Source organism: Kogia breviceps, chromosome 2 (genome assembly GCF_026419965.1).
Source record: "Kogia breviceps isolate mKogBre1 chromosome 2, mKogBre1 haplotype 1, whole genome shotgun sequence".
In the NCBI taxonomy this organism is placed as follows: Eukaryota; Metazoa; Chordata; class Mammalia; order Artiodactyla; family Physeteridae; genus Kogia; species Kogia breviceps.
In genome coordinates, this window is record NC_081311.1 from 186,199,772 (window position 1) to 186,343,950 (window position 144,179).

Consider the following 144,179-nt stretch of genomic DNA (forward strand, 5'->3'; position numbering starts at 1 on the left):
GCTAATAAAATCATCATGCTGCTATTTCAAAGTATAACCACCCCTTCACAGATCACTACCTGTACTTTTGGGGATTTTTTTTTTTTACAGCAATAGCAACGATTTAATAAATGTATTGGGAATTTTTCTCCTAAATTTGTATTTGTCTATTTATCCATCACTTCCGATCTTAGTTTTATCCATCTATTTTATTTCTTTCTCCCCAAAATCTGTTTATCCCATCTGAAAAATGAATATTTAAATTATAATATGCCAAAGATGTAATCCATTATAGCTTATTGGGCTAAAATAATAAATGATAATTTCATGATCTGAACTGATATTAATGTGGATGATTTCAAATCTTAATTGCGTGTGGCTGACGTTTGCACTAAGATTAAACAAAACTGAATTTTGAATCATGAACATGTGAACAGAACTGATCCACATAGAAATGCTGGAGTAGAACTCTGTTAGATAATTCTAGCTTGTGCACAACCTGCACAGCTATATGGGCAGCCATGGGTCCAAGATATTTCATTTCTCTCCTGGACCATTTCAGTAGCCTCCTGCCTCCACTCTTGCCTCCCTCGAGTCTATTCAAACAACAGCCAGATAAATCTTTTAAAAACAGCAATTAAAACCCTTAGTGTCTTCCCTTCATGCTTAGAATAGAATTCAATATTCCTACTGGGACCAACAAGGCCTCCCATGATCTGAATCTTTCCAACTCTCCCAGACACATATCCCCTTCTCTCTCCTCTTTCACTTCTTCCTAGATGAGTTTATCCTCCAACACACGAACTCTTCCCCTTTACATTGCCTTCACACTTTCTGGCCCTTTGTCTAGAATCTTCTTCCCCCAGCTCATCGCATAACTAATTCTTTCCCATCTTTCAAATCTCCTCCAATATCACCTGCCCAGACACACTGGGTCTAACCCCTACCTAAAACAGCACCCCCAACCCTAATCTCTTATCTTGCTTTATTTTTCTCCTTACTATTACAACCTGACCTCACATTTATTTACTGTCTGTCTCCCCTCCTCGAATGTAATCTCCATGAAGGTAAGCATTTTGTTTTGCACCTCTCTACATCCCCAGCTCCTAGACATGTGTCTGTCACATAGGAGACACTCAGTTAATGAATTTATACCACAGGGGTGAACGCTGGTCACAACACAATCACTGTGATGTTTTGTAGACAGTTGGGAACCATCCTTATTTACTTATAATGTTTGCAATATAATGTTTGTTATATAGATGATGTTGTTATTATTCTTAAAACCCTTTCAAAAGTGCCACTGAAATTTCTGGTGTTCAAAACAAACACAAAGGGTTTCTAAATCAATCTAAAATATCAAAGAAATTATGGAGCAAAAGAGTCAGACAACCTGATACATTGAAAATAAATACATGTTAGATATACTGTGCTTTTACATCAACTTAATCAGTACTAAAAATATACTTTATTTTTTATATTCATGGGAATAGCCTGTGGAAATAAATGATCATTAATGGCCACCAGTGAAAATCAGAGAAGCACTCGTGTTGTAAGATTTATGAATGTTTTCAAGTCATGAAAAGGAAAAACGTCAGCTTTCAGCTCCTAGCTTTCCAGTAAAAGGATATAAAACAGCAGCGTAATTATATTCCGCAGATGGTGTGCTAATAAGTTTCCCATTGCATATTAACTCAACTGGGTGCTGGGGGGCAGGGGGCAAGGAGGGAATTGATATGTTCCCATATTCAGTGGTATTAGTTCATAAAGAAGGGTAAAACATGTTATGCTATACTTCATGTACTCCCAGAGTTAATTCCCAATGAAAGCAGAAACCCATGGTCTTTATAGTCAGAAATATCATAAGTGACAAATTCCTTCAAACTATTCACCATACCTGATTTGAACATTTTTTTCTTCTTTTTCTGTCCATAACTTTAAAGAACACAATCGAAAACATTCCGTTACAGATGCCCCATGATGAATTAGTGGCATGTTAATAGTGACTTATAAAAAGAGAAAAAGCCATTATAAGTTATGCTGCTTCTTGAAAATTCTTTTGCAAATAAATCAGTTTTTTAGAAAGTCGGTCTTTTTTCTGCATTTAGGCAATAATTTGGCTTTTCAGGCTGGAATTAGCTGCATAAGGTGTCTACATTCCCCCTGCGATAGGAGCCTTCTACAAGTATTTAGCACAGTATCCTTGTTTCAGTGTTCAAAGAAGACTTTCGTCTTCAAAGTAATATGTCTCCTCCATGGACGGGTCACATTCTTGTTTCAGAGCTCACTCTCATTGAACTCCTGGTAAAGATCTTTCTTTGAAATGGCTTTCTTGGAGCAACTATAACCCAAAAAGACAGTTAACGCCAGGAAAGAGTAAAACAACATGACAAAGAAAATGAAGAAATAGGCATTGTCATATGGTTTGGATTTTGGATTTTTTTCTCTTCTGTAGCATTTTTTACTTTGCTTTCCAGTTTTCTTTCCAGTAGTTGAAAAACACTGAGAGATGCAAGAATCCAGTTCTCTTGATTCATGCTGTAGCTCTTCTCAAAACTGAAAAATGGTAACATCAACTTGAGATCAAACTAGTATCCTGTACGTTTACTCCTTGGAAGGTAGCAACTTCCCTACTTGCTGAATTCTGGCTGATTGACTGTGGATGATTTGCCCTAAAACCCTAAGGACACTGAAAAGAAATCTGTTTTAAAACTGAAACTAAAATGCATTTACAGACTGAATACAAATAAATATTCATTGCAACTTTAATTAAAACAAGTTTTACTGTTAGGGTAACATACAGACTTGACTTCCCTTTTTTTCCCCAAGAAAAATAAATTGAAGTGGAAAAGGACACATCGGTTTTCTATATAGTTATTTCAAACAAAAATCTGAGTCATACTTTTTATTTCATACATTTGCCCTTGACAAAAATAAGAGATAGAAAAAGCAAACTCTAAAATCTTCAGGATAGACTCAAAATTTAATATTTTCACTTCAGTTCCTATACAAACAAAGCCATGTTCTAACTTCACTCCCAAGAAAAGGAAATGCTTTCATAAATTTCTAAGAAAATGAAATCCTTAACTGTCCTGAGCAAAGCAACCACACAGGGACGTTTCAGATGTCTTTGTGGTGTGGTTTGTCCTAGATCAAGTCCCCTTGCTTGATATTAGTGACCTGGGCTTCTGTGGACACTAACTTCCTATTGTGTTTCACCAGCACAGCCACCTAAAGTAAATTGTTGTTTTACAAAGTAGTGAAACCCAATCTCAGCTACAAACATGCTCAAACACACACAAACCTTCCATCTCTGGACAAACGACAATCCCAGCTGTTTCTGCCTGGGATCTAAATTCTCGTGGCCAAGCACGCCCCCTTTGAAATGGAGAGCACCTCTGCCGACCTGCATTTTGCAAACTTTGCACTGTTTCTCTAAGCCTGACCCCTGAACTGATTGTCTGATGACTAATTCACATGCTAAGCTCGCGGTATATCAGTATCACTGGCCTGCCTGCGTTTGTCATTAAGGGTTTGTAGTGAAAAGAAAGATGAAAGAGAAAGGTGTAATATTAGACCAGCAGCCAAACATCTTATGAGTGTGTTTTGAAAATGTGACTTATGAGGGAAATAGGCAACCCATTTGAAATAAGTCTTTCAAGTTAGGTAGAAGGCCTGTATACTTTTATTTGTAACTTCCCAAACTTTCATTCCTTTCTTTCCAAACTATTGGCTACTGTTAAAAGTATACCTTACACATGAACAACTTCACTGCTGGGTGAGTTTCAAAACTGCGTAAGAAAGTCAAGATTAATTCAACAGTGCTCGCATCTGAAACTAAACTGCCTTTCTGCTACCATCATTGTCACCAACGTAGTCTAACAGAAATTAAAAATGTATATGGATGCCTCTGATTGAAAAAGCTAAGTGGCTTGTTAAATCAATTACCAATTTTTCTGAGTTGTTAGGATAACCTTTTGTCTTACACGTATATACAGAAGATGAAAAATCTAAAGTATTTTAATTTTTTGTCACAAAAAATAATTTCACTGAGCATCATTTTGTCCACAAGATTTATGTGCTATTAATACTGTGAAAGATAGTCTTTTGGGACAGCTTGTCAAGTGCTGCAATGAAATTCTTTAGAGAAATAGTAGGGCCTCTAACTGGATAATGGCTCTTTGAACACCCTTTAAAGACCCATTTCCATAGACTGGACCAATTCTTTGAAAGGAATACATAACGAGAAGTCAAATAAAAGGGGTGGGGCAAAATGAGAAGATTAAAAAGAGTAAAAGATTAAAAGAGAGAAAGAATATAAGGAAAATTCAAAAGGAAAAAAAGATCAAAAAGAGGATTAACCATGTTACTTGTTGTTTTTCAGAAATTAAAAAAGTATGGAGGATAAGGAATTTGTTTCCTTTTGGCCCAAGAAAAATGCCAATTATGGTAGCTAAACTGCCCGGATCACATATCAGCATGCTTTGGAAATGTGAGAAATGGATGGGAAATATAAACACGGAGCAATAGCTTACAGTTATGTTATGAATTAAGCCAGAAAAATATCAAGATTTAGTCACTGAATAAGCTGCCAAGGTTAATTTTCCCTGATGAACTTGAGCAAGATCAGAATAGAAGCGATAGCACTGTAGTTGCATGTTTTGTGCAACAGCCCCACTGCCTTCTAGATTCAAATTCTCCATTTTTTCATTTAAAAAAAACCAAAAACCTCAGGCTAAGAGAACATAGTCAACAATAATGAAGTCATGAAATCCCTTTTCATTTCTTGATTTTTATTTGATCAGTGTCCTAGGTTCTGAGTTGAGATCTCTGATATAGTGAAACCAGGTAGCCAACATTGCCATGCAGAATCATTTAATAATGGTCTTTGTATATGACTACCTTTTTGCTTTTTTATTACATCATTTTGATATAACTTTAAAATTCACTTTAAAATATAGAAAGTGTTTCAGGATGTATATATTAATCAACTCGATAAAATTAATTTGAACATCTGAAAATGCAGTATTTACTTTATCACTGAATATGTGTATGTGTCAGACTATTTAGTTTATTTTAGTCCTGGTGAATTTACAGCATTTTTTTCATTATGTTTTTTCCGGTTCACATATTTCTTTTGGGTTTGGCTTTTTTGGTGGTTGTTGTTGCCTTTACTTCAGTTAACCTAAAACTAAAGATTTTTTTTAACCACAAATTCTTTTAATTGCCAGATATTAATTGCTTGAAAAAATACAAAAAAATAAATAACTTTGAAGCTCTAAAGATAAAGCAGAGAACTAGGAAATCCTGAAAAAGAATCTAGGATGAAGGGAAAAAAAATCAAAAACCTGTTCTATTACACTAATGCCAAATGAGTTCTAATAAAAATACAGATTTAAATTCTAAACCATGTGGTGAATTTATCTAAAAAACTGTTTATTGCATTAGGTACTCTAATGATACGGTTAATATAGTCTTTCTTAAACTCTCAGGGGCGTATATACCAGCAACACAATTAAATGGGACTTTGAATAGCAGCATCATTATCCCCTCCTCTTTTATGAACTATGTAAAATTTTTCCAAACTCCCCGATGTATTTAGCTTCATTCGAAGTCCTGTTAAGGCAGGTAGTACAGAATACAATCCAGAAAAGGGCGTGAATTTTATATTAATTACTCCCTTTGTCAGCGGTCAAAAGGAGCAGACTGCCTGCTTCTGAGGTGGGGGTCACTAGAAACAAACAGCTCAGGTCAGGAGCCACAACAGCTACTTTACCTCCCGCGGTCGCCATCTTGTGTGCACTTCGGTGGGAAGGTTCGGGGTGGGAGCCATGAGCGAGCTAAGGCAAGAAGGCCGCTAGGTCGCTGAAGGGCTGGGAAGTTGACTGAAAATGAAATAGCTTACCACAGCAGGTCCCACTTCTGGAAATCCATCCTGTAGAATCAAAAGTGCCAACATGGAGGGCTTCCCTGGTGGCGCAGTGGTTGAGAGTCCGCCTGCCGATGCAGGGGACGCGGGCTCCTGCCCCGGTCCGGGAAGATCCCACACGCCACAGAGCGGCTGCGCCCGTGCGCCGTGGCCGCTGAGCCTGCGCGTCCGGAGCCTGTGCTCCGCAACGCGAGAGGCCACGGCAGCGAGAGGCCCGCGTACCGCAGAAAAAAAAAAAAAAAGTGCCAACATGGAAAGAGATACGAATAGAGAGAGAGATAGGGACAGAGATAGAGATATATAAATAAATTTACCCCAACATATTTACTAGCAGAAAAAATCTGAATATTGGTCCTTCCATCAGAAAATGGTGTAATGAATTAAGACAGACCCACCCTCTGCAGCATTATGTAGCAACACAAAAAAATAAAGCACGTAATGTGCAAAAAGCAAAATAAAAATAACTCCATGTGTGCAAATATAGGTTTATATATTTGTATAAGCATAAAGAATAAGAGATACTGTTAATTTGGGGAGTTAGAGGGAGATACACAGATTCTTAACTTTTTATATATGTGCCTCATTCTAGTTTGGTTATAAAAAGTATAGAATTTTATATACATAAACTAATAAAGGATCATAAGGAAAAAAATACATGAGTTTTGCCCCACATCCATTGTCTTTGGATCCTTTGCCCTAGAATCTGATTTTTTGAACCAACCTTTAGGCCTCTGAAAATGACAAAGAAAATGGGGAGAGGGTGTCTAAGTAGGTAAAGGAAACTGAAGTTGCAGAATATCTGGATGATCAATGTTTCAGCACGAATAAATATAAAGTGCAAAGGTCCTGAGGTAATGGGTACTTGCAGTGCTAAGAAACAGCAAGGAAGCCAGTGTGGTTAGGGCTGAATAAACAAGAGGATTACAACAAAGGAAGCTGTAAAGGGATCCAGCAGCCAGATTATAAAATAGGTTTGCAATTTTTTTTTTTTTTTGCTGCAACTCAAAGTAAGAAAAACACTTTTGCGTCACAAACCAACACAGGCTTGCATACATGTACACACACAGAGACAGACAGATCACAAACCACAGTTGAAAAACATTGATTGAATTTTATTCTAGGTGTGAGAAAACATCACTAGAAGATTTGATCTACATTTCAAATAATCACTGTGGCTGCTGCATGGAAAACAGACTTGGTGGGGTGGTAAGAGTGGAAACAAAGATCACATTTGGAGAGTACTGAGGTAGTGGTCTAGGTATTGAGACAGACCAAGGACTACATTAAACTGGTAGCAACAGAAATATTAAGAGGTGATTGGATGTGAGAAATATTTTTAAAGCTACTACAATGTGCTGATAATTTGGATGTGCAGCATGAAAGAGAAAGGAGAGGCAGGGGCTTCCCTAGTGGCGCAGTGGTTGAGAGTCCGCCAGCCGATGCAAGGGACACGGGTTCGTGCCCCGGTCCGGGAGGATCCCACGTGCCGCGGAGCGGCTGGGCCCGTGAGCCATGGCCGCGGAGCCTGCGCGTCCGGAGCCTGTGCTCCGCAACGGGAGAGGCCACGACAGTGAGAGGCCTGCGTACCGCAAAAAATAATAATAATTATTATTATTATTATATATGACTGCCAATTTGGGGGCATGATCAACTGGGTGAATAGTGATGCAACTTACTGAGACGAAGAGCAGCATGATTGAATCAGACTGTGACAGGAGGGGAAGGAGCAGTTCTGCAGTGCTACCTGGGATACGTTACGTTGGAAGTGAGGAGGACCATGCGGTTTGCTTTGGCTCATGAAATATGAGCGGAAGTGAAGTGTGTCACTCTGTTGAATATGTAAATTTGGGTGGCATCACAATCTAGACGGCTAGCTAATAAACAAAACGAAACAAAAGGAAGTTTTTTTTTTTTTTTTTTTTTTTTTTTTTTGCGGTACTCGGGCCTCTCACTGTTGTGGTCTCTCCCGTTGCGGAGCGCAGGCTCCGGACGCGCAGGCTCACGCGGCCATGGCTCACGGGCTCAGCCGCTCCGCGGCAGGTGGGATTTTTCCAGACCGGAGCACGAACCCGCGTCCCTGCATCGGCAGGCGGACTCTCAACCACTGCGCCACCAGGGAAGCCCAAAACGAAGACTTTGAGGGCAGGATTTTTCAAACTGTTAATCTTGGCCATGAAATTAATGTAGGGATCAAGACCAGAATTGTTCTCATGAGCTGGAATAAAATGAAATGAATAGAATAGGACAGGACATAAAACAAGATAGAGCTGAATCGAACCATATAGGATAGGATAGGATAGGATAGATCAAAGGACACCACTTGTACACTCGGCAAAAAACTGTAGCTATTGTGATGAGCCGTGTAAGAGAGACAGTTTGTAAGAAAAATGTAATGAATGCTTGTATCAGAAAACAGTGTTTTTCTTTTGCTCACCTGCATCTCGTTGAACTTTCCAGTAGGTAATGATTTACCATCACAGTGTAGTTAACATTGTACCTATTTTCAGTTAGGACGTAGGAAGTCAGTAGAGAAAATCCTGAGGTCACAACCTAATGCTAGACCTTCCCTCACTGACCCTTTTCTGCCTTGTTCTCTTTCTTTATAACAGTTTATAAATTACATGAGATACGTAATATTAAAAGGACTGAAGGGCCCAGTCACGACCACCCCTTCCATGGTTACTTCTGTGTGTACTCAAGGATCTTGATGATGGTGTCATTTTGAGTGTTAATGTCCAAACCTCTATTTGGACTTGTGTGTCTTGGAAACTTAAGATCTTAAAATTAATAAATCGCAGTTTCCCTTCTGTTCTTTTTTTTTTGCGGTACGCGGGCCTCTCACTGTCGTGGCCTCTCCCGTTGCGGAGCACAGGCTCCGGACACGCAGGCTCAGCGGCCATGGCTCACGGGCCCAGCAGCTCCGCGGCCTGTGGGATCTTCCCGGACCGGGGCACGAACCCATGTCCCCTGCGTCGGCCGGCGGACTCTCAACCACTGCGCCACCAGGGAAGCCCCTCCCTTCTGTTCTTAAAAATTCAGGTTTTTATACGATAGAATAGAGAAAAAATGAGAGAATCTCCATGGCATCTATACATTTGAGTGCTTACTAACTGTTACCTACTATCATAGTGAGATTCAGTATGAATAATCCCTTCAGTTCAAGTTCAGTGAGTTGTAACGCTCACCCACGAATTTTTATTGAAAGGCCGCTAGGTTACAGGAGAATTACCCCATTTATTGCTCATGACAGTGCCATAAGGGATGTGTTAATATCTCCATTTCATAGCTGAGAAAACCAAGACTTATGGGGCTTGGATGAGCTAATGAGCTAATCAGTGGGGTTTAGGATTACAAACCAGATCTTTCCGAAGCCAAGCCGGGTTGCTTCTTATTACACTACACCACAGCATCTTCATCGAAGTGTGCTGTTAGCATTGCTGTCAAAGGAGGAGACTGGAAACACCCTACCATCAAAAAGGAAGTGGTTAAGTAAAGTATGGTACATACAGCAATGGCCACTAATGCAGGAGAGCTCTATGATATATAGAGAAAGGGGTTTTTTTAATATATTATGTAGAAATAATCCAGCAACCAAGAATAAAAGCCAGAAGAGTGTTATTGAATATTCTTATCTGAGTACCAAAAAAGGGATGTATGCATACATCCATATACACACCACATATATTTTCATATGAAGAGAAAATTTTGAGCATGATATACCAGAGCCTGTTAGCAGTGGAGAGGCTGGAGAGAAGGATTGGGAATCTAGGTTAAGACACAGAATTACTTTTCATCACTTATCACGTGTGCTATTAACCCACATAGTCATCACAAGAGCTCTAGTTAGAATAATTCTAGATCTCTTTCTAAGCACAAGGTGGGAACGCATATCCTCCACCTTTTCTGACGTTAGGCTGTGTGGCTTGCTTTGGTCAATATAATGTGAACAGATATAAAATGTGTCTCGTCTGGGCAGAAGTTTTAAGAGCCAATGTTTAACTCATCTACTCCCTTCTCCTGTCCCAGCCTTGCTGAAAGCATGTGCAAAGATAAAACCTCCATCAGCCAGGGTTCCTGAGTGACCACGAGGAGCAGAGCTCATTGGACATGTAGAGAAAGTTAGAAATAAATCTTCATTGTCTTAAGCCACTGAGATTTGAGGCTGTTTGTTATGGCAGTGTTGCCCAGCTTATCTTGGCTGACACAATATCAAAAGAAATGCTGATGCAAAGAAAAACATAAACCTAGTAATTACAGTAGAACTTTTTAGTATTTTTAGATGTTTAAGAGGGAAAAAAAAGATGTGTTTTAAAATACAAGTCAGTTCGGGCTTCCCTGGTGGCGCAGTGGTTGACAGTCTGCCTGCCGATGCAGGGGACACGGGTTCGTGCCCTGGTCTGGGAAGATCCCACATGCCGCGGAGCGGCTGGGCCCGTGAGCCATGGCCGCTGAGCCTGCACTCCGCAGCGGGAGAGGCCACAGCAGTGAGAGGCCCACACACTGAAAAAAAAAAAAATATATATATATATATATATATGTGTGTATATATATATATATATACACACATATATATATATGTCAGTTCATTCATTAAATTAGGCAAATATTTATTGAAGACCAAATATATCCCAGGCCATTATAGGCGCAGAAGTACCATTAAGTAGGCCAGACAAGAGCCCTACTGTCACAATTAACACAAATAAGTGAGCAAGAAAATATCAGGTAATGATGTGCCCTCTGAGAAAAATAAACTGCATAATGTTATTGAGAGGGAACGGGTGACTAGTTTGAGAGGTCAGAGAGGCCTCTGGGAAGAAATCACTTCAGCTGACGGTTGCCATTGTGATGACAGTTCCAAAACCACAAGGAAGTTTTCTTTTAAACTTCTTTGTAGTCTCCAAATTTTTTTCTATATTTCATTTCAAATCAGAATAACACCATAAAATAAATAAATAACAGTGAATAAAAGGAGGGGGTGATAGAGTCCTCAGAAAACCCAGGAAGTCCAGCCTTCCTTGGGAAAGTGAAGGACCATATTCAGTTACACCTGCAGATGGAACTGATAGAGTCCTAAGTGGATGCAGAAGCCAATGTTGGCACCTCTCTCAGTGGAGGAGGCCACCAATTGAAAATTTATCCCATAAAACATCAATCAAGATAGCAGTAAAAGGGATGAAATGTGTACACACGTAAAAACAATTGAAAACATATTTGCCTAATTATATAGACAAAGATATCAAGATGAGTGCTGAAAGGGGATGAAAACCTAGGAGATGCAGAATCTCTGCTCTGATGGTACCCAACTCCAGGGCTAGTAACGTGGCCTCAGGGACAAATGCCACCAATTACAAAAACATTAAAGAGTTAATAAAGCCTGTGAAGTGTTTCCAAAGAAAGGAGGATCTGAAAGAAGGAAGCCACAATTCCGCTTTTATCAGCAATTACTCTTTCATATTTTTGTATCAAGCTAACTTTATTAAATCATTCTGCAAAGGTCAAGTGGGATGTGTCTTTCCTGAACTATTTTCATATTTCATGACACAGACTGAGTAACTGGATAATATACACTGTATTTCCAAAGACTGAAAGACATTTATGCCCAAGTGCTGATTTCCTGTGGTGTGATATTGGTCACTTAGACAATGGGGTTTTATGTGATGCTGTGTGTGTGTAGTAACTCAGCCAATTCCTTTTTTGTGCATGAAAATCTTCCAGTTACCAGCTGTCAGAAATACAATTTAACTGCTTATCGTTAGAATAATGAATTAATTCCAATTCATCTCTTCAGCAATAGGGCATCATATCCTCAGGTTGCCATAGTCAACACTTTTTCTTAAATGAAATAAATTACTTACAAGGCATAAAATCCATTTAGCTGCTAGGATAATAATTTATGATATACCAAAGTTACCTTCCTCAAGATGTCTTCTTTTCCCTAATATTGAGGAAATGCTTGAGGTTCTGAAACGCTGATCAGTCAAAAAGAGGACCCCAATCTTTAAATCTTTACAATCATTTTGAAAGTGACAATGAAACAACATTGCACTATATTTATATAGTATCCTTTGTCCAAAATTTTTAAACTTTTCACGAATACCTCGTCTTTCTTTCAGCACCGCTAACAAGTAGACATTGTCTGCTGTGCTAGCCTCGGTGCAAAGAGGCTAAGAAAACCAAACTATTACCCGTGGTTATGTTTGGGTTGTGTCTCTTTAGATGATTTTAATCTTTCTAGTTTTCTATGGTTTCTAATTTTTCTTTAATGGACCTTTAGTATTTTTACAACGAAAACAGAATTTTTAATGTTGTGAAGTAAATACTAACAGACATCACTACCCTTATAATAGACCCCACAGGGCAAGGATTAATATCTTTTCTCTGTCTTACTTCCCATTGGCCTCTATGCAGCACACACGTCTTCATTAAGAAGTAGAGATGAGGGCTTCCCTGGTGGCGCAGTGGTTAAGAATCCACCTGCCAATGCAGGGGACACTGGTTCAAGCCCTGGTCCGAGAAGATCCCACATGCCGCGCAGCAACTAAGCCATTACGTGCGCCACAGCTACTGAGCCTGTGCTCTGGAGCCCACAAGCCACAGCTACTGAGCCCGTGCACCACAACTACTGAAGCCCGCGCACCTGGAGCCTGTGCTCCGCAACAAGAGAAGCCACCGCAATAAGAAGCCCACGCACCGCCACGAAGAGTAGCCCCCGCCCGCGGCAACTAGACAAAGCCGGCACGCGACAATGAAGACCCAACACAGCCAAAAATAAATAAATTTTTTTAATTTCAAAAAAAAAAAGAAGGAGAGTATCAGGTCCTTTATCTACTCCCTGTGGGGAGGGAAAGAAAAATTAACGTTTCTTGAAGTTCACAATATGCACCAAACCTGTGTCAAGACCCATAAAATTAACTCAGTTAATCTCACCACCCTATGAATTATTACTCACTTAATTTTGAAAATGGCAGCTCAGAGAAACTACTGCCTGGAGAGCATAAGTAAATAATCATAGGAGACTGAATGAGGATCCAAATCCACATCTGAGTGATTCCACAGCCATTCTCCCTCCAGGAAGACACACGCAGGTCAAGTCTTATCATGTTACTGCTCAGGATTTCCAGTCCTGTCTCCCTCCAACACAACCTTCACGGAGGAAGGAAATTAAATAATGTCCCTCCTCTGCTTGAAAGTCCTCAGTCACTTCCCCTTGCGTAGAGAATCAAATCCAAGCTCCTTACTGTGGCCTACAGGGGCCCGGGCATGACCCAGCCCAGGCCAGCCTCATCTTATGCCATAGTCCGCCTCTGCAAAACAGATGCAAGGACCTAATTTCAGTACGTCAAACAAGCAAAGCTCTTTCTCAAATCCAGACCATCACACATTCTATTCCCTCTGTTTAGAAAACTTCTCTGTTCACTTCCCAAGACTCATTTTGTCTCATTCCCTGTCGGACCTTCCCTAAAGACTCAATCTAAGTAGGTCCCTTTAATCTCTCTTTGCATCTCATTCTGTAGCTTCCCAACATTCAGCACTCTTTCTAATTAGACGTCTGCTTCTTTACTCATGTAGATCTATCTTCCCTACATGAGCTTCCAAAGTCAGGAACCAAGTCTTTTTGTTGAACAAAACATCAAAGACACTAAAACAATTTCTGGCTAGCAGAAGATTCTCAAAAAGGTGTTTACCAAATAAATGAATAAAAGGGTTGGAACTCAGTTCTCCATGACTCCCAGTTCACATTCTAATCGTTAGCATAATATTGAGTATTTGCCTCACTCTCATCTTCAAGAGTGTGCTGGAACACAGTTCTTCCTTCCCTCCCCATCTACACCCTGGATTTCACTGGTTTCAACTGATCCGAGTACGTGACTGCAACAAAACTGAATGAAGTTGCAGCTCTTTCAGCAAAGAAGACATATAGGAATCACCATTTAGGTAGTCAAACTCTAGACCACCTCCTGCCCTGGACCATGACGTTAAAAGCCCCCGGACTTGTGCCTGCAAAAATCTGCTCACACTTTCTCCCCCTGCAAATACACCTTCCTATAAAATCCAAACCAAAAAGAACTAGAAATGGTCCTCTCCAAAAAGTTCCTGATATCCCCGGTAACCGCTCGCCCAGTGCCATAATACACTGTTAGGAATCAGTCTCGCAGTGAGACATTCCTCTGTGTGTCAGCACAGGGGGTGGGGTGTTGGAGACCACTGCCTCAGACTACCCTTACTGTACTTCCTTTGCATCTTAGAAACATACCTGTTTCCGTGACAAAAGTTGCCTTGATGATGCCTTATTTAAGCCATCATCAGTAAGGATTCTTTGGAGCAGATGTCAGGTTATTATTTTGTTTGTGACTTCAGTCCCATTATTTTGGGAACTCTCCGTGGTAAGAGAGAATCATTTAAAAACTATGACTATATATGGCAAAGAAAAAAAGAAACTATGAATACATCTGCTTAATAAATTATATCCACATAAAAGAGCTATTTTTTGACTTCTCCATTCATGGTCATTAGAAATAATTCCTCTATTATTTTAGTAACTGGGATAGGTTAATGCAAGTTTAAAAGCCCAGGAGTACATTTTAGAGTCCGCATATTATGACCAATGTGATTAAATAAAAATATTAATAGCTAATTTTTTTTTTTTTTTTTTTTGTGGTACACAGGTCTCTCACTGTTGTGGCCTCTCCCATTGCAGACCACAGGCTCCAGACGCACAGGCTCAGCAGCCATGGCTCATGGACCCAGCTGCTCTACAGCATGTGGGATCTTCCCAGACCGGGGCATGAACCCATGTCCCCTGCATCAGCAGGCGGATTCTCAACCACTGCGCCACCAGGGAAGCCCTAATAGATAAAATTTATTGATTGCCCACCTTTAGCCAGGCATATGCAAGATAACATTTAACCCTCAATAGAGTCCAATAAGGAAACCATCACCATTTTTCTTTCTTTACAGTATTTCAAATTAGTTTAGAGAAATTAGATGACTTATCAGGTAGTACAAATTTTTAAACTGCCCATGGAGAATTTAAAACCTAGGTCTAGAGTCCTTAAAATCTACAGCATTAGGCTACACTGCCTTCAGAAAATTACTTTCAGAGCAATACGTCATTCTTAAGGATGTGACGATGTAAAGGCGTGGGAAGAGGGTTGTCTCAGAAGAATGTCCCCTACACTTTGTAACCCTGTCAAGTCCAGGAGCTTGGGGTCCATTTTCAATGTCTCTCTGGAATCCCTAGGCAAAGATGATGTCATCTCTTCTCTGGTGTGCAGTGAATCCCACCTCAGTTCTTGTCCCCAGCACCAAACAGCAGCTCTCCAAGATGATCTTTCCAACAATGTATGTCAGGTTGTGTTTCTCCCTCCTTTAAAACCGTAGTCTAGCAGCCTCATGGGTACTTAGGAGGAAACTCTTACAATGGCCTTCAAGGCCCTGCAGGACTCAGCCCCTTCCATCCCCTCCAGTAGCCTTTCCACCACTCACACCTAGCTGAGAATGCTGCAAATCCCCCCAAAAGAATTAATCCAGTCTCCAGTCCACTCAATCCCTTGCATGAGCCACGAAGAACAGCTTAAAGAAGTCATCCTACCCTCTCCTGGGTGCTCAAGCCTGCTCCACATCCTCTCCGTGTCCCAAGACAGATCCCTCACTGCTCCCCTCAGGCCATTTAAAATGCTTGTCTCCTCCCTTTGCGCTCAGCTTCAGGGAAAACAGAGGCAGCAGAGGTGAACTCCTGCAAGTTCGTGGCCTCTTCCCCCACCTGCCAATATGTCTGTGTTCTTCCTTACTTCCCTTACTTAAGTAGAAAATGTTTTAAAAGCTGCTCATTTTCCTGGATAAAGCCAGTCCCTCCAAATACTTGCTTCATCTTATTCCCTTCCAACTACAAGTCACACACCCTTCAGGTTGAGATCCTTCTTCAGAAGAGCATGTTAGGACAGTCTGAGTCACTCTTCACTCATTTATTTATTCAACAGGCAGGCACTGAGTACTCATTTTGGGTCACACATGGGATTAGATACTTGGGTTACAATGGTCAGCAATACCAAAGAGTAGGTCTATGAAAAAGACAGAACTAACTTATATCACTGGCGTTTGGCAACAACCTTAAATCAAGTTCTTTATTCCTATAGTCTCATGTATCATCTAACACTGATTCCAAATCCATGAGTGCTTGTCCAGGGCTGAGGCTCATCTCTGGATCTCTTTAAATAAATACTAACACTTGTCACTTGTTCTGCTTCTTGATGTTTGATACCAGCTCTCCTTACCCATAAATGAATAAATACCAAAACAACATTTACTCAGAATGGTTGAGGCCCTAGTCTTCATCCCCCAAATAGATTTCCTTCTACAGAGATCTCGGTTCTGGTTCCATGTGGCAATTATGTAGTTTGAGGAGGGATTCTTCCATGGCATGTCCACGCAAAGGGCATTAATTAATCCATCCTTCCCCCATTTAAGTCTCTTTCTAAACTCAGAACCATAAGCCAGTGACCTGGTCCGTTACACTGGTTCCATATGCCAGTGCTAATGAAGATCCCTCCTGACATGGAATGGTTCCCCAAGTATCCAAGTGTGTGTGAAAACGCATTTCCAAGCTGGGCTAGTTAAAATTCTAAATCAATATGTTTGTTTCCATCGCAGATGTAAAATATACCTATTTCTAGGAAAATTGCCAACAAGGTATGACTCAGCAGCTGACATTTGTACACCCACTATTTAATAATTTTAAGCTCTAATTTTCAGTTTTTACATTTAAAGTTTTTGAATTAAATTCTATAAGTACACGAACAAAAGGGAAGCCTTTCACACACAATCAGGTTTGAACTCAGTTGAATGCCAAGAGTTCAAAGTCCTGAGGGCTGCCTGTTCCAGGGGATAAGTAGGGACCCCGACTAGGGTAAGGACTGGGGAAGTCAGATCCCCACTCCCCTGGAGATGGATTAGATACCCAAAAGAAAGTCAGGGGAAAAAACGATCTACAGAGAGTTTCAACATAAGAAATATGAGCAGGGCAACAGATCTCAGAGACAGGTAGAAATAAGAGAAGGGTATAAAGAAGTATATCACAAAGAGGTATGAGCCACACATGGCAAGTTCTGAGATCAGGAAGGGAGGGAAAGTGATATGTAAGATCAGTTTCTACTGCGTAATCCCACATCCTGGTAGCATTTCTCTCATGTGTTGAGAATGAATGATTTTTCTTTTAAATGCCTGTTTTCATCTTGAGTTTGGCATGAGGACAGGTTGACATATGAAGTGAGTTCCGCAAGCAGGATTTGCAGAGGTAAAGTAATGAGTTCCACCATCAGGCTGAACAGAAGTCAAAGTCTGCTTCTGCTATTTCTGACAGGCTGTGACCTTGCCCAAACTAATGAACAATTCTGGACCTCAGTCTGTTTATCTGTAAATTGGGGCTAATAATGTCCAGCTCACAGGATTTTGTGAAGATTAAGCAAGATAACAAGAGTAAAAATTCAGTAAGGATTACCTTCCTTTCCTCTTATTTTTGGAATAGATAATTGTCAGAAAAGGGGCAACGCATTTGACTAGAAGGATGAGTGTATTGCCAAAAAGACCTTAAGGCATTTAAAGAATTCGGACATTTTAATCTACTGCACTTCAAGCCCTTGGAGTTTTTAAAAGATGAGCTCAGGTGCTTTAGATCAGCGCTGAACAATAGAACTTTCCATGATGATGGGAATGTTCTTTATCACTGCCCAATAAGGTAGCTTCTGGCCACATGTGACCCTTGCACACTGTGGATGTGGCTAGTGCAACTAGGATCTGACTTTTAAATTTTATTTACTTTCAATAACTTATTTAAGTAGCCATACATGACTAGTTGCTACAAATTCGACGGAACTCCTTTATTATAAGGTTCTCTCATACCAGTCTGGGAAAGCAGAGAGAGTTTAAGCTCACAGGCTCTGAAATTGGACCTCCTGGGTTCAAATCCCAGCTCTGCTGTTGGGTGATCTCATGTAAAAGAAGTAGGCTAATGACGTCACCTGCCTCATATAAGATGTTGGGAGGAATAAACAAGGTAATACAAGTAAGACCTTCAAAGAGTATCATGATCATTTCCCCAATAAAGTCTCCTCATGCTTTACCGTAGCCATGTATTTGCTTCTCTGTCTTACCCACTACATTATAATCACCGCTGTAACACCAGGGCCAAGCGCCATGCCTGGCACATTTAGACTCTCATTAAATAAGTGTTGAAGGAACAGAGGGAGGGAAACGAAGAGGAAAGGGAGGAGAGAGGATGGAAGAAAAGGAGGAAGGGAGAGGCGGAAGAAGAATGAATAAAATAGGCAGTAATGCTTTTTCATGAAGCATAAAGAAAGCTTCTAAAACGAAATAAATAACAAAATATGAGAGCTTTCAATAAAAACCTCAGTGGATATGACTGTTGGCGCTGAAGATGGAATTAAGTACTCTGAGGGAAAACACGCTTCCAAGTGACAATGAAGAGAGCAGATAGCTCTGAGAGAACCAGGGAGAGAGGAAGGTGGGCTTGAGGGGCTTTTCTAGATTCCACATCTATGAAAACACAAACTTCAATCCTTAAATGTATGTTCAACCGAGCTTCTTCATGAGAACACAAGTGTGGGTTGTGTAACCTTACTCATCCATGTGACAGTCTAATCTAAAAGGCCAATAAAAATTAATTTTAAAAATATGTATATATAGTTGTGAGGCAAATTTTGTTATATTAATATTCATGAGTTATGCAGATGAACGACATCACCATGAGGTTGATTTGGTCATTGGAACATCCTGATAATTGGTGGATGAATTTTGAGATTGTCTTTCCTTCTTATTCCAGAATAACTTTTTGTGATAAAGTGTATACCAATACTTGATGTAGAATTATTTCTAGGTAAAGAAATAAACGAAATTTAATATGTAAAAAAATAAATTAAAAAATAAAAGGCATTAGATTGCAAGTGAAGAATATGCCTTGTTGGTTCCCCACCTCCAAGTTTTTATTAATACTGCGTTCACCAGTTCCCCCCAAAAAGCAGTGTTGGGCAAGTTTTCATAACTGTTTATTCATTATAAATAGTAAATATTTACTGCACTTTTTACAGGAAAGACATTTTTACAACACGTTGTTGGCTGAGGCTGCAACACGAAGATAGCGCTTCTCTTGATCCACCACCCCCTAAGACCAACGTAGGAACTAAACTCAGTACTATGTCTAGTCTCACTAACTCACTACGTCATAGTTCTTAACTCTAAAAGGAATGTACTTGTGCCTACCTCGTTCCTGGTTCCAAGAATAGAAAGAAATAAATAACACTGCATTCCACCTTCCTGTTCCTCTTAACATCTCAAAAAACAGATTTATTGACATTCTAAAATGTCACCACACAAACGTATGTAAACCTCAGTTCCTATCATCTTTCAATGTCAGGTATTATTGTATAATTTAAAAGTACATGACAGCCACATGGACATTTCTGGTGTTGCCCTGCCTTTCACAGAAAAGAGAAGAATGTAAACGAAGTCATTTTAAAAGCATTATTCTCAAACATGGTCTCTAATCAAAAGGAGCAAGCCGGGTATTGGTTGTCCAGCAAATGGCAAACATCACTGCATTCTACCACAATGAATCATGGGCTGCGAAAATAAAGCACCTGCAAAAATATAGTTCTGATTCTGTTTCTATGGCCCTGGCCAATGCCAAAGCAACCATGAGGTACACAGTTATTGCACACTGATAAGCAGCTGTGGGAATGCACATCACTTCTCCACCATGCCCTCCCCCCGCCCAGGTTGGCTTCCAAATGAAACTAAATTGGGCAAATGTCACACACCTCTCCCACACTGAGAAAGAAAGCAAGCTTTTCTTCTGGTTCCCCCATATCCTGTTAGCAAGACGTGTCCATCCAGGACATGCATTGACAACTGAATTACAGATGAGGATAAGATAACAAATAATTTATTTGGGAGGTCCTTTCCATCTAGTCTAACTTCCTAAAAATGGTGGCATTTATTTTTATATCCATTTCCAGTGTGTAAAAGTCAAGGACTCCTCCGTTCCTGCTTCGTGGAGTGAGCAGTTTTAAGGTCGTAGAAGTGTCAGCACTGGACATCAAACTTGTTATATTTTATTCTCCAACTATATTTTCAGAACATTCTGCTTGCCCAAACCAGTCAAGATAAATCACACACACTCACACACACACACATGCACACACACACACATGCACACACGCACACACACATGCACACACACACATGCACACACACATGCACACAAATGGAATGTTTTAGCTCCTTGATCATCAGCACTAGAGAGTTGGGATATTTGATATGTAGCCATGTTAAATCATTGCCTTAAAATGTTGCATTTGTCTTTTATTGTTCCGGATCTTCCTTTTCTCCACTGCTTTTGTCCAACACGTTCAAAAGAATTTGAAACCAACTACTGGAGAAAGAAAATCAATCATTCTCCTTTGTCTCCTGTCGAGACCGCCCCCCCAAGAGGGTGATTTTTTTTTTTTTTTTTTTCTGAGAAGATTCTTCACGTCTAGGCTGTGGAGACCGGAAACAGGGCCAGTTTAATCTCCAAGTGGACAGTTCACTTATGCGATATCTGGCTTGAGATAATGAAAGGCACCTGTAAGGAAACACACGCAGCTTTTCAGGTCAGGCTGGGACAATTCACAGCAAGGGGCAAAATCAGCTACAGGCTGACAATGTCATATTTAATACCGAGGTATCAAAGGATCGAGACGAATATTTTTATTCCTAAGACAAGTTTGACAGAACTCTGTGTCCTTGGGATTATACCCCATATGATCCTTGAGCTGACCTCATTAAGAACATGTGTTTCTAATGCCAGAGGTTATTTCATTTTGGCCAACCCTTGTGTTTTACCTAGTGGCATTCAGCTTTCACGTCTCAGCAATTAATAACCGCAAGATGTTGTTGACATTGGTTAAGAAAATAATTATACTGGGAAGCCCTTGCTGGAACAACCAGCTGGCTTTGCCACAAAATTGATACCAGGATGGAAGGCTTAATCATGCTGGCAGCTCCCCTTTCTCAAGGAAGAGTTAAGTGTTTCACCCTTCCAGGAGCAGTTACCCCCTAGAAAGTCCAAGGCTTACTTTGTCCATACTGCCCATACTGGTAGCCTGTGACGGGGTCCATACTGTAGCCCGTGGTGCTATAGGTGGGTGGGCAATAAGACTGAGAGGTTGGCAGACTGTCCAAGCTCTTCATATGGTCCAGTCTCTGACTGCAGCTGGCCGACACCGTCGTGGTAGGTTCCAGGCCCCCAGTGAGAGGCGAGAGCGCGTAGTCGGTCTGGGGCTGATGGGGTACCCCACCGTGGTTGGTCAGGAGTCCCATTACCTAAAATAAACAGGCAGATTAGGAAGAAGTGAGAATTCAGGGAGGACCAGACCCTAGCCTGTAGCTGAAAGGATCACTGAAAAAGGCCAAGTGTTACTTCCTTGGAAATCTACTGCTAAAGAGCCGTCCCGAAGACGGTGACCTCCATTCAAAGTGGCAGAGATATTACATCATGCCCGGTGATAACATCTGACTGCAGTTTCAAAAAGAAGGAGAGGGGGAAAGGGGAAGGAGGGTGGGGGAAGAAGGGAAAAGAAAAAAAAAAGGAAGGAGAGAGGGTGGGAGAGAGAGGACACCGTGCCCCTAGTGATAAAATCATACTGGAAATTCAAAGAAGGAGGGACACAGAGACGGCAGGTTGGAAGGAGGAAGAAATTATATCTGTTCGTATTGAATAATGTTTAACCATGTATTACAACTGGGAGTTTCACGTGTCATTTTAAACAAGCATTTGCTTACATTTTTTTTTTAAGTTGAATCCAAATCAAATTCTTTTTGTGTATTTTGAGATCTCTGTGTCTTTTTTCATAGAGTTCCCTCTCACGAAAACTCCACTCCCCATCTTGGCCACCCTTCAGTAATTAGAAATTAGTACACGCTCCCTGATATTCCCTTGCGTTTTCCTCATCCCTCTTACTGTGTAATTAGTACTTGGTCACCTACTTTGAATTATGAGAGCTCTGAGGGGAGTAACCTACCGATTTTCATATCATCAGCACCTAACAGAGGCTGGCACATGTTAGGTACCGAATGAGCGAATGAATGAATGGTAAATGATTCTCCAAATAACTGCCCCCATTACCTAATCCTTTCATTTCTTCTCTAAACTAACATTTTCATAAGAAGTGTTAAAAAAAAAAAAAAGCCTGAAATGCAAACATGTTATAAAAAGTCTGCTCGGTTTTTTAAATAACCCTGGAGAGCAAGCGAACTTTTAAAAAAACAAAACTGTGATAACAGAACAACTTTCCGATTAGCACGGTGACAAGTTTCACAAACACAGGCTCGCTGACCCTTACAACACCTTGTGATGGAAGCAAGTAGATAATTAATTTTGCAGCTGGAAAACTGCCACCCAAGAGAGGAAGTGATTTTTCTCAACTTCATGCAAGTCAGTGGCAGGACTCAAAAAGCAATCACAGAAGAAATCGACTGCTGAGTGAAGAGCTTCCAGAAAATATCACCTGCTTACAAAGTATTTCAATGCAGGGACCCACCACTGCACAATATTTCCATCCTAGTCCTGTTGTATTTGAAGACGTTTGAAGCATATGGAGATTAAAGTGTACAAATAAGAGCAAGATGAGAGGGCAGTAATGAAACTCAACCCTGATTGTAGGTCTTGGGTTATCCACCAAGGTAATTCAGGCCACAGAATCCTGGATGCAGTGGTACCAGCAAGGCAGGAGGGAGGGATGAATCTCGCATTCCAGAAAGCTTCCTAAATTAGATTCCAAAACCAGTGAGGCCACAATCCCCTTTGGGAAGGGTTTGCATAATCCTCATAGCTAAACAAAATCTTCTTGAAATAAAGCTTTAAACTGATCCATCTTCAATTAGCCCCAAAAGACCAAAAAAAAAAGAAAAAGAGAAAACAAAAGAGAATCTGTTCACCACCTTCTACGGATTACCCTTTCTTCCTCCATTTTAACAAGCCATGATTCTCCTCACCATCCCACCCCGGCAAGTCTCTGTTCGCCATTTCCTTGTCTCCCTTTCACTTGAGTTCTTCTATGCGTGAGCAGATGGGAAGGCGGGCTGGTGTGGGGAAAGCAACACAGTCTTACCCAAATTTTTAAAGACATTCCAAGGGATCAAAATTTTCTTGAGCTTGAGATTTTTCAAAATCTCTAAAAATTACTTATCTTCCAGAAAAAAAATCGTATGTTTCAGAGCATACTTTTGTTTTATTGGGGATTAGGGGAAAGTGAGAGTCACAGAGTAAAGTAAGAATAGGAGTCACAGCTAAAGGAGGATGAAAAGTCACCAGAACATGGGGCTCTCATACACTGCTGATTACAGTAAGTTAATTACTTCATCTTCTCATTTAAAAAACCCTCCAAAAAAAAAAAAAAAAAAAAAAAATCGCCACTTCCCTGGTGGCGCAGTGGTTGAGAGTCCGCCTGCCGATGCAGGGGACACGGGTTCGTGCCCCGGTCCGGGAAGATCCCACATGCCGTGGAGCGGCTGGGCCCGTGAGCCATGGCCTCTGAGCCTGCTCGTCCGGAGCCTGTGCTCCGCAATGGGAGAGGCCACAACAGTGAGAGGCCCGCCTAGCACCAAAAAAAAATAAAATAAAATAAAAAATAAAAAACCTGAACATAGCCCCAAATGCATTTATTTCCTGAATGTTCTTCCATCTATATATATTTTTTTCTTTTTTGCCTTTCTTTGAGTTCATGTAGATGATTTTGCAGTATATACTTGGAAAATTCGTAAATGTCAATTGATATACTAATTTATTAAATATTTTCTTGCAGCCCAAATTACAAACGTCTATTAGAAGAGAAGTCTTTAAAGTAGAGGTTGTTCAGTGCCAAACACACTCCTCTCAAATCAGGAGTACCTCTCTGTGTACTGGTCTAATGGGCAAGAATGGACAAGGAAAATTAAAATACTAAAAATGTGACATTTTTAATGAAAGGGGGATTATGGCACAGGGCACAAATATTTTACTGTGTAAATAATCTGTGCTAAGATTTTTTTTAAAGCCCTTAGAAAAAGCAATTTTGTATAAATTCAAAGAAAAATATCCAGCAGTACTGGATTAAAAGGAAATATATATATATATATATTTTTTTTTTTTTTTTTTTTTTCAGTATGCGGGCCTCTCACTGCTGTGGCCTCTCCCGTTGCGCAGCACAGGCTCCGGACGCGCAGGCCTAGCGGCCACGGCTCACGAGCTTGGTTGCTCCGCGGCATGTGGGATCTTCCCGGACCAGGGCACGAACCCGTGTCCCCTGCATCGGCAGGCGGATTCTCAACCACTGCGCCACCAGGGAAGCCCGGAAATATATTTTTAATAGTGTCCTTCATGAAGATACTTACTTGAAATTCTGTTAATGGTATACCTCTTTAAGGAAGAAATGTAATACTCTATACACAGTCACAGTTGAAGAGTAATAGAAGAATTTTATTCAAAACATGCACACTCTCCCATGAGCTATATGTACATTTTTGTGATAAACTTTTTTTTAATCCTCTGCCATATATTTCTTGTTTGCATAACTTTGAAGGCCGCAATAATTCTGTCCATGGGAGGAAAAAAACATGAAGATCCTAAAAAGAGAAGAAATGAGTCCTTCCTATAAGCAAAATTCAGCTGATGATGTTCACATAGCAACTTTTTGCAACTGTTGAATTAGAAAATACCTTAGGACCGGAAGACCTTGAAATATATTTGTTGGAGGATGGAGAACATACAGTACCATCTGCCAAGGCTATACTCTAGGGCAAGAGAAAGACAGCTCCTTAAAGGTGCCAGGGCACAGTGTCCTAAAGACATCCCAGTTCATGATCCAATCAGGAGGGATGGCTGCTGTGTGAATGGAAGAAGAGGGATGCTTGATGGATCTTCGTGTCACTATTATGACTGTCACACACCGGAAGCTCGTGACAGCTCCTGCTTTAGCAATTGCCCTTAGCTCAGCAGCCCAAGACTTGCGGAAGCTAATGTGAGGAAATAAAGAGGACCAGAGACCCGTTATCTTGCTTAGAGACAGATATTCTCCCACGAGTTTTTCTTTCCACTGTGATGGTCACACATTGTAATCATGACTTCTTTCTCAAGAATTGGATGAGGATGGGAAAAGAGGCACTAATACCTCCCTACATTTGCTCTGAAATGGAAATTAATGAATAATGACAACTAACGCAATTTATTTCAATATTTCACACTGAGAAAACTTGAGAAATGTACATCTTTGTAACAGCTTCTTATTTAAAAATTAAAAAGGAAATCTGTGTTGGAAAAGAAAAATAACTATATCAATACAAAATGTATTACTTTCCCCTAACATAATTTAAAACCTCAAATCTCTATGGAAGGGTCCCATTACATTTTTATGTACATTTCTTTAAAAGCAATTTTGCTATTTAATGTGGTTCAAGGGAAGCTATGGAAATTTCTTTCTGCTGCACAAAGTTGGTAAACAGACTTCTTAGAACTCCCCCAATATGGTCATGGAATGTCTTCCAGTCATATTTTCTTTTAAAGAATATTGTCAGGATCTCTTTCATATAAGCTTTTCCTACAGCAATTTGTAATTCAAAGACTAAAATAAAATCTCCATTGGTTGCAAAGCGGGGGATTTTTCCTCATAAGCCATTAATAAGCTATTTCTATTACAGGGCTGGCATTTTTGCCTGATTTTATTTTATTTTTTAATTTGAGGTAGGAGAAACACAACTGCCTGGTTTTCACAAACAATTTCACAGGAAAAGAAAGAAACTCAGGGCTAATCAGTTCTGTCTACTGAACATCAATCACATTCTTATGAAATATCAGATGAGTCCAGGAACTGCAATGAACAGGAAAAGTTTTCCTTTTGTAAAGATCTCTGTTCTGTCTCCTTGGGAACGGAGGTGTGAGGAGGATCTTTTTTTTTTTTTTTTAACTTTTAGTTGAGTACAACTCTTAGGTGAGGCATCTGGAAGAAAATCTATTAAGTATATCAGTAAATTGTTACCTCCAAAACATTTCCCAGACACTGTTTCTCAATTGTTTTACGGCTAACCTTTAAAAACAAATTCAAGCCTTAGAATCGTGAACTGGGACTTCTGCTGGTTCCTCAGTCATTCCCTTTATTAGAGACTTTGTTGAAGATCTTTTTAAGCTCATTCTCAAGTTTCAGAATTCCAAATAAGTTGTTTATATCTTGATTGGGAGATTATATGGTTCAGGAAAAACTAACTCTTTACAATTTTCATGCCATATTTCTCTTGAATTAATTTTCCTATTGTAAGATTAAATATAAAAGATAAAACACTAAGAGTCAAGTTAAGATTTACATTTAAAACAATGTGTCTGGAAAATATCCTCTTGGCTTAAGTGTTATGATTTTGCCATCAGTTGAAAGTGCTCAGAGCTTATCAGAAATCTAAAATGATTTAGCAAATTATGGTGTAGGTCTAGGCGCTTCTTTTTTTCCTTAGCAGGAATCCTGGTTCATGTCTTTATTTTCCTTTTTGCTCTTAAGTAATCAGATGCTTTTCTGATTTAACATTTAATAATACACATTTAGTTGCATTTTAGAAAACCATTGTGAATTACAGCTTTGTGTGACATAAAGGGGGTTTTTTATAGCTTCTACACTTTTCTCAAAAGGCTAATGATTATAAACTTTTAAAATTTGGATATAATTTATTTCCACAACCAAACAAAAAATTCAAATGTTTATGCAAGTGTTTTTTTTCTCCGATACGGGTACTACTGGAATTAGGTTATGCTTAAATATCAGCGACTGTATCTTTGAGGCTGTACTAACCCTAAACTTGAACAGCGGAGATTTCCCTGAAAATGTTGTCTTCAGATTCAAATGCCTTGGGAATTATCCTGCACTTGATTAGCATCTAAGTAATTAGATTTTTTGGCCCTGTCTGTTTGAAAGCTGTAAGAGGGAAGTTGCCTGAAGGCAGAAGTTTCTAGCAAGGTAAGGATGGTGACCTTCTCACCCACCCAGAGTTACGGGAAGGGCATGGCTGACCTTTACCTAACCAGATAGAAAACCAGTGCATGTAAAACGTCCAGCTAAATACACCCTTATTTTTTATTTTAATCCTTAGCTAACATTTTAAAGTAGCTGTGTTTCACACATGATGAAGAAGTATGCGTGTCAGACAAGTGTGGTTCATATGGTGCATATATTTCCAAGTTTTATTTGTAAAGAGCACAGTGAGTACCTTCTCAGTTAAACTCTAAGTGTTACATGTGCTTTAATCTCCAGCTCTGTGACAAGTTACAGAATGACTTTGATTTTATGGATTCTTTAGAATACCTATTTCTCAATAGACCTAAGCTGTCAAATGGATAGCAATATTCTTTAGAGACTGATGACTAAAATATAAACCCAGGCAAGAAAATTAGCATAGAAATGGCTTGCAAGAGACGTATATACATATACACATACAGAGTTTACTTCTAGACAATGATGAACAATCATATCGTGTCCATCTATTATCAATAAAATAAAGCCCATTAAGAAAAAGCTCATTTCACCTAAATGAAAAAGTATGGTTAATACAGTTGGTATTTGACTATGTTAGACCCACCATGGGCTGTAATAAAATTCTCATATGTTTTAATTCATTTACGCATGCCTGCATTTAATATGCTTTGTGACCATGTCTACAATTAATATGATTTATGAGAAAAGAACATGTGTGATATTGGGGGGGGGGTAGGGTGTAGCATACATATTTTTCCTCCTATGAATGAAAAATATAGCAAAATGGCTCAAGGAAAATTGTTGGCCTTAGCATATTAAGATGGAGTGACAGAGCCCTGAGTAAACTTGGGAGAGTTAATGATATCCTCTTATCTGACCCTGACACATTTGCAGCATGTAATTTACAGAAGCTCTGTCCAGGGAATCTTGACAAATGCTCCTAACGATGGCAGGGCAATGTTCCATTCTAATGTAAAACAGATGTGGGTCAGATACCCTCATTCATCACTTAACACAGAGAGTCTCAAACTCTTTCTGAGAGGAATGACATTACCTGCTGTTAACTCTTCTCATTTCAGGAAACAACAGCAGCCCTCTAAAGACTAAGCACTCAAACCTATCACCATTTCAAAAACATGACTGTAGAAAATTAAGCATATATCTTGGTTTAATTGTATGACTACTTCTGGACACATTTGCTAAATATTAATTGACCTCTTGAGACCTAGGATTCCAAATATAGAAAGGGAAAAGCTCTATGCTTGGGCATCCCACAGTACTTCAGTGAGATGGTGTTTAAAACTTTATCTCTAATTGCCCATAAGCTAAGCCTGCATTCAAGAAAATGCAGGGCTGATTCACCTAATAACCATTCTTAGATGCACACCTTGCTGAATCTTAACTGCCCAGTTCTGTCTGAGATTCACGCAGAACTTTACAATAACCTAGGTGTCCACGTTACCTTTTAGAAAGAAGGACCTCCACACTGCCTCTCTGAAGCAAAGGGGTGCTGGGCTACACTGTATCTTCACTCCCCAAAAACTTCCCCTTCCACCCGATACTACAACTGTGTGGAGGGCAGACATTCCAGGCTACTGAGGGAGGAAAAATTTGCCCGGCTCAACAGTGAAACTTCTGCTTTCTTCCAGATCATGTGTGATGCAGGCAAATATTTCTGTGGCTGCCCAAGGTCCTGTCATAAGACTCCATCTACTAAACGCCTGAAGATTACAGAAGAGAAATTTCCCTACACTTCTCTTCACGTGAAGGAAGATAAGTCCTTAGGACAGAGAAAAGAGCCAACTGAAAAGATAAGTGATACTGATTTAACGAGTAGATAGCAGGAAAATTGTTTCTATTAACTATGGGAAAGCAGTGCACAGCCTTGAAAAAGTCAGAGAATGAACTTACCCTTCAGGAAGTGTTTTCTGCCCTGTTTCACAGGTTTTGTGTTAAGGCAGAATAAGCTTTCAATTAAGATGCACGGAAATTTGTAACAACTCTATACATATGGGACAACATCTGAGAACACAGCCTTCTAAGAACCAGAAGCTACTATTCCAGTAAGCTACGGTCCTACCTACTTTAATCCCCCCACCTTCCCGACTTCAGGGGCACTGGACCAATAAAGATGCTGCAGTGCTTTTCCACCTGAAAACTTACTTGTGTTCTTGATCATAAATTGGGCAGTGGCTATGTCTCCTATTCCCAGGCAACTTGAAGTAGCTGGCAACATCCAGGACCCACAGTGAGGCCATATACATAGTTCTTTGACCTACAGAAGTGAAATCTGCTCCTACAGATCTTGACAAAAGAGTCTTTGTAATTTAGTGATAAAAGGAATACTCCCCAATCAGTTTAATCAAAATTACTTAGATTGCCCCTTACTTTCTAAAACCTTGCTATTGCACCTGTTCTTTTAGCTACCTTTCTCTTTTGCTGGTGAGAGAGAAGTATAGCGTTCAACAGATTCTCCTGCCTTTGAGGTATCTAGTATCATAAAAGCTAGACTGTAGATTTTTTTTAAATGAGTTCATGTCAATATTATATTTCGAGGGACTTCCCTGGTAGTACACTCATTAAGAATCTTCCTGTCAATGCAGGGGACATGGGTTCGAGCCCTGGTCTGGGAAGATCCCACATGCCGCGGAGCAACTAAGCACGTGAGCCACAACTACTGAAGCCTGTGTGCCACGCTACTGAGGCCCATGCTCCTAGAGCCCGTGCTCTGCAACAAGAGAAGCCACTGCAGTGAGAAGCCCAAGCACCGCCACGAAGAGTAGCCCCCCCCCCGCTCACCACAACTAGAGAAAGCCCGCGTGCAGCAACGAAGACCCAATGCAGCCAAAAATAAATAAATAAATAAATTTTAAAAATTACATTTCAATAAATCAAAACAAGAATCAGAATAGGAAACAATAGGACAACCCTGTCCCCTCCCTACTCTTAGACCCATGGAATGAAGGATGGTTACCTCTTCTTTTCATTGTAGTGGGTTCTCAAGTTATTGTGACCTGAATTACTCAAACAAAACCAATTTTTGTACATTGTATTTCTGGCGAGTTTCATATCCCAGGAGCATTATGACTGCATTCTGAATGGACACCAATATGTGTCCTTAGGTCTTTAAAATGTCTGAGTAGAATACCTTAAAATACTCCAGTCCACCAAGAAACTGCTTTTCCTTTGATGGTATTCAACTTCCACATTTGTCTTATTCATCAGGGACAAAGAAAAGTATGTTTTTTTGTCAGAGGCCTGCGTGATATTTTTCAGCAAACAATAATGAGAGCTCTGTTGCAACAAACAGTATTATCACTTTATCAAAATGCATTTAATCCTTTTAAGTACTGTGTTTCTCAGCGTAGCTCTATAGGGTGATCCGTTTTCAATATCTCCCAAGTTTAACAGGAGGATGAAACAGAAGCTGAGATCGTTTAAGCAACTTGCCTGAAGACACACAGCTAGTGAGTGGCTGTTAAGTACTGGAATCTAGTGCTTTTGACTTTGGGGCTCCTGCTTAGATCAACGAATTATACCCACACGGCTGTCAGTTCACTAAATAGGAATTCTCTCTGTTTTTACTCCCTTTTTCTGCCTATCTTAACATTATTAAGCAGTTTATAGCTTCTTCTTTAAAATTTCTCTTTTTCCTGCTAAGGTCACTTGCAGAGGGTGACAATGTATTGAAGCAGGAGATAACATCAGACATTAAATAGAAGAAACATTCACTAGTGAAAAAAAATTAAAGAACAATTCTAGAAATGGACAAATCATGAGTTGGATCTCTACCCATTTTTTTTCATTCAGCACTTCCTAGGAAATGTTCCTCAAAACTTGGTAGTCTGATACTCAACAAAAGGGATCCCCAGTTAAATTAGAGAACACTGAGTTAAACAAACATGTTTCTATACTGCAAGACTTGTCAGAGCCTTTAGTAGGCTAATGTGCACTGGGACTCTGAAAGATAAAGGGATATAATTTGAAATATTTACCAGATCGTTGACTCACAATCCTTTTCCCCCAAACCACTATTCCAAAGAGCCCACTTTGGGGAACAAGCCTTTATCATGAGACACTGTTTGGTTTCTGGGTGTTCAAAGATGATTATGACCTAGTATCATGCCTCTAGAAGCTAATGGTCCAAAGGGGGATGGATATGTTATAATACAGTGTGGTATGTATTTTAACAAGGTATAAACACACTAATGTGGCATCAACAGAGACTAAAACAAGAAATTCTGCCTACAAGTGTCATAGAAGGGTTCATACTGAACTAGAAATTTTCCCTTGGAATCTTATATAGAGAGGGTCAGCTCCTTAGAGGGTTTTTACACTTGATCTTAGCCAAAAGGCCGAGAAGTTATATAGAGGGTTTTTTTTTTTTTTTTTTTTTTTTTTTTTTTTTTTTTTTTTTTTTAGAGGGTTTTTTTGATCGGCAACTGTTTAATTAGATTTTGTAATGCAAGCTGCCCAAAATGAGACATCAGTATTTTTTGGAGGGGGAAAAGATGGTTATTTCTTTAAATAATGCCTGCATCCTTCATTAGTTCAGTGCTGAGGACAGCCTGCCCAGTCATCTCACAGCTCCGAAATATTCCCTGCAAGGTAGAAACACAACCCTTTGATTCTACAAAATGCACTATCTCAAAGGGTCTCCCAATTTACCATCTTTTCCATTGATCAGTGGAGACAATAGAATCACTAATCTCAGAAACTCTAGTTTACTGAACTCTAGCTAAATGTCAAGAGGAATTTTTAAATATTACACTATACATTGAAAAATATACACCTCTGATGAAACCCAGACTGTTTTGCAGAGACAGATTCTTTAAAAAAAAAAAAAAAAAAATAGTATACAACTAATGACTGAATCCAGTCTTCTGTGTCTGCAGTACAAAGCACACATTCAGCCTCTAATTGAATAAATATGCAAGTATTGAGATTTCTATAGATATTGCCATTTTGCAAATGCAGTAATAAATTAAAAGCTTTACATTGCATTCCAACCACATATAAAGGGTTGATTCAGACCATTGGCCTCACACGAGAATTCAGCACGGCTTTCCTATGTTTTACTGACGAAAAAGAAATACTTTTTATTCCAGTAGCTTAGTTATAGACCAAGCAATCACACTCAACTTTTTCTCTTCAATGGCTAAAGGAATTCAAATGGGCCTAAAAACCTTGGGGTTGTTACATTTTTTGTCTAATGTACAAGAGAAAGTAGCTGATGGAATTTCTATTTAAATCAATTCAGTTCACAAAAAAAATTTAATTCAGCAAGAAAGGTTTTCTTGTGGCTCATTTCAGTGACATGATGTAAGATTCAGTCACTGGTGGCCGCTGCTCCCCCCCTTTCCTTAAAAAAGAGATTTTGGCCAAGTACTTGTTTCTCTCACAATTCTCCAACTAACTCAAGAGGCTGTGGCTAGAGCTGACATAAACCAGGGCTCTCCTCATGCTCTTTCAGGGTAGCAACCACAGCCTTCAGAGAAAAACCAAAGGCACCAGGTCAACTACAGCCTGCATTGATTCAACAAATGGATTAGCAGCAATGTTTTCACCACCAAGCAGAATATCTTGAAAACCTAATATGGAGGAATGGAAACATGCAAATGGCCAGTGGTTACTCTGGTGTAGCTGAAATGGGCCTATTTATGATCATAAACATCCTTGAGCCTTCATAAACATGTAAAGCCTTCTGCAGCCCTGGTTTTGAGCTCCTGAATTGCTTTAGAAATGAAACAGAGAGAGGCTGAAGCTTCGGAGAGGCTGCCACTTTTGTACAGAATGTCTCTCTATCCAAGCTTTGTTTGACACCCAGTCAATCTCTTTAATCAAAAGCACTCCTTTTTCTTCCACAGATGAATTTCTGGAAATTGTAAAAAGGTAGTGCCTTTGTTTGGAAATGAGTTGGTGGCAGGCCACCTGTTTGTCTGGTTCTTCATGATGATAAAGGTAGGTTGAGGGCACAGGATCTGCAACCTGTGTGTGAAATGGACAAAACGAATGGCCTGGCATCACGTAGCTTCCGGATGTGTGCCCAAAATGTCCAGAAAAATAGCTCTCCTGAAACGGGAGCTGGCCCTGCCATCAGGTTAAATCTTACTGCTTTTACATGTATCAACAGTACTAAAGAAGACCAAGGAATTGCTATACCACAGTGAAAAGGATATTCTCTCTATACGAAACAGAAAAGTATCCATCACAATCAATCTTAATGACTATACCCCATTTGCATAACAAACTGATCTGCAGTAAACCGCACACCTTCGATGGACAAAGATCCTTCATGTTGCCTTGCAGCTAAGGAATTTGAGATAATTGTGAACACTGTGGTCCAGGAAATGACAAGCAAAATCAAAAGCAGTCTTGAGTTCCGTGTACACATATTAATGCTTAAATGCTTCTCCCTAGTAAGTTTCAGGAGTAACAAATGTTTGTCAAAAGAAACTGTGCTAAGCAATTGAAATCTGATTTGAAATGGAACCACGACAGTCTAATACATATATGCATGAAATGGAGAAGCTGCCTAATAAGCGTAGCTGACACCAAATATGCAATTTACATACATTACACACTGATAATCTCAATTTTAATATTATTCTTTAAAAGTAACTGGATGGGTGGTGGAGTTAAAATTTTTCCTTTATAAAATGTGAATAAGAACAAAAGTTTATCCTGACATCTTCCACCATTACCCACAATCTCCTTAGCGTAAAGATATATCTGCTCTTTCTTGGGCCTGTTTCAGAGGCAGTATCTCATCCCCACAAAGCTGTGATGATTCAACCAGACTTAACAGATGAATGGTCGATAAACTTGATGAGATCTGCAGACCTACTCTTTGTTCCTGAGGTGCTGAGTGGTGAGCAAACATTCAAGCGTGTTTAAGCCTGGTACACAAATCTTTAGGAGAATTTTTTCTTTCCTCAGTAGATTATCCATGAAATAGGACAGGTGTACTGGTTATTCAATTATATCTTACACGAGACCTGGCCAAAATTTGAAATGAGGCCTCAGAGCATAGATCTTACTGTGGGGATTTATTAATAACAGTTAAATGTTGCCTATAACCAAACTTTTTTTTTGTAATTTAAGCCTATTTTCTTATTTTATCATTGGTTTCACTCATAAACCAGAAACGAAAATCTGCCCATCTGTTCTAAACATAAAATGTGTTCATAATAATCCAGATTTATACCAAATGTATTTTTAAGTATTGCTGAATTGAGAGAGTACTCAAAATTTATAGCCTCTGAGGTTACAAAGAGGACTTCCTCTTTTTAAGGAGGAAAATGCTTAAAATGAACGTAGGAAAGGCTCAGAAAGCTTCTTGGATATCAAATGGCTCCGTAGGAAAAAAAAAAAAAAAATGTCAATGATATAAGAGTAAATGAATCAAAACCATATGGATCAAATTTTCCCTAAAATACACAGTTTGAAAAATTAAGGAGGAAAAGTGCTTGGCAAAATGTGTTTTAGGTTTTACCAAACCCAAAACATTCGAAGAATCATTTGCAATGGTTGATGAACCCTAAATGCAGCCAACTTGGCCCATTTTTGTATACTACATAACAATTAAAAAAAGCTTCCTAGATAACTTCCTAGTGTAACCCACTGATACTGTATCTCACTCAAGAAATCATTAGAAGCTGTCACCAGAAACCGTGGCGTTTGTAGGAGTAGGGGGGTGTTGAAATGATATAAGTTTGTTCATTTAATTGGCCTTGTTTTGGGGGTTTGGCTCTGCGTGTTTTGGAGGTGGGAGGAGCAGTGAGGGTAATGTTTCTTGCAAAGGAAAGTTAATTAGAAGAACATGGGCCAAATGTTAATTAGTCTCACATCTTGAGTATGCGCATATGGTAGTATTTCCTTGGCACTCCGTATTCACGTCTTGAGTATGCGCATATGGTAGTGTTTCCTTGGCACTCCGTAGTCCAAGTCGGCATTCCTTTTTTTCTCCTGCACATGCAGGAAGGTGCTGGGAACACACCAGCTGGGTTTGGAGGGGAAATATGTGGTCTCTAGTTCCCTTTGCTCTTTCTGTGGTGTTCCCACACCAAGAAAACACCACTTTTCAAAAGAGGGTGCTACTGCAGGGTAGAGGGCGTTGAATAGTTTTCTTCTAAGATCGTGTTTTGTCATTCATTATAAAAGCCTCATCTCCTGAAAGGGTTATATAGTTCAAATGGTCCTAGAAATTCAGAGACAGTAGAAAATTTCAAGGGAATTAGCCTATTCCCAACCCACCCATCCCTGAGAATCTCAAGTTCCCTGACAAATCCAGCTTTTGAGGGAGTGTAAAGCCCAGCCCTCTATCCGTGAAGGCTTTTGGCAGTTCCTGCAGGAAAATAGAGTTGAATATCAGTGCCGGAGCCCATGGAAAACTTTCTACAACATTATGCTTCTTCAGCAAGTGAAATGTGTAATTTGGTTCATTAAAGAACTAGGAATAACTGCAAGAGAGGTAGACTTGGCTTTTAACTCTGCCAGTGACTCTAACTGTGTTGCACCGGCCTCAACTTTCCCATAAATAAAATGGGAATATTCCCCAGATACAGTTATGGATTCCCTCAGAACAAGATACACTTTTCCAACGATTCAGTAACACACAGATGCTTTTAGCAACTTGAGGAAGGATACGACCAAAGCCTCTAAAAGTTTTCATCAGGATTCTGAGATTTAGAATGTCATAGAGCCTGTCAGTCTACTACTCCTCCTCTATTCCCACCAGCTGGACAGTATAACCTTTTCCTGATGCACTGCTTCACACCCCATCCCTCCTGAAGCTGAGAATTTCTCTAGGAAAAGCAATGAGGGAATCTAAGAAACACCATTTGACTAATGGCTCTGATTCCAAGCATTTTTTTTTTTTTTTTTTTTTTAGGCCGCAGGTCATGAGAGATCTTAGTTTCCCGAACCCGCGGCCCGAGCAGTGAAGCACGGAGTCTTGCCCACTGGATCACCAAGGAAGTCCCTGATTCCAAGCTTTAAAAGAATCTTTGCTCAAGGGAGCAGATATGTTAGAGACCCCAAAGGAAAATCAACTACATCCCTCACACAAACAGAGAAACAATTTGCTTATCATAATGGTGTCTATTAATTCTTTGACAAGAAACTAGAAAGTCGATTTTACAACAGTTCACATACATTCTAACTCATGATTTCCAAGTCTGAATGGCAAACAATACATCAATTTCAATGACACTAAGAAAATAATCAAATAAAATGCACAAATAAAATAGCATCTACTAAAGAGATTTACAATGAATTGATCATAATGACTCAAAAAACTTTAGCTCCAATTCAATTTAAATTAATAGGTAGGTAAAGACCTATGATGAAGGGTAAAGGCAGGGGATGGGTAAGATGCAAAGTTACATATTATATAACATAGAACATGCATACTATCTCAATTATATATGTGTGTGTGTGTGTGTGTGTGTGTGTATATATATATATATATGTATATATATATATATATTTTTTTTTTTTTTTTAAGCATAAGCCCCCAAAAAAGCTGAAAGGCAATATGCAAAAATATTAACAGTGGCTCCCCAGGAGAATTTTTTTCCTACTCTAGAGATACCTTTTTAATTTTTTTTCCATTTTCTACTATAACCATGAAGTACTTATTATCGGGGGAAGTTAAAAGATTGATAAGAAAAATGTGTAAAGCAAAAAAGCATGTAAAGAGTGCATTAGCAAAAAGAGTGTTAATTAACCCAAATCCAAAGTTTAGAAAGCTAGTTTCTAGAAAATGATTTTAAAATATGAGTAAGACCCCCGCCTCTATTTTTTATGAAACACCCAACTGGGTGCTATCATGAATGAGATTCGAGAGTAGGAGCTGCGAATCCTCTGTCCAGTCCCAGCTCTCTCACTATTAGTGCTGTGACCACAAGCTCTCTGAGCCTCAGTTGATTTGCCTGCATATAAGACGTCCAGATAGAGACAGAGGAAGTGGAACAGTTGGAGGAGAAGAGGAGAAATGGCAGTCGCAGGGTGAGTTCCATTTTTAATATTATAGGATCCAGCATATTAATAAGCACTTCTCTATAGCAAGCAAAAAGACTAAGCCACGACCACCGTTTCTTTACTCTCTTCTTTAGTTAACAGGTAAACCAGCTGTTAAACGTGGACTCTTCTTCAAATTTTCTTTACAATATTTTTAATAAAGCCAAACAATCAAAAACAGGGTAGTGCACACCTCCCCACCTTGCTTAAATAGAGGCATTCCTGAGAAATGGTAAATCTTAAAGGCTATAGAAATCTGAGTTTTAATTCCCAACTCTCCTAATGTTCCTATTCCATCTTTTTGTAAATATGTCTGGCAAGATATTGATTCACTCAGCCTTTTTTCCTCCAACTTTGCCCAAGGAAATAAGGAGGAGCTTCATATTATTCGTTTCTTTTCTAACTCACTGGAGATGCTACAAGAACTAAGACAACATGGGTTCCTAGTGGTGGGTTGAGGAGGAAATATATGGTAGAAATGCAAAATGTCCTGGATATTTGCAATTTAATAAGTGAGGAGTTAACATAATGTGTAAGAGCATAGTAAAGAAATACAGGAGAAGTTGCCTGTGGAATTTTCCATGGCTTGATATTGGAAAGATTCCCACCCTACCGCCAACTCTGGAATCACAGCCAGGCTTCTTGAAGTCAAGGATTAACAGTTTCAAGGTCAAATGCTAGTACCTCCACTTATATAACACTGTATAATACACTTATACTTCCTATAACATACAAGAGCAGACATCTATAATACAGGAAACTAGGAGAATACACTTAGATACACTTAGAGAATACAGGTTCGTGTCATTATTTTTATTATGCTCGAACACTAAGAAATGCCAAAAGAATCCTGGGTCTCACCTTACAGAAGTGGTTCGAGTTGAAGTTTACTTTTATGCAAACTTTCAACTAAATCATGTTCATAAAAAGCTCTTCTATGGCTCCAAATGACTTATAAAACTGCAGAGATAACTACTTCTGATGTTACTTCTAAACTGTGGAAGAAGCTTCTATGCTATAGATCCAGACATTTAAAGATGAATCTATTAATATTAAATCCATGATTTTCATGCAAAATCACATTCACAGATGCCAGCACTTGGAAATTAAATGTATTAAAGTCCTGTAGGAAGCACGTCCATTGTTTTCATGTTGTTATTTTTCAGCTGAGGCTTAAAGCCACCTCTTATTTTTTATCCCAGGATGTGCTATAGGAATCTATGAAACTTAATTACATTCACTGTTACAAAAAAGGATTTATGAACTTTTGCCTTTAGGCAGAAATGTTTATTTCATTGCCTTTGCTATTCATTCTTTTCAACTCCAACGGCTTTGAACTTTTCAGCTGCTCGGAGTTATCACCGTTGTGCAGAGCCCAGGAACTCCACTCCCAAGACGCAAACCACAAGTTGAAGAAAACGAAGAAGGCGAAGATATATGAGTCGTTATTTTGGCCACCCTTTGTGCCATTAAAATCTCATTTTCTGCCTATTAGAATGCCCTCTTGGTGTTTAGGCAGCAGTGATAGTCAGTGATTAGTGTGTAATTGAGTATAATTGTCTTTTCACTTTTCATTTGTGTCATTCTGAGCTTCTCTCTGTTTTTCTAACCACCAAGAGGAAAAAGGGGGTTAAGAAAAGATAAAGCTGTTAAAACTCTCACTCTCAGCCCTGAAGAGATTCTCGATTGCAATTATAGATTGCAACCCCTTCGTGACATTTCTCCAAATTCAGCGGGCAACTCTCCTCGCCACCTGGGCCAAGTGATCTCTAATAAAATCAAGTGATCTGTATTTAAACAACTGCTAATAATGTCAACCTCAGACAGATGCCACATGTAGGAAATTTAACCAACCCTCTGACATCCAATTATCAAGGCAATTTATTAATATAATCTCTCAAGAAAAGCTCACAGTCCAATGCAAATTAGAAAAACAATTACAACATTCAAATATCTATATATTCCCAAAGAGCAGTAATTCTCCTAATTTGTGTGTTTATAACTCATTTATCCTAGAGTTCTGCAGTCATCAGCTGGGTCTCTCTCCACACAACTTGTTAACCTCCTCTCCAAATATTGTATAAAAGCTTTGGTGTTTTCTTATTAAGTGTTCTTGTTCACAACCCTATCAGCTGACCAAATACCATTAAAAAAAAAAAAAAATGTGCGTGAACCTCTTACCCAAAACCCAGAACAAGGAGTGGAGAAGATGAATGCCTTGACAACTAAGTATAACATAAAATCTCTGTGATTACATTAAAAGTCACTTGGATTTTAAGTCTAAGCTACAACTTTTGATACAGCCTGTAGGAAGGGTGGAGAGAAAGGAAACTAGAAAACTGAAATCATGTGGCTTGTATAAAGAATACATTATGGTTTAAATTTGGCAATTCATTATATGACTGCCTCGGGGAATTGACTATTTGGTTCTGGTATACAGCAAATCGTCTGTCTGGAAACACGGGACTGACCTGAGGTGAAAGGCCATTGCCAATGGCGGGGTTCATGGGGTTGGAGGGCCCGGACGGAGGCACAAAGCTGTCTGTATAACTGGAAAATCCATGCCTGGTGCTGGAGAGGCAGTAGGCAGAGCTGCTGTCCGGGGTGGAAGGAATAGTGCTTTGGTGTACAGTGCTTGGAGGAAGCGGCTGAGGTCTGTGGACCGTGCTGCTGGGATCCGACACGGCTGCAAGGAAGAAGGTCATTGGCCATAAATCTCCTTTGGAGGCCAGCAGAGAAAGCTCAGTACAAAAGTTCACAGTCACCAAGCCATCAGCAGTATATCCCGGACAGCCACATGCAAATTTCAAACTGTCCTTCTTGACACTCAAGTCTAGAACCACTTATAACAAATACAGCCACATCTCTGCACATATGTGCAAGTACATAATTTATCTACATACTGTCAACACACACTCACCCAGAACGGAAATTCAGAAATCACATCAACAGTGCGAACAAACCTATTTTGGTAATGAATGTTATCAATCAACACGAGGATTAACCCATGTAAGAACTGCAAGTCTCAAGTTTCTTATCAAATATACTTCCAAAGCAGCTGGACATCCGTGTGATAGTATAGTTTCGAATGCCTGCAATGCCATCTTTCATAACGCAAACTAATTTAGTTTTATCATTTATCCCATTCACCTCTATGCACTAAGACAGAGGGACTTTTTATCAAAGCTTACCTTCCCTCTATTCCTACTGCAGTTCGGAGCCATCACAGAACTTCAGTTAATTGCAGACTGGAGTATAAATGTAAAGTTTTAACAAATGAAAAGCAAATTGCATGCTTATTTAGGGATGCTGTTTTGTTTTGTTTTAAAATACTGCAACAGTATTATATTACAACACAGTTTATCTAGAGAGATTCAGACAGGTCACAGAACAAACTATGTTTCTGAAATGTGACAGGTATCAGTACTTTCAGGACAACCTGATGTAATGTAATGAACATACAAACAGCCCCAAGGACACCGCAGATTTCACTGCATCAATTAAGCAGCAAGGAACAAGACTGGGAGTTGCATCTTAACCCCCGGCTCCATTCCTCCATACCTTGTGGAATAGCTGTGGGCTGGTAAGAGGTCTCGGACAGCTGGTATGTTGGCAGAGTCGGCATGGCCGTGGGAGGAAATCCCCCCGGAATGAGATGGTTGAAAGCCATCAGTTGATTGGCCCCAGCCTGCTTCCTCCATCTTGCACGGCGGTTGCTAAACCAGACCTATGGATTTAATTTAAAATTTGAGGATTTCACTGATGAAATAATAGTACAGTCTTAATGAATTTTTCATGCTAAAACAGATTAAAGGCCCCTTGCTGACAGGGCAAATAGACACGAGACCTCCACCTTCTGGGTTGTATTGTCAGGGAAGAAAGGAGAGTTAGATGTCAGGGGTCAGTAGAGGGACTTGGAGGGCCTTCCATGGTCCTGCAGAGCCCCCGCGAGCCCGGGGGTGACCACGGGGAGGGATGGCTAAGCAGGGAGGGGAACAACGGGAACTCCCCACCATCACCATAAGCACCCTCCCGCCTTCAGGTACCGCAGCATAATGAGGAGGATCCAGGAGTCTGGCCCCCGCGTGACATGTGTCCTAATTAGGTCTTACCTCTCACACTAACCCTTGTTTTTTATAGTCTTATCAATGTGTTTGTATTTCTATGGACATTATGTGCACGATTCCTGGAAAGTCATGTAAATTAACCAGAAGGATAAATGGAGCTATTTTACCATCCCTTCCAAAGTGTGAGACATTGTGCTGATCTTCATGGAAATCGATGCTGAAAAGGTAAGTATTTCAAGAAATGAAAGCATTTTATCTATGAAGCTCTTTTAAATAGTGGGTTTATTTATTATTTCTTTCAACAGCAGCTATAAGCACCTATCTTTTCAACAGAGGGCTAAAGGGGTGGATAAGATAGGATCCCTGCACTCAAGTAGCTTACTGTCTCCTCCCCTAGGAACTCACAGAGTAATCAAGGTCACCAAAATAACTGCTCACAGGAGGTAGAAACTCCATGTTTGAAAATGCAGAGAAACCAGAAGTTTAGAGTGGAGACGAAGTTTCAACTCCTTTTAAAGCTTGGATATGATTTCGAAAAGTGGTCACGCCCGTTGGAAGAGATACAAGAGACCAGCATGTCTAAGAAAAGTTGAGACTTGATTTCCTTATAGAACAAAGGTAACGATTATACAACTTAAATGTAAATTTCAAGTCACAAAATTTTTTAAAGAGTGGAGAGAGGAATGTCTCCCTTCTGCAGCAAGAAAGCCCAGTTTAACAGATATTTTGCCAAGGTATCTCCTTAAACTTTTGCCAGTCACCCAAGCATTTGTCTTGAAAAGAGTCTGGTCATCTCTAACCATGATGCAAGACAGTTGTGAGGAAAGCTGTGTGAACTTCCTCAGAACACTAACATTTAATACTCCTTAAGTTTCCAACAGGAAAAGAAGGGAAGTCAATATTTTCCCATGTTGATATATAATTGAATTCGAGTTTTACTTAACTTCATAAATTGCCACCTGGGATAATAGAACCATTGACAGTACTCAATTTCAGGTCTGCATCAATTGTGTTTTCTCAGTGCAAGTCTAAGCGTCTGTTACCAGGACTCCCAAAGGCATCAGGGTAAGAAAACAGTTTTCAGGGAAGTGCTTGGAACAAGCTGGTTAGCCTGAGGAGGCTGGGGGTAAGAAATTAGGGTTGTTTTCATGCCTGAATGCACTGTACTATACCACGCACTGTGTCCTATTTTATAGTATAAAACCCCCAGATTAATGAGGCACACCTGGCTCAGGTGATGGCTTGGTTTGTTTTTCTTTTTTCCTCCCCACACTTATCTAGACCAACCCATGTGCAGTGCATCTTCAGCTTTATGTACTAGGCTGGGAGGAGAGTTGAATTTCCAAAAGTTCTGATGTGACTTCACTCATTCAGACTTACTGTCTTCAAATCTACTGGTGAGATTCCCTTATGAAGAACTCAGAAGCTTGCACTTCTGACATTATCAGAGCATGTTGCCAATCTCTCTGTGCCAACTTCCTGCTGTAACTTTTAGATAAGTAAACCAAATTTGACTTATCCAGTGGGTGGGCTCTGCCCGGTTACTCCATCAGTCTTAACCTACTTTTGATTTACATTGATGCTAACGCCTCCATAACCCAATTTTTCAAATCAAAAATGTCTTTGCTCAGACAATAAATTAGAAGAAACATCATAACTACAAATCCCTTCAAAATATTAAATCCAAAAGGCTAGGGGTATAAAGTTTTGGGGGGGGTTATTTCCATTTTTTCCAAAATGATACAAGTAAATATTGATGACATGGAATAAACCTACCAGGAGTTGGATAAAAAATCTCATAGTTACAATACAGTATATATTATAACTACAATATAAGATGAAGAGAAATAGTTGGGAAGCAAATCTTTACTGAAAAACAAAATTTCAACAGGAGGTTTAAGAGCTTCCCAAAGGAAGGAATTTAAATGTTGTTTAAATTTAGGCTAAATAAATCCAGAGGGCTATTCCTGAGGGAAGCAGGGCTTACTGAAGACTGAGCTGCCAGTTGCTGGCCATTTAACCAGATTTTTCTATCACATTGCCCCTGCCGGCCTCTGCATCTCCTAGAACCAGCTGAAACTGCCAAAAGAAAGCACTAAAAGAAAAATATACTGAAGTTGCAAAATGGGAAATGGCCCTTGCCTTCTTTATGCTTTGAAACTCATAAACATCTATTTTTAATAGAAAAAAAATGCCCTTGAAATCACCTTCATTTTAAGTACCCAAACTGGCTATGCACAGTGATCCTGGGGTACTGTTATTAGCCCATCTTTGACTGAAAGACATTCCCTTGGCCCTCAGAAGTCCTACCCAACTCTTCCAATATTGTCTCTCTAATTCCTAACAGACAATCAAGGAATAATCTACTGAATGGCATGTGTAAGTGCAGAATACTGAATAAGTTCATCTAAAATGGGTGGAGGGCTTCCCTGGTGGCGCAGTGGTTGAGAGTCCGCCTGCCGATGCAGGGGATACAGGTTCGTGCCCCGGTTCAGGAAGATCCCACGTGCCGCGGAGCGGCTGGGCCCTTGAGCCATGGCCGCTGAGCCTGCGCGTCTGGAGCCGGTGCTCCGCAACGGGAGAGGCCACAACAGTGAGAGGCGTGCGTACCGCAAAAAAATTTAAAAATTTAAAAAAATTAAAAAATAAAATGGGTGGGAGGCATCTATGATTCAGTTGTTACTATCACGAGAAACTTTGTTTTGAAAAGAGTAGCAATTGCAACAGAGACAAGCTGGCCTTTGATGTTCTGGAGGAGAATATATGAGTGTTCCACCAATTTCTTAGCCAGAAGGGCAGAAAGAACAAGTTTTACTAAGCTATCTACCTATTAAATGTCATTCTACGATCTCTAATTCAATGTGATTTCACTCTCCCCACGCAGCGTTACCTGGCCTTCCACATCACACTTAGCATGGTACGAAGGTGGGGCAGGAGACATATATTGGTGGATAACTACTACCGGGCGTGGTTAATTGCTTACAATTGCCTGTATAATATCACACTCCATCAGAACCTTCCCTCGCACCAAGTTTTTTTTGTTTGTTTGTTTGTTTTTGCGGTACGCGGGCCTCTCACTGCTGTGGCCTCTCCCGTTGCGGAGCACAGGCTCCGGACGCGCAGGCCTAGCGGCCATGGCTCACGGGCTTAGTTGCTCCGAGGCATGTGGTATCTTCCCGGACCAGGGCACGAACCCGTGACCCCTGCATCGGCAGGCGGATTCTCAACCACTGCGCCACCAGGGAAGCCCCCTCGCACCAAGTTTTGATTTCATTTGATGAACTGCAGCCTGGTTCATTTTCATCTGCTCCTGAATCTTTCCCTACTTGTACGTCTCTCTTCAGAGCCCTTCTACAAAGTCATATTCATGCTTTTGGAAATGATATTTAGATCCATGCTGGAGTAATATGATATCAAATGATTTTTTTGAAGCAAAATTTAAAATATAACATCATGATAACTAGGGAAAAAAGGTAATGAATCACAAAAGAATAGGTTTTTATAAATTTTTCTCTTCACGATTAAAAAAAGTACCAATTTGTTCTCAACAATGAAAGTTGTAAAAAAAAAACTTAATATTTTAAGAAATACAGTGATACTTTTCATTCACGTGGGAGCAGTGCAGACCAGGCAATAGTTGAATCCCACCTTTCCCCACCCCTCACTACCTCTGTGATCTTGAACAATTTGCATAAGACCTGTGGGTCTCTGTTTTCTCATCTGCTAAATGGGAGAAATATAAAACTCCTTCACAAGATTAAATGAGACCATATAATCAGTTAAATGAGACAATACAATCAAAGCTTGCAAAACACCTAAGAGATACTGTGTTCAGTAAATGTTAGTTATTAAATACAAACATCACACTGAGAAATCCAAGAATTAGATACATGCTTTGTTTTCTAAGCTCTCTGGTCTCCAGCCAAAGCCTTTTGTGCCCCTGAGCAAATAGGAAAGTACCCAAATAACACCTCAAATAATTGAACGCCAGTTTGGCTTGAATGGAGACTTAGGTCCAAATTGCTTCTGAGGTTCATGGATTAGTGTTAATTGTCCCATGGTGTAAGCCTAATTTTGCCCATCAATAAATTACTGGTTCACGTTTTTGGTGTGGACCTCAAAGGCAATCTAACCTACATTGTTCCAGATGGGTTATTTCAAATGCCATTTAAAAAATGGGAAGAGAATGTAATCATTAATCCTTAGAAAGGGAATTCACAACAAGATTATAAAATGTTTCATTAAATACTAGAGCTGACACTAAAGTGCCAATTACAGTACTTTCCAAGGAGGTAAATTCAGGACAAGCTGCCTGTTCCCTGGACCTTCCTATTCACTCCACTCCCTCTCTCCCATATCACACCTGCCCAGCCCTCTTACCATTGCTGCTACCCAGCCTTGACCACTATATGGAGAGCAGGTTGGGGAAAGGATGAGCAAGGCTGATGAGGAGAAACGCCACGCTCCTGTGAATGTCAGAGGATCATGACACACAGGAAAGCGTACTTAACTGCATCTTTATATATCCCAAGAGCAAACTCCTGTAGAGAATTGTAGGATGACCACATTTTTGCTTTATTATGGAGTTCAGGGCCAATATTCCGTACCTATCTTAACTTTTAAACTATACAGATCTGTTAGATGGCTTTAAACCACCATTGGGCTTCCCTGAGGACCACAAATTACTGATGCTATAAGGGTCCTGAGAGATCATGCATCCTAGGGGTTTTTTTGTTTTGATTTGTTTTGTTTTTGCGGTACGCAGGCCTCTCATGGCTGTGGCCTCTCCCGTTGCGGAGCACAGGCTCCGGACGCGCAGGCTCAGCGGCCATGGCTCACGGGCCCAGCCGCTCGGCGGCATGTGGGATCTTCCCGGACCGGGGCACAAACCCGTGTCCCCTGCATCGGCAGGCGGACTCTCAACCACTGCGCCACCAGGGAAGCCCCTAGGGGGTTTTAATTAAAGGAAAGAACAGGGTGGGGAATTCCCTGGCGGTCCAGTGGTTAGGACTCTTCAGCGATCTCACTGCTGAGGGCTTGGGTTCAATCCCTGGTCGGGGAACTAAAATCCCATAAGCTGTGTGGTGCTGACAAAAAAAAAAAAGAAAGAAAGAAAGAACAGGAGGTGGCGATTTTGGGGAATATGATGAGAGCTAGGGGCCCTCTCCCTATTTAACACTTGTGCACACACACACACACACACACACACACACACACACACACAGGCGAAGGCACATTTTGTGCACAAATCTCAAGTTTCCCAGATCTCCTGAAGTCCATCCACGATTATCCTGGTCATCCATGGACCCAGACTAAGATCATCTGATCTAAACCCCATATTTTCACATTTATATTTAAATTTTTAAAAACCTGAAGTCCAGCAGGATTACAGCAAAATTGTGACTTGCTCAACAAAACATTTTTGGCAAAGCTGAGACTAAAACCACATCTTCTGACTCCTAGGTAAATGCTTTTCCACAAGCAGCTTCCTTTCCTGTCATCCATTACCTGGGTGGTAAGAGGACAATATTTGCCTACTTCTTGGAGTTTTAGGTGGAATATTTACTAAAACTTTTACACATCATAAATGTCTGCAAGTCATCCTTCCTTACAAAACTTTAGTGCTTTTGCCATTATTCGCATAGTAACAGCTATCCAGGAGGTGAATTAGGCAAATTAGTCTTTGCTGTACAATAATTCTTAGATTGTATACTCAGATTTGACTCTGATAAATATAACATAGCTACTGTCTAAATAAATTTTTATGAAATACTGACATAGGTCTAATTTATTAAAGCTTTAGTCTCATTTTTATCCAGAAGGGTTTAGAAGGTTCCCCCCCCACCCCGGGAGGAAAAAAAAAGGAATGTACACACATTTGGGTTTTTTGCGGGGGGGTGGGGTTGGTGTTGGGTTTTCCCAGGTGCCCCAAATTAAAATAACTCACACTCTCTGGCTATCACTCAAACTGAGTTGACTTTGCTACTGCTTTCCCAGATCCTTCTAAAAACTAAAGGATTTTGTTCGGGCATTTTAATCAGTGATTAACTACTCCCTTCTTTTTCCTGCTGGGTTAAGTAAAAGATCCATATGCCGGGTGTTGTAGGGAATTTGTTAGGCTGTAGATCATAGCTGTGGTGCAAGACATGATGTGTCTCAAGGGAACTAATGAAGCCATAAGGAATGTAAAGAGTCACCGGGTTAAAGCCACATTAGGACAGCTGTTAGGTTAATGAGGGCCCCGCTTTGGAGAGGAGGTCACTGTATAGAAAAATATGAACCACCCTTTATTGGTTTGATCCCATGTCCTCTGGAAGTTAATGGGCCATTCTTATTCTCCTTTGACGTTCACTGAGCCAGATGCGAGTGCCAGGCACTGTACAAGCTGCATGCGGTTGAGATTAACTCTGTCCCCCCATCCTTGCCTTTGGCAAAAGCAACAATGAAAGAGGTAGAGCAACACAGGATACGCTTCAATTTTCCATCACTCTCTTTGTTTGATTTCTTTAGAGCCGATGTTTATTTTTTGACTCTGAGTTCAGAACTGATCTTCAATCTATCTTAAGGACAGACCCAGTATGTGGGCTTGGCCAGCCAGAGAGGATAAGGACCAGATCCTGGAATGTAGTGGGCACTCAATAAAGGTTTGCCAAAAGAACAGAAGAATGAACGGACCTCACTTTACATTTAAACCAGGTGATCACAGAACTATAATAAAAGCAAATAGATTTGATATATGTAATATTGGTAGCATTATTATATATATTATAATGCATACACTGTATATATTACTATAAAATAATGTGATATTTATATATACATATATAAATATCATAATGATTTGTGGTTAGTGGTGGTCATTTCTGGGAAGGAGCGCTATATCCCAACGTACTAGTTAGAGGGATTGAATAGCTCCAGCTGTAAAACATTTGTGTTGCAAACCCCAGTGTATCTGTGACTCTTCTCTACACTCACCTTTGCACCCACCTCCAGCTCACACAATCCGTTGCCTACATTCCACCTTTCAAGGCAGTTCTCTCCTTTCCATTCCCGCTGCCACTGACCTACTTCAGATACAACTCAAAAGTTTGCTGTTGGGCTTCCCTGGTGGCGCAGTGGTTGAGAGTCCGCCTGCCGATGCAGGGGACACGGGTTCGTGCCCCGGTCCGGAAAGATCCCACGTGCCGCGGAGCGGCTGGGCCCGTGAGCCATGGCCGCCGAGCCTGCGCGTCCGGAGCCAGTGCTCCGCAACGGGAGAAGCCACAGCAGTGAGAGGCCCGCGTGCCACAAAAAAAAAAAAAGTTCTTTAAATAATATAGTTACTTGAAATACTTCTAGACTTAAAGGAAGGGATTTTACCTTATATAACTTTGCATATCTTCATAATTAAAAGGCCATAGGGAGGAAGTGTATGGAATCCAATTACCTCGATCACTTACTAGCTACATGACTTTGGGTAGCTACTTAAATAGTCTGAGACTCAGTTTCCTCATCTATAAATTGGGGATATTAATAGCACCAACCTAGGGTTTTAATGGTGAGTAAATGAATTAATTCTCATAAAGCATTTAGAACAGTGCCCGGCACAGAGGAACCACTCAAAATTTTGCTATTATCTATGTACCACCCCCAAAGTCTATACAGTGCTTGGTACATAAAAAGGATTCCTGAAATGATGAATAAATAATGTGAATTGACACCCTTCTCTGTGATATACCTGATATAATTACATTCTCCTCGTAATGACAACCAAAGTCTAAAATAAGAATGTATACTTTCATAAATACAAAAAAAAATACTAAGAATACAAAGAAAGCTAATTAAATGGATCACAGTTTTAAATCTATACATATAAAATACTTGTATCAAATAATGTGATAGAAAAGAAGCCAAATATAGCCATCACATCAATAAATTTCATTGGACTTATCAACCTATTAAGAGGAAAAGGAAAATTTTCTGACTGGTTAGCAAAGTAATATTTTGCTGTATACCACAGACATACCTTGGGGGAGATGGCGGGGCAGGGGGCGAGGGGGGGTGTTGGCACGAGGTGCTTGGACCAAGCACATGCAATAAAACGGAAACGGAGGTCATGATGTCATTACCGCGACAAGGCGAAATATGAAGGAAAGAAACGAGAGAGAAAGGAAGAACTTTATAATGTGAGAGGCTGCCATTCACAATGAAGGCCCATTCCTGATATATTTACTTTCTTGGTCTGAAATATGCTTTAGAGGAGAAGACACTCTTGTTTCCTGTGTGGGTTTAAGCAGGACGGGGATGTTTGGATGTCAGTACCTGTACTCGAGCCTCGGTGAGCTTTGCCCTCTGGGCCAGTTCCTCCCTAGTGTAAATATCAGGATAGTGAGTTCTTTCAAAAGCCCGTTCCAGTTCTTCAAGCTGCTCTGCTGTGAAAGTGGTTCGGCTCCTGCGCTGTTTCCTCTTGAGTGGTAAATCTGGTTCAGAGTCGATGTCAGAGCCTTCATCTGATTGGGGTGCCGAGGCTAAAAGCACAGGAGAAAAAAAGTGATCAAATTGAATCAAAAAACAAGTCTGGGGAGTTCACTGGTGGCTGAGCGGTGAGGATTCAGCACTGTCACTGACACGGCCCAGGTTCGATACCTGGTCAAGGAACTGAGATCCCGCAAGCTTCTTGGAGCAGCCAAAATATGAAAAAAAACCCCAAAAAACCAAAAACCAGTCTGACCAAGCTATAATGATTCAAATCCTAGTCTGAAGCACAAAGCCCCTCCTTGCAGTATTACATTATTAAATGGTATTTAATCTCTTCCCCATCCCATCTCCAAGGCCCTCAGGCAGAAATGATTGCTCTCTGCATCTGTCATTCTAAGCTCATTATGAGCTCTTAGAAAGCAGAGACAGGCCTTACTCCATTTTGACTGGCCCATGTCCTTAACCTTTAATGCGTGCTCTGTTCTTGTCTAATAAATGAATCACATTTAATTTGGTTCCTGATCAATCTTCACCAGGAAAAAATTTGTTTAAAAGTGATTTTTTTTTTAATTAATATTCCAAAACTGACTTCGTATCTAAAAAGGCAATAATCATGAAGTAGTGCAGGGTTCCTATAAATTTGTAGACTGTACCGCTCCTATAAGAAACACCGTGTTAAATTTACTATCTCATTGCCAGATATTAGGAAATGCTTTAAGGAGAGTTTAGCTATTGTTAATGCAATCTCAAGAACAGACTCAGGAAGAAGCAGGCATAGTCTACTAAACTGTTTCTCAGCAGAAGTTCAGAGTCTGGGTCTGATAGGCAGCTGCTTAGGACCGCTGCCTAGTTTGAGGAGCGCAGTGCAAAATAAAAATGCAGGACCCCCGTGTTCACAGGTTATCACGAATTTCAAGATGGCAACTACAGAGCATAAAACTAAGCACAGGGCCTTCTGCACATGGGGCCCTGAGCGACTGCAAGGGGCACACGTCCCTGAAGCCAGCCTTGCTACAGGCCCCCTCCTCACTAAAGCTTGAATTTCCCTGTATGAGCATGCATCAAGGAAGGAGACCTTCCAGTTTGCAGGTGCCCAAGAAACAGGAGGAGGAGCTGAGAAATTAAGTGGAAATGTGCATTAATGATGCAATTTGGTGTCTGTGAGTTGTGACAGTAGAGAGTACCTGTTGGCCAATAGCAGGTTCTTCAGCTCGAGGATGCACCAGACAGAGGGCTCTCGGTAGGAGAGCAGCCCCCTCCCACAGGCCTGGACCCCAGGACAGTGGCAGAAGTTGTCAGAGGGCTACCAGGCCACGGACTCTGAGCATAGCATGGGAGCCAGAGCAGCCTTGCCCCTGAACACATGCAAATGCTCTCAAAACTTCCCAAATAACTGGAGGATCCTCTGGGGAAGAGGCTGAGGTATGCTGTCAGCAAATGAGGAGAGAAAGCCAGGAAACTGTAGATGACTGATGTCAATGTCAAGGTAACTCATTTGCACCCTCAGGCTGGTAGAACCTGGGGAAAAGCAGGAAGTGCTAGAAGCAATCCTAAAACGAAGTATCTCCTGTACTACTAATTCTCTTTTCTCTTAAGCTCAAACTTAATTCTGCCCTATAGAAATTTAAAATTTCATTTTACTTCAGTATAAATTATAAGCTGTCCCAAAAGGTACACATCCAAAATAACCCACAAATATAATTTTAAGTTTTCTAATATTTTAGTACTTCTACATTTTATTCACATTCAAATACTGTGAAATTAAGAGATTGAATTAATAATATATATGACAAATCAAAGAAAACCAATATTGGTACATAAAAGCAACAGGAAATTATAATATGTAATGCTCTACTGTATGTTAGCCATTATGCTTGGTTTTTCAATTATGTTATCTAATTTAATGTAAAATGGTCTAATTTAATATAAATCTTATTTTAGGAAATTTTAGTATTAACTGAAAGAGAGAAAAATAGATTTTAAGTATGCTAATATTTTACAGGAGTATTAACATGCTAAGAAATATGTCATTCGCTGCATTATAAACTTCAAAAGCAGCCAATACAACTTGCATGTGTATACCTTTAATAAATGTGAACCAAATTAAAAGAACAATAATTTGTGCCTAATTGTAGGGCAGTGGTTCTCAAACCTCTGGAGCATCAGAATCACTAGAAAAACCTGTTAAAAACCAGATGGCTGTCCCCTCTCCTGATTCCATACGTCTGGGGTGGGCTCTGAGAATTTGCATTTTTTTTTTTTTTTTTTTTTTTTTTTTTTTTGTGTGTGTGTGTGTGTGGTACGCGGGCCTCTCACTGTTGTGGCCTCTCCCGTTGCGGGGCACAGGCTCCGGACGCGCAGGCTCAGCGGCCATGGCTCACGGGCCCAGCCGCTCCGCGGCACGTGGGATCTTCCCGGACCGGGGCACGAACCCATATCCCCTGCATCGGCAGGCGGACTCTCAACCACTGCGCCACCAGGGAAGCCCGAGAATTTGCATTTTTAACACATTCCCTGGTGATTGACTCTGAAGTTACTGATCCTGGACAGACACTTTAAGAACACTCTCTACAGAATATTTCAGATTAACTATTCACTCCCCCCTCAAAATTCCCAAGTATATAAAATATTTTCTGCCACAATTTATCCAAAAAATTGCTCCCACCTGTATTTTTTTCAGTTATAAATAATATACTCCCCAAGAAACAGATTACTCATTCCCCTAAGAAGAAAATAAATTTTTATAAAATGTTTTCCTTCCATGCTTCCAGTTTCTGTTGCCCTGACTTTTCTGTCTAAGTGAATTCAGGTGAAAAACTCAAGAGCATTTAAGAACTAACCAAAATCTCTCCTCTGCCTGTGAAAACCTTAAATCTTTGCTTGCACTTTCTCTTACTATGATCCCATTAGGATAATAGTATGTGGAAATTTTCATGTTTCCTTTGGGAGTCTCTGGGGCTAGTAAATCCTCCCAAGTAAATATGATGTGCCATGCACTGTCAGGTCAATTAATCAAAATCATCGCTGGTTTCTGGAGAAAAAGGGCTGCTTAGATGTACAAGTACCAACCAGAGTTAATTCTGAGGGTCAAGACCACTGTTTCACCTTAACAATTAACATCCCCCAGAATAGAAGCTCTGTGAGCTCAAGATCCTTCCTTTGCCTTGTTCATTGCTAGAATTACTGCTGGAACATAATAGGTGCTCAATAAATACATGCTAAATGAATAGACGTACAGGAGAAAAATTAAGTTTTGAACCAAAACTCACTTTTCTGTCACCATTTTACATCTTTAAAATGGAAATTCTGCTCTTATGAATCACCCAACTACCACTTATAGATGAGCTTTGGGGCGGGGGTTGTGAATCCTTGAAAATTACTTGGAAATTCTTGCAAGTACTTGCATGCCTGAATTTTTCTAGGCAATAATTACCAATTTTTTCAAAGAGGATTGTGATTTTTTTTAAAAAGATGAAGAACCACCAACAGCCAGTGATAAACAAGACTCAGAATATCTGAGTTCAATAGCACAGCCTTTACCACCGAAAATAAATTTTTCTTTAACAAGCTAGCAAATTACTACTTTTATTTCTAGACTGTTTATTCAAAAGCAATCCAAAGGTTCCATCTAACTAGGAAAAACTCCAAATAGCATCATTTTAAAGACACTAGGGAAATGATTTGCCTGTTTTCTGCTAGAAAATTATCTGAACCAACTGATCACTTTTGACACGATGAAGCCACCACCTTACAAGTCAATTCTAACTTTTCCCCATCTGTACACTCCAAAAGGATGTGGGCTTTAAAAAATGTTCAGTCAGCAACCCTAGATTAATCTACCAGCTAGGAAATACTAGCTCTTTCTAAAGATGGAAACACTACCATTTCTTATACTACTCAAAAGAATAAAAATTTTTTTTTTTAATTTATTTTATTTTTGGCTGCGTTGGGTCTTCATGGCCACGCGCAGGCTTTCTCTAGTTGCGGTGAGCAGGGTCTACTCTTCGTTGCAGTGCACAGGCTTTTCATTGCGGTGGCTTCTCTTGTTGCGGAGCACGTGCTCTAGGCAGGCGGGCTTCAGTAGTTGTGGCTCACAGGCTCTAGAGCGCAGGCTCAGTAGTTGTGGAGCACGGGCTTAGTTGCTCAGCGGCGTGTGGGATCTTCCTGGACCAGGGCTCGAACCCGTGTCCCCTGCATTGGCAGGCGGATTCTTAACCACTGCACCACCAGGGAAGCCCTAAAATGTATTATTTATACAGAACATGGTTCACAATAATGTCCTAAATTTGAATCATTCAGTTTTTACCAAAAACAAGTCTAAAACTTAAATCCCATTTTAATAGCACAAATTAAATCAATCTGTTGAAGTTCTATTTTACATATTTAACTTTATTCCAGATACTGGAACAAATTCGATACTAGATACCAAGTATCTAATCATGCTAAGTATTTCAGCAAAGTAAAAATAAGGCTTTTCTTTCAGACAGCTTGACAGAAAGAAATTATTTTTTTTTCTGTGAATAATATTTAAGCTATGACTTGAAAACTACAAGCAGTGTTAGCAAGACAGTTACCTAAATGTTAATAAATTGCCAGGATATAGCAACTAGATTAAATATAATTTCTTCAGTCTGTTTATACCGTCTGGCCTTAACATTAAAGGGAGACTTTCATACATGTAAGTTGCTCAGTCACATTCTACACCTGCCTTCACAAAGTTTGCTTTACTGTCCTTTAGAGATATTGTCCCCTAATTTGAAATTCCAGAATAGTTCTCACAAGAAAAACCATATCAATACATAATACATAGTCCTTTAAGTGGAGATTTTATTGTTTTAATTGCATAAAAATTCTCAGATTTTATCCCAGTCCATATTTTTATCAGACTTTGAAAGTTTTGACTCTATTACCAAAACCCCTTCGCAATCCATTCTCTGACTTGTACATTTGTTTAACTCAATGTCACCAATGAACCTGGAGCAAACCTTACCAAGAAGTGGAGAATTTCTCTCCTTTCCTTACATAACCACACAAAAACCCGTGAAGCAAATACTCACCCCAGAAAAAGGAAAGATTCAGAGAGGTTATTCAGGTCACACAACTGGGAAACTGGGATTTGACCCAGGTTTATGGGACTGCAGAGAACTCTCTCCCATCTAGCCTGGAGTGTTCTAAATAGGTGTTGAGTTTCTTTACCACACACACACACACACACACACACACACACACACACAAGTCCTTTTGAAGAGGAATACCGGAAACACACCAAAACAGGAATCCCAATGTAAATCATTTAGCTGATAGCCACTACTATTCTTATTTGTCCCAAATTTTCAAAACTTCTTAGAACCAAATGAAATTGACAGAAATACAACAGTTTAATCAATATTATATGCCAAATCAATTTCCCAATTGAATTTAACTCAACAAATATTTATTGAATTCTTTATATATTCAAAGTATAGATGTTTAACAACAATAAAGCACTAAGAAATGGATCAATTTTCCAAGATATTGAACGAATTTAAGAAATTAAAGCAGTCAGTCTGACCATGTGCAGTCTCCATTAATAATCATCACAGACCCTTAGTTCTAAGATCCAGGGTCAATAGGGAAAATACTATTGTTCACAAGCAGTTGAACTGATCACTCCGTTTATATCTTTATTAAAGTCTTCTTTTTTTATATTAAAGGCACCTTAGTGAAAGGATATCAAGAGCTGTAATGTAACCTCAAATTCTTTTTAGGCAAAAGCGCAGGAATAGGGCTTCCCTGGTGGCGCAGTGGTTGAGAATCCGCCTGCCGATGCAGGGGACACGGGTTCGTGCCCCGGTCCGGGAAGATCCCACATGCCCCGGAGCAGCTAAGCCCGTGAGCCATGGCCGCTGGGCTTGCGCGTCCGGAGCCTGTGCTCCGCAACGGGAGAGGCCACAACAGTGAGAGGCCCGCATACCGCAAAAAAAAAAACAAAAAAAAAAAACTGCAGGAATAAAAACTTGAAATCTGCTGGGATAGTCACAAGTTATTCAGCAGAAACCTCAGCGTGATCACCAGGAAAATGTCACCTCTCACCCAGGTGCCTGAGTGTTTCAACTCTGTGCTTTACTCTTAATTTTAAAATAAGTTCATTTCTTCTTTTTCTATGTGAAGTTAATTCTAGGTCTTAGGAGCAAAATTTTTAGTTATCCCAATCATCTCACATTAACTCCCCAAATCAACCTTGGGAAAATGGACATTTTCTGCTTAAAGAAAAAAAAAAAAAAAAAAGATCAAGCATAGGCAACAATCATACCCCATAGGATTACAAATTCTTCCTTCGGAAACAAATCAAACTGGGAGGAGAAGGCAGAAGTATTACCACCAGCGGACCAACCATGAAGTTTAATTAAAGAAGGAATTACAGAATTAGAGAGTATGTCTTTGTCCGTTAACCCCTTGTGACCTCTTCTATAGCCTCAGGAAATATTTCATCCTAGTTAATGCTATTATACATGAGACCTTACCTCAACTTTATAGGGATTTAGTCACGTGGAATTCTATAATTATTGGTTTCCAGACCAGTATAATTCAGAGACGGGAGACAGGCAAAAAATGGAGAACCAAAATCATTCACAAGCATGCATTTGGCACTGTCTTTCTTCTCAGCAAGACTTTTCATTTGAATAATTAAAGAATCAAAACATGACAACCATTTAAACTCCATGTTTTCCCCAGATATAACACAAGGCAATTTACAGACACGGGAGGAGGTGGGGGGAACCTCTCTCTGCAGGTTTCGAGGCTGAACTTCCTTGGTCAACTGTCATTTATTGTAAGACAGCCTCAGACCAAATCAGATGGTCGTTCCATCTGTACTAACCTTTCCGAGCTACACCTGTCAGCGTCAGCACTCCAAGCTACGTTTCACCGAAGAAAGGACAACATAAAAATAAAAATCGTGCCTAAGGGCCCCCACAAGGTGGTTTCACCCTGTGTCAGACAGCATGAGGGTATTTCAGAAGTATATCCCATGAGGTCTTTAACGGGTCAACTTGAAGTTGGATGTACTTACTTGGCTAATTGTAGAATGTCTCCTGTGTTTGTGTTTTACCATTCAACACGCAGGGGACAATGGGACAAGTAACTGTTTTCTGATCTGAAATAGCCCTTTTACACTGAGAGAGATGTGAATGACCTCTCTCGTGTTTACTCGGGTGAAAACCAGGAAGAGTCTGATATTCCCTCACAGGCCCAGAGTAAATGACAAATGACATTTTCCCTTTGTGATCTTTGGGATTTTTGTTGACTTATTTGGAGGCTTTTGTTGGATCCCAAGAAATGGCCTGTGGCCGAGGCCTATTCTACCGATTTCCACGCTCCATCTGTGGAATCCATCAATGGAGCGTTTACCCTCATTCAGGGCTCTGACACCTGCCTGGCAGGGAGTACCAGACACAAAGAAAGCCGGAGTGGATGAGAAAGGGGAGGTTGGGTGTTTTTTTTTTTTTCCAGAGGAGGGAGGAGGGGGAGGTTGAAATGGAAGCACAGTAGGGGTTAATCCAAGCCAGTTGAGAGACTTCAGCACCTGGAAGCTTCTCTGCCACATTAATTCACAAGCTAAGAAGTAATCGGCAACATTAACTTTTTAATGTTTTTAAATTGTATATACGTCAAGAGAAGGAAAAAAGAAGAGACCCCACTGAAAGGAACACACCAAAGATTTACAACAAAATCCTCAAGTAGATCTAGAAAACGTGTGTGACCGAACAAACTCTCAAGCTATCTAATGAACTTTCCAGAATTCCTAACTCAGAACTAGGATTTGAGTAATTGTGACCATGATCGTTGATGAACTAGGAGAGATGGGTTATAACCTGATCAGTGGCCTCCTGGGTGGGGGGTCAGGGGGTCTTGTTTTGCTTTTATTGCCTCTACAACTTCTCCCCCAATCTGCCGCCAGCCCCAAAATCTTTAGCAAGTGCAAAAAAAAAAAAAAAAAAAAAAAAAAAAAAAAAAAGCAGGACAGTGTATGGCAAGGATATTCTGGGCTCTCTCTCGGAAAAGTTCTTGAAAGAACTCGAAATCTAATTAAGACCCTCCAGCCATTCACCTACTCTTGTTCCCGCCCAGCAGTCCCCATTTGGGGGCTGCAGAAATGTAACGCCGGTCCCCTCCCCTCTGACCCAAGCCTTTCCCTCGGAAGCCGCCTTCTCACAGCACGGGGTCATTAGAAGGAAAATAAGCTCCTGCCAGGTTGGTGCTAATCAAAATAGCGCAAATAAACCCTGACACTCTACAACTCCCCGAGTCCCTGCTGCCCTGGGAGGAGAGTACAGATTGGTTATGAATATGGCCGGCCGCGGGGGCAGTCCAGGAGGGCCGCGTGTGCTCCAGGGCCCGAGAGTGACTTGAAATGCACAACATGGACCATTGGGTGTTTATTTAAGATAAGGGCTGACAAGCAGAGGCTGGCTGAACGGCCAAGCTGCCTCCGAGGCATTGAGCTGCATGGCCCTAAAGACCCCGGATCCTGAGGTTCCAATAACATTGCATTTCAGGTGCGTGTTGGATCTCTATCCACGTTACACTGAGGAAATGTAATCCGGTGGAGTTCTCTCCTAATAGCCACTACCTGACCATTAGTTACTTAAAAGGCCTCCTTTGTAACAACACAGCTAGAAAGAAAGGCTATTTATTTCTCCTTCACTTATTGCAGCCCCGCTAGTGATTATTTTTAGTAGCTGTATTCTTTGATGTGTTTAAGTAAAAACATGTTTGTGCCCTTTCTTTCCCCCCGACACAGGCAACATGTTGCTTAAAGGAGCCACAAAATCCCAACCAAACTACTGTTTCAGCACCTCCTTCCAAAGGCATAAAGTGAAGAAGGAATCATTACTACTTTGGGGGACCCTGACAGTGACCCAAATTAACCCAGTGGCTTCTTAAACCCTTTATTTTGAGATTTACGTGTGTGTAACAAGAATCCTTTTAACGAAATAAATCTCTCTCAACAAGCAAAGATGAAGTCACACTTCCCTACCTGACCCCTGCAAATGATTTCTACTGGCAAATATTTGTTTTAAATGGCTTTTTGAAACTTCGCGGTAGCCACCACCGGCGTATTTCAAAGAGAAAAAGAGAGGAAAGCCCCAAGAAAATGTGTTGCTATTCAATTAGGAAAACTGATTAGTTAACTAATTAGTCAGCTAACAGCTTTCTAAGAATAGTCTCCCCTGATAAGAACTTTCCTCCCTCAAGAGCTTAAAAGTCAGTCATAATTAAAATTAAGAGCTAGAGCTCTCTCTGTGCTAAAGTCTCGGTGCCTCTAAAAGCAGTAAGCTAGGTTTTGGTTTACTGGGATTGGATTGCAGGGAGCAAAGGAAGGTAATTTGCACGCTGAAGGGGAACAGGAAAACAGTAGTTCTTGTGAAAGGAAAAGGGCCAAGTGACTTTTATTTACAATTGCCAAGAGAGAGGCCATTATTGACCATATGTGCCACAATTGCCCTCTTATCACGGGCTGGCCATCATGTCCTTTGGGAGCTGTTAATGAACTGGGTAATTGAGCTGCTGACATGTGTTACCAAAACAAAACAATAGGAAGAAGAGACAAATGAACATTTTATTTGCCAATCAGAGTAGGTTCAGCTTTTCAGGGAGCTGCAGCTAAGTAACTGACTGAATACATAAAACAGTGCATTGAAAGCAAGCAGATGCAGACACAATAATAGTTAACTGACAGCTTATGGCCCATCTGTGCTTAGCATTTTGTTAGAGAAATTACTTGACTTGCTAAAGAGACAAGTCATACATCTGCCCCAAGTGCTGCATTATAAGAGATAAATCATTAGCTAAACTGTTTCTTGACAATGAAAATGACAATGCTTATTAACAGTTATGCTGGGATATTTTGTTAGCACAGCTTGACACAGTTATTACTTACTAAAAGTGTGACAACTCAGATATTCAATGGAATTGAGTTAGGAAAGAAAATCAGGACACAGCAAACAATTTGAAAGAACAATAGGCATTTTTAATCTCTCAGGATTAAATATGCATTTCTAAGATGTTATGAATGAAAAAAATAAATCCATGAAATGGAACATAAGATCATGTTCCATATAGTAATTAGATATCTTTCTTCCATTTACACCTTATTTATGCACAACTGTAGAATATTAGAAACGCTCTCGTTCTGGGTTGCTTACCATTAATATCACCAATGATATCAGTTTAAGAAATAATTGTGGCTAGCCATTTTACTTTCCCAAACATACCTTCTTTTCATTTGGGAAAATATTTCTCTAATAGGGAAAGAAAAACCATGTTGCAAAACACCCACTTTATGAGGAGATTTAGCTTATGTTTTTGTTACTGCATCTGAATTGATACCATATTTTTCGGTCCAAGTGTTGTTCATCCACTGCCATGTAGAACAACTTAATTCTGAAATCATTTTTATGTAAACTGGTTAACTAGAGGCAGAACATGGATCTCTCAAAGCCCTTCTTGTGATAGTTCCTTCAACGTTCTGGCAAAATCACCTCCATATTAGTAATAATGATATAAGAAAAGCTGCTCTTCACTGATTTACTGACAGTGCGCTATAGCCAACCACTGCTTCCAGCGTTCTTTATGTGCATTTTCTTTCATCATTACCAAAACCCTATTGGAGTATTGTCATCGCCATTTTACAGATGAGAAAAAAATGAGGTCTCAAGAATAATGTAACCTACCTGATCAATGAGAACTAAGAGAGGCTACCCAAATATAAGATCAATGATTAACATTGTTATTTGAGGAAAAGGTCCACTGATTAAACCATTAAACCACTGATGTGGGTTGAAAAACAAATGGTCAGTATCCTCACATTTTTCTTCCAAGTCACAGTCAACCCAATAAATCCGTTGTGAAAACATGACCATAAAAGGTGAGTGATATTTTCCATGGTGGTTGGTGTATGTGAAATTATATTACATACAGTTACTAAGAAAGAATTCTGACTATGAAACCCAAACCTTAACTATATTTACAGAGCTTTAAATAAGACACAATTGACAAGGAACCACCCTGCCTTTATTTTTCACTATCGAATATTTTTGCTATTATGTGCATCGGTCATTTAAAAGTCAACAAATAAACTAAGGCTGAATATATAAAAGAGGTGACCAGTTACACAAAGAGCCTTTCAGCAGGTAGAAAACAAAAGAAGGCTTTTGCCACCCTTATGAAGACAAGATAACCCAAGACACACAAAACCTAAACAACTAAACTTTGTCAGGATTAGCATGACTTGGAGATGTTTGGAAAGGAGAAAAAAGGCAGATTAAAGAAGAAAGTTAAATACTACACTTTTTGTGCCAGAAACCAACCAAAGGAGTTAAGAAGATAAATGACTAAGAGACCTTAAATACCAAAGCAAAACATTTAACAGAATTTCAGAATCAAAGGAAGCAACTTTTGGCCAGTGCCTTCATTTTGCAGTTGAAGCTCAGAGAGAGCAAGTAGGGTTGCCCCAAATCACACATCTTTCAGTAAACATTTACTGAGTGCCTAAGATTTGGCTGATATTGTCCTTGGCACCAGGCATGTAAATATGAATAATATATGGAGCTTAAACTCAGAAAGTAAAACTCAAATCACCTAACTCCCTCTCCAGTGCTCTTTCCAGTGAATCAAAGTAAAGTATCAGTATATAAGGACGATAATCCAGCCATGCCCTGCAGCAACAGGAAGATTAAGTGGTCTCTCAAGGCTGAAAAACCTAGATACATTATTTACTAAATAACAGAGCCATAGATTCTGTGAGCCTGTGATCTTTAATACAGAGATCAAATTAATACACAAATGCTTTAACTGACACCTCCCATATGGTATTTCAAGATTGTTTCTTTGCTTTTCATTTTCTATTGGGTTCCAAAAGGAAGAAAAGAGGCAGTACAGGAAGCTTGTTTTGAAAATCCAAATCTTATCTGGGTCAATTACTGCTTGTTGGAAGATAGAAAGAGGTAATAACTGAACATAAATGAAAGAGGAAACTTTTCCTGGAGGCAAAGGAGAAGGCTGAGCTTCATTCTCCCTGGCAAATGCATTAGTAGCAACATCAAGGTCATCATCAGAAATCACTCATGGGAGACCTACTGTGCAAGTAGTACTTCGCTAGAGGCTGGGAGGAAAGGGATCATGAAGAAGAGAGTGGGATTTCTCTCCTTCATCCTGCAAAGGTATGATGCTCAGACTTGGAAGGCTGGCTTCCAAATTAGTGTCCTATCCCACCAGAGGACCCCAGGAGGAGCTGGCAAACCAGTCGAGATGACTAAGCAGATATTGTAAATGATATATCACTGTCCTTAGTTAGGGATGGCTGATTTTTGAAATTTTGTTCTCTTCTCTTTGCATCTAAGCAACAGTCATCGTTGAGTTCAGAAGAGATGATACCAAAGGTTTGGGCAAACAAAGCAGTAAGCCATGGTAGAAGACCCCCGGCTCTAGAGACAAGCCAATCTACTTCAAATGCCCACCTGGCCACTTCCTCTCTGATTTGGGGCAAGCTGCTTAACCCTCTGACTCAGTTCTTTCATTAGTAAAATGTGGTTTAAAACATACACTTCAAAGACTGGTTTTAAGGAAAGGAGAGTTTGTGAAGCACAGAGCAGCTCCTGATGTACAATATATCCTCTGAAAGTGTAGCCCTCTGCACCCCTTCACCTTCATATTATCCAACCCCACTGGGCATTTAAAAAAAAATACCATGATAAAATTGCTCTCTAAGTTCTAAGACTCAGAGAGAAAAACAATCACCAAAACTTTGAAGATGTATGTAGAATTTCTGGATTTCGTGAAATAAGAGCGTCATCCTATCTCCCATCTGCTTCCTCTTCTGAAGATCCTGCCCATAATCAGCCAGTATATACATATCCACTTAAAAAGTATATTCAGTTCTTGCTCCATTTCCAATTCCCTTAAAAATCTAAAATGTAGCCCAGGATACTCTACTCCTCCTGGCCCAGGACACGTGTCTGTGCTGTGGGATCAGTGATTAAGGTAGCTATGAAAGTAAATAAATTCTGTGCTCCCAAATACCTCAAGGCTTAAACGAGAAGGCTGAGCTTAACAAAAATCAGGCAAACAGCCTAAAAGAAATTAATTATACTTGACCTCTCCTTTATGGCAACATTCATTTCGATTTCCACGGGGAAGAACTTTGAGTATGTTTGCTTGGAGGCAAATTCTCATCTTCAATTTTGTCTACTGATATGAATCTATATAGGCAAAATGAAGTATAGTTTTGACCAATTCACTATCTTCTCATTTTGATTAGTGGCCACAACCAATGTGAATAGGTCAGGTACCCAACTCCAGAAAAGAAAAAAAAAAATCAAGAACTCCTTCAAAAGCAGGCTTCTATGTGAATCGTTGTGCAATTGCCTTTCCTCTCCACATTAGCTCTCCAGGAACTATCTTGCAGAGCTGGAAGGAAGTGAATAAGGAAGTTTTAGGTAGGAGAGAGTAAGGGAGGGGAGGAGAGAAGACGAAAGAACAGAAGAGAAGAGGGTCAACTTTCCTTCTTTATGAAGAAGAGTAATAACACAATAAGTGATTTCAGAGTTAGTGAGTTGACCCCAGGCACTCCTTTCTCCAAAAGGCTCTGATGACAAGTCTTGTTGAGTTAGGAATGCCTGCTCGGACAGAATGGGGAGGGCAGAGGGTAAGGGTCTGGAAATGTGTCCTGATCTTTGGCAGCTTTGAATAAATTAAGGCCCCTCCTGGATGCTGACCAAATGTAGTCCGACTCATCCTTCCCACCCACACCAGCCAGTAATTTTAACTGGAAATCACCCCATCGATATGTAAGGATAATGCCAGCATTTAAAGACTATGTTAGCCAATTTAGTTCAAAGTGAAGCCCTACTCTTCGTCACCCAATTGTAAGTTTATTCCTAAGAAGACTTTCTTGGACAAAATACATTTCTTATTTTGTTGTGGATTTTTGACTTTACATTATAAAAGTAAATTATATCATAAAATAAAATTTGAGCAGTGTCTAAAACTAGAGATTAGACTGTATAAATGGATGGGTGGACAGATGCATAGACGGATGGGTAGATGGATCAAGAGAGAGATTTAGATTGGCCAAACTCCTTTACGGTATTTCTTTCCATTCTTTTGTTCCACGTATATTATTAACGAAATATAAGTTTTTAATAAAAACCCTCTCTTGATTAGCTGCACAATTAAAAAGTAAATAAAATATTTTCCTCCAGCAAGTATTCAAATGAATTTGTTGTCTTAGAATAACAACAAAATTGTTTGGTTGGTAGTATTGTTGATATGTGAAAATTTCACTTGAGTTCTGAGATTATGTAGGATGCTTCCAATTTGCTCATCGACACTTGTAGATACATTTGAATGTACAAATATAAGCATTTGCCCATATGAGGACCGAGATAAATGACGTGTATTCACATAGCATTCACATGTGAATGCAGTTATACAATTTATTCAAACAAGCACTGAAGCCACTGTCATACATGTCTCTCTCCACTCTCACAGTAAATAAGCCACAGCTTTTTTTGCGGTACGCGGGCCTCTCACTGTTGTGGCCTCTCCCATTGCGGAGCACAGGCTCCGGACGCGCAGGCTCAGCGGCCATGGCTCACGGGCCCAGCCGCTCCGCGGTATGTGGGATCTTCCCGGACCGGGGCACGAACCCGCGTCCCCTGCATCGGCAGGCGGATTCTCAACCACTGCGCCACCAGGGAAGCCCAAGCCACAGCTTTAAGAAAGCTTGTCAAAGGCCTGAGTCATCAGAGGTGGTTGTCCTTACTGACCATTCCTCCCAAATCCTCATCCCCATTTCCAACCATGATGCAATTAAGTAAGAGGGGTCCCTTAAAATGCTTTCTTCTTCCTGGTAGAAGAAGCCAGAGCAGGATCAAGGCGTGAATGTCTGAGCATAAGATGGGCATAAAGAGAGACAGTGGCTGGAGAAGAAAACCAACAGAAGAAAACAAACTGAAACAGGAAGATGACGTTCCAGGTAACTAACGATGTAAATTGCAGGGGAAAAACTGGGAATATTGTTTAAAATATTTTTTCCACTATTTGCTAGAGATGTTCATGTTTCGTATTAAATGCACTGCTTAGCACAGAATTTTAAAAGCTGGAAATTACTTTAAAAATCACCACAATTTACCTTACTGATAAAAAAATAATAACTGAGTTTCAAATGAATGAAATGGTACCTCTATAATCATCTGGCTTGTTAGTGACAGAGTTAAATCTCAAACCTAGGTCTTCAAATTCTAAATTCTGGTTCTTTTCTCTGTATCACACTATCAACTCATAATTTTCTGTGGATCTGTGGATGAAGCGACTTCTATTTTCTGATCAACTATGGTAGGTAGGAAACTTCTCCCAGATGCACTGAATCCAAAAATTAATGAAATGAGATGAAGCACTTCGGGCTCAAATTGGGCTCAGATGGAAAAAAATATCTAGCATCTCAACCATTATATGTACGTTTAACCATTATGATTCTGGTTTTTTTCTGATTATTAAAGTTCTTTACCTCATTATATCTTTGTAACAATTCTGTGAGTTAGAAATTAGTATCCTTGTGTTTCAAATGAAGTTGATATTCAGAGTGTTTAAAAGGACTTGCCCAAAGTTTCAGCAAGCCAATAAGGTTCCAGAATTAAGGAGATAATCACCATTCTTCACTCCAAAATGCATAAGAATGATTTCTAGATCATCTATTTCTTAGTATCATTCACAAATTTCTCTGCTCAAGTAACATGTATATTCAAATACCAAGCACTAATAACCAATTTTTATAAGAAATAATGGCTAATATATACCTGAATAAATCAGCTTCAAAATGTAGAAAACTATTAATTAACATGAAGTTGAACATGTACACGAATATCTACAAAGAGTTCACCGAGTGGAGTTTAAAGTTTTCATTGGACTGAAACAAATCTACTTCCCAGAATCCCTTGTGCTTACCAAAATGGACCAAGGATCGGTCATATCTTGACTTTTCCACTTTAACTCACTGTCTGTTCTACCCATCTTTCTGCCCGTCTTTACACATGTCAGGTCTCAAAACCCAGTTCCACAAAACCTTCCCTGAACCTCCCAATCCTAAATACTAAATACCCCTCCTTTCTCTGTACTGCAGGAGCACTTCATCTTTTCCATTCCGTCGAAACTTTTCCTTCCTAATTGAACTGTTGACTAAACTTTCAGGTCAACTCTTTTGCAGCCACACATTTCTCTGACCACTTCCTCGAATGTGTATAAATTTAGTTGTATGTCGCAGTGGTGCTTTTTCATTTAAAGGGTCAAACAGTCAGAGGTCAGCAAACTAACTAGTAAGTTTATACAGACAAATCTAACGAATGCAAACACCGCCTTACTAAGAGCAGGTTTTGAGGGAACTTGGTTCTTTGCTTGCCAGCTGAGTAGTTGTGCAAGTGAAAACTTAGAGGCCATTTGAAGAGAAACGGCTTTGTGTGTCAAAGTTCAATGGTTATTTAGACTGCCCTGATGCTGAGGAATTCACAAGAGAAATTGACAGATGGTGTCATGGCTTTATCACAAAATAAGGAAAGAATAATTAAGAGGAGCATGGAGACCATTCTATCTCAATTTTTCACAGAATTCCAGTTAATTTTGGAGGCATCCAAAGGCCAGAAATAAAGAGACTCTTTCTTGGCTTCAGTGGTTACCAGTGAGAGAAAGTATATGCAAGTGTTTTGTAAACTGTTACGTTCATGTAACATATGTATTTTTATCTTCATCATTACCACCATATCATCATTATTATTGTAATAGATAACACAGCACCAAACTTTGTTAGCCAATATTAAAGAGGCATTCTATTAAGCCTTTCACTTTCTACAGAAAATAAAAAATATGAGTGTATGAGGTTCTTTTCTGATAGCTTACGATATTTGCCCTTCTTTTTCTCAAATATCCTGATTTTTTTTTTTTTTTTTTTTAATACAGGAAGACAACAGCCATGTCATTGCTGTCTCAGCTTCATGCCCCTTTCCCTGAGAAAAATCTTTCCTTTCACAATGTCTTCTTCAGTCTTAGGCCTTAGGGAAGATTTACTTTCAAATCCCAGAATTCTACATATCTCCCAACAAAGGTGTTTTTCTTTTCCCCTTCCGAAAAGGTTTAAGTAAGTCCCAGCCTGCAAATACAGAGCCAGAAACAGTTCCAGGTTTTGTGGGGTCTGAAGCTTTTACAATTTGGGCGGACAGAGTTCTTTAAAAATAACCCACAAAACGAGCTTATTTTTGCCTATTTTACAAAATCACCTGACCATGTGACACATTTTGAGGGCCTTTTGCAAGGATTTAGAAGGACTCCTTGCCAGTAAGGGCTCTGAAGTTAGCTTCACTGTAAATCCACTTTTGCTCATGAACCTCTGGTCAAAGCAGAGAGTCCCTAAGTGCAGTGCACAAGAGAAGGACACTTTTTCTACATCCACACTTCTTGCCATGAACATAGTGTAAACATCCCTAAACAACAGCAATGAAGCCCAGTTTACCCCCCAAATAGCAGGGACAGCCGAGTCAATCAATATTCATGATGGTAAACTTCTTTCATGGGGACATGGGGTTTCTTCCTCAATTCCAGTGAAATCAGCCTTCAGGGGCAGCCACTTCATCAGCCTGTGAGCAAAGCCCTTTCTATAAACTATAACAGAGTCATACGGTCATGGATAATACAGAGAACCTCATGATAAGTACAGAAAGCCATTTTGCTTTGTTTTCAAACCTTAAAGCAATGTCTTGGGAATCTGGGGCATGTCCTGGGTAGGGATCTCATGAGGCTGGTGATATCCTCATGAAATCACCACCATGAGTTTGGTTCTTCTGTGTGCCTATTCCTTTCACTCATTAGCCTCAAGAGGAATGCAATTCAAATGACTTGTGAATTATTATTTAAATATTTTTTCTGCAGTGAATATGTGTTACTTTTATAGTAATGGAAATAGTACCAGTATTGAGAGGTAACCCAAAACAACTTGGGTATTTTTCTGAGAATTTGCAAACAATCTTGAGCCAATTCAATATTTTAACCAGCACATGAAATCTTTCGGTACCTAAAAGATGACACTACTAGCACCCTCTTCAACTTGAAAAAAATCAGAAAAATAATCATAAACACAACTAACAATTCTACGCATGTTAATTAATATTGTCACATCTTGCATGGGAAATGTTGGCACCACAGAAACTGGAAAAAATTATTATGAAAGGAAAGAGGGAGGACTTCCCTGCTGGTTCAGTGGTTAAGACTCTACGCTTCCACTGCAGGGGGTGTGGGTTTGATCCCTGATTGGGGAACTAAGATCCCACATGCTACACGGTGCGGTCCAAAAATAGAAAAAATTAAATTTTTTTTTTTAAAAAAACGAAAGAGATACTTGCACCAGATTTAGGCCAGATACAACACCCTAGAAATTGAAGTGGAAGAAATGGGGCAATTACAAAGTTACAAGGAAAAAAACTGGTTGGCTGTTTCAGGCACAAGTGCCTTCTAATTTCACTTAAATATTACCTTGCATTTCTCCTTTAATTGCATCTGAAGATATGGCTTCATTCTCACCTGAGGTTTCTGAATTCTGAATACATTATAGGACCTCACACAGTTTTACCCCAAATAACTCATTCAAGACTAAATTTCTTTCTATTTCTTCACTTTAGATCAAGCACTAATTTTCACTGACCTCAGTAGTTCTAATACATTACCATCTGAGAAAGATTTCTTAAAGATGAAATTTTGCCAAGACTCCACAAAATTGAAAATGCACTTTGCATTTAAAGGACCATCTATCCCATCACTTCAATTGTCTACTAGACGTGTTCCACTTTGAGGGTATAACCAGTCTCAGATGAATGAGGAAGGACTGTCAACACCCCATCACATGCTTTGCAACAGAACCAGATGTTGCCAACAGAACTCTTAATAATGGGAATCTCCACAAACACAGATGTGACAATAGGAGATAAAATAATACTTCCAAATTGGAGATGTAATGGTCTATAGCAGGGGTCAGCCAAACACGACCTGCTACCTGTCTTTGCATGCCCTGTGATCTAAGGATGGTTTTTACATTCTTAAAGAGTTGAAAAAAATTAAAAGAAGAAAAGCATCAATGCATGAAAACTAAATGAAATATTAGTGTCCATAAATAAAGTTTATTGGAACAGAGCCATACCTATTCATTTATGTATGGCCACATGCTACAAAGGAGTAGTTGTGACAGAGACCAGTGGTCCACAAAACCAAAAATATTCACTATACAGTCCGTTATAGAAAAAGGTCTATACAATAGTACCTGGTCTATACAATAACCAACATCTTATGGGTACTTATTATGCACCAGGTACCATGTCAAACATTTTTACTTGCTTTTGTTCATCTAATCTGCAAATTAACACTATTCCCCATTTTATGGATGAAAAAACTGAGGCACAGAATTACTTAACTAGTATGAAGTGGAAGTAGATTTGATATAGTAACTTTCTCAGGTACATGCTTGTGTTTACGAATTCTGTGCCAAATTTCATCCTCACATTCCCTGTCACCCCCAAAGCCCACCAGCACTAGCATCACCCAGGGAGAGGCAAAATATAAAACACAAACTCTCATTTTTCCCTAGCATGATGCAAGTCCCAACCCCTCTGCAGTATGCATGGAGGGATGCCTTATCCTATCTCCAAGGATAAATGAAGCCAGAGTTGTGAGGAATTTTTTCCCATGAGGACCCATGTCCCTGTAATGTTACTCAGAGCAAGTGCCAAACTTAATTCATGAATTAATCACACCCAAGAACCAAAGTTATTACTCAGTTCACAAGCAGACAGAGAACCAGGAAACTCTTTTAATTGATCAAGTTTCCCAGATGGTTTGAAGTCTTGCACCTGTGGTTACTTTAGCTTAATGTTGACCTTGGCTTTGACTTCAGACTATTGGATTGTCTTGGATCTCCACACGAACTCAGTGACCTCTGACACAAGCCACTAGCTACACCCACAGAAATGCTAGAACCATAGCTGTCACCTGACTCCCCACTCCTATGTCCCTATACCCCATACACAACTTGCATCCTTTTCATCTAAGTGGCCACCACAGGGCAGCAAATTTACCTATTTTGTGAACAAGGAAGCTAGAGGCAGCACACACACACACACAAAAGAACTGGTATTTTACCCTCAGGATTCTATTCTCAACCCAGCCCTTCAGCTGGGCAAACAGTTGCCTAAATTGTATCACCCTCAGATTCACCATCTGTTAAGCGGTAATACAAATCCATAGGTGATTGTAAGGAACAGATTTACAGGAGCATGAATGGACTTTGAAAAATGTGGAGAACTGCAGAAAGGTAAAATAAAAGTAAGCTATAGTTTTTTTTTGTTTTTTGCGGTACGCGGGCCTCTCACTGTTGTGGCCTCTCCCGTTGCGGAGCACAGGCTCTGGACGCGCAGGCTCAGCGGCCATGGCTCACGGGCCCAGCCGCTGCGCGGCATGTGGGATCTTCCCGGACCGGGGCACGAACCCGCGTTCCCTGCATCGGCAGGCGGACTCGCAACCACTGCGCCACCAGGGAAGCCCTAAGCTATAGTTTTGAAGTATAAAATATGTATCCTCATTTGACATTAGTATGCTAACTTTCTCAAACACTGAAGACATTCTAGGGTGTGATTCAGAATCCAAAACTTCATGCTAGCCAAGACCCTATTTATATGAGTAACCCTAGATGATGCCCTACCAGAAATAGCAATAAAACAACTTGTCAAAGATATAACCAGAGTCCAGATAACAGGACATAACCTACACCATACATATGTTTAGACATACGTTTTCTTTTCCAGGAAAAAAAAAAAAGGAATCAAAGTTTTTAATAACCTCACCACAAAATTTTTCTCTAATTCCTCACTTATTTATTCACCAAATGTTTATTTAGTGCCTACTCTACATCCAGGTCTGTGCAAAGCAGTATACGCAAAAGGGTGAACAGAACAGAGCTCACAGTTTAGCAAATATCAAATTTTTAAAAATCTGACATCCAATCTCCAGGAAATGCCAATTGCAAAGGTTTTTTTTCTTAATGCATAGTTTCACTTTAAATTTTCAGTCAGACATATTAGATGGTTTACCAGATAATAGTTGGACTTCTAATCCCATTTTGTGTTCAGTGGATATATTATTTGCCTGCGGGGCGGGTAGTGGTGAGGAGCTGTCACAGTCTTTTTTCACTTTACATGTTGTCAGTCTTTTCTTACCTTACCTTTAGATTGTCTTTGTTGTACTGAAGTATGTTTGTCTGTTCTGACATGCTTCCTCCTGCCATAAGCATTGTCCAATGCTTCAGACATATATGGTTGCTCTGAAGGTCTGAAAGTCAGGGTCTCTTAGATACCCAGAAAAACCTTTGGAAATCTGGGTTTCCCAGAGTCTCTGAATATTATTTTATCACAAAGTCATCTCTGAGACCCATCTCAGGGTCTGCCCCTAAACTGATGTTTCCATCAAGGCCATGATTATTTAGGATGCAATAAAGTATCATTGCTGTCTGAGACCACTTGAAGATCTCTGAGATTTTTTTTCATATTATTTATATTTTTTCATGTTATTTTCATATCACTTTACAGTGTAAGCATGTCAAACATCTCAGTTAATACCAACATGCATTTATCATAAACCCTCATGTACTTAAGATTTACTATTAAACTTTCTCTTCTCAACTCAGAGTTGGAACTCGTCCAACTGAAGAGAAATAGAGATTTGGTTTTGTTCAGTAGCCAAACTCATTCACAGATTTCATTGGGGAAAGAGGGAATGTGTAGTCTTCGAAAACATGAGTCATGGGATCTGATTTTAATACTGAAAATGAGTGAGGCAGTCCCACTCTTGAGGTTTTGTGATAGGAAATGCCTGCCCTGCATAAATATGGTCACAGTCTCAAGGAGATGGGGGAAGGAGTATCAGGACCTCCTAGCTGGAGAGTCCTCATTAGGTGGTGAAGTTAGCACCACCATTACATGGGGATATCATGCAAATCATCTACCAGCATCCACATCAGAATCACCTGAGGTGTTTGTTAAAAATGATGATTGCTGAGCTCCACTCCAGATCTGCAAAATCGAAATCACTTGAAGATGATCCCAGAAATATTATCTTAAGCAAGAAGCCCAGAAATTAATTGTAGTAATATCTACACTTATCTAGCACTTACCATATCAGTCAAAGTTCTGAGAATTTTTTGTACACTAATTCAGATTCTCTATGTATGACTCTTAGGTTCTGTGAAGCTGGACCACTGGGCCAGATTTCGGAGTAAGATGCACAGGGAGTCAAATCCTAGATCTGCCATTTTTCCAGCAGTGTGGCTGCCGGCAGGTTACTAAACCTCCCCCAACCCCAGGGAACTCATGTGTAAAACAGGGACAATAATTTCTATTTTGCAGGGTGTCGTGATGATGGCATTTCTTACACTCATAAAGTACCCAACAGAAGCGCACCAGAAGTCTCCGCCGAGAGCTGACGCAGGGCGCACTATCTTCCAGGGGGCGCTCAAGTGCCCTTAAGGAAAGGTCCACCCTTGAGCACTACTGACAAACCCGGTCGCATTCTTTGCTCGCAGTTGTGAGATCTTCCCTATGGCTTGTGCCGGACCCTGTCCTTGGAAGTCGCAGAGCCCCTGGACTCTTTTCTTTCTTCCGGGATCGGGGGTGTGCGGTAATCAATCACATTCCAGGGGGGCAAACAGAGTGGAGACAGAGCTCTTAAGCGTTTTCAGAGTTTCCATGAAAGACTTTCTCTGCTCACAGACAACCATTCTTTCCCTCCGACCAGCCCCGAGGACCCGAGGACTGTGCTCCCCATCGCCTGGAAGATGCCTTGATCCGAGCAGGACCTCCTCTCGTCCGCTAATACCATCCCTCCCTCTCAGAGCACCCTGCGGTCCCTCCTTGATCCCTCGGGCTCACACCGAGGCAGGCACTTCCTGATCTTTCCCTCCCCCTCTCCACTCCCACCGAGACAATCCCCCAGGTACAAAGACCCCCTAACCTCCTCCAGGCCCTCAGCCCGGGAGACTCGGAAACTGCGCTTTGATTTCTCTACTGCAAGGAATTAGCTTTTCTTTATGAGTAGCCTGGAAGTCTCATTTTCTCATGAATACAAAATTAAATACTGTATGTAACGGCGATGTTTAAACTAATCATCTTTTAAATTTCCTTTTCCAAAATTTCAGAAAGTGAACACCAATACGGTATCCTTAATGTTTTGCTTCAACTACGCAACTTGTTTCAGAGAACGGTAACCTGACTCCATCTCGGAAAGCAGGCGTCGAATTTGATGGATTGGTTCTCCTCTCCATTTTGAAATTTTACGCTGTCCCTAGACCGACTCTGCCTCTAAAGGTACTAAACTTCAGCTCAGCCTGCATCAGGGAAGTGGACCCTGAAATTGTGAGACAGTTTTGCTTAATAAGGCAAATTGGAGACAGTAAATATAACTATTAATAGTTATAATATGCTGTAGAGCCTGCTGGTAAAATCAGGAAAATATTCACAGAATGCACACACACAGACACACCATGCCATAGGCTCTTTTTTGTGAGGAAAAACTACTAAATGGGGAAAAAAACACACCAAACTGTCTACATTTTGCTTCAATGTCTCTACGTGCGTTCCCTTAACAAGGACACAAAAAATACTTGCTGACTAAAGGGCTCAGCACTTTCAGGCCTTCAGGTAATATTCTAATCCCTCACACTCTTTGCCTGACTATTGAAGTTATGACGTCATGGTAATTCAAGGTGTAAATTGTTTTCCTTTGCTTTTAACATATACAGCTAAACAGCCGATTAATAATAGACTTTTATGTTTTAAACATTAGCAGTATGCTAGAACGATTATTTTTCCGCAGGTACCAGAAAAATTAAAACCAGCATAGCGTGTGAATTTTTAAAAATGATTACTGGAGGTTTTATCACCCTAATTATAGAGACTTCTCAACGACTTCCCCTGGGAAACTGCCTATTTTCCAGACATTGTTTCAAAAACATCCTTCCATTTGTGTAGAAAAAATAATCATATTAACTACCTGTCTCGGTTCATCTTTTTGAATGCTGATCAGAATGCCTGCAGTCACTGGTCCAAATGCCCTCCCGCAATATTTTCCTAAAACAAACAACGAGGGACGCTGGAGAGTGGAGGGCCGTTTGCATCTGAGAGCAGCGCAGACTTCGAGGCCTGCTGAGGCTTTTGTGTCCACGGGGTCTCCCCGCGTCGCCCGACCGCCGCTGCTGACCGCGTCCCCGTCCGGTCCTGGCTCGGAGTCCCCGCACCACCACCACGGCCGGCCGGGCAACGTCCAGGCGGGGGACAGAAGGGGCTTTGTAACGGTATGGACGGCAAACCCTTCTGGGAAAAAGGGAAGAAAAAAAGAACCGCTTCAAGGAAGAGGAATATTCGAGAGACAGCCTTCCATCCTAAAACCAACGTGATTTTCTGGAGTGCTCTCAAGAACATTTCTATTTCATGCTGAATCAAATTAGGACTAATTCATATCACACCATCCAATTTGCGGGGGGGACGGGGGCCGGTTGGCCGCGGGGTCGGGGGGCGAGGTGAGAACTGTAGTGGTGGAAAAAACAGTATATTTATCTGCCCCCTACTTTGAACATAGAAAAGGCGTCTGTGTATCTAAGCTTCAATTATTTCATCTGCAAAGTGGGAATAATAATATATAATATAATAATATATACCTCACAGCATTGTTTTAAGGATTAAATTATATACTGTATGTGAGGCTTTATTATTATCATTATTATTTCATATTAATTATAAGAACAATTTTCTGATTTCATTATTAAATAATATTTAATAAACCTAATAGGGTAATTTTTTTTTAAACTGAATACCTTGCCACAAATTTATTTAAATACAAAGCTTATATTCAGAACCTGAATGATGACCCTCCCCCCACCCTTTTCATTGACCTAGAGATAAACTTTGACCTGTTGTTTGATAATCACACTTTTTCTGAAGATGCCTTGTTCCTTTTAGGCACAACAGCTTGACCCCAGAATCTGGAAACTGACATGCATCAATATACCTCTTTCCTCCCTATTTCACTTGCCAGCAAGAACCTTTAACCTTTGGACTTGATTCCTAACCCTTGCATATTGTTTGCAATTAGAGAATATTTGGGGCAGATGGAGGATTCTTTTTAATCTGAGTTTTATAGGATGCTGACTATATCTTTCTAAAATGTGGATCTGAAATTTAGTTCTTAAAAAAAAGAGAGAGAGGAATTCTTATTGGTAATGCTGAAATTTTTTTTTCTCTGAGTCTTATTCTCTTGGGTCACATCTGGGATTGACTGCATGGCACTGATTTTATACACACTATAAAAATCTCAAACCCTGAGGCATACTGTGAAGTGAGCCGCTAAAATGGCCTTGACCAGGGAACTAGAATAAGAAAACTTCTTCCTTCAGATTTCCACCTCTGTGGCTTCCTTTTAAAAAAATCATCAACATCATCATCTTAAAATTTAAATTTTCCTAAACCAAATTTATTTTATCTTTTACCTCATCTACAGCTGCTGAGATCTACCTTCCAAGAGTGGTTTGTTGGGAGAGGAAAAAGCTGCTCTTACTGCTTTTCAATGAACATGCACACGTGCGCACATGCACACACTGAAGCAACCAAACACAATGTATCCAACAGAACATCACTGCTGAATAAGCCCACTCCCCACTTCCTGATACATTCTGAAATGGAAATTCCTGAAATCATATTACATTAAAGGCAGGAATCACATTGCTTCTGCCTGTTTTATATCTAGATCAAAAGGTAAGACCAAAAGACTGTACAAAGCAAATAAGCACTTTGCAGGTACTCTATGATATATAAAATGTAAAGACTAAGCATAGCATTATACCAATCAACATCTATTAAGAACATCAAAATACAAGGGTTTATAACTACTAGTCCAAACAGAGAAATTGCCCTGGGAAATAACACTGATTGTGTTTAGAGAAAGAAAAATGCAAATGCCTATGTTTTTTGAAATATTTCAAAGCCAGAGCTGGTGCTACAGAATTCAGCATTTTTGTCTTTTTTCTTTTTGTTTTAATGGAAAAAATCAAAAAATATCAAATAACTTTTGCCATAGAATCCAAAATTCAGTACTTTGGAGTTATCCTTTACCTTTTTTCACAGATATATGGTAGGAATTTATTTTATCTAAAAGTAACAAGCTCTCAGGAGAATGAGGTTCTCATGCTGATTCTGCTATTTACTACCAGCTCAGTGGCCTTGGATCAGCCCCTTAACTTCTCTGAGGTGTGCTTTCATCTCTGAGGTGAGGAAAGCCATGTCAATCTGCAGGACATCACAACATGAAGTAGCCAATAAAAACTACATATAAAAGAACCACAGAAAAATACAGCATTATAATTATCATTTACTGAATTGTGTTAGTTTTACTGGACTATATTTGTATCTGTTCTTTAACTAAGAAATCAAAGAACGTACTTTCATTTACATGTGGCTATGTTTCAACACCATAAAGTCTTGGTTGAGGAATGAAAAAAGTATTTCTGAAAACACAAAATTTAAAAAATAATGCTCTCCTGTAACCATAGAAGAATTACCTAGAGCCACCTAGACTTCGTATAATTAAAATGAATTCAAGTAGCCACAACCGTTCAGTGTCACATCCTTCAATGCAGTGCAGTCTCAATGCAAAATTCCTAAAATTACTTAACTGACAAACTTTAACCCTGGATATTCATCTCAATATACAGTTTTTAAGGAGTAACCTGAGATAAGCAGGCTTTATCTAACCCAGAGTTTCCAAAATTTAGATCAACAAACTGAACTACTCTGGCAGACCTGGTATGCACATAACAAGGTGCCAAGAGGTCCAAGATGACCGATTTTAACAGCATCCTTCAGAAAACCAAGAGTTTCATAGGCAACCTCTGCCAAATTTGAGATTTACTTGTTGCATCCTTAATTATAGTTTAAGTGCTCGCTTCGGCAACACATATACTTAATTATAGTTTAAGCTCATTTTCATAATGCTCACATTGACTTTGTAAGTGTTAAATGTTCATTCTATTCTAAATGTTAGAAAATGAGTAGGAAAAACATGCTAAATACCTGGCATACGTGTCAATTTGTATAAAACATTAGAACACGGCAGTCAAAGTTCATTGGAACTTTGCAATGAAATTCTAGGCTCAGAGGAGAAGGTACCAAGAAGATTGTAACATCTTTCTAAGTATCCTCTTCTGAAGCAGAGCAGGGGATGAATTTCTTTCTTCCCTCAAAGCAGAAAAAGAAAGCAAAACTTCCTACTTTCTATTTTCCTCCCTGAGTTCCTGATGTTCTAGTTTTTAATTCATGGGACAGAACATTGGTCTGGAAACCCTATAATACTGCACATTTGCAAATGTTTCTGAAAGGACCCAAAGGCCTAAATCTGTATAAATTAAATAAATTATACACAAGTCAAGGACAGTTTGACCTGTTTTTCATGAACATACATTAAATGTTTTATGTATGCCTTCCTTGTTCTCTGAGACTGATTTTGAGTGTTGCGTGACCAATTCAGAAAGCAGGTTAAACATGTGTGGTGATTCAAAGTTTATCTCTGGTGTAGACATGACTTTGCTCGATGTCTCTGACTTATAGCCAACCGTTTCACCAAAACTGAGCACTTATATAGAGGAAGAATTTGTAATAGAATGGCACCCCCAATTTGGTAGATGATTTCATTAATTTTGCATGTAATAGAAATAGATTCATTTTATTATCACTCTCTGATTTCCAAAACTCTTCAAAACCAACTCAAAACATCTTTCAGAAAATAAACTGTTCCCAGCAGGAATTTTTGTAGATATAGGCTGATTCTAAAATGTATGTGGAAAACCATTAGAATAGCCAAAAACAATTTTGGAAAAGAAGAAGTTCGGAGGAATCACATTACTGGATTTTAAGAATTACCACAAAACTATGGTGATGAAGATGTGGTATTGGCAAAGGAACTGGCTTATAAATCAATGGAACAGAATAGGGAGTTCAGAAACAGACCCACACAAACACCACCAGTTGATTTTGACAAAAGTGCAAATGTGATTCAACAGAGAAAGGATAAACTTTTCAACAAATGGTGTTGAAACAACTGGACACCCATACGCAAAAATAAATAAACCTTGCCCTAAACGTAAAACCAGGTACAAAAATTAACTGAAAACGGACCACAGACCTAAATGTAAAATCTATCTTTCATAGGAGAAAATGCTCATGACTGGGGGCTATGCACAAAGTTCTTAGACATGATACTAAAAAGCACGACCATAAAATTAAAAAATCAATAAACTGAACTTCATTGAAATCAAAATCTTTTGTTCTGCAAGAGACACTGTTAGAAGAATGAAAAGACAAGCTAATGATTGAGAGCAAATATTTGCAAATCACATATTTGACAAAGGAGTTGAATCCAGAATATAAAAAGAACTCTCAAAATTCAACAATAAGAAAACAATATAAATAATTTTTAAGTGAGCAAAATGACTGAACAGATATTTAAGTTATATATGGATATATGGAGGATATATGGATGATAAATGAACACATAAAAAGTTGTTCAATATCATTAGTCATTAGGGAAATGTGAATTAAACCATGATTAGATATCTCTACACATCTATTAAGAATAGGAAAAAATTTTAAATACTGACAATATCAAGGTTAGCACCAATGCAGAGCAACCAGAACGCTCATCTATCACTGGTGGAATGCATAATGGTATAGCCATTATGGAAAAGAGTTTGGCAGTTTCTTATGAAGTTAAACATACATTTAACATATGACCTAGCAATCTCACTCCCAGGTATTTACTCTAGAGAAATGAAATTTTGTGTTCGAACAAAAATTTTATGCAAATGTCTATGCCAGCTCTATTCATAATGAACAAAATCTAGAAATAACCTAAATGCTCCTCAGCAGGTGAATGAATATACAAACTGTAGCACATCCATTTGATAGAACAGTATTCATCAATATGGCTTGAAATGATACACGCACCCCAATGTTCACTGTAGTGCTGTTATGATAGCCAACACATGGAAGCAACCTAAATGTCCATTGACAGATGAACGTATAAAGAAGATGTGGTACATCTATACAGTGGAATATTACTCAGCCTTAAAAAAGAATGAAATAATGCCATTTGCAGCAACATGGATGAACCTGGAGATTATCACACTAAGTGAAGTAAGCCACACAGAGAAAGACAAATACCATATAATATTGCTTATACACAGAATCTTTTAAAAATGACACAAATGAACTTATTTATAAAACATAAACAGACTCACAGATGAACTTATAGTTACCAGGGGAGAAGGGGAGGGGAGGGATAGATTGGGAATTTGGGATTGACGTGTACACACTACTATATTTAAAATAGATAACCCACATGGACCCACTGTATAGCACAGGGAACTCTGCTTGGTATTCTGTAATAACCTAAATGGGAAAAGAATTTGAAAAAAATAGATACAGGCATAGGTATAACTGAATCACTTTGCTGTACACCTGAAACTAACACAACATTGTTAATCAATTATGTTCCAATATAAAATTAGAATTAAAATAAATACATCCATTTTTTCAAAAAGGAATGAAATATTGACACATTCAATGGCTTGGACGAACCTCAGAGTAACTATACAGAGTAAACGAAGCCAGTCTCAAAGAGTTACATACCGTATGATTCAATTTATACAATATTCTTAAAAGAACAAAACTGGAGAACATATCAGCGGTTGCCAGGGCTGGGAATGGGAGGAGGGTGTCAGTTCAAAGGGATGGCACGATGAGATTTGGGGGGTGATGGAACTATACTATGTACTGATCGTGACGGTCATTACATGAGTCCATACACGTGTTACAATTTCAAGAAAGAACAAATATATGTACACACATGTTCATAGCAGCACTATTCGTAAGAGCCAAAAGGTGGAAACAGCCCAAAGGTCTACCAGTGGATGAACAGATAAACAAACGGTGGGTATACAATGGAGTATTATCCAGTCATAAAAAGGAATGAAGTTCTGATACATGTTACAACGCAAATGAACCTCTAAAACATTATGCTAAGTGACAGAGACAAACAGAAAAGGTCACATATTGTATGATTCTATTTACAGGAAATAACCAGAATATTTAAATCTATAGAGACAGAACACAGATTGGTGGTTGCTTAATGGGTACAGGGTTTCCTTTCAGGGTAATGAAATAGTTCTAAATACCTTAGAACTAGGTAGAGCTGGTGGTTGCATTACATTGAGAATGTACTACATGCCACTGAATTGTTCACTTTAAAGTGGTTCGTGTGAACTTCACCTCAATACAATAAACAAAAATTAAGTCTATTTTACTATGTGATAATTTCAAGATATAAATTGAAGTCACAAAATGAAGGAATCTAGAAAAAAATAGTAAGAGTCTGTAACTCCATGCTCAGATCACCTCCTTGAACACAGCATAAAGGAAGAGTTAGAGTTAGGTTGTTACATTCCCGAGAGCTTCCCACTTCCGTGTATCAGGCTCTGTTCTTCCCCCAAATGCTCCTGCAAAACGGTCACTCATAGTGGGAGAACATCTTGTCCCATTTAAAAAAAAGAACTCAAGTGTATGGAATCCAATTTCTTTTCAAACAACAGTTACTTAATACGTATTAAAGAGACCTATTTTGACATGGATGGAGGTTTGAAAGGATTATGCTGAGTGAAATAAGTGAGATAGAGAAAGCAAATACTGTATAATCTCCCTTATATGTGGAATCTAAAAATGCCAAACTCATACAAACAGAGACCCAAATGGTAGTTACCAGGAGCTGTAGAGGTGGCGGGGGGTGGGGGGGAGGAGATATTGGTCAAAGGGTACAAACTTCCATTTATAAGAAAAATAAGTTCTAGAGATCTGTTGTACAGCACAGTGATTATAGTTAATAATACTGTATTATAGGGGCTTCCCTGGTGGCGCAGTGGTTGAGAGTCCGCCTGCCGATGCAGGGGACACGGGTTCGTGCCCCAGTCCGGGAGGATCCCACGTGCCGCGGAGCGGCTGCGCCCGTGAGCCATGGCCGCTGAGCCTGCGCGTCCGGAGCCTGTGCTCCGCAACGGGAGAGGCCATAACAGTGAGAGGCCCGCGTACCGCAAAAAAAAAAAAAAAAGACTGAGGTGACAGGATCCCTGGTTGTCCTCAGCTGCTTGCCAATCCCCACACACAACATGTGTTTGATTGTTCCATGCCTCTGCTTCCCTCCACCCGTAATGCCTTTCCTCTAGCCCTTTTTTTTTTTTTTGGCGGTACGCGGGCCTCTCACTGTTGCGGCCTCTCCCGTTGCGGAGCACAGGCTCCGGACGCGCAGGCTCAGCGGCCATGGCTCACGGGCCCAGCCGCTCCGCGGCATGTGGGATCCTCCCGGACCGGGGCACGAACCCGTGTCCCCTGCATCGGCAGGCGGATTCTCAACCACTGTGCCACCAGGGAAGCCCCAACCTCTAGCCCTTCTTGTGCTGATCAACTCCTAGTCATCCTCTAACACTTAGCTCTGAGATCTCCTCCAGGAAGCACCTCTGAACCTGGAGATGGATGATGGCCACACGAATTTCCCTGCATTTCTTCAGTGCCCTGGACTTTAAAAGCACTTCGACTTCTTAGATTGGCATGATCTGCTCATGTGACTGTCTTCCCTTCCGGGCTATAGGCTCGTGAAGAGACGAGGGCATCTTATTAATCATTATTCCCTCCAGTAACTTAGCATATAGTAGGCATTTGATGAGTGTAGCTGATTTGTTGGTTGTTGTATGTTTCTCACAAAAGAGTCTGAATTGGTTTCTGAGCGAGTGCTGGTCTCTCCTTATTCATACAGGATCTGTCACCCTTGTTTTAAAATGAATTATAATTCCCTACGTTGTATACTTTCCCAGTTATTCTAAGTTAGCCTCCTGTGGATTCTTAATACTTGGAGGAAGATTTTTCCTCCAACCCTCTCAGGATACTGGCAATTACAACGTTAAGCAAACCAGATTTCAAACAGTACCAGAATAGGACGGTGGTTTTGACTTCTCTAGTTCATGCACATAGAATCTGAAGGAACAGATAGAATTCTCAGTTAATGCCTATGAATGAATCAAACTCTTAACTAACCAATCAGTAAAGCAACCATCTCCTACCTCACGCCAGAACCTGGCTCACCAGTGCCTGGAGAGGGTATCTCTCCAAGGGTTTTAAAGCAGAGCCAAGCCAATAGTGTGGCAGCAGCCAGTAGCTGGTCCAGGTTTGGGGGGACCTTCCTAAAAAGAATATAAATTTACAATTACAAAAGCCAGGTACAAAGTGAATATTTGTTTAGAATGGGGGAAAAGTACAGTAAGTCACTGGAGCTACCTTTTGTGTTTATCTCCCAAGGCAATTTAGTAGGAATTCATACACGGAAACACATCCTGATTTCCTCCGCCCACCTAGAACACTCTACAGCACCCAGCAAACTCCCAAGGGTTCATGCATGCAAAAGTCCTAAAGTTGAAGCTTTATCACCTTCCTGGGAAATCCACCTCTGAGCCACGCCCCACAAATAAGATTAACAAAGACAATACTTGATGTTTATTGAGGGGCACTTGTGCCCCTGTGTATTCTCTCATATAATATTTATCACAATTTTATAAGGCAAATACTATTATTGGCCCCATTTCATAGACCTACTAGCTGCAGAGTTGCCTGGCACAGTCCCTGAGAACAGACCCCCTTCTCAATACTTTCTTAATGTTACTTGCCTTCCCAGAAGCCACTAGCCAGTTACAAAGTGTGGCAGTTACAAGTGCATGTTCTGGAATCCAACAAACCTGGATTCCAAGCCCAGCTCTGCCTTTACAAGCTGTGTTACTCCTGCGTCCTTAGATAGAAAATAGAAAGTACATTATATTGTTGCTTTCTTGTAATCTGTCTGGCCCTTGAAGGACTGATTGTTGATCCAAGGATACATTCTGATTTGGGGGAATCACTAAAACCACAAGATCCCAAAGATCATACAGATTCCAGGCATTCTTTGTGTACCTCTAAGAAACAGCTGAGGGGATGACAGAATGGGGTCCTTTGCATTGTAAACCTATGAAAGGATATGGCATTGAACCTGAATATAGCAGGAGCTACAAGTGTAATAACTGTAACACTGCTCTAGATTCAGCCATTTGGATTCAAATTCTCCAAGGTACAGGCAGAGCAAATGATAAACTGTATCTTGACTTCAGAACCAGTCTCACCTAGAGATTGCACACAAACCATTCTGAGTTCAGGAAGGGGGGCAAAGTTAACACAGGAGACAAAAAGGAATCCAAATTGTTCTTCCCCTCCACTGTTCTGCAGCCTTCATTTCTGGCAACAAAAATCAGGGGTTTGTGGGGGGGGGAGGCTAAAAAGGTAAAAGTTGGTGGAAATTTGCAAATCACCCAGGATTAGGAAAAACACAAAGAATAACGAAAATGCACCCAGTCTTGAATTCTGTCCACCTCGAGCTGATTTTGATCAGAGTTATGTCAATGTTTCAGTATTCTAAGACCATGGACATTTCCTAATATTTCCAGATACTATGGTTTTTAGTCATCCTGAAAAATAACATAAAAATGAGCTCTGCATTTTAAAATAAAACAAGTTTTCAAAATGAGTCTGAAAAAAAGTCCTCTTTCTAAAAGTGGAAAAGTTTCCATAGTTATTATTGATGAAAATGTCCTAGATTATTCTATTTCTATTCCCTGAGTTTTCCCTTATTTGACAATTACTATTTAACTATGTTTTTATTATTATTTAGGGTATTTTGTGGTACTTTTCTCCCAGGACCCCTAAGGAAATTTGTAAGTTGCACTGAATTCCAGTTCCTTGAGCAGATACTACTCTCTGCTAACTTTGTTTCCAAGTGGAAATGCCTCCTAGTCCCTCAAACATTGTTCTGTCATATGTAGCATTAAACAGGACAGGAGAGAATTTATGGGTTGGCTCTACTAAATAGCTGAAGCAATTTATATGTTCAAAAATTAACCATATAATTTGTTTTCCTAGCTTTGTATACAATTCACCCTGGGTGACCCTCAAATCAGGTTTGTTTTTTTCTTTAAAGAAGGAAGTTTTCAAGTGCCAGTGCATGATTGGTGTGTTCAAATGCAGAGCAATTGAGTACTTAGTTCAATAATGGACTTTTTACAAAGGCAAAAACTTTTAAATTAATAGATACACTCTGGAACAGTATGTCCAAAAGCTGCCTAACAGATCCTTCACATCTATACTGTTCCTCCAAACAAAACCCATTATGCACAAGCCCAACATCAAACAACAATGTGCAACAGCCCATGTTGCAAAGATCTATACAGAGTCCTCAGGGGCCCTTTACAAGGCGGCCAGGTTTTGCAATTCAGAGACAAGTTCGACCTATCTGCAGACATTCCAACGGGCGCTTGGGGTTTCCTCCTCTCTTACCCATACACCCCTGAGAGAGTTAGAAATCTTTGTAAAATCAGCTTGCTCAGCGTTCAAAGAAGCGTGTGGTTGACACTGTTCTTTTGTTTTTTATAATGACCGATAAAAGTGGAATCCAAAGATATCCGTAATAACTGCAAGAATAAAAACCCATCCTGCCTCCAATCAGTCTCCCAGTCCTTCCTCCTTCCCTCGCTGTTGAGGATTTTCTGGTCACCTCCCTGCAAGGGTGTGTCAACAGCCGGGCACGATGGGGAAAGCTAGGATCCGAGTGCCGGCTTCACTCAATTTCCACGGAGGCAGCAGGGACTCTTAGCCCAATCCGTCATATTATTTGAGCACAGCTTTTGCAGGTTAATTTTTTTTTTTTTTTCCTGAAAAGAACATTCTTGGATGGCTAAACGTGTTTGTCTTTAAGGGTTGTTAAAGGAGAAATCATGCATATTTCAGCCAGCTCCAGATGAAACGTGTTAAGTGATTCTCCAGCATGCTAATGTTTGAAAATGCTATATTTGTGCCATATTTGGTCCTTTTACCAGGAGCAGCCACTTCAATCAGCCTCCGCCCCCATCCAGCTCCCTCCCACCCCTTCCTACTCCTTTATGTATATATGTTGCATAATTATGGAGCAGTGAGTATTTATCACCTTTTTCTGGGCAGTAAGCAGAAAGAAATACAATACCATTACTTCCAGTTACTGCCTTTCCCAAGATAATTAGGTAACACAGTGGAGGGAGCTTCGCAAGCCTAATGCTGTTCAAGTTAAGTGATTGACACGGCTCTGTCTGGCTGCTCTATTAACTGTTTCATTTTGTTGCTATTTGCAGTTTGCTTGGCTAATACTCCGAACAAATACAGACTGTTTCTTTAGCCCTTTTTTTCTCTTTGACCTTCTCCTGCCCATTTTCTTTGACTCACTTCACACTGTCTTGAAAAGGCCTGTTGAATACACACAGTCCATCAGAGGCCCGGGTTCATCCTTACCCTTGCCCTGAACGCCTTACTTCAAAGATGGGCCGCATTCTTTAATTGCCCTTTGAATTAATATCAAAGGGTCACAATGCGAGTGCCAAAAGAGAAAGGGGCTTTAATGAAGCAAAGAGCTACCATTCATTTGCAGATAAGCACGTTTTTATGCCTGAACGGTCACCTCGGCTACAGGCTTCGGGAAGAGGGGGCCGTCCCAGAGAGGACTTTTCCTTAAGTAGTGATTAGTTCAAACAAACAAGAGTAAACAAATAAAAGAAAAAGTCTACAGACAGCGACAACGTACAATAAATAATAAGACGAAAATCGGGAGCTGCACATCCCCATCCCCACATACTTCCCTTTTTTAAAAAAAAAAAAAAAAAAAAAGGAAAGAATGAAAAGCTGCACCTAATTAGCAAATTCATTCACCATTTTTAATCCCATATTTCAACACTGAAAATTCCAAGCATGGGGCTCAGCAACATGCCTGAGATAAAGTATTTTCAGTCTGAAATTTTGGACCGTGGGTAACACAGAGGGACAGTATTATGACTTTAAAATGCAGGAAAGAAATGGAACTTTCAAAATAAATGTCCCAGTGCTCAGGACATAATTACTTTTGATATGAACATTTGTGCTTAAATTACTCCTTCACTAACTCTTTCAGGACAGAGAATGTCGTTTGAATCTAAAATAGTAAAACATGTCTTGTGTATCTTTTTATTCACCAAAGCCATGTTTTCCATTTCTCCCAGAGAAATCACCATTTAGTGCTCAAGGTCTCCGTGGTAGCTGCAAGTATAGAATGATACACTCACAGCACCAGAGGTCATTGTAAGGTAAAATACAGCTCAAATCATAAATGATTGCCCAGTGAAACAGTAAGCCATGCTTCCCCTCTGCATCATTCTCCTTTCCGAGAGGTTGGTGATTAGGGAAGGATTTCAGTCCTGGTGAATTATCATCTAAGCTAAAGCTCAGACAACATTCTTGGTGCACAGCTACAAAGTAGATGGTTGGCTTCTGGTAGACATAATATTTGGACCAGCGCCTGGACATTTCTCTTCAGTGGATGCCTTGGTAAACAGAGTTTATGTTACTCTCAGTGACGTAACAAGGAAAGTCCTTGTTCAAATGTTTCAGTCAGTTGCCAAAAGTGACTTGCCAGTTTTGAATTCATGCACAAAAAAAGTGCCACTGCTGTGTTAAAAGAAAGAGGGAAAGAAAGCGTTCTCCCTTATCTTTGAAGAAATCAAAAGCATCTTCTCTTCACTGGCCTTGTTTTCCATGAGCTTGTCCATCTGGTTCAGAGTTGCCAAAACAGAGTGAGAAAAGGGCAGCAAATAAATGTCAGAGAGGCAGCCAATCTGCATAAATCTCCAACTCCTTCCAGAGAAACTCCTTCCTCCTTCCTGGCCTGCTGGGCCTTCCAATTTTGTGACATGAGCCAACAGGCATTGGAACAATGTGGAAATCAAAAGACCTATTTTGCACAAATCCAAACCCTTAAAAGCAGTTTCTCCCAAACCACTTTTCCACTAGATGTGCACCGATGTGCTGCTCTGCAATAAAGCCATGTTATTCCAGCAACCAAGTCCCATATGTCCTGGATACAGAATTATTTCAGGGTATTCTGGACTGCCCACAGGAAGACACACTTAAATCTTGTTAAACTGTACTCTAGGAAAGCATTAAGACAAATCAGCTACCAAATCTTATTTCACTGAGTACAAAAGCAATGGGCAGATTATAATACTTTATACTTGTTCAGAACTTCAGATGTGTTCAGGGCCGCTAATACATCACAACAATCCTTTGAGATAGTGGAGCATGTTATTGTCACCCCCGCTTTGGAGGAATCCAGCTCAGAACGGCTAGTGAGTTTCCCTTCATTGCACAGCTAGCTAGACATTGAACTGGGACCAAAAGCAAAATCTTTTAACCAAAAAACCCTTCGTAAGTCCACAGTTACATCTGGTGCAGAGCTAGATCAGCAGTCCAGTGTGCTGTGGGGTTGGTTTTGTTTCTTTGGGTTTTTTTAACCAAAATACTCAAGTGAAATAAACTTCAAGATGCTGCAGATCCAGCTTAATGAGCCACAAGAAAACTGTTCGGACCATATATATTTCAATGCTTCCCCAGGATGCTACAGTCATAGAAATACAACCATTGATAAGCCCCATTCAAACATAGCAATTGCGTTGGTACTGATACTGACGATAATGGTACTGCTGGTGATTAACAATTATATCTTGCATTTCTCTAGGGCGTTACTCTTCTCAGAGTGTTTTTCATAGCCACTAACTGGTGGAATTAAATGATTCCTTCAGATGAGAAAAAAAATTTTTTCACTTTAATTTCAAGTGCCAAGGAATACAGCAGTGTAAGTCTCTAACATGCCTTGATGCCAGGTGAAGTAAAGCAGTGTGAATTTTTAAAATCTAAACAGCTCGTCACTGAAGCTACCCAAGTAATAGGTTTCTTACTGCCTGTGTAACTCTCAATGAAACTATGGGGCACTTGATACCCAAGTAAAATTTGTATTCCCAAGGGACAAATCTTTCAGGATAGCATTCTCTTTTCTAGACACCTTCTCACTTGCAGCTTCTGCAATTCAGGTCCCTGTGAAAAAACCCCTATCTGAAGCTTAATTTGCAAGCTGAAAAAATGCAACAGGAAAGGTATTGCAACTTTACAAATAGCTGTTTTATGAAGGGGCTTTCTAGACTTAAAAGAAAGCTTTGTCCAGATGCTGGCGAAATCTCTCTCCTGTAGGTTTTCACTTTCTCTGTGTCACCAAGCCATAACCAACAACGCAGCCGGCGTTGCGTGCAACCCTTCAAGCAGACACCATTGACCTGGGATCTGATGATTATTTAGTTTAGGAAACACTGCCTAGTAGCCTCCACTGTTTACCCCAGTTAGGAATCGAAAGCACACTCGCAAGAATCTCTCACCTTCCATGAAGCAAAAAGCAGAACAAGCCGTCCTGAAACTTGTAGACTTACAAAAGCGGTATTAGCTTGACTTCTTTAAAAATGTCAGTCTACCTGTTCTGTTCCTGCTGCCACTTCTCCCAAGAACCAGCACGGTGCCCAAGCACAGCGTAAGTGTTATGTCAACTAAAGAGGCTTAAAGGGGAAGAAAATGCGATCTAAACAAACCTCCCTGAGCAGACATCCTGCTGTAGGCTTCAATGGGAAACATTTGTTATGAAGTAATAAGAATTTGCATAATTTGGGGGAAGACTTTGTTTTCAAAGTGATTCTATTTTTCACCTGCTTAGCCCTTTGCCGTGTATGGCTTTGGTTAAGTTTTGTTGATGGAGGCTCATGTTTAACCAACTGTTTTTAATTTACAAATTAAACTTGTCAGAAGTAGAAATCCTTCCCTTGGAACTCTTCCAATATGTCAAGAATTAATTCTAATGAAAACGGCATTGCCTAAATGCAGGATGGCCAGTCACTTATTTTATTTACACAAAGTCCCTCTCAGTTTCTTTGATAAAAGCAGCTAAATCTTTTTCCTCTTTCATGTTTTGTCAGCACTTGATTCCTTTTGTCCCTTGGCTATTTGCCTAGCTGTGGACAATAAGGCAGGCAGAATAGAAGCAGATTGTTGGAATGGCCCTCAATAAACCTAATTATGACATGTTGACTGCCCTCACCATGACACAGTCAAGGGACCCAGGCTTATTCAATTACCCTTGCCAGGTTTCTCTTTCAGACCTAAAGTTATCCTTTGACTGTTTGTATTTCTGAACAGTATTCATGTTCATTGTGAAAGAAAATCCCCTGGACTTTGAGGGGTTTTTAAGTTGATGCTGTTATTGTAGCTAATTTTTATTAACTGAATGATAACATGATAAAGAAATAGACTTTTGTTATGTAATAAGAACAAATCAGTGTGTGCTTAAAAGTTACACCTCTCTTTCCTTTCTCTTCCAGCCAGCCTGGCAGGACATGTAACCTGAATTAATAAACAAAATAATTTCTTCAACCTGCATGTCCCTTTCAACATGATACTGAGTCTAGCTCCACAGAAAGGGACTGTTGCTTCAATGTGATTCTTCTTAACTTAAAAAATAATAATCACGTGATTGGGGGTATTTGGGAGGATTTTTTGTGGTTTTTTTTTTTTTTTTTTAAACCACCAAGAAGGTTCCTTGCCCTATTAACACCAGAGAACATAAGTTCATTGGTACCTTTACGCCAACAGCTATTTCTTCAGCTGTTTGAGATAGGATGCACAGTATTTAATTAAATCCCTGGCTGCTGGTTGGAGGAGCCCCTTCCTCCTCCAACAGATTGTTCAGAGATCACGCCAGTGGTTCCTGCAAAGCCAGTGTATAAAAGCTGTATGTCAAGCAAACAAAAGAGTGGAAAAATGAATGAATGCCAAAAATCAGCTACTGATCCATCCTAGCTTTTAAATCAACTAGGTCTGATAGAATTAACATTCAATTATATTTAAAACTGCACAAAGCCTAGCGGGAAAGATTGTTTTGTAAGTTGTCGCATCTCTGGGTAATTTCTTTTTGCTTCTTCTTTTTTTTTTTTTTTTTTTTTTTTCTGTTGAGAAACTCATTGTTCCCTTTAGGTAATTTGACAGCTCTTGGGACTATAATAGAATAAAAATTCAACCACAGTATAACAAAGTAGGTGCTGTAATTTCTTGAATTTGTTCCTCAGTTCACTTCCTTCATTAGAAAATTCCCACCATTCTAATAAAAGCAAGTCTAAATCGTAATGTGCTCTGCAAGTGAATTTGAAGTTTGGTGGGGTTTGGTTTGGTTCGGTTTCCAGGGAAATTACCTTTGTAATCTTAATGTGAGAAAGAGACGTCACAAAGGACTTATGAAATAAAATATACAGAATCCTTAGCGTTTGAAGAATGTTTGGAATAAGTACTCTCTAGAACATGTTCTGCTCTGCTGGTCCCTCTCCTGGCAAATAGCAACAGTTTCAATGTCTCCAGATACTAAAGGGATATTTTTAATCTCAAACATCCAAACTGAATTGTACAACAAAGTCTTTAAGTATTATTAATATAAATACTTTTAGTGGAATGTATATTTACTTTATATTGCAGAATGTCATTCTACAGTTTAGTTTTAGCATTTGTTGATTTCATTTAATTTGTATAAATTTACATTAACATTGATTTTTAAAAACAATTACAAAATTGTTTTGTAATTGAACAGTTACAAAAATAATCATAATGGTACTCTACCTATAAATAAAAAAACACTTCTTTTAATAGTAGCATGGAAAACAGTAAATGTCTTACCACTAGAAAGTTAGTGCCCTTCCAAAGTGTTCAAATTACTTTAATCAGCAAATGTAACCTCATGAATAAAGTTTTTAAAAGTCTACTTTTGCTACTTTATAGTGGAAATGTTATTAAAATATCCAAGATGTCTCACTATTTTAACCTGAAGCACATGTATTTTTACATTCCCTAAAATACTTTAATGTTTTTATATAGTTAAACAGAATAACAACTCTTCTTCAAATCTCAACTAGCACTTCCCTAAGAAAACATGAAAAAAAAATAAGTAAAGGAAATCAAATACTCAGATCGACTACTGCTCACCACCCCAAACTTGGCAAAGCATTATAAATGCCTGCCATTTTAAAAGTTATACAGTTATCTTGCTATTCAAACTATATTAAACAAATGAATGCCATAACTCTCACAAATTCGACTTCTTCATACCTGTTGGAACCCAATTCACGTGGAGTATAAGTCTGACGTCTGCTTATGGATACGGAAAGGGAGTCAATAACTTAAATTGTTTTGATTTGTATGGAGTTACTCAACAAAAATGCTAATGTTGACCAAAAGTAGATGAGATCAGATTTCTTCCTTAATCTATAGGTCAAGTAGTGACTTTCTCTCTTATCAAATAAAAATTTTAATTTGCGATTCAAAGTTCAAAATTGCAATACATTTGATCTGAGTACAGGATAATCACTAAAAAAAAACAGAAACAAACTCTTTCATATGGTAAACAGTAGTATTTATTATTCTGAATGTATAAAGGGGTATAGTTTCTCTTCCTGATGTTCTCATTTTATAATGTTCTGCTTCTATTTTTAAAGATTGGTAGATATTTTTTAGCAGTATTTGCTTACAAAATCTGTTTGTTTAAGATAAAGAAAACTAAAAGAAAATTTAAGCCACAGATATCAGATACATAAGAAAAATTATGCATGCATATATTAGATTGGATTTTTTATATGCTCTAAAAATTCCTCAAACAAAAATTGACTTTTCACAATACATTTTACATTGTTAATTTTATCATTTAGTCTTTGTAATTAAGGACTGTAGCATTTGAGCATTCTCTATTCTCAGAATATATATTAAAAACTTGATATGTAGTAGATGTTGACTTCTGAAATAATTTTCCTCCACAAAAACAAATAAGAGAGGGGAAAAATTTATTAAAATCTTCCCTCGTTAGGCTACGACATCTTGCTTTGAGCTGTTTTCAATGTAACGAAAAATATTTCTTACATTCTCCTCAAGTTTCTAAAATGCTTCATTGCAAAGTCCTTGAAGAAACAATAAAAGTTTTCAGATTTGAAATTATCTCCCATTTAATCTGTACACGTTTTCTCACAAACTCTGTTTTGAGGGGAAATTTTTGATTGATTCAAATATGATTTTTTTAATTTGTAATTGTATGTTGCATGTATTTTAACTCAGAGGCAAAAAAAAAAAAGCAAATCTTGTTTATCCAATTGAGTTTCTGAGAACTACTAGTGAGAGAGCTAATTTAAGTTTAAGATATGACAGCAGAGCCCGATTAAGTGAATGCACCATTGTCTGATTCTCTCTCTCCTCAAGCCCAGACAGTTCCTAGCTTTGACTTCATCAGTTGCCAGAAATCTCGTGTGTTCCTCTCTGGTCACAGGAAAAAATGTCTAGGCACAGATGATTTGAAAGAAGGAATGTTACCGTCCTGTTTAAGCAACTCTAACTTAAGGAGAAGTTCTCTAACCAACACCCCCAGGCCTTTCCAGCCTCATCTGGAAGCCACAGCTATGACAGGAGGTCCAAAAACCATGCATTTCCCTGTGTGGATGGGGAAAAGCCAGGGTGTCTGCCTGGTCAATGGCGCAGCAAGTCCTCACCCCCACCATTCCGGCACCTAAGGGCATCCTTCCCCCCAGAGGTAAGACAAGTAGGAGTTGCTCACCTCCTAAGACATCGAGGGGCCACCAGGGGCCTCTCCATTCTTGCCCCGATTCCCCAACTGCCTGGAGGCCCCACTGTTTCCTCAAACAGCTGCCTGGGGCTTCCCAATGTCTACCAAGAGCTGGACATGGCCGCAGCTGCCACAACCTGCCAGAGCTGGGAGAGACTGTTGCCTTCACCTGGCCAACGCTTCCATTTTTCAAAGGAAGAGAGAATGAGGTCCGGAGTTGGAAAGCGACCTGGTCACAGTGATAGTTTCAGAGACCTACAAGAAACATCTAAAAATTGCCTAATACAACTTTTACAGCTGAGGTCCAGGACAAAGGCCCCCCAGAATTAGAGTCTTACCCACCTGCCTGTAACCAGTGAGTGGATGGAGATTCCTCAGCTTCTTGTGAGGAGTTGGTCCATGATCCCTCTAAGGGGCTCCTTGCAAGGAATGAGGATGCTGTGTAGCGTAAGGGCCACATGGGTAAATTCTCAGCAGCTCTGGATTGCCAGACCCAGACTTTGGCTCCATAAGTAAACAAGATAATGCATAAGAAATGAGGAGGTATCCTAGAAACTCTAAAGTCCAAGATACAAGTGGAGGGTAACTGAGTATCAGTATTATTATTATTATTTATTATTATTATTATCTTTATGCTCTCACACACAGCTGTGCCAGGTCCATACTCCATGCACAGGGAGCCCATGTGTCTTAGCCTCGACCTTTCCCACCCTAAACTGAATGAGGACAATGGTAGATGCATTTTTGTGGGACCTGAAGTTTTTATCATTTAGGGGTCCCCTGGAAGGGATATACACACAGGTGAGGGGCCCTGGAACTGAAGGTTCCTCAGCTCTATGGTAAACCCACCTCTGACCAGGACTCCTCTTTCATCCTCCACTTGCGAGGGCCTGGGGGAGATGTGGGCTGTTTCTAGATGCTTGTATCTACTGTCATTACCTAATACTTACAAAACATCAATCAAGTCTAAATGCCAACTACGGGGCTCAGCAGGAATCCAAGATCATCAGAGTCCACAAACACAGCAGGCTGTTTCTGAACCCCATATATCACAGGTGGAATAAATGCCAGCTGTCCCTCTGGGACCCTCGTGGCTTACATCCTCCAAAGCAATGTGTTCCTGAGGCTCTCCAGGACCCCAGCACTGAGAGTCCAGGAGCCTCTGGCCTTCCAGAAGATGCCTGGAAGTGCTTCAGAGCACTTTCCAGAAGCTCTCCCAGCCAGTAGATGCATCATGGATGCCCCTTGGGCCCTACTCCTTCTGAAGAGGAGAACCTCACTTCTTCTGACTTCTGACAATCGTCCAGGCACCACTAGAAGCATGAATATTCTGCTCCTTAGAAGGTTTTAGGCTCAGAGGCCAGATGGGCCCCAAAGTGCCCTGCCTGTCTATGGCCCTAAGCCAGAACAGATGCTGTATGTCCTTCCTCTGGCCCTGCTTTTTGCCAAGAAACCCAAAGGACACAAGCCAAGTCCTTTCCCTGGCATCCAGGAAGTGTGGAAAATCCACCTACAGGAGAAATGCTCTTGGTCCCCACCTGCCTCCGCCTCCCCCAGAATAGCTCAATGGAGTACCACGCCCTGGAAGGCCATGCTCCCCAACAAAGAGCTTCCTCATAGCAGAACTCGTCCTGCCCATCCACAGTGAAGTTGGGATCTGCTGGAGTGTGGTTGGAGGGGCAACAGAAACCTATGCCTTGCCCCAACCAAAAAGCTTTCCTACACGGGTACCTGGAATTCTGCCGGTGCGGAGTCATTCCCCCATGCCAGGCAATCTGCTCCCAGGGGCCTTTTGGAAACTGCATCCTTAGGAAGGGCAATTGGTCGAGTCAATGTGAATGAGGTAGAGCTCGGTGGAAGCAATGGTATGTGTGTGGAAGCCAGGTAGAAGCAGAACAGGGGTTGGGGAGACAGGAAAGAAGAGGGAACAGCAGCTGAGACTGCCCTCTTCTCACCCAAGGTCAGCCCATCGAGTCCTTTGTGAAAAGAAAGTAAGAGAAACATTTTCACAGGGTTTGGGAACGGAAGATTGGGGGCAGGGAGATTATCAAATATCCCCGTACAAAACCCAAACTTGTTCCGGTAACATCATTTCCTGTAAACTACAGTCTGAGTGACCGTCTCTTAAAGTTTTTCCAAAAGGATTTTCCAAGCACCAGAAATATCAATGTGAAAGATAGTCATTGTCTTTCGTAATGAATTTAATTTGAGCTTTCAATTTTAAAAATAAATAAGTAAAAAGGATTCATTTCAGGGGAAACATCATTGCTTGAAACAAGTAACATTAAATTATAGTAATTCAATAAAACGATGAAAGCTCGCCAGCCAGCAAAGATTCAGACCAAATTCGGCTCTCTATGTCATTTGTATTTTGTAGTAAGGAAAGTGTTCCTCTCCTTATCTGCCCCAGGTATGTCCCAGTACGCCACCGGGAATGCAAGCCTGTAGAGTGGCCGTTGGTTTCAATTTGTCTAAAAAGGACAAACCACATGACACAAAGCTGTGCCAGGGAATGAGTACTTGACCTACACAAGATCTGTTTGTCTCCACACCCACTTCTTGAGCCTCTGATGAAAATGAGATGAGGTGGCCTTCCTAGCCCCCAACTGGCTTTGCACTCAGGATGCCCCAAGAAACCCTAGCTGACACTTTCCACAGGCAGGAAGAAGACAGACAGAAGTTGAGGTCCAAAAAGTTCACTGACAAAAGCCTGGAAGCTAATTCAAAATAAGCCAGGCCTTGAGTTTCCACCCTGGCCTTCTACCTGGAGCCGATTCCCTGTAGAATGGGGGGCATTCCACTACCCAGGCAACCCTCTTGCCCCTGCACTCTCAAGCCAGGCTCTTTGTAGTTTCTGACCTGATGCTAAATTCCCAGTGCTCCATTTGCCTTCTTCTTTCAGACAAAAATTCAGCAGTATTCAGAGCCTGGCAGGGCCAGTGACCACAAGCAGACATTGGCTTCTGGTAAGAAGCTATAGAAGTTGCCTTTCTACTGCTCTCTGATAAATGTGTGTTGCATGCATACAAGTCCCGGATGTGTCCCATCTGCGCAAAAGTCAAGCAAATCTACCACCTGGAAAGTTTCCACCCTGGATAGCTTCCCAAATCATATTCTGCACTGGCATATTGCAGGTTCCCTGGATGCACTGTGAGGGGACCCAATTTATTCGCTCGACCTCCTGAAATGGACTCCCAGCCCCCTTCAGAAATGGTCTGAGAGGGTTTTATGTCTTAAAAATTTCCAAAATATAACCAATAATTTCAGACACTGAGATCCCATTCACTTGGGAATCATGCAACGGAAAGTTGGAGTGTTTCCCCAGATGCATTCATGGGTCTCTTTTTATTTTAAAAAGTTACAAATCTACAAATCAGAAGAGAAGGGGCAGCTCTCCCACCGGAACCCCTGCTCCCTGATGTGGAGCCAGTTCCCCAGAGAATGTCTCAGCCTGCTACCTCCTTCACCTGTGTGATGAGAACAATGTGAGGACGTGTTGAGAATCTAAAGAGTGGTTATTCTGCTGATGTGGACCTGAACACCACTGGTTTTACGTGGTCTAAATTTCTGTTGAGAACCTCACAGCAACCTGACAAACAAATCACAATTTTCCTCGTTGGGATTAATCCTCCCAAGACCCTCCTTCCTACATGGAGAGCTGCATACTTTTGCAGGTAGTAATCAGATGTCACAAATTATGGGCCTGATTCAATCCAAATTATGCACAGAGCCAGGAGAGGGGGGAAAAAAAGCTGCTTTTGATTCTTCTCAGCTCTTTGCAGATGTTCTAAATGCCAGGCCTGTTTACATCCCCAACTGACTCCTCTGGAGTTCCGTAAGGCAGTCAGAGGGGAAACAGAAAGAGAACCAGCGTTCCCAGCTGGCTGTTTCTATCGAAGCACAGACAAAAGTTCTAGCATTCGGAAAACACACCTTCCCGCCTTGTGTCTGGCTGAATAGTGCTACATGCTGTGGGGCTGGCTGCAGGTACAGTCAAGAAAGAAGAGTTGTTTTTTGTTTTTCTGTTATTTTGAAAAAAAACGAATCAAGATTTTGATTTTTAAAAATAAATCCTGGGGTTTCCCTGGTGGCGCAGTGGTTGGGAGTCCGCCTGCCAATGCAGGGGACACGGGTTCGTGCCCCGGTCTGGGAAGATCCCACATGCCGCGGAGCGGCTGGGCCCGTGAGCCATGGCCGCTGAGCCTGCGCGTCTGGAGGCTGTGCTCTGCAACGGGAGAGGCCACGACAGTGAGAGGCCCGCGTACCGCAAATAAATAAATACTACATCTTTAGCCCCTAACTTGTTCTCCTGTTTCCAAAAGGCCCAGTCCTAAGAAGGAATGACTTGAAATATTGACTTTAAAATATGTACTGGTGTTCACATCTCCAGTTTTCTCAGGGGGCTTTGGAGAGTGTTGTTTTCTCATATAGTTGGAGCCCAGTGCTTTCTGGTTCATTCCGCAGACTTGAACTTCCAGCTTAGGTAAGCCAGGTACTCAGCAGCATCAACAACTGAATTCCTGAGCATCACATTTAAGGGAAAATGGGCTGAAATGATTTGAGGGAGGCAAGGTATGTGCAAAAACATAAAAAGTCTTCTGTGCCTAGAAGGGAATGGATACATACCCCTTAAAAGTTCATAAAATTTAAAACTAACCTTTACCAAACTCAAGAAACCCCTAGAGAATCAGGCCAGCACTCTTCAAAAATTAGAAATACAAGACCATGTTTTATTAGACATAATCTGCTTTCTTACTAGTTCAAACCTAATTTGGTAACCCTGAGAGGCAATTTCTCTCTTGTAACTAAACAATCAGAATAAGTTGTCTCTGAATTGTTCTAAAAACTCTCCATAATTTTTCCAGCGCAGAAAGAAAAATAAGAATGCTTAACATAAGTGTACCCTTTTTGATGGAGGCAAAGTGAAATAAACAGTAGATAAGAAAAAAGGAATAAAAAGGGGAACCAATAAGTCAAAGCAAAAAGCTTTCCTTGGATTTAGATTATGTTACATTTGGAGAAATACCAAAATACTGGAAGAATTTCCTAAGCAGAAATTTCAAAACCTATTCTCCTACCTACGTACAGTGGTAGAAGGAAGTGTCTCTTTTTTCTTGTACAAGTGGCCACAGGCAAACACGCACACAATCCACGTTTAGTGAGCATTCCTTCACCATTTGTTCTCAATGCAGAACCCAAATTCCACCAAAGCTCTCAAAATCGCAAATGCTGTTCCCTTTGTCTCTACCACAGAGGAATTATTTTACAAATAAAGTCACACATGTGCCAAATGGTGCTGTTGGATTGGAAACACTCTAAATGCTGTTAAATACATCATCTCTTGCCAATAGGATGGAATACTATGCAGCTATACAAACAGGCTGAGGAGACCCTCAGCCTCTGATGAGGAGTGATTGCAGAGATATATTCTAAGGTGGAAAAAAAAAAAATAGCAAAGCTCAGAACAGTCTCTACAGTGGGCTACCGTTTGTGCAAACAAAGAGGAGAGAATACTTTTAAGAGAGAAATACAATTGCTTGTTTATGCAGACTCTCTGGAAAGACAGCCAAGATACTGAGGGTCCTGAGTGGGAAGAAGACTTGTCACTGTGCGCCCTTTTCTGTATTTTGAATTATGTACAGAGTGTAGGTTTTACCTGGTCAAAAATAAATATGATTTAAAAATACAATCTGACAACGCATGTATTTTTCACTTGAGGGGATGGACAAGAGGGCAATCCTCAAAATAAAAGAACGCTTTCGTTTTTTAGGCTGAGAGTTGGCCCCCATAATCCAGGAGTCCCCTTGCCTCTAAAAGCCTTCAGGGGGCTAGCACAGTCCAGAAGGAAGGCCCAGGGCTCACCAGCAAATTTTTATCAATTCACTGGGGGTCGACCGGCCAAGGAGCCGGGCTGCCCGCTGAGACGCCTAAGCCGTGACAGCTGCATAAACTGGCGGTGCCCCAGCCTGACCTATTTCAGAGACAGGTCAGCCCAGTGCATGCAGGGATAAGAAAACAACCTTCCTTCTCTCCAGTGGCTGCACTGGCAAGCTGCTCCAGCAGGAGAACCACAGGGCAGGAGTTCTCCAGGCCCCCGCAAGTCTTACAAGCCAGGCTACTTTCTTTTTACCCTCGCGTTGCACCCTACTCATACAGAAGTCCCAAGCTTTGGGGGGCTGGATAGAGAGGGAAACTGAATAGAGAGGTCATTGAAATGTATTCTCCAGCTTAACAAACGCTGTTTTGGAAAGTTTCCTTAATATTTCTGAACTCCAATTTTAAAGGAGAGGGATTAAGAAGAATCATGCAGAAAGAAAGAAGAATGCACACAATCTCACATGCAGAGCCATAAAGACATTTAAGAACAAGGAAGCAGGCTGGAGAAGGGACACAATGAGAAATTATACAAACACAATTCCACAAAATGAAGCATTGCACCAGGATTTCAGGAATAAGAACGTACGTGTGAGATCCACTTTCAAAAAGCAACTTATTTGTCAGTCCAGTGGAGGAAAAAGAACTTGTGCAAATACACAAACAAAACAAAGTTTGATTCGGAAGAGTTTTAAACAGCCAAGTTAGTCTAAGAGAGAAGAGTAAACTACAGAACGGGAGAAAAAGTAATTAAGAAACATCTTTTGACATCTGGGCAAGTGGTTTTCAAATTTTCTTATCTTTCAAACTATAGAATCAATATAGTCTATTATATTAAAGAGTTTGTTATAAACTCAATTTTCTGGAATCAGTGAAAGTGAATTTTTTGGTGAGTGTGTGCGTGCTTGTGTGCATGTATGTGTGTTGGTCTTCATTGTTGCTCCTAAGCCTGAATTAAGCTTCTATTTGCCCTTGGGCAGAGCCCATCTGCCAGTAGGCTAGTCACTTTCTGCATGTTCAGAAGGCTTTTTATCCCAAGATTTTGAGTTTTCCTGTGAGATAGGTGTAACTTGCACCTAACTTGCATCTTCTCATTTTATTCTCATATCACCCTGGGAAATTGGTATAATGTGCCCCCATCTTACCACAGACATCAGAACTCAAGGGGTTCACACACAAAATGTGTTGGTCTCAATGTTAGAGCAAAATCAGTGATGCAAGACAGACTACTTTTACCTTGGGTGCTATGCTCTTATAAGGCAAGCAAAGACATGAAAAAGGACTTTGGGGTGTGTTTAAGTCAGACAAGAAATATTCACTTGTATTAGTGAACCTCAGTCAGGAAACCAGCCAAGGGGGGATTCAGAAAGAAGGAACCTGTTGCTTTTCTTATAATAAAATGAATTGGACCAATTAATTTTCTTTAGTTCAGGTTAAGCTCAACCATGGTAATTGGGACACACACACACACACACACACACACACACACACACACCCATACCCTGTGGCCAAGATTTTCTTAATCATGATAATATGTTTGAATACTGGAAGAATTTTAAAATATGTGTTTGAAGACAGACTCTATGAATCTATAATTGTTTAAAAACAAGATGTTTTTCAAAAAGAAGATAGACCCTATAAAGGAAACAAAAATGATGTTAATACTCCCAGACAATGCCGAAGTAAGTTAATGCCTATATTAGGGTTTGCAAAAAAAAAAAAAAAAAAAAAGATAAAAGATATGAGGAGTATGGTGGCTGTACTTAGTTTATCTGTGTACCTATAAAAACCACAAGCCTACAAATGTAGTCTTTCTGTTAAAAATGTAAATTTGTATGTGACCATACAAGCATTGACTATGAAAGTATACAAAAACCAATTCCATGTTGCTAGATAAATTGCACACAGCCATTAACTTTCCTTTCTTAGCTGTTCTACCCTAACTTACTTATTGTTTGCATGTAATGACATAAAGCCAAGTACATTTAATTCTGTAGTTGTTTCCAGAAATATGCCTACCATCTGATTATAAAATTTTTTTAAATTTACATTTAAGCCTCCTTAAAACTATACTATTTGAATTCTCAATATGATCCTGGAAATTTTTAATGCTGAAAAATCAGTGGTATTTCCTCTCCCTCAATCCTATGTTAGTCAGCCAAGAAGAGTCTCCCATCCTTGTCACAAAGCATTGTGATCAGCTATTTTAAAATAGAATCCAATGGAATCGGATCCAGAATGAGTGGGAAATTGCTCCTCGAATCAAGAGTTTATATTAATATGCTATTGTAGATACAGTAAAGCTGGCCATATAATAAAAGTACATAAGAATCAAATCACTAAATGGGTTTAAGGAGACAAATATATGGCTAGTTTGTTACTGCCTGTCATGAGTTCTAGTTTGTTTTACTGGGGAAGATTCATTTCTCAATCACTGCAGTAAGAAGGAGGACATAAAAACTCAAGACTACTTACTTGGATTGAGTTGTTTCACCGCAAAGAGAAGGGGTTCTTTGTTGTTTGGGGTTTTTTCAACTTAAAATCCTGCAGCTAAAATTTAAATGCTACGAACTTTGTTATAAGCAATGTGCAAGGTAAAATTCTTTCTCAGGATTTTTTTTTTTTTTTCCAGGAGAAATGTGCACCAAATCAAATTCGAAATGTTACACCATTGTTCTTTATTAAAGTACAACTACTTCTTTAAAGAAAAGTGGCCATTTCCAGGGCAGAAATTATCTGTTAGTCTCTTCTCAGTTTTTATCAGGAAGGAAGGAAAACAGACATTGAAGATATGAATTCATAAGGCCTTTTATTGCTCAAGTGTCTTCAACAACTATTTTCCATGGTTTTCATAGCTCCCTTTGACAATGGTGAAGCTTCTATCGTTTTATAACGTTAACGGCCATTTTGATAACTGTTCATTTTCCAGTTACAAACTGCAAAGGACATATATTCTGTTCCTTTGAGACCATCACAGGAATGTGGGGGAAGCTTTCTAAAAGGAGAGACACCCCGATTCCAGCAAAAGGTCAACACTGTTGGAGCTCAGCGTTTGGCCCAACCCTGCAAGATAGAGCTGAAAACTGAGCTGTGCCACCCTCCAGCCGAGACTGGCATGAACGGGTCGAGAAAATCTTTCCCAACAGAGCAGAGGATGGTCCTCTGTTCCCACTTTGGTGTGCATCTTCCAAGAGAGTGGCAACTTCTGAAATTCCCTTTTACTTTCTCTGATCACGATTCCCCACTGAGGCAGCCAGTGCTTTTTTATTTTTAACAATAGTATCAAATGTTTATTTTTTCCAGCCTTATTGACATATAATTGACATAGCCCGTTACTGAGCCAGTAATTCTACTTTGGTACTGACATCAGGCCCCACTCAGAGTATGACTCTGCTGTCCCCCTGGCAGTATATGAATACAGAGCCTGATATCCAAGGGGGGAAAGTCACTTTAACTCCACATGTAAATGAAACATGAAATATACGTATACATGGAAAATGCAGCAAAGAACTCTCTAGCACTGCATCTGGACCCAGGACAAGGTAGTCATAATAGACCTGCAGTGACTCACACTTCCAGCTTAATCTGTTTCAGGCAGTTGTCCCACACTGCAATGATTGGGACTATTTCAAAGGACATTTGAGCACAGATAGATTATTAATTAATTGGGAGATTATAATACAAAATGTTAGAAAATACCCACTAATGTTTCTGACTCTGTATGTCAAGATTCATCTTGTTCAAGAGTGAATAAGGGGACTTGCCTGGTGGCGCAGGGGTTAAGAATCCGCCTGCCAATGCAGGGGACTCGAGTTCCAGCCCTGGTCCGGGAAGATCCCACATGCCGCGGAGCAACTAAGCCCGTGCGCCACAACTACTGACCCTGCACTCTAGAGCCCGCGAGCCACAACTACTGAGCTCACGTGCCACAACTACTGAAGCCCGCGTGCCTAGAGCCCGTGCTCCGCAACAAGAGAAGCCACCGCAGGGAGAAGCCCGCGCGCCGAAGCGAAGAGTAGCCCCCGCTCTCCGCAACTAGAGAAAGCCCGCGTGCAGCAAAGAAGACCCAATGCAGCCAAAAATAAATAAATAAAATAACTAAATTTATTTTTTAAAAAAGAGTGAATAAGAGTAAAATAAAATAAATGAAATAAAAATAAAACCCTAAGCACAGTTATTTAGTAGTGAAATGAACACAGAGAAAGGGATTAAGAAAATCCCGCACACAGGCAGATCTATGATGCTCAGTTGAATATTCAAAACTGAATCTGGCATAAATTTCACAACCTCAGAGTGACTTGTTGGAATTTGCAAATTAAGCACAGAGATGGTATTTCCAAAAGAGCCTTCGCATGCATTTTAGCTCTCATAATAAAAGAAAAATCTATCCAAATATATTGAACTCTTAAAACAAAACAAAAAAAGCCTAACAGTTCATCGAAAAATCAACAGCCAACAAAGTCATAAAATTATTCAAGGAAATATTTTTCCTAGCATTCAACAGCAGTGCTGAATATACATTGGTAAGCTGTGCTGTTACCTCAAATTCTGATGATTCTAGAAAGTATAACCTACAGGAGAAATAAATCTTTTTGTGTGTGTGTGTGTGCAACTGGGTATAGTTTACTGCCAACATAACTCATAGTGACCGACTTATAAATAAACTTTAACAATACACGAACTATACACACAAACAAACACATATCTGCTCCTACATTGTAGGAGGTTTAAAAATATACATGGGACTCATCTAACCATCCATAAACACAAAAATTGTGAAAACATATGTAGAGAAATGCAGTCAATCTAACTCCCAGTTTCCTGTGTATTTAATTGTTCTCCAGCTAGTTTTACACAAAACTCTGGCATCTTGCCTTTACATCATTCCAGCTTGGCAGGTAACTTCAGTAAAACTTCCATATTTAGAAATTTAGTGACATTCAGGATCTTAGCTTCCATGCCTCTCGTCACCTCCCCCCAAAAGAGAAGTTATTTGATGATAAATTCACCATCTTAGCCTAAGTTCTAAACAAGAAATCACCATAGGATAATTAAAAACACCCCATGAATCTCTTCTCTGCAAACCTAGGACATATAACTGGTTTCGGTTCCTGTTTCTTAAAGAGAATTCAGTCAATCCTCCTTAGAGGTTTCAGAGGAAAAGGAGGATTTTCCAAGACAGATAAGTTGAAATGATCCCGCTTTGATCTCAGTGGTTAAGAATCCCTCACAATGGAAGATGGCCACTGAGAGGCCGGGATCCCGGCCTTTTAATGCGTAACAATGGTATCAACAAACAGCTACTTAATCAATATTTGGCCAGAGCTGCTGAAAACTTCCTTTTCAGATTTTAATTCCTAGTTGTAAAACAACCCCAGAGCAGCCAGTGAGATAAGGCATTAAACTGACTGCTTAATTGCCTTTTACTGTCTTGTTAGTTATATATGTACATTCTTAATGGTTCTTTAATCTTTATTTACCCACATAAATAAGTTACCTGCCATAGGACTCCACCGAACCTTCTCTGCCCCAGCTCTGGCCAAACTCTCTCACCGTTTATTGCTGTCTGTCGTTGAGGCTTTTAATATTCATTGGCTATTTATTTACGTACAATGTGAGCACTTAACCTCATAGTTAGGTAGGAATTTTTTTTCCCTTAAAATATATGTATTCATGCATGTTGAACCTGAGTTCCGTGGCAACGCTCGTATTCACCTGATTAATTTCCGCATATTCCGCTCCCTGAGCTGACGCGCACTTGCTGGTTCCACCTCACCGCGCCGATGGGTTTTACTGCACAGCCCTGAGGACTCTTAAATGACCCTCCAGTAATTATTACCCACGTGAAGCCCCTACGTCCCCGCTCCGGTGCTATCAACAAGCAAATCAAACTTCAAAATAAACATACAATTTCAAGCATTAGTTAGAAAATCTGCATGTTTTCAATAAGGCTAGAAAGTAAGCCTACAGCAGTCAACCAAACAAAACAAACCCTCGAAAAATAAAACTACGATCCGATCTCGGGTGTTTCCTTTCAAATCGGTCCAACAGGAAAATCGTTACCGTTATCTCCTTGAAAAGAACACAGCGAGGTGTTTTAATTTAATTCAAGTTTTGATATTTCCAATACATTTTTAAACGGATGATATTTCCTTGTTGAGTATTGTAAGGGCTTCAGAAAACATGAAATTTACCCCAAAGACCAGAGACGACATTGGGGTCAAATTCGTGATTCTGACAAATGGACTCGGAGAGTGGGCCGTCCACTTTAATAAAGGTTCCGATGCCACAAACCTAAGATCTTATAGCCCGTGATTTTAATCTGTGGGAAAGTTCCTCCCTCCCCCGCCCCCGCCTGTTCCCCGCCCCAACCCCCCCGCCCTTTGCCTCGCGCCAAAATGTCCTTCCCTGCTAACTTGAAGGCTGGGGGGGTCCGGGGGGGCGGTTGAGGGAAGAAACGGCCTTCCGCTCCCCTCGATGTCAGTAGCACTCCCGTTAACGATAAAATGTTCTTTTCATGATTCCACTGGAAACGAAATAGTTCCAGGACTTTTACAACTTCTGTACGTTTCTAATTGCTTTATCTTACGTCCCGCTGAAAAGTTGATGTCGTCCTCGTTAATTTTAGAAAAGCTCCTAAGTTTACAAACTCAAGCAAAACTTTTGTCACCTTTACATTCTCAAGTTAAAAAAAGCACTGTTTTTCATAAACATCAAATTGAAAGGGAGCGTTTCAAAAAAGGAGGGTAAGCTCCAACCTACCTATGCTTGGGGTCTCTTGGCTCAATCTTTGAAATGGTTGCAAACCTCCCACGCTCACTGGTGATTCTTAAAAGGGGTAAAGTCCTATGAAAGTGTATCTCCAGCCCCAATCAAAACATCAATTTGGCAATCTGGCCTCTCTCCCCCTGCACTCCCGAGCTGCCACTTCAAAGCCGCAGCAACAAGTCAGTAATTGTAACTTTGCATCTAAATATTTAAGCGAGAGTCTTGCAGTCGCGTGTCCATTTACAGTCCTCATCTGTGCTCTAATTCCATTACGGCACAAAGCAAAAATGTTTCCCAAAACTCACAAACAGGAAAAGCGTCACCCTGCTGCTGCTGCCGCTGGAGAAGGAGGAGGAGGAGGAGGAGGAGGAGTTGATGAAGGAGCAGTTTCTATTGATTAGTCACTGCTTTTGTGTTAAGGGCTTTCTTTAAAATAAGAAAAAAATGGGGGGAGGTTGCAGAAATTTCACTAATGTGAGCCTCAGGCAAGGAAGGGGGAAAAAAGAGTAGAAGAAGAGGGCGGGGGAGGCGGGCTGTGTCTAGATGAAAGTGAGAAGGACATAAAGGAGGCAATTGAGTCGGCTGCAGCCCGGCGAGCTAAGCTTCGAGCCGGCCGGAGCGCAGGGGAGGGGGCGGCGCGGCGCTTTGGCGCAGGGCGCAGGAGTGGGGGCCGGCCCATTGTGGCGGCGCCCGCGGGCCAGCTCCGTAGCGTCGGGGGAGGAACAGAGACGCCTATTGAGTGGCCGCAGCGCGGGCCGTGCCCACAGCCCCAGTTGCGGCGACCGGGGCTAGGTTCCTACCGCCGTGCCTGCTCGGCTCTTGGGGAGAGGAAGGTTGTGTGGGGGGAGGCGGGTGGGGGGGAGCGAGATGAGGAGGGTGCTGGGGGGGTGTTCCTGGCTGCCCTACCCTCTCCTTCCACCCTGGCAAAAGAGCTGGAAGCAAAGATCCAGGAGGGGCGCACAGCGTCTATTGCGCGCCTAGGGCGCACGGGCCTGAGCGCCCCGCGTCGGCCCGAAGCACTGCTCTTGCATTTGGCGAGGGACAGGGCAAAGTTGGGAAGGTGAAAGAGGCCATCCAGAAGAAAGGACAAGACCCTGGAGAGGAAAACGAGGGCCGTTCTGACCCCTTTCAGGATACCTCTCTCCCTGTGTCCCAGTCTCTGACAAGTAGAGAGAGGTACTCGGGAAAGCCAGTCTCAGAAACATCCGGCAGGCCGGAAAGGAAGCTGGAACCTCCAGAGAGAGCGCGCCGCCCTGATCATGACACCTAAACGTCCCTCCTCAGCTAGGCTCCGCCTGCCCCGCCTGGGAGCTCAGAGCCCTTTATCAACATTCAGTCTATTTTCCAAGCGGGGCAGCCTGGGACTTTTGCGGCCCAAAGGATAGGGGGAATTTTTTTTTTTTTTGAGGTTTCTAAACTTCCCTTCAAACTACACTCCACTCTGTCCTTTCTCTGGGCCCCTCTTGTCCTCCAGGGCTCATCTGGAAAGGGAGCTAGAGGCACTGAAGAGACTGACGCTGCATCTTCCCTGACAACCCCAAATTAAATTAGACTTCAGCCTCCGAGTTGTGTGTATGTGTGTGTTTTCAACGGTTCAGCCCCCTCTGGGGAGAATACTCTGATTTTTAAAATGGTAGCAATTGCCCTTGAATGGCAGCAGGCCCAGCTAGACGGCCCAAAAGACTAGAAACATTTTGTAGGTGAAATGGCCACTTTTTCCACGCTGGAAAGTCCATAAAACTTCCTGGCGCAGCAGCTATTGGGGCTCATTGAATAATTCATCCCTCATTGCAAGCCCATAATGTCTATTCTCGGCCCTTTGTGGGGCTGTTTTCTCTTCTTTTCTCCTTGAATTATAAAAAGGTTGCCTTCCTTTGTTCACATCAAGCTGCTGCGAGCCGGAGCTTTGTCTGGGCCGAGCTAAAGTGTGAGTTTCAATGGACTCTCCAGGCTTTGTCTCCCAAGTTCATCTCCAAGTGTAGATTGTGTAGAGAAGGCCTTCTTTGTAAAAGCTGGAAAAGTTGTACAAATGTTTGACCAGCTCATTTGGGGCGTTTTGTCTCCTGGGCCTCGGTTGCCGGTGCTGCGAGGGAGCTGTCGAGCTGCGGAGCAGGCGCCTCCAGCAACAAGTAGCCAAGCCTTGCCACCCTTCACCCACCCCACCCCACCCCCGTTCCCAAGCCTCTCCTACCCTCTGGGCTCATTGCCCCGCTGCCTGCAGGGGCCCGTTAGGTTTGGGGTTGGCTGGTTTCTTGCCTTCCTCCCTCCCCAGCACCTCCATGATGCATCTAGACCTAGAAGAAAAGCTGGGGTCTCTTCTCAGAGACCAGGGCAGAAACGCACCTCTCCAAAAGGAAGGGCTTAAACTGAGTCCTTGTGAGGGCCCTGCTTTAGAAGGAGGGAAGCAACAGCACGTGTATCTCCCCTGCCCAACCTGCTGTGGGTTTTGGTGTCTTTTCTTGACTGCCTGTGTGTGCCGGGCATCTAGGCACCTGTTTATCGCTGAAATCTGTGGCTCAGATTTATAACATTGAAATCTGGGTCCCTTGGAGGTTGTGTACAGAGTTTGCATTGATTTGTAAAGCTGCCGCTCCGGAGGGCCAGCGGTCCGCCCCGGAGTTGAGCAATGAAGGTAAAAGAAGCGCCCACTTTCCCGACCCACAGTCGTAGCCTGGATGCCACCGGCTGAGGGCTCAGACCCAGCTGGTCGAAGTGGGTGACCGCTCCAAGCCCACCTGGAGGGCTGCCTGCCCCTCTAGGGCAACTCAAAAGTCAACTCAGCCCAACGAAGTCCCGGTGCCGGGCGAGGGAAGGCCACGCATGGGGGTGGGGGGCACCTGGCAACTCCCGGCCCTTTGCGCTTTGGAGGAGATGCAACCATCCCCAAGGCTAAAAGTGCTGAGACGCAAAACGGCTGAGACTCTCCTGCTGCCGTGAACCCTTCCAGGTTCAACTCCCACGGGGTTGGCTTTCTTCTGTGGGAGTGGGCGTACCTTTAGAGTCTGAAGACAGCCCGAAAGCTGCACTTATGACTCCGCGGGGGAGATTTCCTCTCGAGGCTGACAGATCGCAGCCAACAAGAAGACAATGGCCCGCACCCCTGGGCGGAGAAAGGGTGGCGGCACTGCGAGCCCAAGAACCCAGACCCCCTCGGTTTGTAACCCAGAGCTAAGGCTTGTTTTACTTCCCAGACACGCACAGCTCAAACCCTACCGCATTTGAAAACCAATTTAAAACAAACCAAGAAACAGCCAACTTACAGATATACATTTATAAGGCAATCAATGTGGTGCAACCTTGGGACCCCACTGCCTTAAAGAGTTTTGAGTCTCTCTCTCCCTTGTCCTCGTTCCCGTCCCTCTCCCTCTCTCCCCCTCCGCGCCCCCCTCCTCTGATGTGGAAACCCCTTTGGAGACCCTAGCCTTTCCTAAGGGCGGAAAAAGTTCCTTTAACCCCCGGAGGCTCACGGACTGCCCCCAGCCTCACCACCGCTCAGAGACGCCCAGCCCCGTACCCCAGAGGGCAGCAGGGTGGCCCCGCACCCAGACCGTAATTTGCAGTTCTGCCTTCCGTGCGAGTGGTGTGGAGGAAAGGTTTAAAAATAGAAAGAAAAAAAAAAGGAAAAAAAAAAAAAGAAGAAGAAAAGATTTTTGTGTTCACTGTAAGGGTCTCTGGTCTTTCACTTGAACTCTCTTACCCGGCTTCAGGGGATATGAGCGAGAAGGGACCTTGACACGAGCGGGGCCGCGCCGCTCTCAGGACCCCAACGTCAGAGCGTGGAGTTCGGGGAGGCGCAGCCCCCCAGCGCGCCGCCGCTTACCTCGTTCGCTCAGGATGCCGTCGATGCTGTGTTTCGTCTTCTTCTCACTCTCCTCTGCCTCCTTCCTCTCCAGGTCGGCCTCCTCCTCCTCGCCTTTCCCGAATTTACTCCTCAGGATGCGGCTGATGGAACTCACTGGGGGCGGAAGGAGGAAGGGGGCGCTTACGACTGAGACGTGCAGGCCGCGCTGCAAGGGGCCCCCCCGGCCCCCAGTCGGGGTACGGGTGGGGTGCCGAGAAGGCCTTCCCTGCACAGCTTGCTTCGGTCTCCTCCAGCGTCTTTAGGCATCCTCGTCCTTCTACAACCCCCCCTCACCGTCCTACTCATACCCCCCGTCGCATAATCGGCCTCTAGGACCAGCGAGCCGGGAGCCCGGAAAGCTCGCACCTCCAGGTTAGTGCCGGGAACCGCGGTCTCGGTCCGCTCTCTCCAGCAGGAAGTTTCCCTCCTCGACTCCACAGACGGGTCTCTAGATCTCCAAGCTAAGACACTTCTCCCTCCAGCCACACCACACCGCCTCAACCCGAAGGCATTGCGCGCCGCGGTTCGCGGTAAGGCAGGAAGAACCAGAGCGGACCCGTCCCCTGCAATTCAACTTTTCTCTTTTTTCTTTTTTTTTTTTTTTTTTTTGAGGCCATAAAGGGTTTAAATTTCAACTGCAGGATCGTTTCCTATTGTAAAAGTCAAGAGAAAATGCACTCTCCCCCATTTATTTTTTCCAGATTCCAGTCTGGTAAACAAATCCATGCTCCGAAATATCTCGTTCTCGCAGGGGGGAAAGGGGAGTTTCCTTTTAATTAAAAACAAACCCGCGCGCCCTCGCCCTCGCCTGCGCTCGCCCCTCTTCTCCCTCCGCCTCCCCCCTGGCCGCCGGGGGCGCCGGATGGGGCCCCGGGACTCTCGGGAAAAAATCCCGGCCGTTGCCGAAGCCTCCCCTCCTTGGCGCGCACGGTGAAGTCTCGGTTGGCGCGGCCCCATCTCCCTTCGGTTAGGATTACCAAAACATTTGTTTCTCTTTAAAAGGGAACATCAATACTAATAAACGCTTGGCCTCCGGCTCGCGTTTCCTGCCCTGCCTCTTCGACAGAAATCCTCTTTGGGGAGCCCTCAGCGGCGGTCTCTCAACCCCAGGACAAGCAGCTCATCACTCCCTCCATAAAACGCCAAAAACGTCTAGCTCGTAAATATTTCAGAGCCCTGGGAGGGGCCGTCTTCCGATCGCCCAGATCGATCATTGGTTCAGATGATGGTTCAGATGGACCGCCCGGATAATAGCGACTGACGCCTCGCCCCAGGAAGACGTTAATGAGCCTGGTACCTGAGGGTACGGTGTTTCGATCACAGACCGCGTCCTTCAGTAATTTGTCTCGAATTTCCCAGCTGAACATGCCCGGGTTCTCTCTTTTGTATTCCTCAATTTTCTTCTCCACGTCAGGCGTTGTCACCTGCTTTAAGAGAACAGGCAGGCAGGCGTTGGTACCCAGTCCTCTGGGCCAGATGTGGCGGCCGCACCGCCTCGGGCCTGGAGGGACGCTCCTTCTTGCGCCCCCTGGGAAGATCCCTTTGCTTAGCAAAAGGACCCCTGCTCTCTGGGGCAGTGTACTTGAGAAAGGGGCAGAGGAAACCATCTCACCCGGAAGCAGCCTGGGTACTCTTCTCCCCAGATCAGCCCCTCAATCGGCTTAAAATAAGAAGAGGTATGACACATTGGAAGGGGTGGACTTTCTGATCCATGGAAATAAAGAAAGGCAACCCCTTACACGGAATCAACACGAAAACGAAACTAAAAAAGGAATGCTTGAAAGAGGAGCAGAAAAATCAACTTGCATCTGCAACCTGGGTCTTTCCAAAGGAGCACAAGATTTTAGCTAAGGTGAAGACCAAAATGAAATGCAAAAGGTGAGTCTCCAGGTTTTTTAAAAATTAGAGAGGATAGCAAATATGGATAATTTTAGAGACTGGCTCTTTTTTTTTTTTTTTTTCCCAATTAAAAGAGTTTCCAGAGATTCTTAGAGAGGTTGCAAAGGGGGCTGGCTGGCATGGCAGGAGGAGAGGCGGTTGTTTGGAAGTCTTCAGTTTACCAGAACTCTTTTGGTTTTGCCCTGTGGCAACTAGAAAATCATACTGGATTTTCTCCACATCCAGAAGAAAAGGCAGACCGTATACAATCGCCTCCCACGCAGCTGTAGCCAGTGTGATTCTCTTTCCTTTTTTAAGGAGAACCAAAATAATTTGAGGATAGCACCAAAGTACGTTTTAAAAGCCAAGTCATTGGCTCATTACAAAGAAAACAAATCACCCTGGCTCTGGACTCCTTGAAGACAATTTGGACTGGAGGCCACTGCGGATGGGAATTGAGAAACCATTAAAAACCAGAAGTGGCTCCTTGGATTAGTTTTGGAAAAGCTGGGATGATACTTGGGGAAGAAACCAGCAACAGGTGGGCACACACAGCTTGCACACTTTGGGTGTTTGCCTATTAAAATAATCTGACGGGGATTCCAGGACTCTGAGGCATGAAAAACAAATGCTTTATCACCTTTGCAAAAAGGCTGGAGTTTTTCCTTAGCATTTATCAAGGAGCGCCAGCTAAGACAGCACTCTAGCCACTTCCCTTCAACCCCCAATACACACACACACACACACACACACACACACACTCACACACACACCTTCTCAGATTTGGAAAAACTCCTCAGAAGGCCCCCGATGGCAGTCCTTGCCCCCTGCCCATTCTTCCCTAACTCGGGACACTGCAGGCAGGAGGCCTCCAGGGCCAGGACCATGCGCTCACCTTGGGCTTGCTGCCACCGATGGCGCCAGGACGGATGGAGCCCGTCTCCTGATATCTGCACAGGATCTTAGAGACGCAGCCGTGGGACACACGCAGCTGGCGGGAGATGACACAGGGCCGGATGCCGTGGTGGGCCATCTCCACGATCTTGTGACGGATGTGGTTGGGTAGTGGCCTGCCGTTGATAAACACACCGCCAAGTTGGTTGACCCGGCCCTGGCCGAGGGGTGTGGACACTGAGAGCAGAAGCGAAGAGAGAGACGCACAGAACGTCATTTCGGGAGAGCAGAGAGCAGCCCAAGAGATGAACCCACCTAATTTCTCACTCCTCTGGCCAATCGCCATGTTACAGCCTCAACACTGAAACTGCTCCATTCAGGCTCCCAGCCCCAGACCCTGTTTCAACTACACTTGTTCAAATTATTAAGGAATTCAGGGGCACATAATCTTGTGTGAAGGGAACAACCAGGGCAAAATAACTCGCTCCAGTGAAACTCTCTTCCCTCTGGGCCCAGGAAAGGGGACAACTTGTGGGGGGAGACTCTGAGGCTGGAACAGCCTCCTGACAGAAAGATGTTCACCCAGGGTTTCTCGAAGTCGCACTAAACCCTGTCTAATTGGGGCAGCTTTCTTTCTAAGGCACTTGGAGGAACTGACAGCCATTCGGGTTTCTGGCTAAGAGGGCCGCAGCCGAAGGTCAAACAGGGTCCTGAAAGCAAGCCGCAGGTGTCAGTGCGTGTCACCTGTTACATCTCGGGACAGAGGTGACAGTCGGGTCTGCTCGCAGGTCCCCTCGCCTCCGCTGGTGCCCTGGATATTACATGCTACTCTGGACTGAGGGCCAAGGCTAGACGCCACCCGGTCAGCATACCGGCTCGGGCGCCTCAACCTCGCAAATTGCCTAGAAAGTTTCGGGCTTGCAAATCCTCTTGCCTCCCTGGGATTCCAGAACCTTCAGGCTAACTGAAAGGCAGTTCCCCAAACGGGTTGTGGAAACTTCGAGATGCCGCTGGAGATGAATGGAACTCTAATTAATGAATCAATTAATAATAAATTTTCCAAACACCACCACAACTTTGCCGCGGCAAGGAATTCCTTCCGGAATTAACAAAAGTTTAGCAACCGTGGGAGCAACCGGGACAGTTGTGAGATGCCTTCGGGTGGACAAAACGCTGAGAAGTTGCTTTCTGGTGCTCGGAAGCCGCCGGATCCTCTCCCCACCACGGCATTTCCAAAACAACAGGGGAAAGAGGAACGGCCCAGGAGCAGGCCTGACGGCCAAGCTCCGCGAGGAGTTAAGGAGAGAAGGGCGCTTCGTTTGCCCAGAGAAAATCGAGTCGGGATCTTGCCCGACTGTTCCCTCCTGGGGCGGGGACACCCCGGGAATGGGCTCCTGGACGCGCCAGCGGAGCCTGTGGAGACCCGGGGCTGGGTGGAGCAGCCCCGCCGCGGCCCCGGGATCTGCGCGGCGCTGAGGCCCTTTCTTACCTTCCAGCGGGAACCCGCTGCGCGGGTAGTTCTGCCCCGGGCCCGGCCGCATCATTCTGGGCACAGCTCCGGCCAGTGTGGTCATCCTGGGGACAGCGCCGCGTGGAAATTATATCCAGGTGAAGGCGAAATAGAAAGACGAGAGAGGCGCCGGTGACCCTCGGCAACTCCCCCGAGCGTGGAGAGCCCCTCCCCAAAAAGGCTGGAGCGAGAGGGACACGGGGAGGGGGTTGCTCGCTCCCAGTCCAGAGAGAGGCTCAAGGTGGAACCGGGGAAGGGGGCGGGCAGGGAGGGCCCAGAGTCCAGGATCCCGAGCCCAGGGCGGAAAAGTTTGGTGCGAAGCTGGGCGAGCGGCCCCGCGGCTGGGAGCGCTGGGGAGGGGGCTCGGAGCGCCGCGACGAGCCGAGGGGGGGGGGGGGCCGGGGGCGGTGCGCGGCCGGCCTGAGTCTCCTCCCGTCGTGACACCGAGTGCGGGGATCCGGGCTCGGGAGCATTTATTAGTTCTTTCACCCAAAGCTTGGTCAGGAGCCCTGAGCTGCGATTGGCCGACGGGGAGACCGTCCCGGGTGGCGGAGACACGCGCTGATTGGGCGACAGCGGCCACTTTCTCTTCCCATCCCCGGCGGCGCCGAAGCCTCGGCAGGCCCGGAGAGGAACCTGCGTTGCGCCTCTTCCCCGGGAAGAGAAGGGTACACCCACGGAAACAGGGAGAGACAGTCCGAGGGAGACGGCAGCTGCTGAGACTGGAGAGGGGTCCGCGTCTGTCTGTCACTCTACGTGTGTCTCTCTCTCCTTGACTTTCTATTTCTCCGTCTCCTTATCTCTCGGCGTGTATCTCTGTGTGTCTTTCTCTGTCTCGGACTCTTCCTCTCATTCTATCTCTCTGTGTGTGTCTATGTCTCTGTTCTACCTGCGGCTCTGCCTCGCGCCCATTTTTCTTGGCTTACTTGCCAATGAAGGGGGTGCAATTACAATAAAAAGGCATTGGAGCCCCCAGACATCTTTCGTCTTCCTTCCTCTGGCCCATGCCCCTTGGCATAGGCTTATTATGAGGGTCACCCCTATGGGGTTCCTCCCAGGAAGAGTCCAGAGTGTGCTGATAAGTTCTTTTGTCTTCACAGTCTGGGGGCAGGGATAGTGTGAAGCTTAGGTAGTGGCTGGAGGCCCCAGTACTGGTTAGTTGAAGGCTGGGGAAGGGAGGAGAAAGAAAAAGGTCTCCTCTTCTTGATTAAAAAACCCTCTCTAGGAAGCCCCAGCTCTAAATCTGGAGGTATAGATTCCCCAATGCTTTGGCAGAGATGCATCTATATGTTAAAGTTTTGCCCGGCTGCAGCATTTGTTCTCAGGAATTTATTATGGTATTGAGACTAAACTGCTGGAAAAATAAAAGGAGCAAAGTCTTGGCTAGGAGCTGAAGTGTCCCCAGCAGGATATGACGCCAGGAGTGTTGTAAAGACTGTCTGTCCTTAGAGAAGGTGCTATTGTGCATAGCCTTTTATTTATAACTTGGTAAGTGCCAGCGAACTCGCCTCCTTTACACCCCCGAGTGCCAGCCCCGCGCTCAGCACTGCGCTTTATTCGCTCGAGTCTATTCAAGGACTGTCACTCGGGGCCTGCGAGGTATTCAGGGCCTTAATCAATCAAAAGGATGAGAATCAGGCAGGTTTTTCCCTTTGAAATAAAGGAAACAATGACTTCTGGGCTTCAAGTTCCCCCTTTTCCTTTTACGATTTTTGAATTTTTTCTGCACTGGACTTCTTCACCCTCTCTCTCCTTCCCCTTTCCCTTAACTCACTTGACAGTTTTTACATGAACTCGGGCCCCCAAACCCAACTCCCCACCCCCTAATTAAAGCAAACTAAGAAGGCAAGATGGAGGGGAGAGTATAGCTGCTCAACCGACCGAGAGCTGGCTCTTCAAAAATCCACTCGCAAGTGGGAAAAGCAGGCAGCTTTCGGCTCTGCCCAGAGTCAAAAGGTTTGGTTGACCCTCTGAGCAAGGGGAGACCAGCCTCTGGAGACATCAGAAAAAGTCTGGACATGCCCTCACCCACCCAAGTGGGGAGGGCCCCACGTGCATTCATAGTACACAGGAGGGACGCTGCTTAGAACGCAGCCCTGTTTAACCTGGTTTTACATAAAATGATTCAATTTGTCAAGGGGACAACTTTCGCAGTTCCTTTTTACACACTTGGGGGCCCCCAAAGCCTGTGTCCTGTTTCCTAAGCTACTTCTCGAGCTAGACTTTTTCCAAGTTTTCTGTCTCCAAAGGTTGAGTAGAGCAGCCAGAGCACTTTCTAGGGTCACCCGTCCTTGTCGGAGGAGGGAGAGTCCCAAAGTGTGTTTCAAGAGGGCAAATGCAGACTCAACTCACAGTTAAAAGGAACCCTGGGACCCGCGGCAACGAGGGGTTAAGGAACGTCCAGGACTGAGTCTCATTTGTTTTGGAGCCGAGGGCTACGTCTTCAAGCCCTCCCCGTGGACCCGGTGCTCTCCCGCGGGGCGTTCTCTCTCTCGCGAGAGAGCGAGCCTGCGGATCCGTGAAGGGATGCGCTTGCCGCAGACTCGCTCTCCCGGGTTTCGCGTCCTTCCCAATCGTAGAGCCGGGAGGACCTCTGAATGGAGGTGCTGCAGGTTGAAATGGATTTCTTGCGAGGGCCCATAGGTGCCCGTCCAGTAGGCGCATCCATAAACCGACCACCACTTGCTGTACAAATGTACAGATGGAGACGGGGGCGGGGTGGGGAGCGGGGGCTGGCGGCCTGCAGCCCAGGAGTCTCTTTGCTGGCCTCTCCCCTGCCAGACCGCTCCGAGGTATATATGTAGCCAGAAGATTAACTCGGCTCTTCCTCACCCTGGCAGCAGCCAGAGGACCCTGGAGACCCAGAGACGGGTGGGAGGGCATCCTCAGGCTCCTGGCAGCTGGGCCGGTCGGGCTGCGGGGTCACTTCCGAATTCCCCAGAGTCCAAATTCCCTGAGGCTGGTATCCCCGAGGTCTGACTTGGGAGGGCCAGGACAGCGATGCTGGCTGAGACTCCCTGGCCGGTGGTGCCCACTCGCAGTCAGGCCAGACCGGGCGGGGCGGGGAGGGGGAGGCGGGGCGGGGCGGGGGAGGCGGGGTGACCAACAGGTCACCGGAGGGCGGGGTAGTTCCCGGTTTCCCAGACTGGTTTCTAAAGAAAGCACCCGATTCTACACTCCAGCCACTCCTTCCCTATCTCGGAAGCTTGGGCCTCCCCTTCCTTCTTTCCAAAGTCTCTCTGGAAGCTGAAGCTACACCCACACCTGACCCCCCACCCCCGGAGCAGGAAGGGGATCTCCACCAGGGCACCTCCCCCCGCCGGGAACCTGTGGGACCCCCGAGTCCCCATCCCACTCGCGGGCAAAGGAGTAACCCTGCAGTGGGGTTTGGAAGGCGGGCGCCTGGCCCTGCAGCCCTGAGCCCAGGCTTGGGAAGCGGTATCATTTCCTCAGACTGACAAATTACCCAGAGAGCAGCCACGAGAGCCTCCAGCACAGTTCTGTGAAGGAACGGTGGTGTCCACCCGCACGTGCACGTGCAAAATGAAACTGGAGCCCTGAGGACAATAGTAGGATAATTGGACCCCAAAAGGAAAATAACTTGCAGCTGCTTCCTCTGCCCCCAGTTTCAGAGGCACTTCAGGTGAAATAGATAGCGGCTGCCCCTCGAAGCCTGTGACAGGGAGGATACCCGGTTCACTAGAAGGCCCTCCCTCCCCGCCAGCTTGGATGCGTGCATCCGCAGTCCAGTCAGGTTGAGTGGAATCTGCTTTGGGCCGAGTGACACCCTTCAGCCCACAGCCCCGCACTTGTGGACGCCAGGCCACAAGCGTTTCATGGCCCACGGACTTCTTGGGCCTCCGAGAGGAGAGATACCACTTCATTCTAGCCGGATACAGGCCTTAGCAGGAAATTATGAACTGTGTACAATAATGTCCCTGAACTGGAGGGGTGGTACCTGCCCCCCAGACCTTTTTTGCCTTATCTGGAGGGTGTAGCCTCGCGGGGACGCGTCCCAGGGTCGCAGGCACCACTCAGGATGCAGTCCGAGGTTTGAGCAAACGCGACGGGAAACCCTCAATTCCGCAGAAAGGCTTTCCCGCATTCACCGGGAGGAAATCAAAACGCCAGATCGTGACCACGCGCTTCTTGGCCGGGTACCAGATTGGTGATTGCTCGGGTTAAACCCGTGGCCCATCGCAGCGCCTGGCTTAGCGACCGTGATCAGGCCCCCAGCTGTTGTTTGTCAAAAGCTTTGGCGCCGCTATTCTCCCGCACTGGAAAATTAGTCGGGATGGGGTCGGATTTAGGGACTGGATGGGGATCTGCGCATCGCACTGAAATGTGATGTGGGCCAACGCAGTGGTTTTGTCCCCGAGGTGGCCCTGTAGCTAGGGAAGCGGCCCCAGAACGTGCGAGCGGTTCTCAATAAAGAACATACGGTTTGTGAGAAAAGAAGGAAGAAGGAAAAAGAGGAAAGGAAAACAGAAGGGAGAGGAAGAACTGAGGTGTGAAAAAATATTTTTTGAAAGGCAGTGAGGGAGGGAGAGAATGAATCTCACAGCAGCTTGTCTCCTACAAGATGCTCATTTGGTTCTGCAAAAATTATTTTTATGCAAATAAGGAAGACAAGATGCCAGAGTCTGGGAGAGGGGGGAGAGGTGTCTCATAAAAAATAGAATACATACTCTCTAAGCTTCAAAAAGTGTTTTGCCCAACTCGGAAAGGGTATGTACGTGTGTGTTGGGGGTGGGTGTTGAAGTTTACAAGAGAAATTCGGTAACGGCTCTGCTGGTGTGCGTGTGAGATGCCAGCCCACAGGGCCGCGTTTGAAGGGATCCTGGGGTGGGAGAGGGGAGGTAAAGATTTAGGGGTCTCGGAAAGGGTACTGGCTGGCGTTGGGGGCGGTCTGGGCCTTGAGGAGGAGAGGAAGTGCACAGGCCAGATCTGAAGTGGGGTGGCAGCAGAGCTGGGGACGTGGACTGAGGACTGGGGGAAGAGGGAGGTCTTCTGGGTTTCCTTGACGTCTGGAGCGGAACGAAGGGCAAATGACCACGCCAGGAACCCCTGCCCCAGGGTGCCTGGGGCCGCTTCTGCACACGGCGTGCCCGGACTGTGTGTTCCGCTGGTGTGGGGCGGGAGAGACGTGGAGGGGGCGGGAGAGACGTGGAGGGGGCGGGAGAGACGTGGAGGGGGCGGGAGAGACGTGGAGGGGGCGGGAGAGACGTGGAGGGGGCGGGAGAGACGTGGAGGGGGCGGGAGGGGAAGCAGTGGAGGGGGGGCACTGACAGGCCTTTCGCTTTGATCAGGCCAGGTCTGTCTCGGACTCCGCCGCGGCCCCGGTGACTGAGCCAGCGCCATGAGCCGCCACCGCCTCTCGGCCTGAATCCCTTCAACCCCCGCAGCAAGTTTCTCTGCCAGGTGGATTTTAGAGGGAGAAACAGGAGGCGGGGGACACAAGGAGCAAGAAATATCTGGGAAGCTGTTCAAACTCAGGGTATCTAGCTGAGCCACAGTGAGGTCCCGGGAGCCTAAGGCAGCAGAGCTGTGAGTGAGTCCCTGACCTGCGGTTCCCAGGTTCGAAAAGTGGGTCGGGAGCGGGGACTGCACAGCCAACTGGGAGGAGTAAACGCAACAGGTGCGGGGAGCCGGAAGCGACCAGGTTTCCGTGAGCGGAGTCCGGGCGCGATTTGGCTCAAGCCTGAGGAGGGCTAGCAGGGACGGAAGAAGATGATTAGGAAGCGTGGTGCTCAGTCTCCCTCCCGGGCACGCCCACCCACTTCGGGGCGGCCCCTGGGAGCTCACCTGGTACGGAGGAGAGGAGGGGTCCCGTGCCCTGGGATACGTCATTTCCTGACCCCCTCCGCCCTGTCAAAGGTGGAGGGGAGGAGGGAGGGAGGGAGGGAGAAAGAAAAAAGAAAGAAAAATAAAGAAAGAAAGAAAGAAAGAAAGAAAGAAAGAAAGAAAGAAAGAAAGAAAGAAAGAAAGAAAAGAAAGAAAAGAAAGAAAAGAAAGAAAAGAAAGAAAAAAGAAAGGAAAGAAGTCACCACAACCAAAATAGGCTGCCTCAGCCCTTCCAGTCTCTAGATAGGACTTACACTAGGTTCCTTCCTAGGTCTTAAACTTTTTCTCCATCTCCCTTCCCCCAGGAAAACACCTCTTTCCTCATCTAAACAAAGGTTCTCTTTGGGGGGATGAACCCTTAATCTAACCTTGGTTTTGCGAACGAGGAGTGGAAGAAAACTTCTGATTTAGAAGTTTAGAGTAAGGAGAACCCTAAGGGAAAACTCTGAAAAGATGAAAACTGACCATCTCGAGCTCAAAGTGGTGCGAAGGAGGGGCCAGGAGACGTCTGAGCTGGAGCGAGCGTTGGACAGCAGTGCAGACCCGGCCCTAACCGGCTGCCCAGAGCCCCGTCGCAGAAAGCTGTCCCGGGTCCCCTCGGTGGTCCCAGGTGCAGGTCACCCTCGTGGCCTTTCTTCAACCCCCCCCCCCAGAAAACCCCGCGAGAGGCATCCTGGTCCCCAGACCTCTAACGCTCAGCCCCGGCCGAGAGTTAAGACAAGTAGCCCCGAGAGGAATGAGCTTCAGAAAGCCTTTCTTCTTCTTTTCATTTCTAAACGAAATCTAATACTATCTGGCTGCAAAATATATGTCACTGGACCAGAGTCTGAAAGATTAACATTTGGATATGTAGGAAATGTAATCTGCATGGCTAATTGATTCCCAGTGTATCAGTTTAAAGGATAAAGATCAATATCTACATGATGGATATTGTATTAATAGGGGCATAAATAAAGGCCGAAGAGTCGTTACGAAAACCTTTGAAGCCGCTTCCCGGCTCCTGGGCCCTCCAAGCTGCCGGCCACTCGCGGCGTCCCCCACCCGTCCCCAGCCCCTGCTGGGTGGGAAGCACTCGGTCCCCACACCCGGAGGAAATGTTTCCGGCTAAAGCGGGAGTGTTTTAATGCAGCGAAGCTCAAGAGAGAGACGGCCCTTTTTTCCTAGGCTGTAGCAGGTGGACAGTAAGGCGGGAGAGAGGGTGGTATTTTAGCAAAACGCACCGCTAAGATGCTTAGAAACAGACACAGAAGACCCACACGGGGACATACACAGTCACGTGTTCGCACACGCACAGGCACATAGAAATCCACGCACAGGCATACATAGCCACACAGACACACAAACATCCATCCCAAGATGGGTTCACACACGCACATGCCCACGCGGGGGGTGGCTTTCCAGCCTTTCCTGCGCGCCTTTGCCCTTAGGGATGCGGAGATGGCCTCTTTTCTTCCCGCAGGCCCCTCCCTGAGAGCACCGACGGGAGCCCCGGCCGAGCCCAGGGATCAGTGATCCCTGGTCCTGGAAGTCCCCTCTGGACGGGAGGGGGAGCCGTAAGGAGGTGCAGCGGGAGCGAGCCGGGAGGAGAGAGGGGAGTGCCCGCCCGGTCCCCTAGCGTCCTTTGAGGAAAGGGAGGGCCACCCCGAGCTAGAGTGACGGCAGACTGGGGGAGGGGGTGTTGAGTGCCAGGGAGTAGGTCCCCGAGACAGCGAGGCGAGGAGAACAGGATGGGGGACACCTTGATCCGGAAAGAGAACGCCTCAGTCCGGTGGTGGCCTGGGTCCCAGCGGCCGCCTCCACAGGGCAAAGCCCGCACCGCCGAGCGAGTGTTCCAAATGCAAATAAATCACCCTTCGCGTCCTCCTCTCCATTAATTAAGAGGGACGTTTCGACAAAACGGGCGTAATCTTCATTAATTACGCAGCCCTCAGTGCGCGGGGCGCATCAATCAGGCCCAAAGCGAAAGTACAGCGGGCGCCTAATCCCTTCCCGGAGCGCCTTTGGGGAAGGAGCCGAGAAGCCGGCGGTGTCCGCATCGTGTCCACCTTTCCCGGCTGGCGCTGCAGTGGCGGCCGGGGGAGGCGCGGCCCTCCGGGCCACGCCAGGCCTCTCCCCGAGCCCAGAGCCTGCTGTGCGCGCGCCCGAAGGTTCCCCACTCAGGTCCCTCCCGCATCTGGGCACTCGCTCGTTTACTCACACAGCAACTCACAAGCAGACGCGTTCGAACACACACCCCGGCCGGTTTCTTCGGCCCCCCCACCCCGCTCCCCACCCAGCTCCCCACCCTCCTTTTCCCTCGGATGCTCGCGGGAGGAGCCGGACAAAACTCCATTCTGCGGAGCCCGAATCCGGGCTGAGCAGCGCTCCTGGGAGGGAGTCATTTACTCCTGGGGCGAGGAGACAGGGGTGGAGAGAAGAAAAGCCAGTCCTGTCGCCCCGAGGACGCCCCTGAGCGCTGCCCTGCGGGGCGGGGCGGACCTTAGAAGCTGTCCAGGAGGCCAAACCCTCCCAGTCGCTGGAGGGTGCAAGAGGACGCCTGTATTGGGCAGGAGCGCGTGGGAGGGGTGGGGCTCTAGTTCTTGGCAGAGAAACCCAGGAAAGCTCGCAGCCTCCAGGTCCCGTGTGGGAAAGCTGGCTGGAGATGGGGGCCGCCGAATTCAGCTTCCTTCCAGGCAGCCCCACCGCACTCTGTCCGCTGAGGGCAGGGACCCTTGAGCTCACTCCGGAAAGCGTCCTGCGGTAGGGTGTCTGTAAGACCACCCCTCTCAACCTGGCCAGCATTATTCCCTCGGCCTGAGCTCCTTCTCACCCTCCCCCGACCTCTCTCCTACGCCATCCTAGCAGGTCCCGTCCTCTCTGCACCTTAAACCTGGAACATTGGAGCTGAGATGCTTCCGCTGGAGCCCCATAAAGAGAGGAACTGAGATGCTTCCACTGGAGCCCCATAAAGAGATTCTGCCGGATTTTTTTTAAAAGGGGGGGGGGGCAATTCAGGACACAAACCTAATAGGGTAATTATTTCCGAGGCCATAGCGGAAGAGGTGAGTGCTGCGCAAGCCCTCTTCGTGGCCTGAGATCGGACAGCGAGGATCCGCCCCCGAAGGACGTAGGGTGCGCTCCTAGGTGCCTCTCTTGGTTTTGCAACCTCCAGCCTGGAGTCGGAGGTTGGGCCTTCAGCCTACTGTACCCTAAAGGACTGGTCTGCCCGCCCTTGCATCCTTCCGCGTCCTTGGCGGGCGGGCTTTTCGTAGCCTTCCCAGGAGGCGGAAAGTCTCAACGCGCAATCTGAGCTTCTCTCATGAGCGCGGTACCCGGAGCAGCCTGCTTTGGCGCACGCCCTGGGGACCCGATGGCCTGAGGAGAAGCGGGGCCTGCTGCCCTGCTTTGGGCCGCGCTGGCGGAGCCCAGAGGTGAGCGAGGCGGCGGCCGGCTAGCACCACCCTCCAGGCTTTAGCAGCGCCTGGAGCGTCGTCCTCTTTCCTGCGGCTTCCTCCGTGCGGGCGCTGGGCATACTCCGTGTCCGACACTCTCTCAATCATTCATTCCCCTCCGAAATTTTTCATTAAATGTTCAGGCTTCTTTACTCACTGGTCATCTCCAGGGCCTGAGACACTTGCAAGCCTGGCCTTTGAAGCCTTTTTCCTGGGGCCGTTTTGATTACCTTACTCTCCCCCTGCCTCCCCCCTCCAACCGTGGTCGACCTGTCTTCTGGCTGTGTTCCCAGAGCCGTCTCAGAGCTTCGCATTTATTCCACATATACTTCTTGAGCGTCTACGACGTGCTTTTCCGAGGGCTGGGGCTACCCCGTGATGAAAACGAGCCACAGTCCTCAGCCTGGCAGAGCCGACGTTCCAGAAAATAAGCAAAGAGAATATAAATGTAACTTGTCAGGAGATTGATTGTAAGGACGCAGCTCAGCTCTGGCGAAGCTCGAAGGACTTAGTGGGAGAAGGGGTTTTCAACCTTGGAGTGGGGTGGAGTGGGGCGGGGGCATTGCTATTTCAGCAGAAAAGGCCTGGGCAGCTTCAGTAGAGGTAGATTCCTGCAGAGAAGGGAGGTAGGAAGGAGTGATTGCTGAAGGAAGGAAAAGGGTGAAGGGAGAAAGTGAAAAACACGTGTAGATAGAAAACACCTTAAGGAGTTATTACTGCCAGTGGGTGGAGCATCCTGAAGTCCTGGCATACGTGGGGGCCGGGCCTGGGTAGCCAAACCCCAAACCCGCAGAGATGCTCAGCCTGGAAAGAGGCAGCTGTCGGGTCCTCTTGGGGCTTGAAGTCTCTCCAGATGTTTCCCGGTGTCCTCCTTCTGAAGACACTTCCTTCAGGCTCCTAAAGGGGTGACAGGGGACTGAATCTTCCCAGCAACAGACGGAGGCTTCCTTGAAGCCATCCCTCACCCCACCTCTGGGAGTAAGGCAGATGTCACCGTTGAGGGTCAGGAGATCAAGATTTCCCTGTCACCTCCCTTCCCACGTCTGTGGCTCAAAAATCCAGCAGGAGCTTGGGAGTCTTCCTCTCCGTGTCCATTGTCTGACAATTGCATTATTTGAAAGAAAAATGAAGGCCCAACTTCTTGGTATCCAGACCCCCCAGTCACCAGGACCTGTCATTCCCATTCCCCAAACTGGAGAAAAGTCCTTCCAGGCAGGAGAAAAGTTGGGCAGACTAGAAATGCCCTGCTCCACAGGGAGGGGCTGATGTGCTGTCCCTCCCGAATGATTGCCAGCAGCTGCCACCACTCCGCGGGGAAGGGGAAAGGAGGGACTCCTCCAGAGGAGCCCTAGACCCCAGTGAACCCAGTCATCCCTCCCCAGCTAATGGCCTCGTGAGGTAAACGCGCAAGAAACAAGCAGGACCATTCAGGAGAGAATGTCTTCACAAGGCTTCACACGTTATTAATAGGAAGGCTTTAAAAACACTTTTCCCCGTGAAAGGCTGGGATCGAGGGAACCAGCAGATAAAGTAGAGACAACAGCATGCAGCCCTGCAGTGGGGGCTTGAAAGGAGGCCATGGCTTTCTCAGAATGGCAGCAGAAATACTACTCAGCCAAGGGGAGCAGTTCCTGCTTGTTAGAAAACTACTGATAAAGTCTTACTAGATCTTGGAGCTACTTAGGGAGAAAAAGAGAAACAGTGTGTACCTGCAGCAGAGGTAAGAAGGCCCACGTGGAAAGGGAATCCCTGTAGCACCTCAGACCTACGTTTTCTATCTCCAAAGCAGGCTGAAGAGGTTCTCAGAAAGCTCAGGCTGTCCTGTTACAATGAGATCATAAGAGTCACCCCTGTAATAGAAAGGATAATCAAAGGTCCCCCCAAACAAGGTCACATTTCCAAGTAGGGGAGGAGGCATGCACTCTCCTCCTCTGATTGGTGAGGTAGCCCCAGTTTCAGAAAGGAGCAAATGGTGTGGTTTCATTTGGGCAGGATGACCCGGGAAGGCAGGAGCTAGATCCTGGAGCACTGTGAACTCTGTGGAGAGACTGGCTAGTTACTCCAGGAGGGAGAAATCAAAGGAGATTCCTGAGCTCAAAAAGCAGGAAAGTACCCTAAAAATAGAAGTTTTCAGAGACAGACTAAAGAGAAGAAAATGAAAAGTCCTGGAAGAAAAGAGGATTGCTTGAAGACTGAAAAGGGGAGGGGGAGAGAGAATAACAAAATACTGAAGAAACATTATGACTAAGATATGGCCGATTAAAAAATTCCTAATTGATGTTAGTCAAGGTGGGTTCATTGTAGACAACAAGGAATGACTGTTTCTAATTTGAAGGACACCTTTGCACTGGGAAAAGTGGTCTGAATCTCCAATTTCACTGTTTCAGAATATGTGGTCATGGGGCAGATGCTCGTATACTAGGGGCTACCAGGATACAGAGAGTTGACTTACGAATAAGTCATGTAGTTTGCGCCCAAGGTTTTAGAATTCATTTATGTTAAAAACAAGAAATAGAGATAGGACTTTGCCCACTCACACATTACAGACGTGCAGGGTGATTCCAGAAAGGATGGATAAAATCGACACTTGGAACAAACGCTTTTAAGGTACCAGTTATCAAAGTACCGGCGTAGGGAGGTCAGGCTTTTCTGGTGCCACCAACCTCTCCCCACCACTACAGGTTGCTAAGCCATCTCTCCATCACCTGTCCCCGGCTCCCTCCCAGGAATCAGACCACACTTTCCAGGAGACTTCTCAGAACATGCCCGGTGTCCTGGGGTTGGCGGCAGGAGTGCTCAGAAAGCCTGGCACTCCTTGGTCTAGAGGCTTGGGTTCCCCTTGGGAGAACTGGGGAAATTGTGTCGACAACAGCACTTAATCATACTGGCACATGATCACTGTATAATTATATAATAGTAATAAAACATTATGTAAGTAATAGCATATATGTATTGAGCACTTCATAGGTACTGGCATTATCCTCAGCTATTTACAAAGATTCATTTACTTACTGCTTAAAAAAACCTTGATCGTACCCAATTAAAATGAGAAAAAAGAAAGGACCAGAGACATGACTTAACTTGCTCTAGGTCACACAGCTAGGAAGCAACAAAACAAAGATTTAAAACCCCCGCAATGGGGCGTTGCCACTCCTGTTCAGTTAGAAAGCCTTACAGGTTTCTCACATTGGCATCGAACCCCAAAGGGATGGAATCTGGGAGCTGGTTAAATACTTTACCTCTCATTGTTTGCCCTGTTCTGGTTGTAAATAAATGTCAACAAAAGTTACCTTTAATGCCTCTGGGAGGCACTGACCTATCTTATCTCGATTGAAAATAATTTGGAAATTTACTCCCTTTCAGTTCCCTTTTTAAAATCTTCCAATGACACAATCCCACTTTAAAATTTTTGCTTATTTTCAACAACCCGCTGTCTTACTCCCAGAGCGTATTCGCCTATATTTCCAGGCGGAGAAGAACCTGAGACACTTAGCATCATCCAGCCGCCCCTAATTCGTGCCGGACACGTGGCAGGCAGCTGGTGTGTATTGGCGGAAAGAATCCAAATCTTCCTGCTCCCTGCGGATCAGCGCTATATTTGGAACGTGGCGTGGGCCGGGCTTCTCGAAGTCCTCCTAGGCCCCTAGCCGTGTGGCGAACCTCTCCTTCTTGCGGACCGCCTCGTGGTGGTGGAAGGTCCGGGGTCGGCAGCCAGCGCCGCCCCCGCGGGGAACTGCGAGGAATTTCCAAGAGGAAACCCGAAGATGCCCAAAGTACTTCCAAGCCCCCAGCCCTTCGCGTCCACGTCCCGCTGACCCGCCCCCCCACCCCCGCGGACAACGGGAAGGTTTGTCAGGACACCTTCTGCGTCTTTGAGAGCCGTGGGGATAATGCGGAAGGCGGGGGAGGCGGGTTTCGGAGCCTCGCGGGGCTGGGATTCTGGGAGAAGTCGGGGTGCGCACCAAAAAGCAGCAGAGAAATGACGGGACAGACAAGCGACTCCGCGCTCCGCAGCCACCGCACTCGGAGTCTCCTTCTTCTTGACCTACATATTTGGGGCTTCTCCGCTCTTTTTTTTTTTTTTTTTTTTTTTTTTGCGGTACGCGGGCCTCTCACTGTTGTGGCCTCTCCCGTTGCGGAGCACAGGCTCCGGACGCGCAGGCTCCGCGGCCATGGCTCACGGGCTTAGTCGCTCCGCGGCATGTGGGATCCTCCCGGACCAGGGCACGAACCCGTGTCTCCTGCATCCGCAGGCGGACTCTCAACCACTGCGCCACCAGGGAAGCCCATCTCCGCTCTTTTTAAGAATAGATGCGGGAAAGTCCCAGGCGGTGCAGCGGTTAGGACTGCGCGCTTTCACTGCGGGGACGGGTGGGGTCCCCAGTGGGGGAGCTAAGATCCCGCAAGCCCCGCAGCGGGGCCCAGAGGAAGGGAGGGAGGGAGGAAGGGAGGGAAGGGAGATGCGAACCGAGAGCTATGGGGCGGGCGCTGGAAGGGCCCGTGGACATGCAAAGATGGTAAGGACGCCACTGGATCATAGATGGACCTTCAGACCCTGAAATCGGGGCGTCACGGAATCCGGAGAGTTAGGGCTGAAGACCAGTTTCCATACGAAGACAAAACAAACACACAAACAAGCGAAGCAGCGATGTCGAGTGGCTGGGTTTGCAAGGTTCCCCCGCGCGCGACGAATGGGCTGGTGACAGCGTCCTTGTGTCTTGGGCTTCTCCTCGGCCTGCCCTTCGGGATCGCAAGCTTGGGGGTTGCTGGGCTGGGGTTTGGGGTCGGGGGCTGCGAAAGGGACACGCTTAAGTCGTTGGCGTTGGCCCAGTTGTGCGGGGACTAGGCTGTCGCCCCGGGCGGCCTCGAGTTCTCTCCAGCCCGGGAGGCTGCGCGCGGGGGCGGGCACAGGCCGGCCCCAGGATGCGGATTCCACCCCGCCCGCCCAGGAGCCTCCCCGAGGACCTGTCGCGGTGGCTGCCCTCGGCGGCCTCCGCGCCCGCACTTTTCCCCGGATGGTCCTTGCGTTCAGCTACGAGCCACCTCGGGCGTCCGCGTTCAAACGCACAGAAATCGAGGTAATCCCCCTCCTCCCACCTCTGGCCGCTGGGTCTCAGCGCAAATCCCTTTACACCTGGATCCAAGAGTGTGGAATTAATTTGTACGCTGAACGGCTACTGGGAAGGGTCTTTTGAAAGAATGTAATAACTCTCCTAGCGAATATCTTAAAACACTACGCTCTGCTCTGGATCTGCTCGCACGTCCACACCTGTTGGTGACCAGCAGCTTCTCCTTCAGCTGTCACGGGCGATGCCACCCACAGCTGTCAACTGGCGAGGTTTTGTTAATTTAACCTCTAGACTTTCCTGGTTATCCATATAATCCACCCTCAAATCCCCACGTTGTCGCTGAATTTTGACTTGGAAAGCACACCCCTATTTTGAGGGACCAAGGGGAGCCCACGGAAAAGCCCTGTAATGTGAGGAGGCGCAGCCGTCATCCACGCCACATTAGGAAAGATCACGAGCGCGCGCAATTAGGAGGCAAATATTTAGCTAACTTTCCTGAGAATACAAAGTCAACAGTGTGAGTGTGTGCGTGTGTGTGTGTGTGTGTGTGTGGAGAGACAGAGGGAATAGTCAGAGCAACGAATAGTTATCCAAATTATGGCCATTTCCAAAATCCAAGCATTAGTCCACCGTCTCCCATTTTCTAAGAAACCTGGTGGCGTTTAGTTCATTAAAGTGGGATTGGGGAGAACGTCGCATTTCAATAAAAAACGTTGTGAAGTAGAATGGCTTTCAAATCTTGCTGCTCAGTAGAATCACCTGGGGCGCCTTTTAAAAACTACTGCTGCGTCTCCCCTCCCCACCCCCACCCCTACCCCCAGACCAATTAAATAAATGTCTCCGGGGGCGGGACGGGTGCTTCCGCGTTTTGTTTTGTTTCTTTTTCTTAAGCGCTCCAGGTAATTCTAAACTGCAGCCAGAGTTGAGAACCTCTGCTAAGGCTCCAATCAGGAAATAAGTTTACTGTGTGTGTTTAATAAGAAATTGACTCTAGGGACAAATCTTTTCCTTGCAGAGTTCAGTCCCAAATTTTCTTCCAAGCAAAAACTGTCTGCTTGACAACTTGAAGTTAATCCTACCCCTCCCCACCCCACCCACCGCCCCCGCCCCAAGTTGCAAGTCAGGTGCAATTGCTCTCCACCTCCCAAGTTTGACTAGAAACTATTTTTAAATGCACACACAGACATATAAATCCTATCAAAGTATCATTTCCATATGATAGAGAGTACTGTCATTATGGTAAGACATAGCTGAGCCACTCAATTATTACCGTGGTTCTTGAAATAATAACTACTGAAATAAAAGTGTTCTCTTCTTGCAGCGATTAAACACTTTCTCTCCCGTTTATTTCGGAATGTGTGTTTGCAATACCATGGGCTAGGAGAACTTTTTTGCACATCTTCTCTACCTTCTTTCTTCCTACTTCAGCACTACCCCCTCTTCCACCCCATGGAGATGTGGTATTTCTAAGCCAAAGATAATCCAATTTTACATGCAAAGACAATTTTTTCTAAAGGAAGTGTGCACATTCCTCCTGAGCTCCTAGGACTATTCTTGGAAATTGAACACTCTTACTTCCATGAATGTATTTTATAATCAAGCATGATGGTGAATTTATCACAGAAGCAAACTTGCTTCTTTTTGCTATATTTTAGTTTTGTTTAAGAGAAGGGAAGCTGCAAGTTTGATCAATGGATAGAAACAATGCTAATGGTATGTATTTCAAAGCTTTTCTTAAATGCACGATGAAAAGAGATCTAGCAAAAGATAGATAAAATCTCTCTCATAATTTCTTCATTCACATAACTTGGAACCAAGATCCGGCTACGGTCATTTCTAATACTCATTTCATAAATATTTACTGTAGTAAATATTTGATATTCCACAAACTTACGCTATAACATATACACTAAAAACGTACTGTTTCAAAGGAAGAAGTATGCTATTTACCTTTAACAGGGATGCAGTTCAATGCCCACGGCATGAAGGTAATCATCTTTGTATCATAACAGAAATTTAAAATACAAATATTAGCTAATGGGAATTAAATGATTAAAGAGGATGAGTTGGATCACAGATTAGTAGGGGATTACTCAGCTACTGAGATGATAAATTTAGCAAGTCTGTGAAGGATAATTTATTTAAAGTGGCAAAGATTGAAGAATTAGTAAAACGGGGAGTAACACATAATGAGAAATTTAATAGCTGTTGCTCTCAATGTTGTGGGGAAATTTCACTGCATTGTAAGCTTATACCAACTACGTAGGTGCTGCTAGCTTTGGAGGGGATGGGGCAGACGTGCTTATAAAGAAGGTAGCCAAAAGAATTCATGCCTTGAAATCTTAAAATGCAGAAAATGATCGGAAATGGAGGCCAAATGTCTTTTAGTCTCTCCACTGTCTCCTGTCACTGACTATATTGCAGTTAGAGTTTTGCTGTAATAGAATTAATTTTTCTCATAACTCAAGGTGCCTTTTGGTATATATTTTCACCTTTCAAAATTCCTTATGAAGTCGGTGGGGGGGGGGGAAGCAATTGTTTACCTAAGTCCCCCAGGGTCTCAGGATTTATTAAGAGGAAGTGTGAGAAAAGGGAGCCAAGTCACTTAACATTCAGTCCAGGGTTTCCCATTAAGCCAAGTCAACAGACTAGTTATCTGCCACTTAGCATATGCCAAGAACTGGCTACAGCTTTGTGGATAGAGTGGGTGACCAGACAAGTTTTCTGCCCTTGTTTTTACATTCTGGTTGCAGGAGATTGAGATAAAGCATATAGAAAATAAATAAGACCACTGCAGATAGTAGTGTTAAGAAGAAAATAAAACTTCAATAGATATTCCCTTGGGGATAGAGTGGTGAGGGCAAACCTCTCTGAGGAGGTGATATTAGACCCTTGCAAACCTGAATGAAAACAAAACTAAAGATCCACATAGGGCTTGTTTCCAAAGCATTTTCACCCATATACCCTCCTATGTATACAAATCCTTAGGCCAACCCCAAAAGGAAAGCAGGGCTCATTCTTTTTGTTCCCATTTTGCAGGTGAGGAGCCTGAGGCTCAAAGAGGTTAAATAACTTGCCAAGGTCCTTCCAAGAAAGGAGAGAGCCTAATGGCTCTCATATCTCCTGGGTGAGATTACTGCTCTTTAGAACCCAAACCAAGGTTCTTTATGGATGTGGACACTGTTCACCAAAACATATTACATTTAGAGGCCAAGTATTTCGTCTCTCAATCACCGACAAGATGAGTTTCTTTCACTTGAAATTTAGATTCTATAAAAGCCTCAAGATAATTCTAACCAGCAGTCTCAGAACCCAAGCAGAATCTGGGCCATGGAAACCAAGAGTTCTTGAGCCAGTTCAGGCCAGACAAGGTCGGGCTTTTTGCAGTGATTTTACTAGTAGTTCATACTCATGAGCTGGAGATGTGCCCAGGGTTGAGTCAAGCTCTTCCCAGAAGATGAGAATTTCCATGAGAAGAGAGGAAAGTACTCCACTGTCACAGGAGCCCTCCAGACAATTCACTGGTCATTTAAACAATTTCTGCTAAATTCATGCTCTAAGATGCTGGTATACCAGGACTTTCCATGTGATGCAGGAACGGTGAAATCACATCTGCAAAATGGGGGAACAGCTGAATGCCAGAAAACCACTAGAAATTGGAAAATTTCTTCCACCGCCTCATCCTGCCACTCAATTCCTGATAAAGAAGTCATAAATTAGCAATAAAACAAAGTTAGCCACAAAAAATAATCTCTCCATGTTCGGGTACTGAGCTACTAATTATATATATTTGATTTTAAATTATTCAAATTTCTCATTACAAGGGATTTACATCTGCAACCTATGAAAGAAGCAAAATGTGGCTTGTGTGGTGACTCAGGCAATTCAAAGATCTCTTTCTCGTTTATGAGGAATAATTCAGTTTATGTCATTGTTGTACCTTCCTCTGTGGAATATAAATAAACTCTATAAGAAGCAAGCTTGTCCCAGGTAACTTTAGACAAACTTCTAGGTTGCCAATTTAAGGGAATGAAATAACAAAGACATGTGTGTGCACATGGTTACATCCACAAAGCCAAGTTCTGTTACTAGCATGTACATTCTAGTAACTACACACATATATATGTGTAATTGCACTTGTACAACTAAACAGTTGTGAATACTAGCAGAATCTCAGCACTGGAGGTAAACAAAGGATACAAGATGAAAACAAATACAGAAATAAAAATAACACAAGTTATTTGTTGGAGGTAAAAGTAAATTAAAACCAATCTCTGAAGTGTGAGTCTTAGTATTAGGAAACTGAAAACACTTTGCAGAAACTGAGAACAAAATCTGACAACAGAGTTTAGTTTTAGGGGAATGTTATAGTAGTGGATTGGGTAAGTCTTTAAAATACAACAGATCTCACTTGGCCTTCAGGAATTCCATTAAACCCTAGAAATAATTCCATGAAATGCCTTTGCAGTGTACTCCCACATGTGAGATATTTCTCTCTCAGCCCTATTCAAAATGTGAAATTATTGATAGAATTTGGATGAGGATGTGTATTTCAGGAAAAGAAGTGCCACCAAAATAACTCGGAGCAATTTCCCCATGAAATAAGTTTCATGAAAACAGGTTTTTTTCTATAAATGCTTCTTGTTTTTATTGACAGTGCATACACAAAACATACCATATTGCAATTCCTAAATTGCAGCCATACCACTTATCAATGGCCCATAAATTACTTCACTCTATGATGGATACAAATGCTCCATTCAAGTTCGGTTAATAGTGTCAAGATATCATGCAGCTTGCATAAATACACGAGGAATAATAGCATACCCTCAGTAGCTTCTGTGATTTTTAGGCATGAAAACTGTCTTATTCCACATTTCAAAAGATGGAATAAAGATTGTTTTCATATAAAATACATTTGGAACAATTCAGGTTTTTTTTCTTTAAAAAACATCTAATCCACCTGCAACATACACTCCCAATTCATCTTTTCAATTACAAAATCGGATAGGACGTATTCTTTTTCATCTAATGTGATCAGATGTGAACATTTCAGTGATTTCTAATAATATCAAACAGCTGAATTCAAAATAATACTTTTCTGATAAGTATAATATATATTTGTAATCAACGGAAGAAAGACCTGTCAGTTGATTTGTCAGTTTCGTTTTTTGAGCAGTATTTTTTATTTGATCAGATAATTGAAAGTTGTTTCACAGTATAAAATCTTGAATCAATTACCAACACGCCTTTACTGTCGCCCCTACTTTTGAAATGTATTTGGACTCGAGGTACGGGAGAAATATTACTGCTTATCAAACAACTTTTCCAGAAATCTTAATGCACAAAATTTCCAGATTTATATATTCTGAAATAAATTATTTTTAAAATGAAATTAAGAAAAAAGGCAGAGGAAGCCTACAGTTTCTATTCCGCGTGAATAGCTTTCAATATCTTCCAGGTGGGGGCAACAGTAAGTCAGCTTTGAAAAGAGAAGAGAGAACGGGCTCGTTAAGCTCCCTGAGCCCAGTTACAGAAGATGAAATGACTTCCTGGTAGCAACCCCATGAATACAACAATCACAAGTTTCCAGGAGATGGAACTTCTGGACTCTGTCGGGCCGCTAGCAGACGGATCCACCGCCCTGTGCGCGCCACCCCTGCTGTGCTCCGAAGACTCCAGCGGCAGATGTGAGCGCGCACGCGCGCTGAGCACCTGCCCAATCGCGCACTGATGCGGACTGTCGGTCCGTGCGGCCTCCCAACTCACGCCAGCGCCGTGCCCCCGGGGGTTGAACGTCACTCTCAGAGCTCCGGCTCACTCACTCCCTAGGGCCTCCAGGAAGCGGGGAAACCTTTCACGTTTACATCACATTCATGCTACCTCTGGACAATTCAGGTCCATTCACAACTGCTGCAGACGTGAGCTAGCACCTATACCCTTAAAGAAACTCTCAAGTCACAGCAGCCAGGAAACCAGCTTCCAGGCGGGGCAGCGGGCATCCCCCTCCTCCTTCCTCCTCTTTTTGCAAATCCTCGGACCCCAGGGAGGGATGGCAGTGCACTCCGGCGAGGATGAGGGTGGTGCATGAAGCGGAATTGACCTTGCACAGTCCAGGGAGATGGGACTGCCACCAGCATCCCCGCCTCCTCGGTTTCCCTCTCTGGCCCAGCGGGGAAGCGTGGACCTGAAAGGCCAGAGACGCGGAAAACCGAAGCTCTGCCGTGACCGGGCGGTGAGGGGGTGAGCGGCCGGGGGCCGCCCTCCGCAGAGGGCGGAGAAGCTCGAGCGCAGCGGGCCAGAGGCCCCCTCCTCTCGGACCGCGCTAGAGGTATGGGAGGGAGGCCAGGCGTGCGGCCCCACTACGTGTCGCTCCTCCGAGCGCCGCCCACCGCCGCCGCCCGCGCCCTCGGGCCGCCGCCGCCGCCCCCAGCCGAGCCCGTGGCCGCGCTCTCGGGCCGGTACTTCAGCCAGCAGATAACCCAAGTGACGACGACCGAGAAGAGCGCCAGGATACTGGCCACCGACAGGCAGATGGGCCCCACGGGCGAAGGCAAGGGCACACCGGCTGCTGGGGCCGCATCAGGGGACGTCCCGCGCCCCGTGGGGGCCCCGCCGCCGCCGTAGTGGTTGACGAAGATGAGGCCGGTGAAGAGCAGCACCACCATGGAGAGGAAGGAGAAGACGACGCACACGCAGCCCGCGGTGAGCGCGGCGCGCTTGCAGTTCTGGCAGCTCTCGTAGGAGCCCGGGGCGCGCAGGCCGGCGCTGGCGCTTGGTCCTCGGGCCGCGTCCTCGGCGGACGCCGGCGGCGGCGGGGCCGGGGCGGCGGCGGGCACTGGGCGGCGCGCGGGCAGCGGCGGGAGGCCGTCCTGGGGCAGCGGGTCGTGCGCGGCGCGTAGGGCCAGTGGGAAGGCCTCGGCGAGCTTGGTGTTATTGGGAAGGCCGTACACGCGGCTGTCGGGCAGCGGCGTGCGGTGGCGGCACACGGGGCAAGCGATGGCGCCGGGCGGCCCGTGCCAGGGCGGCGGGCGCAGCGGGCGCTCGGGCGCGGCGGTGGCGGCGGCGGCGGCGCGGAGCTGCAGCCGGCTCAGGCACTCCTGGCAGAAGGTGTGCAGGCACGCCAGCAGCTTGGGCGCGCGCCTGTCTGCGTCGAAGTAGTTGTAGCAGATTTTGCACTCGTAGTCCTCAAGCGGAGGGAGGCCGGGAACCGTCACCGATGCGCTCCGGGCTCCCACGTCCCGGCCGTCCCGCGCTCCCGCCGCGGCGTCCCCGGCCCCTGTCGAGCTCCGGGGGCTGCTGGTTGGGCTCCGCTCGCCGCCGCCGCCGCTGTGGCTCGCCCGCGCTGCCATGGCATGACCCGCCCCTCATCGGGGGTAAGGAGAGGCGCCTTCCTCCCCCTGCCGCCGCCGTCTCGGCTCCTGGCACGGAGGAGGCGCTTCTGCCTCCCCCCTCTGGCCGCTGTTGCCTGGCGGGGGAGGCACCGCTGGCTGGGCCGGGCGGGGGAGCAGCGGCGACCGCCTTCCCCCCACTCCCCCAAGGAGGCGCGGGCGTCGTGGTCCCTCCCAGTCCCCGGGAGCCTCTCGGCTGTCCCCCTTGGGCCTCTCAAGGCGACTTTCCAGGCCAATTTGGATGTCGGTTTTTGTTGGACTTGGAATTGGGAGTTGAAGGAGGGTTGGGTGTGCGATGCGGGAACGGAATTTGGGGTGCGGCTGCTTTAAGGACTCGGTGCCCGTGCAACACCCCACCCCATACACACGTTCAGGGTCGTGGTAGGAAACCTGGTCCTGCTTTTTCCTTCTCCCTCCCCCCCCCCCCTCACCCCATATCCTTGTTATTCCGTGTTTATCCTCCTTGGTCTGGGGCTGAGTCCCTGGCAAAGCCTTCTCTCCCCCCACCCGCAGGAGCTCACCGGTGATGTAATGCGGGACCCGCGCAGTGGGGGGGAAGCAGCAGCCTCAGCAGTGGCGGCAGCGGCGTTTCTTGTCCTTTGTGAAAATCGTGATCTCATTTCTCCGGCCAAGGGCGAAAGCCAGTCACCACCAAGCCATTTACACTTTCCGTTTTTATTAGCAAAGCCCAGGCAGCCCTGCCTCGTGCTTCTCGGGGTGGAAGCCGAAGGATGGCATTTTCCTTTCAACATCTAGAGGAAATTTCCGAGCTGAACAGTGTGTTCCTCCCGACCCCCCGAAATATTGCTTCCTGAGCTTTAAGGAGGCATGAAAACGCAAACTCATAGCCAGATCTTGCTGATTTCCTGACGCTGACTGTAGGGGATGGTGGTAGCAATCAGTACTTTGTGGGTGCACATGCGGTTCCAGAGCCAGAGAGGGGAAATGTTACTGTCAAAGAGGTTCACAGAATTTCAGTCCAGCTTAAACCTAGTCCCTAGCATCACTCACCCCCTTGGTCCACTTAAACTTTTAATACACAAATGTAAAGAGCTGGAAGTTCCATGAGTAACATGAGACAGATCTTCCTGATTTTATTAAAACCAAGAGAAGCCCATCTGAGCAGGTTAGCAAGAAGTAGCACTTCTTGAAGGAACACTCAGTAGGGTACAGGAGTGGTGTGTTTGGGGACGACTATCTGAGAGGTGATGTTTAGATATTCCTAGTAAGAAAGTTCTGTTCCCCTGTTTCTCCAGGTTGGTCCTCACCCTATGAAGAGAGGGAGCCTCCCCAAACCCAAAAAGGAAGAGAAAGAGGATGGCTGTCTGGGTTCCCACGAGATGGGAATGTTCCCAGTTTCTATCTGGATTCTCTGCAGAAGACAGCAAGATAACCCAGGGGATATTTGTGGAAAGGGTGAATGAATGGGAATCAAGCTGAAGGAAGAGAAAGAAGGAAAGAAAGATACCAGTATACCGCCAATGTACAGACCGGAGGAGGAATTGTCACAAATAACTATTAGGTTTCTATGACATTTGAAAATAAATGTACTTTTTACTGTATGTGAACAGTGAATGTGATTGATGTCTTAAGTTTGAGAGACCTTAGGTGAAGCTCATTAAAAACCAGGAGCTTTCCATTTCCTTGTTTCACATTTTATAAATGTGGTTTAGGGCGATACTTTCTTTTTAAAAAGTATATCATTTCGGGCCGGTTGATGGGACATCAGAAGATGGCCCTAGGGCTTCCCTGGTGGCGCAGTGGTTGCTGATGCAGGGGACCACAGGTTCGTGCCCCGGTCCGGGAAGATCGCACATGCTGCGGAGCGGCTAGGCCCGTGAGCCATGGCCGCTGAGCCTGCGCGTCCAGAGCCTGTGCTTGTGAGAGGCCCGCGTACCGCAAAAAAGAAAAAAACAAAACAAAACAAACTAACCTGGAGGGAGTTAGGTTCCTGTTCTTCTCTTCCTGTCCTCCCTTCTCTTGCCCTCCTTTAGCTGTTTGATTGTGAAGAGCCTGGAACTGCATTTTAGGCAAAATTTGAAACTGGTTCTTCTACTTTAAGTCCTGAGTAACTGTGCTGAGAAGAGAGATAATGCTGATATAGGAAACAATTGTAAGCAGGGCATGGAGGGGAGAGAAGTTCAGAGACAGGAAGGGCTGGTGTGCATTTATGTCCCACCCACCCAGTTCCTAGGACATGTGCAACCTCCATGCCAAAGAGGATTGAAAGTGTTCTGAAGGTGTACGTATTTGCATGTGGTGTGCGTTTGGGCAAAACATTTAAGATTTTGAAATTTCACTCTAGTATGCATTCTCACCATTGAATGGAAAAATTGAGAGATGGAGCACCGGGCCACACCAGGGTTTCTCAAAACCTCAGCCCTGTTGACCTTTTGAGCTGGAGAATTCTTTGCTGGAGGTGCTGTCATGTGCATTGTCAGATGTTTTGCAGCATCCCTTACCTCCACGAACTTGATGTTAGTAGCAACCCTCCCTAGCGGTGACAGCCAAAAATGTCCCCTCGGGGCACAATCACCCCTGCTTGAGGATCTACACCAAAGGCACTGGTTTGGCTAACATGAAACCAACAGCAGAAACATCTCCCAACTGTTAACGGCACAAAGTGACCATTATCAGTCAAAGTAATTATTTAGTAGTTACGGGCATTTCTTCCATGGCTCACGGTCACTTAGATACCATGGACCCTTTGAGAGGTCCAGGTTTGGTTTCTTTCTTTTTTTTTTTTTTTTTTGCGGTACGCGGGCCTCTCACTGTTGTGGCCTCTCCCGTTGCGGAGCACAGGCTCCGGACGCGCAGGCGCAGTGGCCATGGCTCACCGCTCCGCGGCACGTGGGATCTTCCCGGACCGGGGCACGAACCCGTTTCTCCTGTATCGGCGGGCGGACTCTCAACCACTGCACCACCAGGGAAGCCCCTCCAGTTATTTTATATCCTAGGACCAGTCCCTCACTTTTAGGACTCACAAGGTGTCACGTGGAGTTTCCATCAGTGGAAGGCGGGGCCGTTCGTGAAGACTGGGAGTTTGAGTGACGCAGGCATCGACCTTAACAGACTGTAAGGCCCGGTCCTCATAGTTTTGCGCTTAGCAGTGTGTAGTGAAGTTTGGTCATTCAAGTAGGAATGAGGTTTCTACTGTGGTGAAGGGTGTGTTGAAAGAGATCTTAAGTCAGTAACAAGGAACTCAGTATTTACATTAGGATTTGAACTGGCTTTGCAAGAATCCTGCTCATACCTTGACTAATTAGACACTCAATATTTGCTGAATCGTTTTCTTTTTGAGGAACTGAGTAAATGGGAGACAGCAGAGGTTTCAGGGAATCTCTTGTATACATTCCCTCCATCTACCATCTACCATCTAAATAAAACGAATGTTTACATTTGGGGGACAGCTGTTTCACAAAGGACTTAGTGGGGAACAGCTGTTCACAGAGAGTGGGGATTGACTGCCCTGAGTCTGAGTTCGAGATCTGCTCCTTACCCTCTCTGTAGCATTGGATTGCTAGTTAGCTGCTCTGTGCCTCAGTTACCCAAACTGTAAAATGGGGATAAGAATAGTTACCTCATAAGTCTGTTGCGAAGAGTGAACATGCTATACATATAACACACACAGGAGAGTCCCCGGCCCCTGTTAACACTCATTACTGTTTATGTTAGGATTTTCTATTTCTGATCTCAATAATCCTCTCTAACGCCCTGTGAGAGAGGCCCAGAGTGTTCTTGTAACCAGCCCAAGGTGACACAGCTGATAGTGACAGAGTGGTCAAACTCTTCCATTATTTCAAAGATAGAGATACAGGTAGCATCTCCCCAGAAAGGCCAGCAGGAGGCCTGACCTATGAACCTCACCACACATTATTGATCTGTCAGCTGTAATAAAGCTCTGTATAAAATATGAGGATAAAGTAAAATCTCATTGGTGATGTTGAAAGAATAGATGTACAGACAGATAATGCCACTCAGAAGCAGGTAGTAAATGAGTCAGTCAAGCAGCTGACATTTTCAAATAGAAACTGGGTTGATTCAATCTGACATTTATTGAGGTCCTATTCTGGAAGGCATTATTGCTGTGTGATAAGGTAACCTGGCCTCCAGAAGCCAAGAATTTAGTAGAGGATATTAATCATGTGGGCAAAACTTGGAGGCAGAGGGAAGCAAGTCTGTGGTCCAGGGATAAGGCTCTGGTGGGAATAAAGAGGAGAGAGAAATTATTCATTGCTTGTTTTAATTTTGTTTCAGTGAGATATCAGTTAAAAAAAGAATAATTAGGTCAATTTTATACTTCATATAATAAATTCATTGCATTTCCTCAAAGGTTTTCTTGTTTCACTGGACTTTTGATGTTTCAATACTTTGTGACTACTTTGTGTTTTGCTGATTAAACTGTAGTTTATGCAAGAAAATACATGTCTGTTGCTCCTCCCAGGGACTATTAGAAGTTGCATTTTAAAATTTTTAGCTCTTTGTAAGTGTGATTATTAGAGGTACCACCAAAAGAGAAAAGCCGGAGGCTCCAGTTGTTCATAATCCTGTGTATTTGTCATTACTTATGCGGACCTGTGAAGTGTTTAATGCCCCAGAGCTTATACCACCTGGCAGATTGATTGGTACTACGGTTGGGTTTTGTGTCAGCTGACAGTCACAAGGCTGATCAAGTGTCTACATACCAGAGCTAAACAGAATCAAGTCTAAACAAGATGGGAGATAGGTAAGAAACTCACAAACTCTTGTGTCAACATTTCTTATATACAAAATTTGAAAATGGCTTTTATGCCCATAAATTTGCAGATCTTTGCAGCAGTATTCTGCAATGCCTTTGCTTTTCTACTCCCATTTTACGATGAAGGTGCTAATACAGAACACAAAGGTCCAACTTGCTTACCCAGGACCATCTGGTAAATTTAGCTAAAATCGAAAGCTGTGTTCCTTCTGAAACCTCTAGGGGGAAATGTGTTTCCTTGCCTTTTCCAGCTTCTAGATGCTGCCTGCATTCCTTGGTTCGTGGCCACATCACTCTCAGATCATGTCCCCTTTCACTCTGACTCTGACCCTCCTGTCTCCCTTGTAAGGACACTAATCTTGGGATGAGGATGTGAACATCTTTAGGGGCCATTATTCTCTTGACCACATCAGCTCTGCAGCCCCAAAAAGGCTGCTTGCAGTTGGTGACTGGCCCTTAGATTGCAGCTGTCCCAGGCCCCACTTAGCTGCAAGATGGCTGAGAGGCTCAGTATCTCCCGGTCCTTTATGGTCCTCCAGTGGGCTGCAGTACAGCAGTTAGGAAACTTTACCATAAAATGTAAAATAATGTAAAAGCAGATTTCTTGTCACAGGGACTGCCAGCACCTGCATTTATTTTCCTGACAATTTTCTCCTGCAGCCAAAAGTCTCCTTTGCTGCCTGGAGTGCTGAGGAATTCACACACACACACACACACACACACACACACATCCCACCACCACCACCCAGGGAGCAGCTCTACACACACACACACACACACACACACACACACACACACCACCACCACCACCCAGGGAGCAGCTCTACACACACACACACACACACACACACACACACACACACACACACACACACACACACACACATCCCACCACCACCACCCAGGGAGCAGCTCTGCAGCATGTGTTCTCTCTTTGCTCTCAGTGATGGTTGGATTGACAGTGCACCCCTTAGTGGGTGTGTTTCCTTCCCTGCTTCCTGTTCCTAGTCCCCTACTGGTGTTTCCTTGGGATCACCTCTTACCTCAGGGTCTGCTTCTGGGGGAACCCAAGTTAAGATGTGGGGATAAGCTTTGAAAGGGAGGGAGACCAGAAAAAGAATGTTCAGACACATTTGCAAAAGCTTTTCTTGTTGAACCCCTCTTGAAGTACAAACTGGAGGGGGAGGTAATAGGAACTCATAGATATACTTTAGGGGATTCCAGGGCATGAAGGTTTGTGTCTCATTTTCAGCGTGTATCCTGGGGAGATTGCAAAGCCTAAAGGCCCAGAGAAGGGAGTAACAACGGTGGAAGGGCAGATGGGGGCAGAGAGACTCACACAGCTCATCGCACCACCCAGTTCCTTGTTGCTCCAAAGCGCTCCAGGAGAGCACATGAAACTTCCAAAGCCCTGAGGGGGGAGCGGAAGTGTCCGAGAGAGTTCAGAGGCAGATCCTGGTTGGGAGGGGGAGGGGGCAGGTGGACTTGAGAGCGGAAGTCCCAGCAGCACAGCATTATGTGCACCAGGGAGCAAGGAAGCATGACAGTCATCTGAGCGGGGGCCAGGAAGGACCCGCTTGCTCTTCCCCAACTCCTGCCTCTGTCTTCCTTGAACCCGGATGCCATTCAGGGTGAAAGGGAGCGGAAGAGGAAGAGAACCACAATCCCGACATGACTGAGCAGTTACCCCCATAAAAGGTGAGGGTTTTTTTGTTTTGTTTTGCGGTACGCGGGCCTCTCACCGTTGTGGCTTCTCCCATTGCGGAGCACAGGCTCCGGACGCGCAGGCGCAGCGGCCATGGCTCACGGGCCCAGCCGCTCCGCGGCACGTGGGATCTTCCCAGACCGGGGCACGAACCCGTGTCCCCTGCAGCGGCAGGCGGATTCTCAACCACTGCGCCACCAGGGAAGCCCAAAAGGTGAGTTTTAAAGTGCAAGAGAGGTGCCTGAGTTGTTGGCAAAATTAAGTTTGTTCTTTTGCTGTTAATCAAGAAAAATGGGGAGGAGGATGCTTATAAATCGGGAGCATAAAATATTGCACCTACCATTAGAGAAGGTATTTTATTTCCCATTATTTGTTTTAACTGGTCCACCATTCATTCACATGGAGCCATGAATATAGTTCTAGGGAACAATAGGTTAATTGGATAATGTGGAGTAACATACACCTGTTAAACCGAAACCAATGTATTTTCCAATTTTCACACGTGTGTGTGCAGGTGTGCTCGTGTGCGTGCGTGCAAACGTTCCCCTGAGCTGCTGTGCTTTCATGGCTCTAAGGAAGTGGGAGGGTGAGTACCACCCTGGAAAAGAGTTGGACTCATGAGGAGGGCAGGTAAAACTAGCCCTACCTGGGAAGGGTCTGAAGGGAGAAGGGGTACGGAAGAGTAGGGTGTCACACAGGTGTGTTGTGTCCTGGCTTCCTCCGTTCCTTCACCTGCCAATGAACCTGTGCAGGTGAGATGGAGCTCCAGAACTTATTAGGCAATATGAAGGAATTATTGTTGATTTTGTTTGTTATAGTAATAGCAGTGGGGTTAGGGAAAATGTTCTTATCTGCTATAAATGTATCCTGAATTATTATAGGAAAAGAGCGTGATACATTGAATTTGCTTTAATATACTCAAGCAAACATAAATATATAAATACATTCAAAAGTGGGGGAGAGAAGAAATAAGATTGTCACATATATGAAAATTGTCGAAGCTCAATGATAGGAATTCAGCTGTTTGTTATGCTGCTTTCCTTTGTGATCTTTGAAAATGTTCATTTCAGTTGTTAATCTAGAGACAGACTCCAAATTGGCATCATTTTTATAAAAATAGCACTAATACTGCTTATATTTTTGAAGGTCTTATTAAGCGCTTTAGTTTTGAGGGATTGGATAAAATGATCTTGAATGCGGCTTTTTTATTCATTATTTTTTCTTTACTCTTTTCTTCTTCTCAGACTTCTTTTAAAAATCAAGGAACAGCTGGGGGGGGGGGCGGGAGCCCAGGGGGTTCCTTCGGAAACAGGGAGGAAAAGGCTTTCAGTTTTTTTTTTTTTTTTTTTTTCTTTTTTGGCACGCGGGCTCAGCAGTTGTGGCTCATGAACTTAGTTGCACCGCGGCATGTGGAATCTTCCCGGACCAGGGCTCGAACCCGTGTCCCCTGCACTGGCAGGCGGATTCTTAACCACTGAGCCACCAGGGAAGTCCCAAGGCTTTCAGTTTGAGTCCTAGGAGTCCTTCTTTCCTGTCTTTCTGTCCAGGAGCTGCTCAGAAGTCAGCCCAGAGACCTGTCCTTATCATTCCAGACATCTGTGAGTTATTGCTCCAAAACCCGGAATGAGTGGATCAAGGGAGATGAAGAGGAGAGGTAGGAGATTATCAATTAATGCTCTATGAGCAAAATGGGAAAACAGGAGCATCCTTTGCAGTGGATTTAAAGACCTGCTTCTCCTCCATACACATACATGGTCTGCGAAGCTTTTTGTGACTCAGATCTTTTCAAAGAGATGCAGGTCTTGGAGATGGGGGCCTCTCCTCACCTGGGGAAGTCGATGAGGCTAAAATTGCCCCCAGTGGAAGCCATTTAAGAGATTGTGCCTTGGGCTTTCCTGGTGGCGCAGTGGTTGAGAGTCCGCCTGCCGATGCAGGGGACATGGGTTCGTGCCCTGGTCCGGGAAGATCCCACATGCCGCGGAGTGGCTGGGCCCGTGAGCCATGGCCGCTGAGCCTGCGCGTCCGGAGCCTGTGCTCCGCAACGGGAGAGGCCACAGCAGTGAGAGGCCGGTGTACTGCAAAAAAAAAAAAAAAAAAAAAGAGAGATTGTGCCTTCCAAGCAACCCGCTGCAGGCTCACTTCTAAAACAGCTTTTTCCCCCTCCTATCATTTGGCAACCTTTGTATGACAAAGGCAAGGTAAACTGGACGTGCATGCAATGTACTTTTCTCCAAAATGTCTTTGCAGCCTGGGACCCTTTTAATCAAGTCTGTACTGTTGATAGAGAAAAAAAATTTTCTCCTCTGACAAGTCTGCCCTTTGATTAGATGTTATAAAAAAATACTTAGGTAGAAAATGTGTTAAACAAAAGCTCTTTGAGCTATGAATCTTCTCTTTGAAGAGCAAAAGTAAGGTACAGTATTTTAAATAAAAAGAAACGCAGCTGCTTGGATGCCACAAATAGGAGTAAATGAAACTGCAATCATGTTGCATTTCTTACTATGGTTTGTTCTGATGCTTCTAACACAGCAATGAATCCCAAAACTCTAAAGACTGCCTGAATGTTGTGAAATATTAAAGGCATTTGAGTTCCCAACCTAACAGCAGGACTGTCTTAACCCCCAGGGAGAATAAATGCCAAAGATGGTATAAGTCTATACACACAATAACCACCCCTTTGACTGAAAGGAGAGGTATTACAGGTGCCCATGGACTGTGGGGCGTGAGGAGATGGCCCAGCCCCTGAAACTCTTTTGGATACTCTGCAAAGATCTTTGTAATGAAAGGCTTCCCAGACCTATATGGGCCAAGCAAGTCCTTGATATGTTTAATCACCAATTGTGAAATTTGAAAGGAATTTCAAAGAAGAACATTTCAGACCTCATGAAATTCTCACTCTCTAACTCTCTTGTTTTATAATCTCTTAAGTATTCTGGCTCCAAGGGGAGTTTTTTAAAAGAACTACATTTGATCAGAACAAAGGT

The 144,179-nt window shown here is 43.3% G+C and overlaps 2 protein-coding genes across 4 annotated transcripts; both read right to left on the reverse strand.

Annotated features, from left to right (window-relative positions):
* Positions 1-20,284: 20,284 nt before the first annotated feature.
* On the reverse strand, positions 20,285-113,081 carry PAX3 (paired box 3). Of its 2 annotated transcripts, XM_059055246.1 has the most exons (10): positions 112,997-113,081; positions 111,509-111,744; positions 110,033-110,162; positions 108,715-108,849; positions 49,344-49,549; positions 40,537-40,702; positions 39,447-39,661; positions 21,040-21,286; positions 20,516-20,546; positions 20,285-20,351 (listed from the first exon to the last, which is right to left on the reverse strand). In XM_059055246.1, the coding sequence occupies exons 1-10, from the start codon at positions 113,079-113,081 to the stop codon at positions 20,285-20,287; spliced, it is 1,518 nt and encodes a 505-aa protein (XP_058911229.1). The 2 variants fall into 2 exon arrangements, with proteins under 2 accessions (XP_058911229.1, XP_066883658.1); XM_067027557.1 differs by lacking the exon at positions 20,285-20,351 and having other exon boundaries at positions 20,512-20,546; positions 110,033-110,159.
* An 18,928-nt stretch (positions 113,082-132,009) lies between these two features.
* RNF228 (ring finger protein 228) lies at positions 132,010-135,492 on the reverse strand. Of its 2 annotated transcripts, none has more exons than XM_067027559.1 (2): positions 135,274-135,492; positions 132,010-134,782 (listed from the first exon to the last, which is right to left on the reverse strand). In XM_067027559.1, exon 2 carries the CDS (start codon positions 134,711-134,713, stop codon positions 133,724-133,726), a length of 990 nt encoding a protein of 329 aa, XP_066883660.1. In that variant the 5' UTR covers positions 134,714-134,782; positions 135,274-135,492; the 3' UTR covers positions 132,010-133,723. The 2 variants fall into 2 exon arrangements, with proteins under 2 accessions (XP_066883660.1, XP_066883659.1); XM_067027558.1 differs by having other exon boundaries at positions 132,010-134,829.
* Between the last annotated feature and the right edge of the window lie 8,687 nt (positions 135,493-144,179).

Excerpts from the sequence above, each read along its gene's own strand:
- RNF228 (XM_067027559.1), bottom strand. The coding sequence starts at position 134,713 with ATGGCAGCGCGGGCGAGCCACAGCGGCGGCGGCGGCGAGCGGAGCCCA.
- PAX3 (XM_059055246.1), bottom strand. The coding sequence starts at position 113,081 with ATGACCACACTGGCCGGAGCTGTGCCCAGAATGATGCGGCCGGGCCCG. Across the intron at positions 39,662-40,536 it reads GCCCACAGCTATTCCACAAG|CCGTGTCGGATCCCAGCAGC; the intron begins GTATGGAGGAAT and ends TCTTCCTTGCAG. Across the intron at positions 21,287-39,446 it reads GCAATGGCCTTTCACCTCAG|GTAATGGGACTCCTGACCAA; the intron begins GTCAGTCCCGTG and ends TGTTTATTTTAG.